The sequence below is a fragment of the Tamandua tetradactyla genome, chromosome 16 (genome assembly GCF_023851605.1).
Source record: "Tamandua tetradactyla isolate mTamTet1 chromosome 16, mTamTet1.pri, whole genome shotgun sequence".
NCBI classification, from domain to species: Eukaryota; Metazoa; Chordata; class Mammalia; order Pilosa; family Myrmecophagidae; genus Tamandua; species Tamandua tetradactyla.
The window spans coordinates 1889276-2033454 of record NC_135342.1 but is presented as its reverse complement, the minus strand read 5'-3'; the positions used below and the strand labels follow the sequence as shown (position 1 = coordinate 2033454).

Here is a 144179-nt window from a genome sequence, read left to right as displayed (position 1 = left end):
ATGAAGAGATGCTCATTTTCATTGGTTATAAGGGAAATGCAGATCAAAAATGCAATGAGAAACCACCTCACACCTATTAAGAACAGCTGTTATTAAACAAACAGGAAACTATAAATGTTGGACAAGATGTGGAGAAACTGGGACACTTATGCACTGCTGGTGGGAATGTAGAATGGTGCAGCCACTATGGAAGACTGTTGGATGGTTCCTTAGGAGACTAAATATCGAGTTGCCCTATGACCCAACAGTAGCACTACTTGGTATATATCCAGAAGAGCTGAAAGTAATGACACACAAACAGATATTTGCACACCGACGTTCAAAGCAGCATTATTCACAATTGCCAAAAGATGGAAACAAACCAAATGCCCATGAACAGACAAGTGGATCAACAAAATGTGGTATATACATACGATGTAATATTATGCAGCAGTAAGACAAAATGATGTCCTGAAGCACATGACAAAAGGATAAATACTGTAGGATTCCACTTTATGACCACCATAAAGGTATAATAAGAGGCTTATATTACAAAATATAGGAAACTTAGAGATACATAGAACCTAGAGATGGGTGAACCGTTAGCTAATGAGGGATTCCAATGTAAGGGAATAGATAGGGGTGAAGGTGGTTCTCTAGTGGGTCTATAAGTAATATTACCATATTGAAGATGAACATGATTGAAAGGGATTTACAGACCTACGTGTCCCACTGATTAACACTGGAAATATTAATTAGTTCTCAAAAGAGTTACTTCAAAGATATGATTCTTGTACAAAGAGTGTTTAAGTCCAGGGTACAGGGGGGAAACTGCTATTGCATGCTATGAGCTACATTCAAAAGAAAACCATCAGCGCTACCACAGCAACAGCAGAGGTAAATAATGGGGTGAAGGACAAGAGTTAAGAGGAGGTTTAGAGTTCGTATTTGGTGAGGGTGTGTTTATTGGTTTTCTTTCTCTTGGGAACAATGAAATTATCTGAAATTGAGAATGTTGATGGACTGTGGACTTTGGGCCTTATACATGATGCCCGATGAATGCAGGTGGCTGAAATATGCACTGACAGAAAAGTAGACTGGCAAACAATGGTGTATACTTATAAACAAAAGTTGTGCTGCTACAAAAAGGAGCAAAGTTGTGAGACATGCAACCATGTGAATCAACACGTGGGACATTTGGTGAGACAAAATAAGCCAGAAACAAAAGAACAAGAATGATTTAGTCACCTTTAGAAAATGTTTATAAGAAATCAGGGGCCTAGATTGTAAGCTTTTAGAGCAGACACATTAAGTCTGGAGTGGTGGTTGTTATTTCTGGATTTTGAGAGGCTGTTTTATGTATGTAACCAGATATTTAGAGACAAGAATGAAGCTTGTTGGGATTAAATGAATTCAGAACATAGTCGTAAAGAAGACAGTGTCTATGTTTTAGAATCACACATACTCTTTGAGACCAATGGAAGAAAGGTTTATTTGGTCTGGAACTGAAATTTTCTGTAGTGCATAATCTAAGTCAACCTATCTGTATACCTCATTTTAACAACTGAAACACAGGGAGCCCAGAATAAGAAAGAGGTCCTTTAATCCTGTAATGCCTGGATACATCCTAGAGTATATTAAGCAGATGATCAAAAAGCATGGGCAGAAAAAGATGGGAGAAAGAATATAAAACTATTAAATCTTACCATCAGGGAATCCCCTAAGACTGGGTCAAACTTTAGGGACACCTAAATCAACAGGCCGTGCAGCTCAATCATGAGACTTACTCTTGCGAAGCTTATGTAGGTAGTGGAGAAGCTTAGACTGCCTATAGGCATGCCTAAGAGTTACTTCTGGAGGATCTCTTTTGTTGCTCAGATGTGGTCTCAGTCTCTCTAAGTCCAACTCTGCAAGTGAAATCATTGTCCTCCCCACTACGTGGGACATGACATCCAGGGGTGAAAGTCTCCTTGATGATGTGGGACATGAATCCCAGGATGAATCTAGACCTGGCACTGTGGGATCAACAATTCCATCCTGGCCAAAAGGCAAAAGAAGTATAACTAATAAAGTAGCAGTGGCAGAGTTCAAATAGAGTCAAGAGGCTACTCTGGAGGTAGCCAGAGTACTTTTATACTTCAGTTAGACTTTGCTACCTATCATAACCTGCAACCCCCCAACCAGGACCATTCCAGCCAATCCTAAAGAACACCCAAGGCAATATATAAGGTTCCACAAGGGTTCCATGCATTAGAGAAACTTTCCTGAAACCTACAACCTCCAGATGGGTGTCCGATCCAGAGAAGTCATGAAACCTAGCCCAGCCTCTCCAGAATATCAGATAGTTCCATCTCCCTACCCCATATTAATTACAGACCCTTCTAATAAGAAAAAGTTAGAATTGCCATAGCCCAAACACCCCTAAAGAGAGGGATGGAAAGATCAAAGGTGATGGTGGAACTATACGGAGAAGATAGGATTTAACAAATGAACATGAATGCTGAATCATTAAATTGATATCTCTTTTAGTCTCCAGTATTTTAGAACAACTAGAATTAAAACCCTAAAATTGTGGAATTGTAACCCATACTAAACTCTATAATATGTCCTACAAGTAATTGTGGTGCTGTGCTTTGAAATTTATAGCTTTTTTACATATATGTTATTTTTCAAAAAAAAGAAGGAAGAAAAGTCTATTGTAATGATAAAAATAATATTTAATGGGGGGGCCGCGGTGGCTCAGCGGGCAAAGTGCTTGCCTGCTATGCCGGAGGACCTCGGTTCGATTCCCGGCCCCAGCCCATGTAACAAAAACAAAGAAACAAAATACAATAAAACAAGAAAATGTTTAAAAGATGTTTCCCTTTCTTCCTCCCTTCCTTCCTTCTATCCTTCCTTCCTTCTCTCTGTCTTTCCTTTAAAAAAAAAAAAAAAAATAATAATAATAATATTTAAGCCCTGGAGTAGCTAGAAGGAAAAATATGAAAGGATAATATGGTAGCCCATGGACAAACTCTGGGATCTGTCCTGTAACCACTTGTTGAAGAATACTTTGAAAACTATTGCTTTTTTCTTTCTTTGCTTTGTATATATGTTATACTATACAATTTTTAAAAGTTAAAAAAAATCTGCACACAAAAAGATCTGACTCTGCTAACTTGTCCTCATTTTGAGATAAGATGAAACGAGAGATTGACATCATTGCATTCTATTTTGTGTGGTTTTTTTCTAACAGTGGCAATGTGTTAGAGGGGAACATTTCTTGAGATTAATGGCTTGTCTTGAAAAATAAATGAGAGAGCCTACGGAGGCATTATAGTCTGGAATTTAGAGTCATGTGATCTAATTTGACAGTGACACTGTTGTCTCCAGGTGGCTGGAGCAAGAATTTTGGAGTAGTCTGCATGTAAAAGTATGTGGTGGTGGAATTGAGCTGGCACCCAACATGTGAGATCATCAACATGCTGCTCTACTCTCTATGTGGAAATTCACTTGAAAATACTTCTGCTAAGTCCAAACCCAGCAATGAAAATAGCCATGATGTCACAAACTGTACCTTTTCTCAAACTGTGGAACTGGAATCCAGAGACAAAATCAATCTTTCTTTAAAATAAGCTGAAAAGTAATTATTCCCCACAATTATCGAAATAACAATTAAGAAAATTTCACATGCACCACCTTATAATATTGTAACTCTCAAATTGATATCCCAAGCACTGACCCCTGCCCCAAACTGCAGATTTCTTCCTCAGAAAATCTTCACGAGGCTCTGAGGAACAGGGTCGAGGTCAGCTAAACAAGAAAAGCCTGGACCCTCACTCCTGCTCTGTTTTCTAGTTATGCAACCTCAGAAAACACATAATCATTTCATGCCTCGATGGCCTCCTAAATAAAAATATCAATGAGAGAGAGAGGTTTTTTTTTTTCACATGGGCAGGCATCAGGAATCGAACCTGAGTCCTCGGGCATGGCAGGCAAGCACTCTTACCTGCTGAGCCACCGTGGCCTGCCCAGAGAGAGAGGTTTTGAGGTTTGGAACAAATAAATAAATTCAGAAGGGTGCTGAGCACAAAGTAAGTTTATGTACTTGTTATTACCTTTATCTCAAAAGGAACATGTCCAGACCTGAAATCCTGATATCACCAACTCCCAGAAAACCTTCTATTGCCAAAATTCCCATTTCAGTTAAATGGAAATTCCATTTACCCAACTATTCCAGCCAAAACCCCAGAGCTTTCGTTGATTCCCCTCTTTATCTCACCCACACGTTCAAAATCAACAAACAATGTTGGCTCCAGCATTAAAATTGATTTAGAGAGCCACCCTTTCCTGGTTCCCCTGCTAGTCCGAGTCTCCATTGCCCCTCACCTGGATTATTTCAAAGGCTCCATCTGGTCCCCCTGCTTTCACACTTGTCTTCTTATCAGCTCTTCTCCACCAAGCAACACTTTATAAACTCCATCACCTCAAGTCCCTTTCCCATTACATCCCCCAGAATAAAAAAAAAAATCCAGAGTCCTTAAAACGGCCAATGAATCATCACCTGAGCTCTCTGCCATCCTGATTCCACTTAAACCATGCTGGCCTCCAAGCCAACTTGTTCCTCAATAGTTGCTCAGAGTTAGGTAAAGGGAAGTCAAGTAGACCCTGTGAGGATATTAGTGGGGGATTAGCAATTGCTAGAGGAATGGGATATTCATTTTCTTAATCTTATAGGTTTACATGGGTGGGACTCTGATAGGAATAAATCCTATCATTGCCCTGCCCATCTGATTTCATCAGAAAATAAAGAGCCTCTAACATATGGATTATCTAATATCTCATATAGATGGAATGTATAAATGATACTGTACATGTTACCCTGCCTTTGATTCCAGCACGGACCATCCGCTGCTTTCTGCCGCTGCCTGGAACAGTTTTGGAGACACAGTCGGCACTTGATATTTTTTACAATGAATAAATAAATAAGTAATTAAGTAAACTAGGTTTTTTTTAAGTAATGTTGTTGTTGTTTTTTTTAAATCAAGTCTGTAGTTTATTTTTGTGCTATGTCCTTTTTCTTTCTTGAGTCAGAAGTTTTAACTTGTGATTTTTTAAAAAGTTGAGTATATTGGTCAGGGAGTCACAAAGTTAAGCAGTTAGTATAAAAACAGTTTTATATGTTCCTGTGCCATGCCAGATTATGCTGGAGCTTGAGACAAAAGGAAAATCCAGTTATATTCATCTTGTATTTATTTAAAAGTTTTATATTTTCTTTATCAAGGGATTTTTTTTGCATCACTTTTGATCTTTAAAAATGTTACATTAAAATGTTATTTGTCAAAATAAAACAGATTTGCAAAAAGAAATAAAAGAAAAAATGTCATTTGTCTGTGTTACTGAAGGTTTTTTTGTTGGTGGTGGTGGTTCTCCCTTAAATTTTGCACCCAGGCAAGATTCTTACTTGGCTCCTGGATGTGTATTGAATGGTGATTTTTTTTTCTCTAAAATTTGGAAGGAAATCTTTCAGAAAAAGAGCGTTTTTGTTGAGTTGTGCCTGGTGATTTTTGTTTGGCGGATGGTTAGGAGGTCTTCAGTGGGAGCTTGCATTTGGGAAACAGATTGTTCTGGGCCTCTTCTCTTTGGGGTTTGTTCACGCTGAATCATTCTTGTCTTCTCGCCTTGAATCCTAGCAAAAGGGTCCATCAGGAATATAATTTCCAATAATTTATAAAAGATTCATGAATGAAAAATTAGTAATTTTTTCATGACACCTTTTCAGATGTTATTATCTATATTATTTTGACTTTAAAATATCAGGAATTTTTCTTCCTATGTCTGTACTTAGGATTGGTTTTAAAAGCACTGAAGTTAAAACGTTAATGACTTAGTTAAATTCATCTGAAGAAAATGTTGAGTCTGATACTTCTGAAGACAGAAGTTTTTTGTTTTCTTTTGATGTTTTTAATATGCTTATCTATGTATATTATAGTAATAAATCCATTTAGACTTTCTACTCTTGTGTCATTTGTTTAGTATTTTCGTTGTCCTGGAAAGATAATCACGTCATGTCAAATTATTTGCATAAACTTGAACCAAGTAATCCTTCTGCCTGTTTTAAATTTTCTTCTAGTGAATATGCAATTTCTTCCCCATTAACAAATTAAGTTAGTTGATACACAGCATTTTTTCCTTTTCTTTCTTTACATAAGGCAGGTCTTGGATTCGTCTATTATTTCTCTCATTTCTCTGCCTTCTAAAGTCATTAATTTGTGCATTTACCTTCTGCCTTCTATAGGCTTTTTGGGGGTCTTTTTTCTCTGAGAAAAAATGAAATTAGTGATTAACTTCATTCAAGAAATACTTCTCAAATGCATATGCCACGCACAGCCCTTCTTCAGCATTGAGAAGCCGATGACCATCCTGCCTGCCAGGGCTGATATTCTTATGGAGAAGAGAGAGCAATGAAAAGGATAAATACATACAAAGGAGTTTACTTTTAATTTGGAGTCAAGGTTTTGTTGTTGTTTGTTTTTGGTTAAGACCATGACTCTTCTTTTGAAAGAAAAGTCTTTTTTCTAATTGAATTTGACTGAATTTCATAATTTCTGGGATTTATTTTATATACACATATGCACATTTAAAAATTTTAACAACTACTCCACCAAAGTTATAGCAATTAACTCTCATCGGTACAGCAATGCCCCTTTCCCAAAACTTTTGCCATTACTTGCAATCGCCCTTCAAATTTTTGAGTATCAGAATGGAGTTTCAATTTTTGGGTATCAGAAAGGGGGTTCAATTTTGTTTAATTTGGATGTTCCTGACTTCAAATTGAAGATAGTACTTTTTCATGTTCTTTTACCATTTGTTTTATCTTTCCTTTGTAAATTGTCACATACTCTGCGCTTTTCTTATTAATTTGTAGGCTATTTCTTCATAACAGGAATATTAACCCCTAAGATTTCAAAACTCTTTTTCCAATCTAGGTTTTTTTGTTTGTTTGTTTTTTGGTATGGCAGGCACCGGGAATGGAACCTGGGTCTCCGGCATGGCAGGCGAGAACTCTGCATGCTGAGCCACTGTGACCCGCCTCCAAACTATTATTTTTTACTTAGTTTATAGTAAGCTTTGACACAGAGACATTTTAACTACTTATATAGCCAATGTGTCCTTTTTTTTTCCTTTAATGCTGCTTGGGCAGTTTCTTTTGACAATTCGATTTTGTTTAAAAATTCCAAATTTATTTTCCAAAATTTATCTTTTTAATTGATGTCTAGTTCATCTGGAATTGATTTAAAAATCATGTGAGGTAGGGATCAAATTCAGTATGTATAATTTTCAGCACATACATGTTTCAAGATTTGTTTATTTCCAAGGTAACTTCCAGATATAAAAACATTGATAGCAACAATAAAAAAAGTACATGCTTTGAAAACTATTTCTTTTTTCTTTCTTTGTTTTGTATATATGTTATACAATTAAGTTTTTAAAAATTGACAGTGGGAGATTTCAATATACCACTCTCGTTTATAGATAGAACAACCAGACAGAGAATCAGCAAGAAAATAGAAAACTTCAATAGAGTTACAAATAAATTAGTCCTAACAAACATATGTAGATCATCATACTCCAAAACACTAGGATATGAATTCTTCTCTAGTAATCCTAGAATGTTCCCCAGGATAGGTCTGTTGCTGGAGCACAAAACAGGCCTTTATTTATTTAAAATTATTGAAATTGTTCAAAGCACTTTCCCTGACCACAACAGAATGAAACTGGAAATCAATAACTATCAAAGAACTAGAACTTTCAAAAATATATGAAGATTAAATAACAAACTCTTGAACAGTCAGTGGGTCAAATAAGAAGTTGCTAGAGAAGTTAGTAAGTCTGGAGATAAATGAAAATGAGAATACAACGTATCAGAACTTATGGGGTGCAGCAAATGCAGTGCTGAGAAGGAAGTTTATTTCCCTAAATGCCTGTATTTAAAAAGAAGAAAGAGCAAAAATTGAGGATTTAACTGCTCACCTGGAGAACCAGAAAAAGTACAGCAAACTAACCCCAAAGCAAATAGAAAATACAAACATTAAAGCAGAAATAAATGAATTGGGGAAGAAAAAAAAATAGAATCAATAAAGCCAAAGGTTGGTTCTTTGAGAAAATCACTAAAATCCATGGGCCCCTAGTTAGGCTGACAAATTAAAAAGAAGAGAACACGCAAATAAACAAAATCAGAAATGTGAATGAACCTTGGGACATTATGTAGCACAAAATAAGCCAGAAATAAAAGAAGAAATATTGTGTGGTCTCTTTTAGAAAATACTTATAAAAAATTGGTGGCCTAGGTTGTAAACTCTTACAGCAGTCACACTTAGTCTGGTGTATTTCTAGATTCTGAGATGCTGTGCTAAATGTGTATGACCTGGTATTGCCCTGGAACTTTGGGTATCTGTGTGACACTTAAGACTCGGCGTTGAAATTCTGCAGTTCTGAAAGTCAGCATCGCTACATAAAACAACTGTTAAAGAAACTGAAAAAGAGAGCAGGCTTCAATTAGAGAGAAAATTGAAGCCGATATGGTTGGGACTAAGGTAAATCAGAATACAGGGCAAAAGATGATATTGTCTGTATTACAGAGTTTCACATACTGTATGAGACCAAAGGCAGAGAGGTTTATTTCGTCCAAAACCTAAATTTTCTGTAACACACAATCTAAATCAACCTGTCCAGACAGCTCGTTTAATCAACCTGAACACAGGGAGCCCAGAAAGGGAATGAGGTCTTGTCATATGGTATAGCTTAATGTAATACCCAGATCTAGAGTATGTTGGTCAGACAATTTTAAAGTATTGGCAAAGTCCCTTGAGGGACTAGAGAAATAACATGGAACTATTAAACTTTCCCACCTGGGAAACCCCTGATACTTTTTCAAACATTAGGGACTCTCAAGTCAATAGGCCAGACCCTTGATCTTGCAGCTTGCTCTTAAGACTCTTATTTCTGTAGTGAAGAAGCTAAGCCTAATTATAATTTAGCCCAAGAATTACTTTCAGAAAACCTCTTTTGTCGCCCAGGTGTGGCCTCTCTCTCTCTCTAGGCCCAACTTTGCAAGGAGAGTAGTTACTCTTCCCACTACGTGGGACATGACACTCAGGAGTGAAAGTCTCCCTGATAACGTGGAAGGTGACTCCCAGGGATGAGCCTGGCCCTGGCACTGTGAGATCAACGAGTTCTTCCCGACCAGGGAAAATAAATGTAACAAAATAAGAGAGTTCAAATAGAGTCAAGGAGCTATTCTGGAGGCTACTCTTATGCAAACTTCAGCTAGATATTGCTAATTGCCATGGCTTGCCAAACCCCAACCAACATCATTCCTGTTAACCTTGAAAAACACTTAGGGCTTTATCTGAGATTCTACAAAAGTTTCATGCACTAAATTTACTTTCTAGAAAGCTATAACCTCAAGCTGGTTCCTAGGCTAGATAAGTCCTGAAACCCAAAGGGCCAGCCTCTCCAAGAACATCCCCCTATCTTATGTTGTTGTTAGAGGGGACATATCCCAAATATCCCTAAGGACTGGGAGAAAGATCAAAGGAGAGGAGTTATAATAGAGAAGATAAGATTTAACAATGAGAATGACTTCTGAATCATCATACTGATATTTCTTTTAGTCTCCAGTGTCTTGGAGAAGCTAGACGGAAAATAGAAATTATAGAACTGTAACCCTCACTAAACTTTGAAATCTGTTCCATAACTTCTTGTTAAAATATACTTTGATGATGAATATGCAACTAAATTGCTGATTACATATATTAATGTTTTATTTGGTTTGTCAATTTTTTAATTAATAAATAAATTTAAAATATATATATACTTTAAAATTTATTATTTTTTGTATATATGTTCTATTTCACAATTTTAAAAAAATGTTTAAAAAAAAGAAAAAAGAGTAATGCGCATGACAAAGCCTGTGCTGTGTGTCAAGGCACTATTTGTAATACAAGGGTGTATTACAAATATTGGTTCATTTTAATCTTCAGAACTACCACATGAACTATGTGTGCTGTGGTAGTTAGGGTCAGGTGTCAGCTTGGCCAGGTGATGGTGCCTAGTTCTGCTGCTGTGGACTTAAATCATCAGTATGTGAAACTCATCTATGGCTGATCACATCTGCAGTTGGCTCAGGGGAGTGCCTTCCACAATGAGTGGTCTTTAATTTAATTCGCTGGAGGGGTCAAAGAGAAAGCTCAATGCAACACAGCCCAAGCAGCTCCGCATACCTCGTCTCAGCACTCACAGCTCAACCCAGAGGTTTGGAGATGCAAAAAGAAATCACCTTAGGGTAGGCCTTTGGAACCTGGAAACCAGGAGAGAAGCCAGCAGACATCATCCCACGTCTTCCCATGTGAAAGAGAACCACAGATGAAAGTTAGCTGCTTTTCCTCTGAAGAACTACAAATTTTTACTTAATAAATCCCCTTTTGTTAATTGACAATTCATCTCTGGTGGTTTGCATTCTGGCAGCTTTGGCAGACTAAAACGTGTGCTATTATTATCTTCATCTTACAAATGAGGAAACCGAAGCTCAGAGAGTTTCATCAATTAGTAAGGGTTGAGCCATTGCTCTTAAACATTGTTCTATACTTCCTCCTTGAACCTTCTAAATTCCTGTTGCACTGTTTACAGTCCATTCTCCAAATTGATACCTTTTGAAAATGTAAAGCAGATCGTCAAAGCTTGCCAGGGCTGCTTTGACAAAGACCACGAACTGGTTGGATTAAACAGCAGGAATTTATTGTCACATAGCGTTGGAGGCTAGAAGACCAACATCAAGCATTACTGGGGTTTGTTTATACCTTAGCCTGCCATGGACTTGAAACCAGATGGCCATATTTATTAGAACTATAAATTAAGAGCAATCAAAATTTTAAGAATGGGGTGGGCCACGGTGGCTCAGCAGGCAAGAATGCTTGCCTGCCATGCCAGAGGACGCAGTTCGATTCCCAGTGCCTGCCCATGTGAAAAAAAAAAAGAATTTAAGAATGGTTCTGAGGTACTAACCTATGAGGAAAATAGATGGGCTCTGGAAAATACCCTGTTCTGTCATCGTATAAGTAGACACAAGAGTTTGAGCACATTTGTTGACTTGTAAAGGCATTATCAATGTAATAAATGGCTTGCAAAATGCTACCTGAATCTGAACTGTACAACAGACAAACTGGCTAGTACCTACCACATTGGAAAGCACAGATACAGCACACTTCCACCATCACAGAAAGTTCTATTGGATAGTGCCCATCTAGAATATGATCTCATTTAAAAATAAAGTATATATGTGCTTATATGTGTGTGTATATTATACATATTATTTATGTTATAATATGGATTTTTAATTTTTTTATCTTTGTGGAATGTACTTCTATTAACTGGGTAGGTAATGTTAAATTATTGGATATTAAAAATTACCACATTCCTTGGAGACTTTCCTACGTGGCCACATTGTTTATGTCTTTAGATATAGTGCTCACAAAATCCATTTACTTAAAATTCCCTATTTCATCTAAAGGATACTGGCAGAATCTTAAAATTTTATCTTCATTAACTGGGAGGGTTGATTCCATAAACTTTTCCTCCAGGAGTTCAAGAAAAAAAGCATAAAATAAGTAGTGCCACATCCCACATAAAATCCTAAAGGATCCACAAGAAAACTAGTAGAGACAATAAACAAATTCAGTAAAGTTGAAGGCTGCAAGATTGAGACACAAAAATCAGGTTGCTTTTATACATCAACAAGGAACAATCCAGATTGGAAATTAAAATACTTGCATTTATAATAGTATCTAAAAGATTAAAATGTCTAAGAATAAATTTAACCAAGGATGCAAAAGATTTTACACTGAAAACTCTAATACTTTCGAAAAGAAATTAAAGAAGACTTAAATAAGTGGTAAGACATACCGTGCCCATGAAATGGAAGGCTTAATATTGTTAAGATGTCAATACTACCCAAAGCGATCTACATAATCAATGTAATCCCTATAAAAATTCCAGCAGCCTGTATGCAAAAATAGAAAAAGTGATCTTTAAATTCACATAATTCCAAGGGACCCCAATTAGCCAAAACAATTTTGAAAAAGGATTACAGAGTTGGAGAACTCACACTCTCCAATTTCAACTTAGTACAAGCTTTCAATAATTGAAAGTATGTACTGACATAGTATAGAAATATAGAACAATGTCATAGAACTAAGAATCTAGAAATGAACCCACATACCAATGGCCAAATGAGTTTTGACAAAGGTGCCAAGTACTGTAAATGAAGAAAGTATAGTCTCTTCAATAAATGGTAATTCTTGATATTCACACAAGCAGTGGGGATAACCAAAACAATATGCCGAGTCCCCAACTTGGGGTTTGTTCATATGAAACTTAACCACACAAAGACAGGCTAAGCCTACTTAAAATTAGGCCTAAGGGTCACCCCCAAGAGAACTTCTTTTGTTGCTCAGATGTGGACTCTCTCTCTAGCCAACACAGGCAAACTCATTGCCCTCCCCCTCTCTATGTGGGACATGACTCCCAGGAGTATGGACCTTCCTGGCAACGTGGGACAGAAATCCTAGAATGAGCTGGGACTCAGCAGCAAAGGATTGAGAAAACCTTCTTGACTGAAAGAGGGAAGAGAGAACTGAGACAAGATAAAATGTCAATGGCTAACAGATTTCAAACAGAGTCAAGAGGTTATCCTGGACCAGGTTATTCTTACACATTAAACAGATATCACCTTTTTAGTTAAGGTGTAACAGGGAAGCTAGAGGGAAGTGCCTGAAAATGCAGAGCAGTGTTCCAGTAGCTGTTTCTTGGAGATGATTGTATAATGATATAGCTTTTGCAATGTGACTGTGTGATTGTGAAAACTTTGTGTCTGATGCTTCTTTTATCTACCTTATGGACAGATGAGTAAAACATACAGATTAAAAATAAATAAATAATAGGGGGAAAAATGTTAAAATAAATTTAGTAGATTGAAATGCTAGGATTAATGAAAGGGAGGGGTAAGGGGTATGGTACCTATGAAATTTTTCTGTTTTCTTTTTTTTTTTTCTGAATTGATGCAAATGTTCTAAGAAATATCATGATGATGAATATGCAACTATGTGATGAAGAAGAATGTTCATATTGTATGTTGATTGGTTTTATTAATAAAAATTTTAAAAAGATTATGACAGTAAAAAAATAAATTTAGTAGATTGAAATGCTAGTGATCAATAAAAGAGAGGATAAGGGTTATGGTGTGTATGAATTTTTTTCTGTTTTCTTCTTATTTCTTTTTCTGAATTGATGCAAATGTTCTAAGAGATGATCATGATGAATATACAACTATGTGATGATATTGTGAATTACTGATTATATATGTAAAATGTAATGATCATATGGTAAGAATGTTGTGTTTGTATGTTGGTATGTTTAATAAATTTTTTTTAAATGTTTAATATCCAGAATATATAAAGAAATCCTACAATTTAACAAGAAGACAAATAATTAAAAAGTGGGTAAATGGCTTGTATAGATATTTCCCCAAAGAAGAGTTATAAATGATCAAAATGCACATGAAAAGATGCTCAATACCATTGGCCATTAAAGAAATGCAAGTTAAAATCACAATGAAATACCATTTCATACCCACTGGAATGGCTACCATAAAAATGGAAAATTACAAGTGTTGGAGAAGATGTAGAAAAATAGGAATATTTCATTGTTTGTGGGAACGTAAAATGGTACAACCAATGTGGAAGATAGTTTACTGGTTCCTCAGAAAATTAATATAGACTTATATGACCCAGTAACTCCACCGCTAGGTGTACAAAGAATTGAAAGCAGCAATATAAACAGATATGTGCTTATCTGTTCACCAATGTTCATAGTGGTATTATTCACAATTGCCAAAAGATAGAAGCACTCCAGGTATTTATCAACTGATCAGATATGTGCACACAATGGAATATTATTCAGCGGTAAAAAGGAATAAAGCTCTGATACATGTGACAACATGGATGAACCTTGGAGACATGTTGAGTGAAATAAGTCACACACAAAAAGACAAATATTGTATGATGTTACTGATGCAAAATAATCAGTTTAAGCAAATTCACCAGAAACTAGAAAATAGGTTAGCAAGGGCCAGGGGTAGGGTAGGAAATAGGAGTTAATGTTTAAATTGTGCAGAGTTTCTATTCAGGATGATGGAAGATTTTGGTAATGGATGGCAGTAATGGCTGCATATTGTGAACATAATCAGCAGCACTGAAATATACATTTGAATGTGGTTAAATGGGGAAATTTTAGATTATTTATACATTATTAGAACAAACTTTTTTTTAAAAATCCCATGGGACTGTACAACACAAAGAGTGAGCCCTAAAGTAAGCCATGGACTATAGTGATAGTACAATTCTATCAATTTTTTTCAAAGTATATATATATTTTAAGTTTATTTATTAATTAAAAAAAATTTAACCACCGAACTAAAACATTAACATATATAATCAGTAATTCATAATATCATCACTTAATTGCATATTCATCATTTCTTAGAACATTTGCATCAATTCAGAAAAAGAAATAAAAAGACAACAGAAAAAGAAATAAAACAAAAACAGAAAAAATAAAGATTATACATACCATACCCCTTACCCCTCACTTTCATTGATCACTAGCATTTCAAACTAAATTTATTTTAACATTTGTTCCCCCTATTATTTATTTTTATTCTATATATTCTACTCGTCTGTTGACGAGGTAGCTAAAAGGAGCATCAGACACAAGGTTTTCATAATCACACAGTCACGTTGCAAAAGCTATATCATTATTCAGTCATCCTCAAAAAACATGGCTACTGGAACACAGTTCTACATTTTCAGGTAGTTCCATCCAGCCTCTCCATTACATCTTGGATAACAAGGTGATATCTACTTAATGTGTAAGAATAACCTCCAGGATAACCTCTCGACTCTGTTTGGAATCTCTCAGCCATTGCCACTTTGTCTCATTTCACTCTTCCCCCTTTTGGTCAAGAAGATTTTCTCAACCCCTTGATGCTGAGTCTCAGCTCATTCTAGGATTTCTGCCCCATGTTGCCAGGAAAGTCCACACCCCTGGGAGTCATGTCCCACGTAGACAGGGAGAGGGTGGTGAGATTGCTTGTTGTGTTGGCTGGAGAGAAAGTCCACATCTGAGCAACAAAAGAGGCTCTATTGGGGGTGACTCTTAGGCCTAAATTTTAAGTAGACTTGACCTATCCTTTGTGGGATTAAGTTTCATATGAACGAAACCCAAGACTGGGGGCTCAGCCTATAGCTTTAGTTGTCCACACTGCTTGTGAGAATATCAAGAATTCAACTTGGGGAAGTTTTAATTCTACCATTTTTTCCCATAAATTGTATAAATGTACCACATTAATGCAAGATGTTAATAATTGGGTGGCATATGGGAGCACTATATTTTAGGATTTTTCTGTAAACCTACAACTTCTCTAATTTTTCTAATAATAATAAAAAGATACACTATTCCCTTTAAAAATTTTTTTAAATGGTGATACGAAAACAGATTATCCAAATGCAAAAGAAAGAAATCTTATCCCTACCACACACCATTTACATAAATTAATTCAAAATGGATCAAGGACATAAACATAAGAGCTCAAACCATTAGAAGATAACTGAGGTAAATCATCATAACCTCATATTTAGCTGTGATTTCTTGGATATAACACCAATAGCATTAGTGTAAGAAAATAACAGATAAACTGAACTTCACCAAAATTAAAAATTTTTGTGCATCTAAGGGCATTGTCAAAAAAGTGCTATTTCTAAAGGGCATTGTCAAAAAAGTGCTATTTCTAAATAACAAGAAGACTAAAACCTAATCTAAAGTAGACCAAAAACTTGACTAGACAATTCTCCAAAGAAATATAAATGGCCAACATGCACATGAAACATGTCAACATTAGCCATTAGGGAAATGAAAACCCACAATGAGACATCACTGCATCCCCATAACGGTGGCTATTATTTTAAAAACAATAACAGAAAATAATATATTGGCAAGATGCAGAGAAACAGTACTCCTTATATATTGTTGGTGGGAATGTAAAATGTAGAGGGGTGCAGCCCTAATAGAAAACAGTTTGGTGACATTTCAGAAATTTGACCATAGAATTATCGTATGACTAAGAAATCCCACTTTTAGGTTATTAAGTAAAATAATTGAGAGCAAGGATTAAACAGATATTTGTATAACTTTATTCACAATAGCCAAAAGGTAGAAGCAACCAAAGTGTCCATCAATATAAGATTGGATAAACAAAATATTGTTGATACAAGCCATGATTATTCAACCATAAAAAGGAATGGAGTTCTAATTCTTGCTGCAACATGGATGAATCTTGGAGATTTCATGTTGGGTGAAATAAGCCAGACACAAAAAGATAAACATTGTATGACTGTATGATCTCATTTATATGAAATGCACATAAGCAAACTTCATAGACAGATTACAGGTTACCAGGAGCCACGGTGGTGGGGAGAGGGTAGTAGGTGTGGCAAAAGGGGAGTTATTGCTTAATAGAGTTTCTGCTTGAGATGAAAAAGTTGAGGTATGGATGCTTGTGATGGTAGCACAATACTGTGAATAGAATTAATGCTACTGAATTGTGCACTTGAAAGTGGTAAAAATGAGAAATTGAGTTGTACATTTGGTACTACAAAAGTATAAGAAAAGAAAAAAGATTAATGTGGAAAAACAGTTCTATCTTCAACTTTCCACCTCTCTTCCCAGGAGGTAACTCATGTGAGATGAAGGTGTAACTGAGAAATTAGGATTTAACAAATGACTGTGAGTACTGCCTCATTATATAGATATTTCTTTCTAGTGTCGAGTATTTTAGAATAAGCAAAAGGAAATACTTGAAGCTGTTGAACTGTAACCCAGTATCCCTGATCTTTAATAATGATTGTATAACTATATTGAGGAAAAGATTTCAATTGCCCATGTGGCTACGGAACTACTTCTGGATATTTTGTTCTGTTAATCAACACTGTCTTAGTTAACTCTATTGTAGTAGTAGTGGTCAATAAGAGGGAGGGGTAAGGGGTATGGGATGTTTGGGGTTTCTTTTTTACTTTTATTTCTTTTTCTGGAGTAATGCTAATGTTCCAAAAATGATCAGGTGATGAATGCACAACTATGTGAACCAATGGCTGTATACTTTGGATGGATTGTATAGCGTATGAATATATCTCAATAAAATCACATTTATAAAAAAAAAAAGAGGGAGATAATCAACGTTACCAGTTTCTTGAATATCTTTGGAGAGAAATTGTAAGCATAACAAGGTCTCTGAATATGCGTCCATTCCCCACATAAATGGCAGCACATTCTACTTATAGAAGTTAGCTCTTCAGGAGGCTTCCTGAGTTGGCATACTATCTCTCCATCTTTATTGCAATTATTCAATCCATTGTCGAAAAGTACAGGTCTATTACTGTGTAGGATGTCACTTAGTTTTGCTTGTCTGGTGTTTCCTCATGATTAAATTAAGCATGTGCACTTTTGGCAGTAATACCACAGAAAGGATGTTTTGTCTTTCTTAGATGCTTCATATCAGGAGGCACCTCACCTCAGTCCGTGTTATTGCTGATAAAGCAAATTTCAAGCACTTGGTTAAGGTAGAGTCTGTCAGTTTTCTCCGATACAAATTTCCTTTTGTAATTAATAAGGAATCCATGGGTAAGATTCTCTGAGACAATGTATATCTTGTTTTTCAAAAAACATTCATTTCAAGAGTTTTGCACCCACTGATGATTTTTGTCTGAACCAATTCTTACTGTGATGATTAAAAATGTGCTAGTTTTATTTTCACTGTCCTCAAACTCTGCTGAACTCCAGATCCAAGCTGGGTGAGGAGTGCTGTGACATGCCTCTTGGACTTGTTTCTGCCTTCTGAAGTCTTGCTTACCATTTCCAGAATGCTCAACTTGCAATTACAGAGGAAGAGTGCATTTTCAGGAAGAGTGAGATAGATTTGGGTCTCAGGAAGATGACATCTGATACACTGAACTTGTTTCTATGACCCTTCATTCTGGCTCAAAACAGTTGTTAGCGAGGTTGGTGACATTTTGTGTAGCTTCTGTGGCTAAGGAGGAAAGATAGGGAGAGAAAAATATATAAGGGGCCTTTTTATATATACAGACATGGAAGTCAGCTCTTCCCCACCTTTACAATCAACACAGAATCTACTGCCTCCCACTGGAGAAATCCATTCCCAACCCTGCCCTGGCAGCAATACCAGAGGATTCATTCCTCTATCACCCAATCAAACCTTCAAAAAAAGTTTATTAAGTGTTTATTTCTAACACTGGTCACCCAAAAGAGTCTGCTTATAAAGTAAACTAGGACCAAAAGTCTGGTTACCTTGAACTCTCTCTTCTCAGAGACCTTGTGCCTTGTCTCTTATTTTTCCTCGGATCTCAGCAGGTTCTCTTTTTCTTTGGTCATAGAATCGAGATCTTCGGTTTTGAAACCAAATCTAAGTGGATTAAAAAAAAAAGATTGAATTAAAATAACTAATGTTATTCGGGCTTTTTTTCTTAAAGTAAATGGGGCTGGGGGAGGAAGTTCATTTTAGGTGCAATTCCAAGCTCATTATGCAATGTGATATGTGAAATTCCACCAGCCCCGAAGGTAAAGGTCAATATTCAGAACCTGGCACCCGGTCCCTTCACATTCTCTTCAGGTTTCACATCCTGATAGTCTCCAAATTCTCCTCATTGTAAGTGCTGATCTTTCCTAAAATGCCATGCCTATATTTCAGCTCTTTCCTCTGCCTTGCATTCTCTTTCCATCTTCTCTTCCTGTCAAATATGTCTATTTGTCTTCAGTGACAGTCATCTCTTCCAGGAAGACGCTCTTCATCCCAAGAAATATAACTGTTACCCCTTGCCTGCGCCTATGAATTTTATCTACATATATATATATATAAATATATATATATATATGTACATAAAAATCTTACACTCATACATAATTTATCTTAATTTTATATATACTCATGTACGTATATATCACATACACCCCTGGCTTCCATGGCTACTACTTTGAGCTTTACTACTGTGCAAGTAGAAAAAGCACAGATTCTGGAAAAGTCATGAAATCTTACTGAACTATTGCCTGCTCTCCTAAGACATAGAAATCATCCAAGCCCCAAACACACAACCCACACAGATCCTACCATCTCCATTTACTTTGGAACCTGTTGTTTTCCTGGTTCCATGTTTGGGCACTGGTTTGAACACACATACATGTACTCACACAACGTACATCTTATTCTTAAATATTCTATTCTATTTTGGACTCTGTCAGAAACGAATCCTAGGGCAGGCTGTCACACTCTAAAGTGGGCATAATAGTTTCAATGTCATGGGATAATTGAGAGGGACCAAGAATATAATATATATAAAGAATTTAGCTAAATGCTAAATCATGTTAACATAACATTCACTCATTCATTCAACAAATTCTTATCAAATATCATGTGCCAGGCACTGTTCAGGGTGCAAGGCACCCAGCATTGATAGAAGAGGCCAGATGGGGGTGAGGAAGTGAGCCATGTGCGAATGAGGGAGTAGACCCAACCAGACAGAGGGTCTTGCATGTGCAAGTGCCTGGTGTGCAAAGGAACAGCCCAAGGTTAGCATGGCTTCCCTTCCCATACACCTCCATCCCTAGGAAAGGGGATTGGAAAAGCCCTTATCACTTACTTGGACTCTGGCCTCTGAAACCCCAATTTCTTTAGCGAGTCTTTCTCTGGAATCAATCCCAGGGTAAGGGTTTTTCTTGAAAGCCTTGATGAGAGCGCATAATTGGGAAGATGTATAGGTGGTCCGGCACCGCCTGGCTTCTCTAACTAGAGTAGGTATAAGAAAGATTAAGGAGAAAAGAATATTTTGGGAGTCAGTTTACATATCCAAACATGGAGCCCAAACATATTCCCACCATCTCCGTCTATTTGGAACCTGTTGTCTCTTGCTGAGAGCCTTGTCCTGGGCCCATTCCCAACAGAAGGTGCCAGAGAAGATGCAGAATGATATATCTGAGCTACTCCAGTTAGAAGATGAGCAGGAGAAGACCTCAGAAGGTCCACGAAGTGAGGAAGAACATACAGAGCTAGCCCATGTTTAATCCTTTATCACCAGAAGACCCTGAACAGGAGGTCCAGGGAGGGGGAAGGGGGAACATTCATCAACTGCATCAGCGTAAAAGTTCACTCCAGGACAGGGAGGCACTTGGGTACCTGTACTTAGCTGTTCTTTCTTTGTCCCTGTTTACTAGGGGGTGACCTCTATATCCTTGGGATTTCCCATGATAAGAATGTCTTTTATTATTCATGGTTGGCCCTGGGCATACCTGAACAGTTGATGCTAGTGAGACGACTCAAGGTTGGACTTTGAGCCACAGCATACCAGCCTGACCTTCCCTGCCTCATCTTCTAAGGACAGGATGGGGCCTCGAAATGGAGTTAACCATGTGGGCATTGATTCCATCAATCATGCCTACCTAATGAAACCCCATATAAACTCTGTGGATACCTGATGCTTGGGGAGCTTCCATGATAATGCATATTGAGACATTCAAGACCCTCCCAGAGATTGCCCTGTGCATCTCTTCTTTTGGCTTCTTCCTACTTGTAGCCTTTGGCTATAATTAGGCTATAATGATAAATATGCCTCTTTCGATGAATTCTGTGAGTCCTCCCAGCAAATTACCACATCCAAGAGGGTGGTGGGAACCCCTGAACATGGAGCCAGTGGTCAGAAGTTTGTGTGGCCTGGGTCCCCAAACTTGCAGTTTGAGTCTGAAGGGTGATCTTATAGGATATGGAGTCTAATCTAACTCTGGGTGGTCAGAGTCAAGTTGTATTGCAGGTAATTTAGAAGTTACTGCAGGCATGTGCAATCCCCAAGCGGCTGTGTTGAGAAACAGGCCTGCGGGAGGCTCTTTACCTTGAGTCACTGCAGGGGCATCTGGTCTGTGGGTTTGGCTTGATTCCAAGGCCTGCTCAGGTTCTGTCCTCTGGAAGGAGTGTCTAGCTCTTCGATTCTGAAACCAAATCTAAGTGAGGAAAAGAAAGTGATAGAATTGAACATTTTAATGTCATCTCAGCCCCATTGCTGCCTTTCTCCTTAAGCCCAAGTTTATTACCGACCTCTGTCACATTCTACCAGGTATTAGTTCAAGTCTTAGCTCTTAGCCTGGCATTTAGTACCTTCCCAATCTGGCCCCAACGTGATTTGCTACAATTATTATGTTTTAAGCCATTAAGAGTTGTAATTGCTGTGTATTTAAAAACTACCCCAAGCATTTCCTCTTCTTTGAAGCTACCTCCACACTTCCTCCCTACCCCTGGGAGGTTCTTAGCCTCAGGGTCCACAGTTGTAAAGTGAGACTAAGAGCAATCTCCTTGGGAGTTTTTCTGGTGAGATGCTCTACAAAAAGCCCTTAGCAGCCGGCACATCACAGGTATTCAATTAACAGTTTCCACCCCTCCCTTTCTACTTCTAGTCTTGGAGATATAGCATTTACAAATTACCTGGATTCTAGACTCTTCAGTGTTAATTTCTAAAGCAAGTTTTTGTTTGGTAGCATAACCTGGGTAAGGTTTTTGGTTGAAAGTGTCTATGAGGATTTTCAGCTGATCTGGTGTGAATTTGGTGCGACTGCGCCTTTGACATGTAGAGATGGTCTCTGGAAAGAGATGAAAGAAACATTTAGTGGGACGGTTTTTACAAACCCCAGATTCAAACTTCTGCCCCAGAGCTCTGCATTGCTTCCTTCTCTGCCTGCAGTTCTCTTCCCACAGTGATGGAAGTGCTCGCTCCTCTTGGCCTTAGAACCACCTTCTCAGAGTCCGTGCCCGAACCCTCCAGTCTAACGTGGATCATATCCCAAGCCACATTCTTGCATTTCACACTTTTTTTTTTTCTCATTATTTCTATCTCATCTTCTGCAGGTCTACTGGTTTCTCTCTGGGTTCCCCCACCCCACTCTCCCCAAACCCTCATTAATGTAAGCGCCACAAAACAGCCTTACTCCTCTTGTTCACTGGAATTGCTACTGAATGAAATTGGGACTGGCATTGTAATTTGTGGGGCCCAGCGGAAAGTGAAAATGCAGGGCTGCCTGTTCAAAAATTAAGAATTTCAGATGGCAACAGCAGAGCATGAAACCCAGTGCAGCTCTTGTCTACACTGAGGGCCTTCTGCTGCTTGCACGGCACATAACATCCCCCAAAGATATTTGTTGAAAGTTTGACTCGTTGAAGAGTCCACTCACAAAAACAGTGGATCTTTAACCCTGTACAACAACTACCCCTGCTCCAAATCAATCAAAATTGTTCTAGAAACTAAAAGAAATGACCATTTGGAGAAATTCCACACAGAGGAGCCCAGAGACAAGAATCAAGTAAAATAAATGCCAGATGACAAATATTGCCATGGCAAGACAAAGAAGTGAGGGGAGAGTAGAGGGCAGGTATGAGGTTGCAATTTTCAGTGGAGTTGCAATTTTCAGCTTCGGGAAGGCCTCGCTGAGAAAATGACTTTGAGTAGAGACTTGAAGGAGATTAGAGAGTGAGCAGAGGAGCATGGCAGGCAGAGGGACAGCAAATGCTAAAGTCCTGGGTGGGGAGCCTATCTGGCCTTTTGAAGATAAAGCAAGGAGGCCACCACATCTGGAGAAGAGTGAGTGAAGTATAAGGGAGTAGCAGGAGAGGTCACAGAACTCACAGGGGGCCAAGATTTTAGGGGACTTTGGAGGGCCCGGTACCTATTACTCTGAGTAATATGGGAAGTCAAAGAAAACGTTTGCGCAGATAAATCCAATGATCTAATTTACAGACTTGATGAGATTACATGGGCTGCAGCGTTGAGATAAGACTAAAGCAGAGCCATGTGTAAACAGATCAGTTAGGAGGATAATGTGATCATCCAGGGTGGGAGTGCACTAAGAAAGCATCTGATTTTTAGCATATTTGCAAGTTAAAGCCAATAGAATTTCCAGTCTCACTAGATGTAGGTTAAGAGGGAAAAACTGAGGTCAAGGATGTTTTCTAAATTTTTAGCATGATCAACTGGCATAACAGAGTTGCAATTTCCGGAGCTTAGAAAAGCTGTGGGATGTGAACCTCGGGCGTTTAGTTTGGGATATGAGTTTGATATGCCTGTTAGAGACAAGTAAGGAGTTAGCTAGATGAATTTGGAGTTCAGAAGAAAAGTTTAGTCTGGTGAGATAAATCTGGAAACTGCTTTGAGTCCTAAGACAATTTTCATCTCTGAACTTTTTGATACCTTCCATTGTTTCTTTTTCTTTCCGTATATCTCTCCATCTCCCTCTTCTCTCCTCTCTCATTGCTCTTGCTCCCCTCTTCCTTCCCAAAGCAAAAGTGTGTCTTAATTCTGGAATACCTGGACCTTCCTGAAATTCTCAATTCTCCAATGCACAGAAAATGGCATACTTTCAATACCTCACATCAGAAACATGCATCTTCCCTGACTCTAGTACAGTTATTTAAAATTTTTAAAAACTAAACTCCTACAAATTCTAACAAACCCACTAAGTTATCAGCAATTTCCTCCCCAAATCAATGAAACCCCAGGAAACTGACCGTTTGCAGAGTCTTTCTGGGCCATGTTGAAAGAGATCCTTGGTGTCTCAAACATCTGAGTAGGAGTGTAATTCCCCTGGAGACAGGGCTTTATATATCAGTCTCAGATGATACGCCCCTTGAATCATTCAGATGACGCCAAAGTTCCACCTTTAATAATTGCATCATTTCTTTGAGCTCATTGATGGGATTTCTTATCTACAATTAATAGAGATTTAATAATGTACACCAACCTCTGCACCTAAGCTATTACAGGTAGAGCATTTCTGAGTACTATTGGATTTAAACATCTTTCTTAAAAAATGTCTACCACATACATATGTATTTTTTAATTGCTTTTTTCATTCTTACTTTCGAAGTGGGGATCTTTCTTATTAAATTAAGTGTTATTTTTAATCAGTGACAGAATTCCAATGTGGTGACTGGCTCTCAATTTGGGAGAAAAATTTAAGGGGATGCTAAAAAGTCAATGATCAAGCTAAATAATATTTCAATGCAATTTTTAAAACATAAAGATTATTGCAAAAAGTCCATGAATAACAAAGAAAAGATCCTCCCCTGCACCTGTATGGCTTCTGCAATTGGGAGCGGAGGTGCAATGAATAAAAAGATCTTTCACTGCAATTTCTCCCACAGTCATTGATTAATCTTGAGGGGAGCTGACAAGCTGTTTTCATTGTTTATAGCTGCAATCCATAGTACTGAAAGGTAAATGGGGCATTTTTATTTTATTACACATATTATGTTTGTGTGATTTTAAAAAATATTTTGAGTGTTTACATAATACAAATATTACTTATTGATACATTTGATTTCTCAAAAACAAAATTTGATCAGATAGTAAACATTTTCACCAAAAATATATTTAATGAGAAAAAATAAGCTAATCAGCAAACATTTATCATTTACCCGCTAAATATAGTGATAAATAGTTTACTGTTATTCATTTCTATATATGTAACATTTTTACTATTTTTCCAAAATTAGTCTGGAAACTCACGGCATGATTTTCTGCTATTTGTTTTTATTGATTTTACTGTTATGATACATATTTTTAAGTACACTTATTTGGCGCTAAACACAATTTGTATGATTTAAGCTAATTCATATAAATTATGCATTTATTGTATATAATATTTACTCTAATTAAGTATTATATTAAGTTAAAATCTGTTTTTAAATGAATACTAAATTTATTTAGATGACTATGGCATCTAAACAGCCAAATAATTCAACATTCATGAAAAGAATAAAAATAAGTGCAAAAGTAGATCAAAATTACAGAGACCAATTACAAAATGAACTGGAAAAATAGCTTCTTAAAATGATCAAATGTCTACCATTAATATTTTTAGAATATGATTGCCATCAAATTCATACTCATCTAAAGAATCTTCTTACTGTGAGGAAAACAGTGAAGAAAGGGAAATTTTGAAATCTCAAAACTAGTGAATATAAGCATGAGCAAGAAAGTAAGAAAATATTGTTTGAAATAAATTTTTAATAATCTTCCCTCTTCGCTATCAATTTCCAAAACAATAAAAAGATTTTAATAGAAATGGATCTGACTTAGGACAAGATAGAGATTTTAGAGCATCTGCTTCACATGATGGTAAGTGATTTTCAAAAGACTGCATTTTCAAAGAGTGTTCTAATGAAAAATTGATTCATAATGACAGACTCATTTACTATAAAGAATCCTCATCTTTATTTTGTTTTCCACACACAATTTTCATCAATAATACCACAGAATCAGACGATTGCAACTCAAACGCATCATCTCTGGAAAGTGAGATTATAAGCATTTTTCCCATTTTTAGATTTTCTACAATTATGATATATCACATGGGTAAAATAAAAACAAACAGCATTAGAAATATATAAAAAGCTCTTAAAAATAATGAAGAATAAGACAGACAACCAGATAGAAAATAGGCAAAAGAGAGTAAGCGTTCATTCATCCATTCCACAAATATTTGAGCTTCAGCAGATGGTGATCCTTTCCTCGGTTTCGTATATTTTCTTAAATTTTTACTATGAATATATATTTTTATATCATATATAATATATTCATATATAAAAATGAATGTCATTGTTTGGTAAGCTATTTTATGAATCAATATATCAAATATTTTTCTCGTCAGTAAAAAAAAATCTACAATGTTAATGGCTTTCTTATAAAACTATTGCAATGCCACAACATATCAGGTAAAAATAGTTAACATTCCCATCAGAAATAAAAATTAAAATGTCCTTGGATTTTTAGATGAAAATAAAATACTCAAAGAGTATGGAAAAATATTTGCAATACTGCATAAGCATAGTATATTGCTTATGCATACATACTCAGAGATAGATACCTGGCTTTGAAAATCAGCCTTACTACTTAAATCTGACTTTGGAAAAGTTACTTAATCCATCTGATTTTACCACCTTCTGCAAAGCATCACCTATTAAACTGTCAGTTTAAAAGTATTTTCTCTGTTATAATTTGTTTGAATGTATTTTTAAAAACACTTCATTTTTTTTAGAAAACTGTCACAGTAAATAAAACATGGAATTTTCATTGTCATCAATTATTTAAATTCTTCCACTCTTTGAATACTTTCTTTGAACTGCACTTATTTAACTCTGTTATATTACTTCTAAAAAGTATGCATGAGACAAAATGAAGAGAATTCTTTGGAATAAGTGATCCAGTCATGACAAATCTTGTCATTAGAACTTTAAATTTAAAAAAGACACTCTTTTGAAAATCATCAGCACTCATGTGAAGCAGATGTTTTAGAGGTGGTAGGAATTCTTATCAAGGGCAGGTGATGGTCAGAGGATGGTGGCAGATGAGACTGGGAAGGTAGGCAAGAGTCAGTCCACGCAGGGCCTCCAAGATCATTGCGGTAAGTTGAAAAATGGCCCCCCAAAAGATATCCACATTCTAATCCTACTATCGTGAACAGTACTTCATATGGAAAAGCAAAAATGGTCTTTGCCTTTTGTGTGTGTCTGATTAAGGTAAGGCTCTCGAGATGGGGAGATTATCCTGATTTACATGGGGGGGGGAGGTCTCTAAATGCAATCAGATGTATCCTCATAGGAGGGAAGCAGAGGGAGAATGGATTGTATGGTGTGTGAATATATCTCAATAAAACTGCATTTTAAAAATTGGGATGTAGGTCTAGGAGCTAGGAAAAGGCAGGTAATGGATCCCTAGAGACTCCTGAGTGAGAATAACCTTGATGACACCGGGGCTTCACTCCAGTGAAATCTGAAACTTTTGACTTCCAGAATAGCATGAAAATAAACTGCGGGTTTAAACCCCCAAGTTGTAGGGATTTATTACCACAGTCACAGCAATTTATTGCAATTGTTTAAAGGGTTTTGGTCTTCAGAGTGGGAAATGAGAAACCACTGAAACGTTACACTGGAATTATGGTTTGGGGGGAACAATGTCACGGTAATGCAGTGTCCTTCTCATTGCATCAGATTCGGCAATGACTTATAACTGATGACATCAACCTTGGTCACTTGGTTAGGATGGGGTCTACGAGGTTTCTCCACTGTGAAATTACCTTTTTCCCTTTTTCATTAACTATGATTTGGAAGTGGATCACTAAGTCCCGCCTACTAGTGAGGAGAAAAGAATCAAAGTTCCCCCTCTGGATGGTGAAGGTTTCTATGTATATTATTGAAATTCTTCTGTAAGGAAGATATTCCTTATTCTCTCATTTATTTATTTAAATGAGAGCAATTTTAAATGTTATTTTCATTTTTAAAGAATGAAATAAGTAGGAGTACTTCCTAAAAGAAGGGCTTTTGTATATTTTGTGATTCCTATTTTACCCACATGATGGGATCTTTTTTCAAAGGTAGAGTAAGCCCTTGTACAATGTACTTAGTAATTGCTGTGATAGGATAGCATGGTCAGATGCCTTCAGGGTGAAGCCCATGGGAATCAAGAGAGATTAATGGAGACTCCCCAAGCTGGGTGGGTTAAACAACAGAATTTTATTGTCTGATATTTCTCCTGGCTAGAAATCCAAAATCAGTGATCAGTAGGGCCATCCACCTTCTGAAACCTGTTGGGAAGAATTCTTCCTTGCCTATTCTAGCTTTGGGTATGTACCTTGGTGTTCCTTGGCTTATAATTGCATTTGCCTCCTTGCGTCTTCACGTGACCTTTTACATATATGTGTCTGTGTCTGATTTCCCCCTTCTTAAAAGGACTGCTGTTTTTAGATTAGGGCCCATCCTAATACTGATTGGATTCATGTTAACTAATCACATCATCAAAGATCCTATTCTATTTCCAAACAGGGTCACTTATACTGATTGGGAATTAGGACTTATGTATATCTTTTTGGGGGGGGCACAATTCAACCCATAATTCAACCCATTCCATGGGAATACCCTGAGATGGTGCCCATTCTGCCCCAAAGGTGGGGACTTCACTCACTGTCACTGAAAACTAGCAGATAAATGGTATTATTCATTGCTCGTTTCTTTACAGTTGGTGTCTTCCAGCTCCAATTGAGAAAGATTTTATTCTCCTTCTTAAACTTTCTTGTGTAGTTTTGGCAGTTCAGCTCTCCTCTAGTTAGCATAAGTTAAGGGTATGTAAATAGTATACCTAACAGGAAATGGATTCACCCGGTTTTTAAGCAGTGCACATGCTATGACATCAGCATGTTCCTTTTGGGGTTTCATCTGGCATGCTGTATACCAAGGATTACAAAATTTCTCCATTATCTACTTAGCTTTCCTCACTCCCAGTCATTTCAGACATTCTGGTGTCTAATGACACAGAGAATACCAAAATCTTAAATTGAACATTCCTTCTGTATCCTAACCGTAAACTATTTAATATAACCCTCTGGTGTATGCATATGTGAAAATGGAAATTATGTCTCTCCCACTAGGGTAATTTCCTAACTATTGCTAGCGACAGATGCCAACTTCTTTGTATCATAATCGAACCACGTTCTTCCGCAATTTCTTTGCAACAAAAGCAGGGAAGTAACTCCTCCTTCATTCTTTTATCCAATTAATATCCAATCACCCTATTTTGTTCTTATTTTTGGAAAGTATATCTCCTGAGAAAATTTTCCACATTCTGATTCCATTTTCTTAACCTTCCTCAACTAATTGAATGAAGCGTTTGTTCTTTCAACTCCACAGTTATGGCGGGTGGGGTGGGGTGGGAATCACGAATGGTGACTTCTAAGACTGCTTAATACTTTCGGTCACATGTTGGACTTCCTACGTGACAAACATTCTGAGGTCCCAGAGCTTTCAAACAGACTGCTCGAAGTTGGAGCCTGCTCTTCCCTCCATACTACCTCCACACGCATCCCTTCGGGAATGGGCCGTCCACACTTCCAGGGGCTCAGGCCACACGGCGACAGCACTGGGCCCCAGGGGCCAGGAGGGGCAGGTCCGCGCCAGCTGTGCCCGCGCCGTCGTCCGTCCTCCCAGCGAGAGGTTACGAAGATCCGGTAAAGGGAACTGGAAAGCCGGGAGCCGAGACGAGGGCCGGCTCCGCAGCTTTGCACTTGCCCTGACACGGAGCAAATGACCCTTCCCGAGGCCTCGGCTTCCTCCTCCGCAGACTGGACGCCCGGGGACGGCGTCTACTGAAGCTTGGGGAGCCGGTGCCGCCTGGGACAGGCGCGCCCGCCGGGCGCGAAGGCAGAAACTACATTACCCAGAAGGCTGTGCTCCGTGCGTCGGCGACGGGCGCTGAGCCAATGAGGACCCAGAAGAGGGGCGTTTCCTGCGAGTCCGCCGGCGAAGGCGGGGCTTCCGGCCTCTCGGTGGGATTAGCCATTTGTCTGTGATGGTTACGTCTTCCCCGGCCTCGAGGAGCTGACCCATGGTCCCGGGCCGCTTCCCAGCGCTCTCGTCGTGACGGAGGGAAGGAGACTAGGGGCGACTTCTGCACCTTTATAGAGATCGTGCCCTCCTCCCCCCGCGGGCCCGCGGGCTCTCTGTGGCCTCCGCACGCGTCCTTCATCCGTGCAGTCGCCAAGGGCGGCGCCCGGGCCTGTGCGCATTTTACACCGCGGAGACTGAGGCTCGGAGTGCAGCGTCGGCCCAGGCCACCCAGCCAAGGCGAGGCAGGGGCGCGGGTCGCCTGAGCCGTCCGGGCCGCTTGCCTCCCCGACCCTGCTCGGTTCACGGGTCCGCCGATCTAGCGATGGCGTCGCTGATGGACCAGACCCAGGTGAGTGGAGGATGATTGCGGAATTGGAAGAACCAGAGAAGGCTCCTACAGAGAGTGGTAATCAAGTACTTCCTTGGATTTATTTTTGCATTTGTTTGTTCATGCCAAGTGGAATTGGTTTACCATTTATTTTGTACCCTCAATAGTGTCGGACCTTTGCCAGGTGATTGATAGGTGACTGAAGGATGAATGAGACTCCTCCCTCCAGGAGCTCCCATCTCACGTAGAATACATCTAATCCCGATCAGCTCCGGTCCACCATCTCCTAGCTTGTCTTCTTCCATTTTTCCTTTGCTCACTGCTCTTTGGGCACCCCCACATGACCGTGCTGAGTTCTCTTCCGCATCCCAGCCTTTGCATTCTACCTGGGAAGCTGTCTCTGGGTCTCTGGAGGGCTGCTTTTTCACATCCCGTTTGGAGTGGCCTTACCTGGCAATTCAGGCTAATGTAATTCCTGCCTGCTTGCCCACGAGCTGGCGTTTTTATGTAGGGAACCTGGTGAAATTACAGAAGTCTTCTGGATTGAGGTTTTCCGGGATGTTGTGGGAGTAAAGTGGAAAAAACAGCAATCATAACAAAATAGCTATAATAACCTGACCTTAGTTGGGTGGTGAGATGTGCTGACAGGCAATCATGATATTTAATTTAATCCTTAGCTTCTCAGAGTTAGCTTCTGTTATTATCACTGTTTTACATAAGAAGAACTCAAGGTTCAGAGAAATTACATGTCCAATGTTATGCAGCTGTTAAGTAACAGAAACTCACACCTAGCATATTGTCCACCAGGGCCTGTGTTTTTACTCACTTGGTTACGACAGTGGACTAGGAATCCCTGGTTTCAACACCTGAAGTAAACTTTGCAAGGTTTACTTCATTGGATATGGAGGTGACATTGGGTATGGAGGTGAGGGGCATACCAGGCAGAATAAATTAAGTCGACAAAGACAAGGTACGTTGGTTGCTTAAAGAAGCCCAGGGGGATTTTGTGGTTGCTGTTATTTTGCCGTGGACCCACACCCGCTCCATCTGGTGAGACATGTCCTGGAAGGGCAAGATGGTGACCTTTTCTCTTAGATGTTCATCCCACCTGCAGCCGTTAGAAACACTGTGGACAGTCAGAGGCCCATGTTGTCATGGCCATAGCCTGCATTATTCTCTGCCACTCTTGTTCCCTGGTACAAGTCTTCAGTCCTCAGGGATACGACTGTAAGGACTTAGGAAGGAAAGATGCTGATGATGGCTCTGCCAGTCCCCAGGCAAGTGGTACCCCTCATTGCCTCTCTTGTGAGGCTGGTAAGGATGTCACCACTGCTCAGCCTACTTTCACAGAAATATTTCCAGGAACAGCTGAAATGGATTTCACAGCAAAAATTAGTAGAAATACTTCATAGCCTTGTTACTGTGGATTTGTTTTGGTGATGGGGGAGTGTTGAATTTATATGGTTATACCCTGGACAGAGGGACCTGGGTACAAATCCCTGCCTCTGTCCAGATCAGTGCCTGTGACATGATGGTTCTTACCTTTTGGGCTGTGGGAGGATTAATAAAAATTCCAAAGCATACCAAGCCCTGAATATTTCTTTGTAATTCTCACAGTTTGACGTATTCATCCAGCAATTGAGGCTTAAAATGATGTTCCAAGGTCACACAGCAGGCATGGATCAGCTTCAGGAATTTATATTCAAACCCCAGGGGTCTGACTTCAGATCTGAGACTTTTAGTGTTCTTTAGTGTGGCAGGCACACAATGAGCAACCGTGAGGTCCAGTTGCTGCTGCTGATACCATTTTTGTTATTGTCATCCTTAGCATTATTTCCCCACTCCTCTGACATCTTACAACACCTGCTCTCTGTATCTCACAGTACATGCAAGATTGTCATTGTTTGTGTCATTATCTAGTGGCTCCCACAGAGGAGGTTCTTCTGTCTTTTATACTGTTATGTTCTGTTCAAAGCAATGTCCACCTCTCCCTTGAGCCCAGCATAGAGCTAGGTCCTCAGGTGCTCAGTTATTTGGGACCTGATTCCCTCTGAACCTTTACCAGTGACTGAGTGATGGACTCTAATCCCATCCAACAGCCCCAGGGCAAACACTGTTACCTCTCTTTGACTTTCCAGGTGTCTGTGACCTTCGAGGACGTGGCTGTGACTTTCACACAGGAGGAATGGGGGCAGCTGGACGTAACCCAGAGGACCCTGTACCAGGAGGTGATGATGGAGAACTGTGGGCTTCTAGTCTCTCTGGGTAAGAAGTCACCACTCCGCCATGCAGGAGACCTACTGCCACCTTCATTCCACCCCCTTGCTTCAGGCCTGACTAGTCAAGAAAGTTTCTGAAACCTGCCTCCCTCTTTCACAAAGCTTCAGTCATTTTTGGTCTCATCTCTTCCTGTGTGTCTTTGGGCAAGAATGTGTTGGAAGAAAATTGGAGGTGTCTTGCAGATCACAGTGGGCAGGCATTCCAGCTGAGCCTATGAGGGCTGATGCCAAGAACTGAGAAGAACCATAGTTATGTCCTGGCTTCTGAGTTTCTTGTTCTGGCTTCTCCCTGTGGGGCTACTCGCATCACTGTATTTTCAGAACAGCAATTTTCACTATGCCGTGTTGGCAACAGGCAGTGGCCATCCTAGTCCTTGCTCTCTGTGGCTCCCAGGTTCCTTATCTGTGCTTCTCTAAATGTTTATATCATTCTTCTTTTCACTGCAGCTGACTATTGTGGAGGTGTCCGTGAAGCACAAAATGACCACCTGAGCCCATACTTCCTTGATTTCTCATCCCAGTGCCCAGCATAGGCTAGCCTTAACCTGAGGTCCTTATTCCAGATTTTGAAGAGGGATCTGAGTGACCAGGCTTGGTTGGGTAAAGTGTCCCCACAGCCTGGGGCTATGGGTGATAGGTTCTTCTTCAAGAAGGGGGTGAGTCAGGCGGACTCCCAGGAGGGGTTTACCACCAGTACTACTTGGTATTGTTCTCAACAACCCATTTTTTATTATGACCCTTCTTTACTCACTTGTGCCTTCATGATCATCGCTTGTTTCCAAAGGCCAGGGCCATGATCTTTAATTGGTAGGAGAGATAAGTTAAAGCAGTGCTTTCAACAGTTGGTGGTTTTGTCTTCCAGGAAACATTTGGCAATGTCTGGAAACATTTTTGATTGTTATATCTAAGAGGGACTGCTACTGACATCTAGTGCGTAGAGTCCAGAAATGCTGTTAAACATCCTACAATGCACTGGACAACTTCTACCACCATCACCCAAAAATTATTCTGCCCAAAATGTTGGTAGTGTGAAAATTGATAAACTCTAGCTTAGCTGATTCTCTCTTTGAGGATAATAACCATCTTAGACTATTCAGTTTGGGGAGAAATGACTGAAGTCCAGGTCAATTTACCAAACTCTTTTTCGGGTAAGACATGCCTATTTTTAGAGAATTGGAATTATGTTCTGTTTCAATAAGATGAGATAAAGCAAAGCTGGTAAAATTCATTAGATAATATTTTATAGAGACATTTTTTTAAACAAAAAGTCCTCTATCTGGCCTTGCCAACCTGTTCAATCACATTTCATACTGCGTTCCTCTGAGCTCACTCTGTCTAGGCATGTTGGGCTTCTCACTGGTTCCCTGAGCACATGCCCACCTCAGGCCTCTGTACTAGCTGTTCTCTCTGCCTGCGGAGTATTGCATTTTACAAGGCTGGTCCCTTCTCAGCACAGTCACCGTCTATTCATTGTACTTTGTTCTGACTGTCATATCTCATGTAAGCCCTGTCGTCTACCACAGCTGCTCTCTCTCATCCCTCATTTATATCATTCTAAGCCCATTGCTCTCCACTGAGGTGATTTTGCTCCTCCCAGTGGCATTTGATAATGCCTAGAGAGATGTATGAGTGTCATATCTGGAATGGGTGTTTTATTGACATCCAATGGGTAGAGGCCAGGGGTGCTATTAAATGTCTTTATAATGATGCACAGAAAAGCCCCCCACGACGAATATTATCTGGACTGAAATATCAGTTTTGGCAAGTTTGAGAAACCCTGTTTCAGAGGGTACACAGACACTTTATCACCTGGTGTTGGGGACCTCTTGAGGAAGCCATTCCTTTCTTTTTCCCCTCCCCCACTTGTTAAGAGAAAGTAGATGTTTACTGCTAAATCTTTATCACTCCCAACTGCTGGTAAATTCCGTTCCAACAGAGGGAGCATTCTCAGATTCGCAGTCCTGAGTAGGCTGTATGAGTGTGCTGAGATTTATTAACATTATTTTGATTTCATTGTTGTAATTTCATGGTAACTTTCTATGGGGGCAAGTGAGTCTGGTTTTACCATTTATCAGAGCAATATGAGATTTCCTTTTTTTATTTTTATTAATAAAAGAATTAACAACAAACAAACAAAACAGTAAGATATCATTCCATTCTACATATATAATCAGTAATTCTTAATATCATCACATAGTTGCATATTCATCATTTCTTAGAACATTTGCATCGACTTAGAAAAAGAAATAAAAAGACAACAGAAAAAGAAAACGATAACAGAGAAAAAAAGTTATCATACCATACCATACCATACCCCTTCACAAATACTAAAGCTTTGTGTCTCGGTATGTTCATGGGTAGAAAGGGATAATGAAATGTGTACTTCACTGAGCTGTTTTAGGGTATATGGCTTGTGGATGGAAAGGGCTCAGGACATAGTCTGGTAACACCTGGCTGTGTACAGGTTGGTACTGGATCATCTTAGTTGTCGTGCTCTGCCTCATGCTTGGACATGACCTCTTCTGAAGCAGAGTTGAGTAGTCCTGTGGCTGAAGAGCACAGATGCCAGAGGTGCCTATCCTGGGTTTCTGTCTTGGCTCAGCCATTCACCAGTTGTGTGCCCTTCAGCCAATCACTGTGTCTGTCTGACCTGTTACTTCATCCATAAAATATATCACACTATATATTTATCCTGGGATGCTGTGAGGGGATCCTGAAATAGAATCCTACTTCATGTAGAGCCTCCAGGAAGAGCAATATAGCACTTTGATTAGAATCTGAAAAAGGACTTAAATCAATGATGACACATACCATGTTCTTGAATGAAAAGACTTAGTGTATTAAGTATGTCAGTTCTTCCTGTAAATTAATTCATAACTTTAATTCAATTTTTTTTTAAATATAGGACATTTAAAATATTTGCCATCATCTCTGGGATATAGTTACACCTCATCAGTGTTAGTTGTTTACTTATTATTGGAATAAAAAGTTCTACGGCAACATAGAAAATTTATTAAGCACCTTTACTTTCGAGCGAGAGTTCAGAAGTCTTTGCAAGAAGTGATGTTTGGGCTGAGAACTGAGAAGATAGGGTTAGGTAGGTGGAGCGGGCCAGGGGAGCACAGCTTTCCAGATAGCAGGAACAGCATGTGTAAAGGTCCTTTGGTAGTGTGCAGGGGCATGTCTCCAACAAGTAAAAGAAGGATTCATTCACTATCTCAGTGCCCCTTTACTGAGTTGAGTGCCAGGCATACAGAAGAGCTTTGCTTAGTGTTGACTATATGAATCTTAAACTACAACTCAAGATCTGCTTGTTATGCCTCTTTCCAGTCCTGGTGCTTCTGTCATTGACCTCCCTGCAGAGTTCTTGAAACTTTTTACGCCTCTCAGGTTGTCACATCTGTAGTTTTTTGTTTTTTTTCTTTTTAGGTATGGGTTTGGTAGCATCTAACAGAAGACCCATTACACCCTGAAAGAAATTTATTATCTGGCCTGATAAAAAAGCTCATAAAATTTATTATGTTACCTAATAAAAAGCTCAAAGATAGGGTTACCTCCTGGGTTAGTGAATGCCAACACATTTCTGTTTCTTTGCTTTTTCTTTTCCTTGGTCTACGTCCTTAGGTAGATTCCCTCACAGGAGTCAGAGGATGCTTCAGGGTGACAAGATTGACAGGCCCTCTCATTCATCCTTCCTGAAATAAAGGCTTTCCCTTCAAAAAGAGTAACTGGCACCTTATGTGTGAGATTAAAGCAAAAAATGTTTATTTGTTACAAAATTTATATTTTGACTAGTGCATTGCCTAATATAACTTATGTAGATAGTTTGATTGAACACCATAAGTACTTAGAATCTCAGGTAGGACATGAGATTTTGTTGGTTTGTCCAGAGTGATGCCCCAGTGAATCCAAGAGTGATTCGATCAGTGAGTGGAAAAGTATTTGCAAAGCCTCCTTCGGGGAATGGTGAGAAAGGAGAGAAATTCAACTTCCCCAAGTTGAATTCTTGATGTTCTCACAAGCAGTGTGGACAATCAAAGCTATAGGCTGAGCCCCCAGTCTTGGGGTTTGTTCATATGAAACTTAGCCCCGCAAAGGATAGGTCAAGTCTACTTAAAATTTAGGCCTAAGAGTCACCGCCAAGAGAGCCTCTTTTGTTGCTCAGATGTGGCCTCTCTCTCCAGCCAACACAACAAGCAATCTCACCACCCTCCCCCTGTCTACGTGGGACATGACTCCTAGGGGTGTGGACCTTCCTGGCAACGTGGGACAGAGATCCTAGAGTGAGCTGAGACTCAGCATCAAGGGATTGAGAAAAACCCTAGAATGAGCTGAGACTTAGCATCAAGGGATTGAGAAAACCTTCTTGACCAAAAGGGGCAAGGGTGAAATGAGACAAAGTATCGATGCTGAGAGATTCCAAACAGAGTCGAGAGGTTATCCTGGAGGTTATTCTTATGCATTAAGTAGATATCATCCTATCTTTTATTCAAGATGTAATAGAGAGGCTGGAGGGAACTACCTGAAAAGGTAGAGCTGTGTTCCAGTAGCCATGTTTCTTGAGGATGATTGAACAATGATATAGCTTTCACAGTGTGACTCTGTGATTGTGAAAACCTTGTGTCTGATGCTCCTTTTATCTACCTTGTCAACAAACGAGTAGAACATATGGAATAAAAATAAATAATAGGGGGAACAGTTGTTAAAATAAATTTAGCTTGGAATGCTAGTGATCAGTGAAAGCGAGGGGTAAGGGGTATTGTAGGTATAATCTTTTTTTTCTTATCTGTGTTCGTTTTATTTCTTTTTCTATTGTCTATTTCTTTTTCTGAATTAATGCAAATGTTCTAAGAAATGATGAATATGCAACTAAGTGATACTGTGAATTACTGATTATGTATATTGATGTTTTATTTGGTTTGTTAATTTTTTTACTTAATAAATAAATTTTTTTTAAAAAGTGACTACCTTAAGTCACTGCCCTACTTGAGACTACTGATGATTGAGAGATGCCCTTTGCATGATAATGAAGACTAGTAATTTAAAACCCTCCAGTTTGAGATGTGGTTTGGATTAACTAATAAACACCTTCTAGAAGGAAGAGGATCATTTTCCCTGAGTTACTGAACAGTGTGGAGATTCAAAGGAAATGAGGGCTGACTGTTACAGCCAGCAATACTGTTTGCAGTCTTTAGGGCCCAAAGATAGTGTTATCCTAGACTAGATTGAGAGGCTTTATTTCTTTTCACCAAAATCCGTGTGTCCTCTTTCTTTTTCCATGAACAGGATGTCCTGTTCCCAAGGCAGAGCTGATCTACCAACTGAAACATGGAAAGGAACTATGGATGGTGAAGAAAGATCTCTCCCAAACCACTTGTACAGGTAGGCAGCTAAGTGCCAGACTGGTGGGGCTCTCTGCAGCCTTCAGACCACGAAGAGGCCACTGGCCCTGGAATCCCTCGGGAAGTTTCTTGTTGTTACCTCTGTAGGGATTAGGAACCATGGAGCCCTTTGATCTGTGATTTCTCCATCCGTTATACTCCCCATCCCTCACCCCCACGATCACACTCTTCATTGCTATTTATGAGAACTGGGATGTATTAGGGAAGATCATTCTCTGGGCTTTTAACTACTTAGGTTTAAAGTCTGGTTTTGCCTTCCACCAGCCTTTGTAATCCTAAAGAAGTTGCATGATCTCACAATTACTTTTATAAAACTTAGTCTAAGTTATATAAGTTAAATACAGCTAGCTAAAAATTCAGGGTGACATTTATCCTTCTCTCATCTACCAAAGACCCTGGAGCCATCACGTGTGTTGTTTGATGTCATCTCAGGTTATGTTGTCTCCCACTGATAGTCCCCTATGCTGCTCAGTGTCACTGTCCAGGCCCATTTCAACCTTCAGAGTTTGTTCCAGACCTTTACCCCCTTCTCAATCCCATATTTCCTCTTGAATCTCTCAACAGCACTGTAAACTCATTAGGCCTAAAAAGGAATCCATGACTTTGCCCTCTTTTTAAACTGTATTTTGGATGGAGTTTTCTTATTTTAATGTAGTCTGATTTATAATTTTTTTTCATAATTAATGATTTTGTGTCTTCTTTACTCAAACGTCAGTGATATTCTTGTTTGCTTTATACTAAAAGCTTTAAAATTTGACATTTAATTCTTTATTAACTTGAGGATGATTTGAGTATAGAGTGTGATAGGAATGCAATTTTATTCATTCTACATGTGGGTAACCAATTCTTTTAGCTTCTTTTCCTTGGTAGTCTTTCCTTTTACCACTGATATGCTATGCCTTCTCTGCCATATATCAAAGCTTCATATGTGTATGATTCTATCACTAAGCTCTCTGTTCCTTTTCATTGCCAGTTTGCCTTATCTCCATGTCAGTATCATGCTGCTCGATATTATAATTTCGTAATAATTCTATTACTTCATAGGGTCACCCTGCTCCTTATTCTTGTTTGGAGATATTTTGGTTCAAACTGAATTTATTTATTAATTTAGGAAGAATTGTCAGCATTACATTATTGAGTTCTCCATTTATTTAGATCTTCTTTAATGTCTTCAAGTAAAGTGTTATGATTTTCTCCATCTGGATCATGTCTATTTTGGTAGTCTTTTTACCTACCTGTTCTTCAGGCACACCAGATTCAATATATCCACCCAGATCCTGCTCGCTTCTAGCTCAAGCCTGTCTTGAGAGAGGCGTTAGCAATTCCTGTTGTCGCCCAAGTGAGAATCTTTGGAATCAGCTTCTCCTCTGTTCCTTCTTGTCTCTGCATTCTCATCAACACCATCCTCTCACAGCACTGAAGTCTCTGTGCCTTTATGTGTCCTTCTCCTCATGCTATAATGGCCTTTGTGCTTTTTCTGTGGTTGGCACCTCCCAGCTTTTCACTAGGACGTACTCATGGTACACATCCTCTGGGAATTGTCCTCTGATCTCTTGATAGCATACATCTGGACTACATTAGGTTCTCCTTCCTGGTGTTCTTGTAGTACCATGAGATGTCCTTGCTTACAGCACACTCACTACATGTAGTATTGTTATTACTTTGTCTACTCGTTTCTATTCAGGAAATGAGAAGATGTGTCTACTCCAGATTCTTTTTCACCTGTCTTCCACTTTCTCTTCCTGGGTCTCCTGTTCCAGGTGTTAAGACCCCAAGGATTAGGAAAGATAGATAATGGAAGCCTAGGTTTCAGAGAGGACAAAACACAACAGTCACAGCGGCATTATTTTCATCATTTTTTTCACTGAAGTACTTTTTTTTATCTGTGTGTTGGCTAAAGGCCTTTTGTGTAATGAATTTCTTTCAGATGACAAAGGAAGACCCAAGGCCTCAGAATTTACCACTTCTGAACTGCTTTTGTCTGAGGAAATCTCAGTCCATTGGCAGTTACCAGAGGGAACCTTAAGGGACTCCCCACTGGACCAAGCCAAGAATGAAGAAGAGACATCAAAAATGCAGGAAGAATACTTGAGACCAAGGATGGACCCCCAGAAAGAGAACCTCCTTAGGAATATGAGCCCCAAACACAATGGTTTGGAGATATGTGAATTTGATATAAATTCAAAGGTTGTACAGAAACAAGTTTCCCCAGGAGATGTTCTACATAACCGTGACTTACATGGATCAGATAAAGATCCCATGATTCATGAAGGGAAAAATCCCTATAAATGCAATGAATGTGGGAAACTTTTTAACAAGAAACGACTCCTTGTTCGACATGAACGGATTCATTCTGGAGTGAAGCCCTATGAATGCACAGAGTGTGGGAAATCCTTTAGTAAGAGCACATACCTCCTTCAGCACCACATGGTCCACACTGGGGAGAAGCCCTATAAATGCAGTGAGTGTGGGAAGGCCTTCAACCGCAGGTCACACCTTACACAACACCAGCGAATTCACACTGGAGAGAAGCCTTACAAGTGCGATGAATGTGGGAAAGCCTTCACCCACCGATCCACTTTTGTTTTACATAATCGGAGCCACACAGGAGAAAAACCCTTTGTATGCAAAGAATGTGGGAAGGCCTTTCGTGATAGGCCAGGTTTCATTCGACACTACATGATTCACAGTGGAGAGAATCCCTATGAGTGTTTTGAGTGTGGGAAGGCCTTCAAACACAGGTCATACCTTATGTGGCACCAGCAGACTCACACTGGTGAAAAGCCCTATGAGTGCAGTGAATGTGGGAAAGCCTTCTGCGAGAGTGCAGCACTCATACACCACTACATCATCCACACTGGGGAGAAGCCCTTTGAGTGTATGGAGTGTGGGAAGGCCTTCAACCACAGGTCATACCTCAAGAGGCACCAGCGGATTCACACTGGGGAGAAGCCCTATGTGTGCAGTGAGTGTGGAAAGGCCTTCACCCATTGTTCCACTTTTATCTTGCATAAAAGGGCCCATACTGGAGAAAAACCATTTGAGTGCAAAGAATGTGGGAAAGCCTTTAGCAATCGAGCAGACCTCATTCGACACTATAGCATCCACACTGGAGAGAAGCCTTATGAGTGCATTGAGTGTGGGAAAGCCTTCAGCCGCAGGTCTGGCCTCACAAGGCACCAGAGGATTCACACTGGAGAGAAACCTTATGAATGCATCAAGTGTGGGAAAACCTTTTGCTGGAGCACAAATCTCATTCGACACTCTGTCATCCACACTGGAGAGAAGCCTTATGAGTGTAGTGAATGTGGAAAGGCATTTAGTCGTAGTGCATCCCTCACTCAGCATCAAAGGAGTCATGCTGGGAGAAACCCTATCAGCGTAACAGAAGTGGAGAGACCTTTTACAAATGGACAAACCTCAGTCAACTTCCAAGACTTTCTACTAGGCAGTGACTTTTTGAATGTAACCACTGAGGAAAATCTTTGGCCTGAAGAAACACCTTACTCAGCATCTGATCATTCATACCAAAGAGAGACTGCACAAGTGTCTTCCCTGTGAGAAAAGTTTCTGTGGCAGATCATCACTTTTCACCTAAAGAGTCATATTATAAATTGACACATCCTAGAGCCCTTTTCTACATCTGAGAATTCATCCAGGATATAGACCCATTGGTATTTTACTCTTAGGACAACTTGCAGCCACATCTTTGTCTTTAGTTTACACTGCAACATTATCTCAGGAATTTTTTTTTAATGAAGAGAGGAAGCTGAGGAGACATAGAAAAGAAATGCAAATACAGCACTTTTCATAAACTCACCAGTCAAATCTATGATATATGTCAGATTCCCTATTTTACTTGGGAGAGGGAAATGTTTCAGAGATAAAAGCCCTCACCTCTTCATATGTTTTATGTATATATCTACATATATATGTTCACTGCTGTTCAGTGTCAGGAGAGTTAGTTGGTTTCAGATCTGAAAACATTTATTGAAAACCTTCATTGTTCCACAACATCGTCTCTACACTTGAGAAACATAAGTCTTTATGAGAAATTTGAATGCTTGAATCATATATAAGGAGATAAGGATACCTATATAAATATACACATTTTGTTGCACCAGCTAAGATTGTTTAAGGCTTTGATTTTTAAGAAACAAGTCCTTCATATGGTTTTAAACACCTAACAGCCATATTCTCTTGATATTTATCTACTTGTTTACTTGGTTATGTAGTTATGTGGTAAATCTTAAAATTGGGTGAAGTGATTCCTCTTTATTCTTATTTAAAATTGATTTAGCATTCCTAGTTCCTTTGACTTTGCATAAAAATTTTATAATAAGGTCTGTTTTTACCAAATTCTTACTTAGACTTTGATAGAATTTGTTAAATCTAGGCCAATTTATTAAGAATTGACATCTTTTATTATGTTGTCTTCCAATTCATGAACCTGTGTCTCTCAATTTGTTTAAATTGATTTATTTCATTAGTGTTTTGTTATTTTTAGCATATAGATCCTGTTCATGTTTTGTTAGATTTATGTCTAGTTTTGTTTTTTCCTTTTCAGAGATTTTAGATGTATTAATTTTTTTAAATTTCACTTTTCACCTGATCTTTGGTGTAGGCAGAAATGCAGTTAATTTTTTTATTTTGCGACCTACCTGAACACAGTTACTTAGTTCTAGCCATTTTGTTTGATAGACTCTTCAGGATTTTCTATGTAGAAAACCACTTCATCTGCAAGTAGATACAGTTTAGTTTCTTTATTTCCAGTATATATATCTTTTATTTCTTTTTCCTAACTTATTGCACTAGCTAGGACTTCCAGTATGATGTTGAATAGGACTGGTGAGAAACATCTTTGCCTTGTCCCTGATATTAGAAGGAACAAATTTAAATTTTCACCATTTAGTATGATGTTAGCTATAGGTTTTGAAAAAGACATTCTTAGTTTATAGTATTCCTAATTTACTGTGAGTCTTTCTCAATGAGTGTTGAATTTTGTGAAGTACGTTTTCTCCAACGGCTTATATAATCGTGGTTTTTCTTCTGTAGCTTATTGGTGCATTACATTGTTTTTTTGTTTTGTTTTGTTTTTGTGGGAAGTGCAGGGTCCAGGAAGCGAACCCAAGTCTCCTGCTTGGCAGGCGAAAATTCTACCACTGAGCTACCCTTTCACCGCCCTACATTGAATTTTGAATATTGAACCAGTCCTTTTATTCTTGGAATAAAGTTCCATTTGATTATGGGACATTCCATTTCTATTTGCTAGCATTTTGTTGAGCAATTTTGTTTGTTTTTTATTGTCTTTATCTGGGTTTGGTGTGTGGCTAATACTGACCTACTAAGGTGAGTTGGTAAGTGTTACCTCTTCTATTCTCTGGGAGAGATTGTATCGTATTGGTGTTACTTCTTTTAATATTTGGTGGAATTCTCCAGTGAAACTGTTTGAGGCTGGAAATTTCTCCTTTGGATGCTTTTTAATTATGTATTTATTTTATTTAATAAGTATAGAACTGTTCATAGTATCCATTTCAAATTATGTGAGTTTGATAGTTTGAGAAATTGTTCTGTTTCAGCTAAATTTTCTCATTTATTTCATAGACTCATTTGAAATATTCCCTTTTCCTCTTAATGGTAACAGTGTGTGTGTGTATCCTATTTTATTCCTAATATTTGAATTGTGTTATCTTTTTATTTTCATCAGTCTTCTTGAATGATAATCCATTTTATTGATCATTTCTGTTCTCACTTTCACTGATTTCTCTTCTTTTTTCCTTCTGTTTGCTTTGTTTTATTTTGCTGTCTTCCTAGTTTCTCAGGATGGATGCTTAGATTTTTTAATCTATTTTTTTCTTTTCTAATGTAAGCATTTAATGCTATAATTTCATTCTCAGCACTATTTTAGCTCCATTCACAAATTTTTATATGTTCTAAATTTTCATTCAGTTCTAAATATTTCTTGATTCTTTTTGAGACTTTCTCTCTGGCCCATGGATTATTTAGAAATATGTTTAATTTCTAAGTGTTTGCAAAATTTCCCATAATCCTGTTTTTTATTTCTAATTTGTTTCATACTTGGTCTGGTTACATACTCTGTGTGATTTCAAAACTTTTAAATTTTTCAAGGTTTGTTTTTTGACCTAGAATATGATTTGTCTTGTTCACTGTTTCTGCTGTTGTTGGGTGAAATGTTTTATAAATCTATGAGATCCTGTTGGTTGATGGTAATTTTCAGATTTTTTCTGTGTCTTTGCTGATTTCTGTTCAGTATTTGTATCAATTACTGAGAGAGGGATGTTGAAGTCCCCAGCTATAATTATGGAATTGTCTATTCCTCCTTTTATTTCTATCAATTTTTGCTTCGTGAATTTCAAAGCTCTATTGTTTGATGCATACATATTTCAGATTGCTGTGTCTTCTTGGTGTGTTAATCCTTTTATCATTATATAATGTCTCTCTTTGCTCCTTTTCAATTTCTTGGCTTTTGAAGTATACTCCAGGTATATGAAATTAATATAGCCACTTCTGCATTAAAAAAAAAATTTGCATGGTTTATCTTTTTACATCCTTTTATTTTCAACCTCCCTGTATCTTTATATTTGAAGTAGATTTCTTATCAACAGTATACATTCAGGTTGTGTTTTTTATCCATTCTAAAAATTTCAATCTTTTAGTTGATATATTTAGCTGTTTACATTTAAAGTAATTATTGATATGTTAGGACTTAAACCTACCATTTTATGATTTGTTTTCTGTTTGTTCCCTCTGTTTGTTGTTCCTGTCTTTTGTTTTTCTGTTTTGTTCTTTTGTTATCCTGTGTGTTACTTAAACTTTTTCTTAGAATTCCATTTGATATATATGTGTTATATTGAGTATCTCTGTAGTTTTTTTTTTAGTAGCTGCTCTGGGCATTATAGTATGTATACTTAATTTAGCATTATCTACTGGTATCACCATTTTAGCACTTTGATGTTTAAGAAGCATTACTCTCATTTAGTCTCTTTATACTCCCCATTTTAATATAATTGTCTAAAATTTACTCTTCATACATTGAATACCATATCAAATGATAATTTAGTTTTTCCTGTAACTGTTAGACTTTTCAAAAACTTAGAAGGATAGTCTGTTTTCTTCTACTTCCGTTCATTCCATTATTCTTCTATCCTAAAATCCCAAGGCTTGTTCTCATTTCCTTTCCATATGGAACACTTCTAGCCTTTGGGGGTAGGTCTGCTAGTGACATATTTTCTTTTATTTCATCTGGAAATGTTGTTTATTTCCCCTTCATACCTGAGGGATATTTTTCTGAGATACAGAATTCAGATATGAGCTATTTTTTTAGTACCTGATAAACTTCCTTTTTACTTCCATGGATTCGTATCTACTGCCATTTGAACCATGATTTCCCTATACTTAATGGGCCATTTCTGTCTAGCTTCTTTTGAAAAAAATTTTTTTATACTGTTTGATTATGAATGTGTCCTCATATGGAATAGTTTTCTGGGAAGATTATCCTCTTTGGTGTTTGCTCAGCTTTTTTTTTTAATTTGTAGGTGTGTCATTTGCCAACTTGGGGATTTTCGACCACTGTAATTTTTCAGCCTACCTTCTTTCACCTCTGTGGGACTCCAATAACAAATGTTAAATCTTTTGTTATTATTCTACAATAACTATTCTTTTTCTTTTTCCTTTTCTGGTTTAGACTATTTTTTCTCACATATTCAAATTGAATAATTTCCATTGCACTGTCTTTAAGGTCAATAGGTTTTCACCTTTGTCACCCCCAATCTCTTATTGGGCTTATCCAGTGAGTTTCCTTTTGGTTTTTGTATTATTCAGTTGTATAATTTCCACTTTGTTCTTTTGTACATCTTCTGTTTCTTTGTTGAGTTTATAATACCAAAGAAAAACTCTGAAAAAACAGACAGAACAGTATAGTCCAAAGTTGAGGTTCTTTGGTGCTTTGTCTTGATACTGGAATAGAAACCCTAAATTATCTGGTGGAATAGAAGGCTTAGAGTCTTCTATATAAGGATCCACACACTGTCTTCTTGCTACTGGACTTATAACTGAATGTGGTCTACAGTTTTGATCTCCAGAGGCTTATATGTAGAATTACACAGCTTTTTAAACCTTATAACCTCGAAGGAGAAGGGATTCCCTCCACTTCCAGGATCACCCTTCCCTTCTGTTGTTGAACACATCTCTTTCCACCTTGTCTAGGAACTCTTTTCTTCTTCTATACTGATATTTCTTGACCTTTTACTTCTTCCTGTGGACTAGCTCTCGTCCCAGTCTAGAAATGTTCAAGTCTTCAGTCTCAGCCTCTTTTCATTCTGCATGTCTACCCAGCTCTGTCCTTGCTGCCTTCTTCTCTTTCTCTCATTGACACACCTCGTGAAAGTATTCTGTATACTTCCCATTTCCACCTCCTCACGTCCCTTTCACTCAATCCACAGATGACTGCAGAATGTCTTTCGCTTCCATCATCTGATGTAGGCAGACCAGAAAGTTCCCTTTCCTCCATATTCCTGCATTTGACCTTCATAATGCTGCCACTTCTCTGCCTTGGAGGTCCTTTCCTGGATTCTGTGAGTTCCTGCCTTTTTACAGGCTGCTTGTCTTCCTTCCATCTGTTAAACCTTTTTGCTTCCCAAGATATATCCTGGACGACTGCTTTTGTTATTTGTCATGCTCTCTCCATTAGTGAGTTACTTCGTTCTCAAGGCATCTTACTCTTAATGATCTATAGAGGACACCCAGATAGATGTCTCCAGGCTGAATGCTTCATGGATTGCCATCTCTTTGGCATCCTCTCTATATTCATACTCTGCCTGTATGCATGCTTCATGAGGCTACGCCCATGGGCATGCTGTTCACCCAGAAAAATCGTAAGAGCAAGCAAATACTCATTACTCTGAATGTTTTTACTAAAATTGGATCAAACAATGCTCACTTCCCTGCAGCTTTTCTCAATTAACTGCATCTCGGCCATCCCTCTAGGTTGAGTGAAGGAAAACAAACTCATTTTTCTAATGACTGCATATTATTCAGTTGCATCTGTGTAGAAACTACAGATAATGTCTTATTGTCTGTAGTTTGAGGGATGGGAGTTGAGAAAGGCTAAGACATGGTTTTAAACATTATGTTTGAGATGCTTGAGAAACATCTTGGTAAATCCCACTATCTTTTGCCTTGTTGCCCAAGACACCTCACAGTCACCTTTCCTTTTTCCTTTCATCCTCATATTTAGTACTTCCCTTTTTGTTCCTTGGTAGGTGTTCCATATGTTTGAGTGACCGGCCACACACATCAGTTTTTCTGTTATGAGTTTCTATTCCCTCACAGTGTATTTACTGAAAGCTATGTATATAGGTAGTATCATATATGACATTTCGTCTTCAAGAGGAACTATGCAGGTTTTATTTGGCCTTTGTGATTAATTATAAAATCACACAAGTCATTGTGAGTGGTGGAACCAGGGGTTCTTGATGATTCACTTCAGCATACTGCCATACTCATGCCCAGTATTTATTGCAGTGAAAGAATACAAAGGAAAGTCAACAAAGGGAAAAGGCATGTGGGGTAAAGTCCACGGGCAACCTGGTACAGTCTCAAGGGTTCTGTCCCAGTGGAGTCACTGAGGACATGCATAATTTATCCTCCATTGACGAGCTGAGACAACACGGGTGAAAGGTCTACCAGGGAAGCTCATTAGAGACTCTCTCCTGGATTTTTATTGGGACCTAATCACATAGGCACCCTTTCTCTAGCATATACCAAGATTCGAGACTTCCAGATGGAAAGCAGGTGTTCAGTATAAAACACATTGTTTGCACAAACAATTCTGAAGCAGCTGACCTACGCATCATTTCTGCAATGATACAAAACCTCCCAAAATCTAAGGACTCAAATGCCAACTGAGGGCAAACTCTTGCAAGCTCAAAGGACATCAGTCTAAGGCCAGCTATGGTAACTCTGCAGTGACTTAATATTTCTAAAATGCTGTGTAAGTTCAAATTTCTGTGACAAGCATTAAGCAAATACAGTTTCCTCCAACAACAACAAAAATAAATGAGTCATTTATTTGAAGTGAGTGGTCATGTAAAGTAGAACATTAAAGCTAAAAAAAATTCACTAACACATAGTAGAACTTCTTACAAACTAGTCAGGATTTAGTTTAGTGGAGATAAGGTACTACAGAAGTCTGGTGAGATATGAACTAAGGTAAATATATTCTCCATGGCTGCAAGTGGTATTACTTGCAAATATTCCCAACATTCACATTTATCTCTAAAGATGTAATGACTGGTTTAGTGCTGGTTTTTTCCATAGTATGTGTGTCAACAATGTCGTATCTTCTCTTTGTTCCTAGTATTGAAACTTGTAGCCTCTGGCTTCAATTATATTTTCAACTAAGGATTAAAGAATGTAGAGTTTGTAAAAATGTCTGCATAATTGCAGATAACTTCGGATTGGAGAATACGTTGTTGCAGGCATCAGTTACAACATTCATGGATGAATCAGTAAGCTTCATTTGGAGGACTTCAGTGTGATTGGCTGTAGACGAGAAGGCCCTCAACAAATGATTCTGGAGACCTATGCGACCCTGGTGTCTGTGGGAAAGAGCAGCTCCCCCTTTTAATCTGTCCATCAGAAGGCCTTTCCTCTCTCAGTTGTGGGAGGCTGGTATGTCTCTGGAATGCTTAATGATTTCCTTGAGTTTTATGGGTGTTCTGGTTTGCTAGCTGCTGGAATGCAATATACCAAAAACAATGACGTTTTAAAACGGGAATTATTTAATAACTTGGAAGTTTGCAGTTTCATGGCCAAGAAAATGTCCCAGTTAAAACAAGTCTATAGAAATGTCCAATCTAAGGCATCCAGGGAAAGATACCTTGGTTCAAGAAGGCCAGTGGCGTTCAGGGTTTCTCTCTCAAGTGAGAAGGCACATGACAAACACAGAGCTTCTCTCAGCTGGAAGGGCACATGGCGGACACGGCATCATCTGCTAGCTTTCTCTCCTGGCTTCCTGTTTCATGAAGCTCCCCAGGAGGCATTTTCGTTCTTCATCTCTGAAGGTCACTGGCTGGTGGACTCTGCTTCTCATGGTTATGTCGTTCTGCTCTGCTCTCTCTGAATCTCCCTCATTCTCCAAAATGTTTCCTCTTTTATAGGATTCCAGTAAACTAATGAAGACCCATCTGAATGGTAATCAGCTTAACAAACACTTTTGATTGAATTACATCTCCAGGGAGATGTTCTAATTATAGTTTGAAATATACAATACTGAATAGGATTTAGAAGAAACGGCTGCCTTTACAAAATGGGATTAAGATTAAAACATGGCTTTTCTAAGATACATGCATCCTTTCAAACCAGCACATTCCACCCTCTGGACCTTAAAAAAGACATGTTTTCCCCATATACAAAATACATTAATTTCATAACAATATCAGAAATCCTTAAACCACTTCAGTTTAAATGAAATACAAAGTTAGAAACAGTACAAACGCCTATCAAAGTTAGTTACAGGCATAGTTCTGAGGCAAAATCAAATACCTGTAAAACTCAGAAGTTATTTGCTGCCAACATAGAAAGGAGGAACAGTCAGGATATATATATACATGCATTTCCATAGGGAGGAAGGAATATGGTGGTCACTGGACCCAAGCAGTCTAGAAAACCTGCAGGGCAAACTCCATTAGTTTTCAAAATCTGAGAGTCATTTATCTTCGGGGCTTTAGAAAGCAGCAGTCCCACTCTTTCCAAGTGCCTACCCAGAGGCTTGCCACTCTCCAGATGCAGCCTTGGGGGGGTATTGGGGAAACCACCTTTTTCTTGGCTTCACCTTCTCCAAGGATCGGGGCTGCACCCAGGCTCTCTGCCATTTCTGGGGCACATGCTCAACCCACCCACGTGGTGGCAGCCAGGCTCTCCCCAAACCCCAAGGAATGTGCTTCACCCTTTCCAAGGCCTGAGGTGGCATGACTCTTCCACTGCAACGAGGTGGAAGGCCCATCCTCTGCCTTTGGGGCAAACTCACCCTCTCCAAGTGCTTGGGTGGGTCCACTCTCCTGGCACCAGCTTCTTGACTTCAGGCCCCTGTTTCCATGTATTGCCTCATGAAGTTATTTTTTCCTCCAATGTGTCCCTTCTCTGAACCCCCCAGTCCAGATTGGCAGCAGCTCTGCTTATACATGTCCCACAGCACTCTTTGGCTTTCTGTACAGTAGCCTTGAATCGTGCCCATCAGACATAAGGAGTTTCCACAAATCCTTCCTGGACAACTCCATGTCCAATCCTGGTTTTCTCTGAAATGGCTCACTGGTTTCACATTTGGCCAAATCTTCACATAGAGCACTGTTCTTTGGGGTCTCCCCTCCTGGAAGCAGGGGATTTTCAAGAACAATTTCTGCTTTCTTTGTACCCACAGTTCAGTTCTCTGCTTATCTCTTTCCTTTTTCATTTCAGTATAAGCTGCGAGGAGAAACCAGGCTGCACTTTCCACATTTAATTTAGAGATCTCTTCTGCTAAATATCCAAGTTCATGTCTTTTAAAATCTGCCTTCCAGCCAAAGCCACTAGGTTATCTGCTGTTTTAAAACAAGGATCGCATTCCTTCTAGTTTGCAATATTACATGCCTCATTTCTGTCTAAGGTCTCTTCAGAGGTATCTTTAGACTCCACATTTCTACCAACGGTCTCTGCAAAGCATTCTACGACTTCTCTATCAAGTTTTTCACAGTTCCCACAAAATCTTCCCCTTACCCATTTAAAAAACATTTCCAACATGTTTGGTATTTGCAAACCACAGCAGCACCCCATTCTCCAGTACCTAAAATCTGTCCTAGTTTGCTAGCTGCCGGAATGCAATATACCAGAAATGGAATGACTTTTTAGAAGGGGAATTTAATAAGTTGCTAGTTTACAGTTCTAAGGCTGAGAAAATGCCCCAATTAAAACAAGTCTATAGGAATGTCCATTGTAAGGCATCCAGGGATATATACCTTAGTTTAAGAAGGCTGATGGTGTTCAGGGTTTCTCTTCAAGGTTTACTGGCTGGTGGACTGTGCTACTTGTAGCTATGTCGTTCTGCTCTGCTCTCTCTCTGAATCTCCCTCATTCTCCAAAATGTTTCCTCTTTTATAGGATTCCAGTAAACTAATCAAGACCTGTCTGAATGGGTAGGGACATGTCTCCACCTGATCCAGCTTAATAAACACTCTTGATTGAATTACATCTCCAGGGAGATGTTCTAATTATAGTTTCAAATATACAATACCGAATAGAGACTAGAAGAAACAGCTGGCTTTACAAAATGGGATTAAGATTAAAATATGGCTTTTCTAGGGTGTCCTCTTTCTAGGGTGTCCTTTCAAACCAGCACAAGCGGTTGAAGATTTTTAAACGTTTTGGTCATGGGTATGTCACACACATCACAATTGACAGGTTTCAGCTCAATTTTAAGCAGGAAACTTATTTTGCCTCCTTTGGAGCAGTGTCAGGAACATGGGCCTTGGAGTCAGACTCCAGGTTTATTTCTTGACCCAGCTCTTAGCTAAGAAAAATTCCTAATTACTCTGATTCCCTTTAATTTGAAATGTACCTTGCATTAAATATATTAATAAGATACCCCATTTTAAGAGTTTAGCAAAGCAAATAGCCACTTCAATGTCTTTTTCAAAGAACAGAGTTCCTTTGCACCAAAGCAGATAGGAACATCCATGGAGAGCCATGGATGGAGGAGGGGAAAATGTGAAGGAGGAATTCTCAAGGTGAGTTAGGAGAAAGTAGACAGTTGAGGGGCCACATGAAGTAAGGCCCCATTATCCCTTGAGGATTTGATAGTTCGGGAAGGTAGTTCCAGAAGCCTTTCTCACAGGCCCTGACCTATGAAAATGGCCAAATTCAACTAATTAAGGGCCCCAAATACACAAATGAGATCTGGATACCTTCTCTGCATCATTTCTCCAATTTCTTGAGGTTTGAAAGGGAAAAATGCCCCTCTTGCCTCAAATAGCACTTCCTCAGGGAAGGCTTCCTGGATGACCCCATCTAGGTCATTAAATTTATTCTATGGTTATTTTATCACACCTGTCTCCACAACTAGACTTCTAACTTCAAAAAGAAACAAGCCTTAATCTTGATTTACTGCTAATCGTTTTGCTCGTTTGCATGGTTCCTGGTACGTTGTACATGCTCTAATGTTTGTTAACGCAAAGATGAAAGAGCTCAGCGATTTTGTCGAGGCTATTTCTTGAGTGTATTCACTCCCCAAACCTACTCTTAGGCTAAACGATTTGCTGAAGGACTCAGAAAAGCTGTTACATTCATGTGTATGGTTTATTACAGTGAAAGGTCCACAAAAGGGAAAGCTAATAGGCTAAAGTTAAGGAGAAGCCAGGCACAAGCTTCCATGTGTACCCTCCCAGTGGACTTGCAGGGGGACAGGTGTTCTCTTAGTAATGATGTATGGTCACACATTTAAAGTATTGCTATCCTGGGAAGCTCACCAGAGCCTTGGCACCTAGGGTTTTTCTTGGGAGTCATCGGGGAGCATGCAGCACCTACATAACATGTCTCAGTGATTCAGTATCAAAGAGAAGCCTCATACAAGAGCACTTTTATAGGCAAGGTATTCCAAGGGCTCAGGGTTTTTCTCCCAGGATCTGGTAGAGGGCCAGTCCGATCCCTGGAGTGTGCAGAGTTTGAGCAACCCAAGCCTTATGTTCACCCTTTACTGCAAAGTCTATTCCCCTCCCCTTGTCATAGACTTAGATAATCATATCTGTCTGCACATCTCCATTTGCCATGGTGTTTGTATAACAGATAGAGGAATAATATCGGTGTGACTACACCTAAGATTTAAGGCACCAGTATGAGGCAGGGGTAGATTTAAAGAGACAACTAATCCATCCTATAAAGCCATTACATACATTTTCATATTTTTATACTAATTGGATTACTTGTTTCTCCCCTTGATGTACCTTTATTTTACCATGTGTTAAATTTATTTAGCATAAAATGTTCTAAGAAATGATCATGATGATGAATATGCAGCTATGTGATGATATTGTGAATTACTGAATATATATGTAGAACAGAATGATCAAAATAGGAATGTTTGCGTTTATTGGTGGTTTTTTTTTTATTTAAATAAATAAATAAATAATTTGTTTAGCATAGAACTAAGCTGATGGTTAGCTAAATCCAGCTTTTCTTCAGGCCCGTAATTGCCCATCAGTTTTATCTCCAGATGGGGCTCTTCCTCAGTCTCCCAACAGATCAGTTAAGCATCACCATATTCATTCCTGTTGCCACTGTCTGAGGCACAGATGCCAACAGGAACTGTCCTGTCTGCCAATAAGAACAAGACCGTAGAGGACTATGGGTCACATTCCCCAAGGAGGAAGGCCCCACACATAGCTAGCAAGTAGACCATATCAACTGCTACCTGTAGGAATGGGAAGCTATAAACAGGTCCCAACAAAAACATTTTCTCTGAATTGGCCTTTGCACACTTTGTAGAGGATGCAAATGCTCAAAATACATTACTAGGACTGTGAAAGAAGATGAGATCAATTTGGACTCCCCAATTTACATTTCTTCAGACCAAGAAATGCACTTTATGGCCCATAGTGTCTTTAAAAAGAGCAGAAACTTACAATCTCCATATAGGTCCCTTGTCCAGATAAGTCCTGACACCTAGACCAGCCTCTCCAGAACATCAGAGAGTTCCATCTCCCTACCCCATATCAGTGACAGACCCTTCCAGTATCAAAAATTTAGAATTGCCATAGCCCAAACAACCCCAATGAGAAGTATGGAAAGATGAAAGGTGTAGGAGATAGGATTAACATAAGACCTGCGGAACTACTTGGGAGTAGATGGCATTAGGGTGGTGGCGGCAGTAAGCTGCTTTATGTTATCTGATTTATGTAAGACAGTCTGGGAGGAAGAGAATGTTTGTTTACCCCAAATGGTTATTTTAAGTACGAAGGAAGAACACTGAAAGATAAGAACTTTGTTCCCTCAGGAAATGCATACATGCCTATTGTCATCCTGTGGTATATAACCAGGATCTGGTTAAGAATAAAATTGTCTGAAGTCTGTCTGAAGTAAACTCAAGCTTCAGACCCCCTGAGCCCGTCTGTGTCTTTCTTTCTTTCTTTCTTTCTTTCTTCCTTCCTTTCTTTCTTTCTCATCATTCCTTAATATCCTTCGAGCTCCGTTCGAATAGGAAGCAACAGAAAGGTGATGGTGGAATCATACATAGAAGATAGGACTTAACAAATGAATATGAATGCTGAATCATTAAATTGATATCTCTCTTAGCCTCCAGTATTTTAGAGTAGGTAAAAGTAAAAACCTAAAATTGTGAAATTGTAAACCATGTTAAAGTCTGAAATATGTTCTACAACTAATTGTGGTGCTGTGCTTGGAAATTTATAGCTTTTTTGTATATTTGTTATTGCTCACAAAAAAAGAAAGAAGGAAAAAAGTCGATTGTGAGGATAAAAAAGTATTTAAGCCCTCTAGCCTCCTGTATTCTGGAGCAGCTAGAAGGAAAAATATGAGAGGATTGTATGGTAGCCCATATCAAACTCTGGGATCTAACCACTTGTAGAAGAGTGGTTCTTTGAAAACTATTGCTTTTTTATTTCTTTGCTTTGTATATATGTTATACTATACAATAAAAGAAGTTTTTTTTTTTTTTTTAAAAAGGGCAAAGACCTATCAGACCAAGTGAACATACCATATTGCATATCATCCTCAAGAAATTGAAAGAAAGGACTATGAAAACGTGGCCTCAGCCTGATACAAGTAAGGCTAAGGGAAGCCTCTGGCTGATTCAGACCAAGTTGCATATAGGTTGTGAGTACTACTCATTTATTAGTATTAGTACTACTCCCATAACCCTAGTATGGGAGACCCAACATTTTTGGGTACAAAAGTTGGCCATTAGTACACCATGTCAGTAGCATGCATGATGGAGGAAACATATTGGCTCACAATACAGAAAGGACTTGAGAGGATGTAATGCCAGTCTAGGCATCACAGTAAAAGCTGAATCCTCTTTTTTATTTTTATGCTGTTTTATTGAAATATATTCACATACCATTCTGTCCATCCAAAGTGTGCAATCAATAATCTTGAAAAATAAAAAAAGAATGGTGAACTCACACTTCCTGATTTCAAAACTTACTACAGGGTGGTAGCAAATAAGACAGTGTGGTACTGACACACAGATATAAAGATAAATGAAATAGAATTGAGACTCCAGAAATACCCTCACACTTATGGTTAATTGATTTTCCCCAAGGATCCCAAAACAATAAAATGAGGAAAGGATAGTCTTTTCAACAAATAGTGTCTACTTTTCAGACAAGCAGATAGCCATATGCAAAGGAATGAAATTGAATCCTACCTTATACCATTAACCAAAAAAATATATAAATTCCTGTATGTAAGAAGTAAAACTATAAAACTCTTAGAAGAAAACAAGAGTTAACACATGACTGGATTACACAATAGTTTCTTTGATGACACCAAAAGCAATAAAAACAAAGTGAAATGAACATCACCAAAATTAAAAACACTTGTGCAGAGTACCCACAGAATGAGAGGGAAATTTCGCATTTCAAAATCTAATAAGGGATTCTTGTCTGGAACATGTAAGCAATTATTGCTTGCTATTCAATAATTAAAAGACAACCCAATTTTTAAAATGGGGAAAGTTTCTTATGTGTATATATATTCCTCTGTAGAGAGAATACAGATGCCCAATAAACACATGGAAAGATGTTCATGTCATCAGCCACCAGAGAAATACAAATCAAAAGTACAATAAGAAATTATTTCACACCTACTAGGATGGCTATAATTAAAAAGACAGATAACAAGTGTTGGGAAGAATGTGAAGAAATTTCAGATGAGAATGTAAAACAATGCAGTCTCTTTGGGAAACAGTCTGGAAAATCCTCAAAATATTCAATATAGAGTTATATGGCAATAAAAATAATTGAATCACTGATGCATGCTGTAATGTAAATTAACCTTTAAAATGTTATGCCAAGTGAAAGATGCCATTCACAAAGGACCACATATATGATTCCATTGATATGAAATGTTTAGAGTAGGCAAATCTACACAGACATCAAGTAGATTAGTAGCAGTCTAGGGCTGGGGGTAGAGATGGGGTTTCAAAGTGTGCTGGTAAAGGGAATGGGATTTCATTTCGAGGTAATGAAAATGTCCTCAAATCTCAAATTGATTGTGGTGCTTGATGCACAGTTCTGTGATATACTAAAATACATTGAACTGTATTACTTTAAAGTAGTGAATTGTTTGGTATGTGAATTACATCGCACAAAAACTTATTAAAGTGTCCTTTCTCCAGCTGCCCAGAAGCCACTCTGTTATAACCCCAAGGCAGTTTTGTGTTTGGGGTATCATTCCTGAGATTGTCTTTGAAAGATAAGCTATATACATTATTTTTGATGTTTACATTAAATTATGGAAGTTACCATAATTTATGTCACCTCAATCTTGTTTATTCACATTGCATCCAACTGTTCGCTATTAGGAAGGTTGCTAATGAATATAGCGCACATATCTTTTTGCAATACTCCAAATATTTCTCAGGAATAACTTTCTAGAAATGTATTCAATGAGGACCAACATTGACTCATGCTAGGGACATTAACACTCATGGTTAATTTACCCTGTTAAGATAGTAGAGCAGAGTGATTAACTTGGCCTCCAGATTCAAAGACCTGAATTCAAATCTCTGCACTTTCCAGTGGATTGACCTTGGGCACATGGATTTCCTTCCCTTCAAATAAGGATAAACAAACAGTAGCACCGTTGGGTGCTTACAGTATTTCAACAAATTTTGGGAGATTTTCAAAGGTCATGGTTCATTTAATATTAACAGTTTTTACCCCAAAATGTTATAAATATTAATTGTTAAAGTGTTAATCTACATATATCCAACAATTTTGGTAGAAACTCATTCAGCTTTGCAGTGGTGCCAAAATTGAGAGAAACATAACTTCATATATTTAAAACACCATGACGTGTATAATAATGAGGCACCATTAATATTTTATAACTTACTATGCCAGTACCATGCTAAGTCTTTAAATAGATTATTTAGTTCTCAAAAAAATTTTGTATGTGCTACATACTAGAATTATCACTTCTTTTTGCAATGGAAGAAATTGAGCTTGGAAGGGCTAAGTTATTTGCCCACTATTGTTACTGGACAAAGGTGATCTATTCTTTTGTCCAATGCTCTCAGTGACGAATTCCTGAGACACGGGGGTTTCAGAGAGAGTTTATTACTAGGTGCGTAGTAGAAGAGCAGCTGGCCTTTCAGCCCAAAATCTGTCTCCTCACACTGCAGTAAATCTGTTAGTGTCATTAGAAAGAAAGATGGGCAGTGTTTAAGATAATGGGCACTGTGGTCCCAGATGATATAGAGATGATCTAATAATTGAGCATGCACAGATTGGTTACATGCTTAGTCACCGAACGTATGTAAGAAAATGGTGGAATGAGGTATAGATGACTTGTAAGATGAAGTCTAAGCTACTGCACATGTCAATCAGGCCCATTTTGGTTGGCTCCAGATCCAGTCTGTTATCAAGATAACTTTGGATTTGGGGTGGGTTAGTTCTGGACAAAACCCTTTATTAATAAACAATAGGGACTGTCCTCAGTGATTCCAAGACTCTAAAGTTGAAAAACTGGTTAACTGGGTACAAATGAAGGTTAGTCACAAGGTTTTTACAATTACAGGGCAGAAGACAAAGGCCTTATGATCATTATCAGAGCTCAAAGCAGCTGGATTACAGTTAAGAGATTTCAGGGATTTCCTACTTTCTACTCCAATATACCAGGAGTAGAAAAAGGAAGAATCTATACACTGATTCAGAATAAAAAATATCCCTTAAATCTTGATTTCTCGGTTACAAGACTGCAGATGGAAGTTGATGGAGCCCAGGTATAAATCCAGGCAGTGGGTCCCCTAAGTCTACCCTTTGTCTCCTTTCAGGGAGGGAGCATTACTTTTAAATATCTGATATTTGGGTTCATGAGTGAATTGATTCCTTCGTTCTCACTGGCGACACAAAGCCTTTCTTTTCTCTTCAAATTTCTGCACCCAAGAAGGCAACGAAGCTTCTTGACACGCTTTAGGAAAAAGGAAACTCTGGACCAGACGTCCCAGAGCCTTTTGACATTTCCGGATCCGGGGGAAAAGCTCCTGCGTCGCGGGGCTCTTGGGCCTCACGGGAAATGTAGTCCCTCCCGCGCTCGTGCCCCGCCCGCCCCGCAGAGGCGCTTCCCACCTCCAGGGCGGTGAGCCGTAGGCTTGGCGAGGCAAAGGGTAGCCTTCCTGGACGCAACCCCCCCCCTGCCTCCACCCCAGCCTCCTCTCCGGGACCGCCACCCATATACTGACTCGTGACGAGCCCAATCAGGGCTGTGTGGGATCCGGTCCTGGGAGAGAGAAACAGACTAAAGGCTTTGGGAGGCCGGTCTAAATTGAGGGGTTTCTAAATGTACCTGTGGAACTGTGGAGGTGTGCACGCACTTGGGAGATGCAGGCACCTTGCCCACCCCCTCTTCCAAACCCTGTACCTTCAAGATGAAGACAACTGGAGTTTAATTTTCATTTTTAACTCCTTGTTTAGAAATAATTATAGACTCACAAGAAGTTGCAGGAAGAGTATTGAGAAGTCTTATAAACCCAACATCCGTCTTCCCCGGATAGTGACCTCACACATAAACTACAGTACATTTCAAAACCAGGAAATTGGCATTGGCATAATACCACGGTACAGTCCTCAATTAGGAGTTCATCAGTTTTTGCATGTGCCAGTTTTAATTTTGTGTTTTTTTTGTGTGTGATTTCAAGGCATTTCATCACATGCACAGATTCATATAACCACCACCAAAATGAAGATCCAGAACTGTGCTGTCACAATAAATTCCCCCCGTTACTCGTTTACAGGCACACCTTCTCCCCCCTTCCCTAACTCCTGACAACCACAAATCTGTTTTCTAGCTCTATGATGTTGTCATTTTGAGTATGTTAGGTAAATGAAATCATACATTATGTAACCTTTAGAGATTAGGATTTCTCACTTAGAATAATGCAGGGAAAATCCATCTGAGTTGTGAAAATTATTTTTGTCACTGAATGCCAATTCCATTTCATGAATTTACCATATTTTATTTCACTCACTGAAGGACTTAATTTTTTCCTTTTAACATAATTATGCCATAATTGGTTTATTTAATAAATTCCAGTTTTATTGATTGAGTTTTCCTCTAGTATGAAAATTGGCTCTGTTGTAAATACCTATGCTTACTTTTAGGTGTACTGAGAGGTCTGGTGAACTTTAAAGCAAGCAAATCCTACACAAATTCTATTTTTTTAAAAAAGTACCATACTTCTAAAAATACTTCATTAGGGATGCAATTATAAAATTATTGTGGAAGAAGTACAACTCACTAGAGAATACTGATGAACCAAGGGGAATCTGCCCTATTCTTTGACTGAAATTGGTCTCATATAGGCACACCAGGTGATTGTTGGGCTGTTCACAAACATTCCATTGTCTTCTTTGCAAAGACTGACAGGATTATTTTTCTCTATCACCTTTGAGGTTAAGCTTGGCCATGTGACTTGTTTTGGCCAAGGAAATGTGAGCAGAGCTGCTTGTTCCGCTTCTAGGCAGAAGCTTAAAAAGCCAATGCATCATATTTCTCATGTTCCTTTCCTCCTGCAGTAGTAATCCTGAAACCAGTGTTTACAGGAAGCCCTTCCCTGACTGACTGAGAGTTAGCGCCTCCCTGCTGACTGGCGTTGGACATGCATGTTACATGTTGCATGTGAAGCCATTGAGATTGGGTTTGTTTGTTACACAGTAATATCCCCAGCATATCCTGAGTGATATGATGATCAAAAATATTACCACATCCAGTGGACTTGTCTGACGTGGGCATGGGGTGGATGGCAGTACTGTTCTCTGAGAAAGACTAACAGTGATATGAGGAGGAGTGTAAGGCAGGGAACGGTTAACTCAGTTTTAGGGATGTTGGGTTTGAGAGGCCGATGTCCAATACGTCAGGCGTCATCAGCACAGTAATGATTAAAGAAATCATGGCAACAGATAAGATTGCTGAAGGAGCTCAAGCAAAATGCAAAGAGCAGATGACTGAGGACCCAGCCCTACAGATCCTGACATGTAAGGGAAGGGTGGAGAAAAAAACAACCACTTTATTGTAGATACATGTTTTTCTTCCACATCTTAACATCCCAAAATTTCACACAGATTTCATCATAGACAGGCCCTGAACAAAACGCACAACTCTAGAATTCTTTTCCAGGAAACAGTGGTTTGACAGACCAGAAAAGCAGTGAACACTATCCAAGGCAATGGAGAGTTTATCTGTTGTACCAGAAATGTCCCAATAGAATTTTATAGATAGCTGGCATTTAATTGTAAACATAAGCAAAAGTCCACTTTCACCCATATTTTTTTTCATTTTTAAATAGTTGTATTTGCACATGATACAGTCTAATCTAAGTAAAATATCAATGGTTCCTGGTATAATCACATAGCCATGTCTTTGCCACCACAATCTATATGAGGATATTTCCTTTCTTCCACAAAGGATCCCCTATGACTACCCCATTCTCCCTGCTTATTGACATTTGTTTTGGCATATTGCCTATGTTACATTCAGTAGAAGCATGTTACAGTGTTACTGTTAATGATAGACCCTAGCTTGCATTGATTGTATTTTTCCAGTGTTGGAAAAATACAACTTGCAGTGTTGACATTCATTTGTTCTCCCTCATGCAGAAACATTGTTATATTTCTACATTTAATCAGCATCATTATCCACTCTAGGCATTCCTAAATTATACAGTCTCAGTCTTTATTCTCTGTCTTTCCTTCTGGTTTCATACATGCCTCCAGCCCTTCTCCCTCAATCGTACTCACATTCAACTTCATTCAGTGTAGTTGGATTGCTGTGCTGCCATCAGATAGTATTGTGCTATCCATTTCTGAACCTTTACAATCAGGCCTCTTGCACATTCTGTATTCCTTCAGCACCAAATGCCCAATCTCTACCCCCTTTCTATCTCCTGATAACCTGTGTTCTGTACTTTATCAAAGTTAATGTTAGTTCATAGCAGTGAGACCATACAGTATTTGTCGTTTTGTTTCTGGCTAATTTCACTCAGCAAAATGTCCTCAAGCTTCATCCATGTTGTTATATGCTTCATGATTTTATTCTCTTACAGCTGTGTAATATTCCATTGTATGTATATACCACAGTTTGTTTAGCCACCTGTCCGTTGACAGACATTTGGGCTGTTTCCATTTCTTAGCAATTGTGAATAATGCTGCTATAAACATCGGTGTACAAATGTCAGTTTGTGTCCTGGCCTTCTGTTTCTCTGAATATATACCTAGTAATGAGATTGTTGTATCATATGGCAATTTGATACTTAGCTTCCTGAGGAACCACCAAACTGCCTACCAGAGCAGTTGCACCATTCTACCTTCCCACTAAAAGTGAATGTGTGCATATTTCTCCACATCCTCTCCAGCACTTGCCATTTTCTGTTTGTTTTATATATATATAATGTGAGATGATATCTCATTGTGGGTTTCCCTAATAGCCAGTGAAGTTGAGCATCTTTTCATATCCCTTTTATTCATTTGTATTTCCTCTCAAGAAAAGTATCTGTTCATGTCCTTTGCCTGTTTTTAGTTGTGTTGTTTGTCTTTTTGTTGTTGCATTGTAGAATCTCTTTATATATTTTGGCTATTAAATCTTTATCTGATGTGTGGTTTCCAAATATTGTCTCCCATTGCACAGGCCTTTTTACTTCCCCAACAAAGTTCTTTGATGCACAATAGTGTTTAATTTTGAGGAGATCTCACTTAGCTATTTCTTTTTTCATTGCTTATGCTTTAGATATAAAGTCCAGGAAACCACCTTCTGTCACAAGATTTAAAAGTTATTGCCCTATATTTTCTTCTAAAAATTTTGTAGTCTTAGCTCTAATGTTTAGGTCTTTGATTCATTTTGAGTTAATTTTTTGTATAGGGTGAGAGATATGGGTTGTCTTTCATTCTTTGAATATGTATATCCACTTCTCCAAACACATTGATTGAAAAGACTGCTCTGTCCCAGATGGGTTGGCTTGACTGTCTTATCAAAAATCAATCATTCATATATGAGAGGGTCTATTTCTGAACACTCAATATGATTCCATTGGTCAGTATATCTATTTGTATGCCTTACCATGCTGTTTTGACCACTGTGGCTTTGTAATATGCTTTAAAGTCAGGTAGCATGAGACTTCCCACTTCATTTTTCTTAAGATATTTTTAGCTAGTCAGGGCACACTGCCCTTCCAAATAAATTTAGTTATTGGCTTTTCTATTTCTGCAAAGTAAGTTGTTTAGATTTTAATTGGTATTGCATTGAATCTACAAACCAGTTTGGGTGGAATTGACATCTTAACTATATTTAGTCTTCGAATCAATGAGAACAGTATGCCCTTACATTTACTTAGGTCTTCCATGATTTCTTTTAGCAATTTCTAGTAGTTTTCTGTGTATAGGTATTTTGTGTCCTTAGTTAAATTTATCCCTAAATATTTTATTTTTTTGATTGCTATTGTAAATGGATTTTTTTTCTTGATTTCCTCTTCAGATTGCTCATTACAAGTGTAAAGAAGCGCTACTGATTTTTGGGTACTGATCTTTACCCTGCCACTTTGCTGTACTGATTTATTAGCTCTAGTAGCTTTGCTGTAGATTTTTCAGAATTTTTGACAAATAGTATCATATCATCTGCAAACAGTGAGCGTTTTACTTCTTCTTTCCAATTTGGATGCCTTTTATTTCTTTTTCTTCTCTAATTGCTTTGGCTAGAACTTACAGCACAATGTTGACTAACAATGGTGACATTGGGTATCTGTGTCTTTTTCATAATCATAGAGGGAAAACTTTCAGTCTTTCCCCATTGAGTATGATGTTAGCTGTGGGTTTTTCATATATTCCCTTTGTCATGTTGAGGGAGTTCCCTTTTTTTTTTTTTTTTTTTTTTTAAAGACAGAGAGAAGGAAGGAAGGATAGAAGGAAGGAAGGAAGGAAGAAAGGGAAACATTTTTAAACATTTTCTTGTTTTATTGTATTCTGTTTCTCCGTTTTTGTTACATGGGCTGGGGCCGGGAATCGAACCGAGGTCCTCCGGCATAGCAGGCAAGCACTTTGCCCGCTGAGCCACCGCGGCCCGCCCTGAGGGAGTTCCCTTTTATTCCTATATCCTTTAAAGTGTTTTCATCAAGAAAATATGTTAAATTTTGTAAAATGCCTTTTCTGCATCAATCAAAATGATCGTATGTTTTTTCTGCTTTGATTTGTTGATATGGTGTATTATATTCATTGATTTTCTTGTGGTTGAATCATCCTTGCACACCTGGAATAGATCCCACTTGGTCATGCTGTATAATTATTTATTATGTTGCTGGATTTGATTTGCACATATTTTGCTGAGGACTTTTGCATCTGTATTCATTAAAGAGAATTTTCTCTTCTTGTAGTATCTTTGTCTGGCTTTGGTATTAGGGTGACATTGGCTTCATAGATTGAATTAGATAAATTCCCCTCCTCTTCAGATGTTTTTGAAGAGTTTGAGCAGGATTGGTACTACTTCTTTTTTGAATGCTTGGTGAAATTCACATGTGAAGCCATCCTGGATTTTTCTTTTGTGGGAGCTTCTTGATGATTGACTCAATCTTTTTACTTGTGCTTGGTTTGTTGAGGTTGTCTATCTCTTCTTAAGTCAGTTTTGTTTTTTCATGCTTTTCTAGGAAGTTGTCCATTTCATCTATGTTGTCCAGTTTATAATCATGTAGTTCCTCATAATATCTTCTCATTACCTCCTTTATTTCTGCAGGGTCACTGGTTATGTCTGCTCTTCCATTTCTGATTTCATTTATTTGCATCCTCTCTCCTCTCTTCTCTCTCCCTCTCTTCTTCTTCTTCTCTCTCTCTCTCTCTCTCTCTCTCTCTCTCTCTCTCTCTCTCTCTCTCTCTCTCTCTCTCGACAGCCTACCTGTCAATTGATTTTATTGATTTTCTCAGACAACCAACTTCTGGTTTTGTTGATATTCTCTATTCTTTTCATATTCTCAATTTCACTTATTTCTGCTCTAGTCTTCATTATTTCTTTCCTTCTTTTGGCTTTGGGTTTAGTGTGCTGTTCTTTTTCTAGTTTTGCCTGGTGAACAATTAATTCCTTGAATTTTGCGCTTTCTTCTTTTTTAATATAGGCACTTAGGACAATAAATTTCCCTCTCAGTGCTGCGTTTGCTGCATCCCATAAGTTTTGATATGTTGTATTCTCATTTTCATTCATCTCCAGATATTCACTGATTTCTCTTGTAATTTCTTCCTTGACCCACTGGTTGTTAAAGAGTGTGTTGTTTAGACTTCAGTTATTTGTGACTATTCCAGCCCTCTGCCTGCTATTGATTTCCAGCTTCATTCCATTATGATCTGAGAAAGTGTTTTGAATAATTTCAGTCTTTAAATTTATTGAGAATTGTTTGGTGACTCAGCATATGGTCTATCCTTGGAATGATCCATGAGCATTTGGGAAAAATTTGCATCTTGCTGTTATGGGGTGTAATGTTCTGTAAATGTCTGTGAACTCTAGTTCATTTATTTTATTATTCAAAATATGTTTCCTTATTCACCCTCTATCTAGATGTTCTATCCATTGACGAGAGCAGGTAAATTGAAGCCTCCAGCTGTTATTGTAGAGCTCTCTACTTCTCCTTTCAGTGTTGTCAGTGTTTGCCTCATCTATTTGGGGCACTCTCACTCGGTGAATAAATATTTATGGTAGTTATGTCTTCTTGTTGAAGTGTTCCTTTTATTTTTTTTTTTAACATGGGCAGGTACCGGGAATCAAACCTGGGTCCTCTGGCATAGCAGGCAAGCATTCTTGCCTGCTGAGCCACCATGGCCCACCCTGTTCCTTTTGTTAATACATAGTATCCTTCCCTGTCTCTTTTAATTGTTTCACATTTGAAGGATATTAATACAGCTACCCCTGAGCTTTTGCTGTTGTTTGTGTGAAATATCTTTTTCAACCTATCACTTTCAATCTGTTTTTGTTGTTGGGTCTAAAGAGAGTCTCTTGTAGATAACATATGGATAGGTCCTGTTTTTTAATCCATTCTGCCAGTCTGTGTCTTTTGATTGGGGTATTTAATCCATTAGCCTTCAATGTTATTACTGTAAATGCAGTTCTTTCTTCTACCATTTTGTCTTTTGGATTTTATATGTCATATATATATATTTTTTCTATTTTTACCTTTACTGATAGTTTCACTTCTACACTCTTCTCCAGACCTCTCTGCGTTTAGTAGTTCTTGTAGAGCCAGTCTATTAGTCATAACTCTCAATGACTGTTTGTCTGAAAATATTTTAAACTCCCCCTTTTGTTTTTTGGCATGGGAAGGTTCCAGGAAATGAACCCATTCCCTTTGTTTTTGAAGGACAGAATTATTGGTTGGCAGTTTTTCTCTTTCAGAATCTTAAATATATTTTACCACTGCATTCTCACCTCCATGGTTTCTGCTGCCTCCCTTTTCTTGGCAGATACACCTTTAGGGAATTATCTCCCCCACATCTTAATATATGATCAAGTTTAATCACCCAACAAATGATTAATTAATTTGTCTCTCACCCTATCTTAAATCAGCCTTTGCCTGGGTCCTGCTGGCTATTGAGAATGCCTGGAGCTTGCTCTAATGAACTACTTGGAATAGTTTAACATAAAATAAATAATAAATGATATCCCTTTACAGAGTTAGTCCTGGCCCCCAAGGTTCCAGTACTCTGAGTTCAGCTGACTTAGAAATCCTTCACCTATTTTATTCTACTTCATTTTTTTTCTGTCAGCCTCACTTCCTCTCTATCAGGATTAAAACCACAATTGGAGCTTGGCTGAGCTACCTCCTCTTACTGCCGGTATACACTACTTAAAGATGGGCCCTTCAGGGAATTATCCCTATTCACCTAACTAGTTAGTTTGTCTCTCAGACATGCTTTAATTCGCCCTTGCTGAGAATGCCTGCAGTTTGATCTAGTGAGCAGTTAAGGAAAAAAAAAAAGTGGGACCCCAGGGTTTGCCCATCAAGAGCTGGAGTTGGCATATGGCTCTATGTTCCCCCAGGCTCCACCCTCTTTTCTATGTAAAGTGGTAAGAACAATGTCCTCGGTTGGAATGGAGAGGAGGGGGCAGTGGAGGGGAGCATTGCTTAATGGGTGCAGAGTTTATATGATGAAAAGGTTGGGGTAATGGACCTTGGCTATGATAGCTCAATATAATCAACGTAATTAATACCACAATTATATACTTGAAGATCATTAAATGGGAAATTTAAAAATTATTTTTATTGAGAAATAGCCACACATTACAGTCCAACCATAATACACAATCAGTGGCTCACAATATCATCACATTGTTGTGTATTCTTCATTATGATAATTTTCAGAACATTTGTATCACTCCAGAAAAAGAAATAAAAAGAAAAAAAATAATTCATACATCCCATACCCCTTACCCCTCTTTCTCATTAATGCACAGTAAAAATGGGAAAATTTGAGTTGCATATGCGTTACTAAAATAAAAAGTTAAATGTTTAGAAAAAAGATAGTGGATGAATGAATGAACAATGAAAGACCCTTAGCATTTGGAAAAATAAGTGAGGTCAATCCCTAAATCTCAGTAATCCAATCAATCAGTAAGTAGATAAGCTGAAATCAAAGTGGGGGGGGGACAGAATCTCCCTATTGGGCATTAAAAAATGGGGATGTGTGATATAATACGAGTTTTATAAAAGAGTAAGAATAAAAATAGGATGGTTAAGGATGAAATGTAATGCAAAAAGTTTCAAGGAAATATATACTCTTGGAATGTCTTATCATTTTTATCTTTGTAAAGGCAGCAGTGTTTGAAATCATTTAATACTCACAATAATTAGTCCAATTATCCAGATGATAAAATTTTACAGAGGTCACCCTGGGCACCCTTAGAGTCCCACCCACTCTCACCCCACCCTCAAAACAAGAAAATCATGCCCTCTGGCGTTTCCTCTTTATCTTTTGAAATCGGAAGCCCAATCAAGGCAGCTGAATCAGATCCACAATTAAGTCCCCAGTTCATTAACTTTCCCCAAACAAAATAAAGCCCACCTGCCCTAAACCAGCCTCTAAAGATGGACATACCCTGGTGTGATCAATAGGAACAAAGCTAATTCTTTTATGTCTATACAAATCCCTTGTCGGCTCTCAAACCCTGAAACTACTTTAGCTCTGGCTTCCTTTGCTGCAGCAAAACTTTGGTGCCCCAAGTAAAATGCCACAGTCGGCAAACTGGACTCTGATTTGTCTTTCATAATCTCAGGAGTTTTACTGTCACATTCAGAGGAGATTTGGCCATTTCAAAAAGTCCTAGGCAGCTTCTCACAGGTTGTCGGTGGAGTCTCAACAAAGCAGCCACCCCCAGACGCAGTTCCGTGCCTGGCCTAGAAAAGATGGGGACCTTTACAGGAACCATGAACCTGGACCTCTCTCTTAAGCGACTTTGTGAGATGAGTGTAAGATCAGGGTTAAGCAATTGGGTTATAAAATTCTAGGAAGAACAGTTTAAACCCAGGAGCCTTGTTTCCAGGGCAGATGGAGTCCAGAGCCGTCCCTCCAAGGGGCTCAGAACTGAAGTTGCCCACTTCCAGTGGTGCTGGTGCTGGAAGTGGGACAGAAGTCAAGGACGTGGAGGACCTGAGAGTGGGTCTGGGAGAACGTGCCGACAGGTAAGAAGGGGAGAGTCAGGTGGAGTGACACCTCAGTTGGAGTCACCGGGGGTGGGATGAGGGGGTCCTGGGTGTCCCCCAGACATGACCCCCATTCCAGCTGAGGCCCTCGTTCTTTGCCAGACCACTGTATGCGGGGGCACTGCCATCAGGGTTGGTGCTCCTCCCTGACCCTAAAGTTCATTTCCGGACAAGGGAGGGAGGCCCATTTGCACCCCAGACTCCCCATGTCACTTACGTCCCCTCCTCTTCCTCTCCAGCCACGCCCCCTCCTCTCATTGGCTCCTGGGCCTTAGCGAAGGCTCCACCTCCATTCCCCATTGGGCACTCACTGCCGGCGCCTCGAGGTTTCCGCCAATAGGAGTCGGGCAGGAAGCCTTGGCCCGGCGCTCAGCTGGGGTGGTTCGGCGGCTGCGCAGAGTTTGCTCGGGTCCGGGGAGCAGCGGCGCCCCCAGCGAGTGGGCCAGCACCCCCAGTCCGTCTCTGCCCAGCCGGCCTCGGAAGGACCCGAGCCTGCAGTCTGCCTGCCCTCTGCCCAGGGCCCCCTGAAGACCCCCCTCCGCAGGGCGGGGATGGCGTCGGTTGGCGCTTGGCCCGCGGGTGACAGGTACCAGAGCCGGGCTCACGACTGGCCGCCGGCCGCAGGGTCAGTTGGCGGGGGTGCGGCTCCGTGTGTGGACATCTCTTCCCCCCCCCTCCCCCTCAGTTTCCCCTCCCCCTCTCCCCTCTCCCCCTTCCCCTCCTCCTCCCCCAGCGCGGCAAACCCGTGAGTCCGTGGGCGGCGCAACTGGAGGGTTGAAGAAGGGCACGCTGGGGGAGGGGAGAGCTGACCCTTAGAATTAGACCATTGTCCTGGCCTCGGCCAAGCCCTTGAGAATGGAAAGAGTCAAAGGGCAAGCAGAGTAAAAGGGGAAGGGGAGCCCTTGGGATCCCCAATTGGCCCTCCACCCACCTTGAGAACTAAGCCGCTTGTCTTCCCTTTTATCAGGCCGCGCTTAACGATTGATGACTTTGAAATTGGGCGTCCACTGGGTAAGGGGAAATTTGGCAATGTTTACCTGGCTCGACTCAAGGAAAGCCACTTCATCGTGGCCCTGAAGATCCTCTTCAAGTCCCAGATAGAGAAGGAAGAACTGGAGCATCAGCTGCGCAGGGAGATTGAAATCCAGGCCCATCTCCAGTAAGGACTGTCCCCAGATGAGATGCCGGAGACCTTCTTCACTCTTGTTTTCCTGTTTCCTCTTCATCTCTGAAGTCTGAACCCAGCCTTTCCCCAAACACTACCCCCAAACTTCCGGTTCGAAGACTCTTCTCAGCAGTTCATTCATACCACAAAATTTCCACCCAGTGCCCAAAAACCTAGTCTTTGTGCCTGCTCCGGGTTCTCCCCCACCCACCCCCAGATTGGGCTGTTAACTTTTCTGGTCCCAGCACAGTTTGCCAAGTGTGGCCAGTCACTTGTAAAAGCCTCCTGTACTGTGCCTCAGGGAGAAAAACTGACCTTTTCTCCATCCCTTCTCTAGTCACCCCAACATCCTGCGCCTGTACAACTACTTCCATGACACACGCCGGGTGTATCTGATTCTGGAGTATGCTCCAAGAGGCGAGCTTTACAAGGAGTTACAGAAGAGCCACACGTTAGATGAACAGCGTACAGCCACGGTCAGGTGGGGTGCTGGGGGCTCTGGGGTCCGAGAGTTTATTGTGTGCAGGTGGCTAGGATGAATGCCCTGATTGCTTTATGTTTTTTCACACAGATAATGGAGGAGTTGGCGGATGCCCTGACCTACTGCCATGAAAAGAAGGTGATTCACAGAGACATTAAGCCAGAGAACCTGCTGCTGGGGCTCAGGGGTGAGGTGAAGATTGCAGACTTTGGCTGGTCTGTGCACACTCCCTCTCTGAGGTAGGTCGTGGTGGTGGGGTGGGGCTTGGAGGCCAGCTGGGAATAATCCAGTTTAACTCATTCCACATGCAGGACCAAGGGCATACCTGAATTTATATTTGAATACTGCCCTTTTAAAATATATATATTTAATAGTTTAATATCCTTTCATCAACAGTAACACATCTGTGGGTCCACAGTAGTGGGGATAAGGGGTATGGGAGTATTTGGGTTTTATTTTTTTATTTTTTTTCTGTTCTGAAGTAATAAAAATGTTCTAAAATCGATCATGGGGAAGTATGCACAACTATTTGATGACACTGTGAGCCAGTGATTATATACTTTGGATGGTTTCTGTGGTGTGTGAATGTATCTCAATAAAATTGAAAAATATATATATGTTTAATTTATATTTATAGACTTAAAAGTGTGACTCAAACCTTTTATTTTCATTTCTGATATATTGTAATATATAACTTAAGTCATAAGTTTCCACATAAATAAACTAAGAATTATTTTTTCACAATTCCCAGAGTATCATATTGTTTACATAAGCCATGACGTAGTTAGTTGAGCCCATCTCAATGTATCATCAGTTTCAAATCTTTCTTGATGCTGAAAAGAATATTCTTGTGCAAACATCCTGGATTGTGAGCTAAATAATTTTATAAGTAATCGAAAATAGGGAATATGTAGGCCCAAGTACTTACCTTCTTTGTAATCTTGATCCATATTAAAAATTGCCCTAAACACCTATTTCGGGGGGAAGTCTGTCCAGAACTTCCTAGCATCTGCCATTTCATTCTAGCTGGGAGAGGAGGCTTTCCCTCAGTCTGGGTATGTGCCCAAAATGCTTCCTTCTCTGCCATCTCTAGGAGAAAGACAATGTGTGGGACTCTTGATTACCTGCCCCCAGAAATGATCGAGGGGCGAACATACAATGAGAAGGTGGATCTGTGGTGCATTGGGGTGCTCTGTTACGAACTGCTGACGGGAAGTCCACCCTTCGAGAGTCCCTCACACAGTGAGACCTACAGACGCATTCTCAAGGTGGATGGTCACACACTGGGCATTCCTGGGGGGAGCCAGTTGTTGGTGGTTGCTGGGCCTGGGGGGATCGGGGCACATGTAGGTTGTCTAAGAATCCCACGCAATCCCTTTGAATGGACTTTAGCATTAGGGAGAACATTGACTAAAGAAATTAACCAGACTTCTTTTTCTTTATTTCCTGGCCTTGTTAGGTGGACGTGAGGTTTCCGCCTTCACTGCCTTCTGGGGCCCGGGACCTGATCTCCAAGTTACTCAGATACCAGCCCTCCGAGCGGCTGCCTCTGGCCCAGATCCTCACACACCCCTGGGTCCAGGCCCACTCCCGCAGGGTGCTGCCCCCCTCTGCTCAGTTGGCTTCCTGAGCCCTGTCTGCTCCTTTGCATTTGTTTAGGGAGTTCTCCTGGGCTCTGCCTCCGTGTCTTTTGTTTCTTTGCTTTTAATATGCAAGATGCTAATTAATAAAGGTAGAAACACTTTGTACCAGGTGTTATATTTTGTGTGAGTTTCTGACTGGGTAGAATCTTTATTTGGGGGGGGGTGGACTTTTTCAGATGAATGGCCCAAGATTTGCCCCTCCTGGACACCAGGGATGGAGACTCTATTACTCCCGTATCCTTCTTGCTGTAGGTAAATGCAGTTATTCTTGCTGTGTCTTTCGTGTTTAGTTCATGTGTTTTCAGTTTGCTGAGAAATATTTTATTGACCTGGTTAAATTTCTCTGCATAACTTTGGGAATTCAGCTCTCTCCCAGTTAGCAAACTCAGTACAAAAACAAAATACCCAACAGGAAACTGACTCTTCCTTTTATTGGCTCAGATAAGACTTTAGTTGAAGGATCTCACCTCTTTAGAAAGCCTCTTCCTAGGATGGGGTTCTGCTACTTCAAATAGTAAGATTTTCTTCCTTTGTTTACACAGGTTGCTCTTTCTCATGAACTTGCAGGTATATTGTGCCAGGAAATATGGACTGAAAGTTTGTTAATCCACACAATGCCTCCTTGTAACCGCCAGCATAGACATGTTACATAACAATAATTTGCAATGTTATGGCCCTCATGATCCGGCACTGTTCCAACAGCCCTGTGTCTATCTGCACAGCTCAACCTATTTGTAACCCATGAGAGTGGGAGCTGGCAAGATCCTCTGGTCTCCTTCCTGTTTTGTAAATGATGTTTTATTGGAGTACAGCCACTGTCATTTGCTTAAGTGTTATCTACGACAACAGCAGACTTGGTACTTGTGACAGGCTGATTTTGTTTGCGCGTGTATAATGTGGGGGAGGCACCAAAAGAGAAACCACACAATTCAAAACTGCAAGCCAATTTGGAGTCTATTAGCCGGCAGACGACTGCCTCAGGAACCCTCAAGAAGGAGGATTCAGAGAGCAGCACTGTGGGGCTTGCAGGGTGGGCTTATAAAGGCTGAAACTGCAAGCTTATTCACAGAAGCAGAGAACTGGCGTTAGTTTCACAGACCCACATCCTGGTTTTGCAGCTGTAAGCAAGCAAGCTTATCTACAGAAACAAAAAGTGCTATTAGCTTTTGCAAAAACATGTATGTGTAATTCCCACATCCTGGCCCCATTACCGGGAATTCTTCATGGGCCTGGGGGGGGATTTTCCACTCGGCTGAGGTCGAGCTCCTGATCCCTTACAATAAGAGAGTGCTGAGAACAGCAGAGTCACGAGTGGAGACCAGGGCCCTGTACTCGCGCAGAGCAAGGCCACCAACTCCGCCTCCCAGCTCGGGTTTCCCGGGTGGTGGGTGACGGCCTGGCACTAGGGCTACCGGGGGTAGGGGTGCTCCAGGTCTGGGCGCACATGGCGCCGGGCAGGCCCCACGGCGAAGGCATGACGCCCAGAAGGCTGTGCGCTGCCCAGGCCCGGAAGTCCCAGGGAGAACCGCTTCCGGCGGGGCGGGGCTTCCGGCTCTGGGGGCTGTTGGTCATTGTGTGCGGGCCGCTGGGCCTTAGCGCCCGGGGCGGGCTGCTTCTCTGGCGGCACTGGTAGAACTGTCCGGCCGGGGATCCGGGACTGCGATCAGGGGCCCGGGCCCACGTCCGCCCGCTGTGTGAGTCGGGAGCGGCCGCCTTGCCGCCGGGCCTCCGCGCTCGGCCCTCCGCGTCCGCAGCCCCCTGACGCGGGCCCGGGCCTGGTGCGCGCTGGGCGCAGGAGCCCGAGGGCCGGCCGGATGCCCGCCCTCCTTCCCCTGGCCAAGGGGCCCCGATGGCGGCGCGGAGGGACCCGGCGCAGGTGAGCGAAGGAGAATGGCTGCTGCTCTGCCGATTGGGCGGGTTCCTGGGGAGGGCGAAAGCCGGGAAAGGCCGTGGATTTCTCCTTGCGGTTGTCATTTGCGTAGGGCGAGTGGAGCCGGCCTCCGTTGATTTATCTCTGTCTTAGAACAGGGCGGGCCTCTGACAGCCCTTACTAAGTGGTTGAAGGCTCTTCCCTCTAGGAGCTCTCAGCATACGTAGAGTAAATCCATTGCCATACCATGTAAACTATGGCCCGTGGTTAATTATATAATTACAGTAATACTGGTTCACCAGTTATAGCAATGGTACCACAGTGTGATATATGGAAACTCTACATTCCCATAGGGTAAAGACTGGGAGACAAGAGAACCTGGCACATGATGCATGATTTTTCTGTAAATCAACACCTATTCTAATAAAAATTGTGTTTTATACATGAGCAGAAAGGAATGAATGCTGTACTCCTTCAGGGGCCCCCATCACACTTACAGATATTCCAGGCTTCCTGTAGGACCTGTCCATCCGGGCAGACCACCTCCCACCTTGTCTCCAGCCATTCCTCCCTGGGTTGCTGCGCTCCGGCCGCAGCAGCATTACTGTGCCAGATTCTCTTGTCTCCCAGTCTGTACCCTCACAGCTCCTCCTGCCTGAGGCCTGAGGCTCTGCACCAGGACCTCTGCAGGTTGCCCATTCACATCCTCCTGGCTCTGCTCAGATGTCATGGGTTTAGACAGGCCTTTACTGGCAGTTCAGCTAAAATGGCGCATTTCCCTTTGCCTGACCTCTGGCTTTTTTGGTTAAGGAATCTGGCAAATTCCAGGATCGTACAGGGTTGAGGTTTTCCAGTATACTGTAAGAGCCAAAAGGAAAAATGACAGCAAAAAAATGGTAATAGCTGGCAACTATCCTTGATGTGAGCTAAAGGGCAGACCTGTGTATCACTTAGTTTAATCCTCATCTCAGGCTTATAGTCTAATGTCACTTTTAAGTGAGAGAAATTCAAGGCTCAGAGAGGTTAAGTTACATGCACAAGGTTACACAGCTTTTATGTGACAGAAACTCACACCCAGTATGTTGGCCACCAGAGTCTGTTTTTACCCTGGCCTGTGCCCACAGAGGGGTGGGAAACTCTAGAGATGACACCTAAAGTGAACTTTGCCAAGTGAGCAGTCTTCCTTCTAGCAGGTGACACTGAGCGTTGGGAGCAACTGGGAGCCAGACTTTCTAGTTGAAGGGAAGTATGTAGTCAGAGCCAAGGTGTTTGATTGTTTATGGAGGCCCAGAGGGCCTGTGCAGTTGCAGTGGTTCCCCTCCGTATCCTGAGACATTTCCTGAGAGGGCGAGACTCTGTGTTTCTTTCCCACCAGTAGAGATGTTGTGGCCTGCTCTAGACCTGCATTCTCCTGGCCTCAGGGATACATGCTGTCAGGACTCAGGAAGTAAAAAGAGGCCGATGTTTCACTGTGGAATCTCCCCAGGAGTCTGCCAGGCCCAGGGCGAGCCCAGCAGACATGGTCCAGGCCCTGCCATCACCCAGGCCTTTGGCCCCTTGGTGGCTTTTCTGTGGGATGTGTGATGATGATGACAGGGCCTTCCTTTGCTCATGTTCACAAAGCAGTTTTCAGGAGAGGTTGAAGTGCATTAACAGCAAAAATTAGTGGAAATGCTTCACAGCCTCATGACTGTGGATTCACTTTGGTCATGGGAAAATGTTGTGGTTACTCTTTGAAACCCTGGACCAGAGGACCTGTGCTCAAATCCTACTTCTGCTCCTAAGATGTGTGACTCCAGGTGAATTGGTGGCACTCCCTTGGCCTCAGGTTGCTGACTGTGGCGTGGAAATAACGATGGTGTGGACCATACAAGCTCTGGAAGAATTCATAAAAATCGTCAAGCACACCGAACACTGAATATTTCTTCTTTAATTCTTACAACTGTTTTGGTCAAATGGAACATACTAGTATGCTGATCCTGAATTCAAGGCTCAATGAGGTCATGGTCACAGAGTAGAAGAGTGTCGCTTTAAAAAGTCTGCATTCAAATCACAGGAATCTGATATTACTGCAGGGGACTTTTAGTTGCTTTAGTTCCCGGGCCATGCAGCTAAAAAAATAAATAAAAAACAAAAAAAGGCACAAGAGGTCTTTGTCACAGGGAAGACACTGAGTGTGGCCCAGTGAGAGCCAGCTGCTGCTGCTCGTACTGTTACTGTGATTCTCACCGTTACCATCATTTCCCCATTCCTCTGACATCCATGACCGTCTGTTCTCTGCATCTCATAGTCCACATGGAATTGTCATTGTCTTGTGCATTTTCCAGTGGCTCCCTGCATTGGAGACTTTTCTCTCCTACTCTGTTGTATTCTGTCTAAAGCCTGTGTTTGCTATTTCCTGAAGCCCAGCTCAGGACTTGGTTATTTGGGCTTGGTCTCTCTGCACCCTTATCAACGATGCACACAGACTACAGACCTATCGAGCAGCTTCAAAGTAAATGCTACTGCCTCTGACTTTCCAGGTCTCTGTGACCTTTAAGGATGTGGCTGTGACTTTCACCCAGGAGGAATGGAGGCAGCTGGACCTGACCCAAAGGACCCTGTACCAGGAGGTGATGCTGGAGAACTGTGGGCTTCTGGTCTCACTGGGTAAGAACCCACAACCCTGCCACCTGGGAGACCCTTGGCCTCCTTTGTTCCACCCTCTCACTCTAGGCCTGGCTGGTCGAAAAGGCCTCTGGGGCCCAACTTCCCTCCTCACCGCAGCTTCACCCATTTCTGTACTCAGTCACCTCTTCTGGTCTGAAATTCCTGTGTCTCATTCAGAGATTTGAAGCAAAGAAATGCTATCCTCTTAGAACAGCTTACAACCAAAGGAGAAGGCTGTGTTGGAAGGAAACAGAGGTGTCTCAAAGAACCCAAGGGCAGGAATTCTAGCTGCACCCCCTGAGGGAGCTGCGAAAACCCATGATTCTGTTCTGGCTTCCAGTTCTGGTGTCCTTGCCTCTTGGGTGTCTGCTTCTGGCACTGTCTCTGCACATGGCTTTTCCTGACTCTCAATGGTTTTGTGCCTGGAAGTAGCCACCCCAGTTCCTGCCCTGAGGCCCCCCGATTCCTTGTCTCCTTCCCTCTGCGTGTTTATATACTTATTCTCTCTTTCACTGCAGCTGGTCTCTGTGGGGACCATGCTAGTCTCCTGTTCCTTCAGGCTAGGGCCTCCATCCTCCATTTGTATGGGAGATAAGTTTAGAGCAATACTTCAGAGCAGTTGGCCATTTTGCCCCCCAGGAAATGTTCAGTGTTGCCTGGTGTCTTGTTGTTGTTGTTATGCCTGGGGTGGTGGTGCCCCTGGCATTTGTGGGCAGAGGCCAGGGATGCTACAGAACTTCCCACAGTGTGTATACCTGTCTCTGCAGCAAACACTATCTGGACCCAAATGTCCATCCTCGCCAAGTTGAGAAACGCTGTTTCAGAGGGTACACAGATAGTTCATAAATTGGCATTGAGGAGCACCCTCAGGAAGCCATTCCTGTTCCTTCTCCTTCCTGCCCCCTTCTTGTTGTGAAAGCCTGCATGTAGTGCTGAGTCTTTAGGACCCCAGAGCTGTTGCTAATTTCTGTTTTGAGAGGAGGGAGCAACTCAGGCTCACAGTCATGTGCTGCCCCATGTGTTCTCTAGCACTTAATAACATTGTGTTGATTTTTTGTACAGCTTCCTGGTACTTTCCATGAAGGCAAGTGACTCCGATTTTCCCATTTGCCAGAGCAAACAAAATTCCCCTTTTAAAGAAATCTAAGAAAAAGAGTAATTGGGTCACTTTTAAGAAAAGCATTTCATTATGGTCACAGCTAAGGTCACCTGAGCACCGACCTCATGTCAGGTGTGTTCCAGGCACTGCTCATACTCCACTCATTTAGTTCTCACAACATCCCTGTCCTCAGCAAGGTAGGAAAATACGGCCAATAAAGAGTCCCTCATAAAGCTTAGTGCATTGAATTTAGACGGTACACCTTTGTTTTCAGATGCTGTGCTCGCATTTTTTGGTAATAAAGTCCTTCCTTTTGTAAAATGTATGAGTGGATAATATTTGATATTTATGTAAATGTCTATATTCGACCAGATCACTGTGCAGGGTTCCCAATTCTTTACTTTTTCATGGTTCATGTAATACTGAAGTCTGGGAATCACCAAGTCTGACCTTCTCTCTGACTACTGTTCCCTGAGGAGTAAATCCTCTGCTCCCTCCCCCCACCCCTCCACTTTCGCAGTCTACTTTGTCCAAGGCTGCTGTCCCCATGGGGCTGTGAGCTGTTTCCTCCTTATTGCAGCACTTGGGAGGCCAGGGCCCAGAGCCAGCCTGCCTGCTGCTCGGTCCCAAGCTGCCCTGGGTGAGTTACTGAAATCCTTTGTGCCTTAATTTCCTTGTTGGTAAAACGGGCAATATAGTGTCTACTTAGCAGGGCTGTAGCAAGGCGAAGTGGATTGATGCATGAAAAGGGCCTGGAGATCTGTGGTTGTGTGCAGTTGGCATTTATGACCTCTGCTCTTTTCACTACTGTTACTGACATTGTTGTCGTGGTTGTGGTCACCACGTGTGGGCTTGGCCTCTTCTGTCCGTTATTGAGGAGCTTTCTGCTTAGACAGCTCAGGTGCCACTGATGATTCTGTCTTGGCTTGGCTTAGAGAAGTCTTCTCAGGGAGACATTTGAGCCAGAGGTGGAGTTAGCTAGCTAGGGCAAGGTGGGGAAGAGAACAGTGTACCAAGTGGAGAGACCGGCATTTGCAGAGGCCCTGAGGTGACGAAGAGTGCGACTCCTGACAGCTGAAAGAAGGTCTCAGTCACCTTTTCCACTTCGCCACCCTAAGCCCAGAGCCAGATGTAGAAGACGTCAGGGAGCGTTTGCTCACTGATGACTGAGGATCCTGGGATGAGTCAGTGTCTGCCAGGTGAGCCTTCTGGGGGTCCTGGTGCCCCTATCACTGGCTTCTTTACAGAGTCCTTGTATCTTTGAGGTCCCCTGCCCACCACTGTCACATTTTTCAGTGTATGTCTGGCTACATCTAATAAAGCCCAACTTATGTGAATTTCAACCTGAAAGAAAGTTATCTCACCTCATAAAAATTCCAGAGGTGGGGCTGGTTCCTGGGTTGGTGGATGACAACCTAGTTTCCTGTTTCTTTGCTTCCTCTCCTTGTTCCAGGTCCTCAAGTGGGCCCCTCTGAGAAGTCGCAGAAAGTTGCACTACAGAGGCAACAGGCCCTCTTCTTCAGCCTTCACAGAATAGACACTTCTCTTCACAAGGAGTGGCTGGCTTAGGCCACCCACCCACCTTAGACTGTATGATCAGGAATGCAATTTACAGCTGGAGAATTTTGAAATCTATTGATGTCCAGGCTTCATTCTTAGATATTTGGTTTCAGTTGCTCATTGGTGGGGACCACATGGTCCTGGGTGGTTTGGATGCACACGGAGGTAGAGACTGAGATGAATTAGAAAACACCTGGAAGTGCAAGTGGAAGGAGTAGATCATTTTCTTCCTCTGTCTGAACATTGTGGGGAGTCTATAGGATAGTCTATAGGATAGTGTCAAAGGAAATAGGTTCTGCTTAAACAGCTAGTATTACTGCCTCTGGTCTTTGGAGCCCAAGGATGGTATTAGTGGTCAGGGTTTCTAGTTACAGATTAGTATTTTGTTTGCTGGGCTTGGAGCAGCTTCTGAGGCTTGTTCCTGTCCTGAAGTCCCTGCTGGATTGAGAACTTTATTTTCTTCTCACCAAAATACCTGTGTTCCTTTCTCCATGAACAGGATGTCCAATTCCCAAACTTAAGGTGATCTACCAGCTGGAGCATGGGCAGGAGCTGTGGACGGTGAAGAAAGACCTCTCCCTAAAGACCTGTTCAGGTAGGTGGCTACTATTTGGACAGGTGAAGGTTTCTGCAGCCTTCACGCTGGAAGTTGAACACTGGCCCTCAGATCCTTAGAGAAGCTTATTATTATCTCTTGAGAGATTTGGGAGCTGTGGAGCCCTTTGATCTATGCTTCCTCCGACCTGTATCACATTCTTCACCTCTCCTGGGAGTGTGTGTGGAATGTGTTAGGTATAACCTATCTCGTGGTTCAAAACTGCTTGAGTTTATAACTTGGGTTTGCTGCTTACCAGTCCTGTGTCCATGGGGAGTTAGTTGCATGATCTCATTATGTTTTTGTACTGTGAGTTAGGCTAAGTTAAAGCTAGCCACAGTATCAGATAAACTCTGAAATGTCAATAGCTAAGCATAGGAAAACCAGTTTTCCCATGCCAAGGTCCCTTTGTCCAAGGAAAATAACAAAAGATTTAGTGACTATCTACTCCATTTACTACACTCAATCTGTGTCTAAAAAATGAGAGTAATAATAGTTTTTACATCTTCTTTGAGGATGTTATGAGATAATGCATGAAACTTCTTAGCACAGTGCCTGATCCATAGAAAGTGGCTCAGTAATAGCCAGCTGTCAGTGTCATTGGTCATAATGAATAATGATAATATCTAACATGGCCTTCTGAACTCTGAGGGAAAAGGGCCTTTCTTTCTGTCCCAGTTACTCTCTCCAACCACCCTTTCCCACCTTCTCCATCAACCCACCCTTCTGATTGTCCTGCACTCATGTCTTCCTGCCCCTTCTGTCTTGTAAAACCCCTTGACATTTGGCCTTCTGTCAGTTCCACTTCTGGGCTGCTTGTAGCATTGGAGCCATCATGTGTGGTGGTTGGTGCCACGTCAGAGGCATGCTCTCTGCCCACTGGCAGTGCCTTCTGCCTGTTAGCCATCCCATGAGTGTCTGCCCAGACACACTTCAAGCTTCAGTCTGTTCTGAAACTTCACCCCTGTCCTCAGTCCCACATCTCCATTTGAATAGCTCAGAGGCACCTCAAACTGAACATGCCAAAGAAGGAATCCATGATCTTGCCGATGCCTCCCCTCTCCCACATTTTGTGAGTGGTCTTGCTGTCCAAGCAGGTTAGAAATCTGGATAAAGAATGAAGTTCTCAGGCATCCTGCAACATGTAGGAGCCTTGAAAATATTAAGCCCAATAGAAAAAGCAAGACATAAAAGGACAAATATTATATAATGTCACTTATAAGAGATGACTAGGAATAGAAAGCAGATTAAAAGTTGCCAGGGAACCCAGAAAAATCCACAGCAAAACTACTAGAACTTAAAAAAAAAAAACACTACTAGAGCTAATAAATGAGTGCAGCAAAGTGGCAGGTTACAAGATCAATACTCAATCTGTAGTGTTTCTATATACTAGTAATGGACAATCTGAGAGAGAAATCAAGAAAAAAATTCCATTTATAATTGCAACCAAGAGAATAAAATATTTAGGAATAAATTTAACTAAAGAGACAAAAGACCTATACAAAGAAAACTATAAGAAATTGCTAAAAGAAATCGCAGAAGACCTAAATAAATGGAAGGGCATACCATGTTCATGGATTGGAAGACTAAATATAGTTAAGATGTCAATTCTATCTAAATTGATTTACAGATTCAGTGCAATACCAATTAAAATCCCCAAAACTTACTTTTCAGAAATAGAAAAACCAATAACCAAATTATCTGGAAAGTCAGGGTGCCCCAAATAGCTAAAAATATCCTGAGAAAGAAAAATGAAATTGGAGGCCTCATACTGCCTTACTTTAAGGCACATTACAAAGATACAGTGTGTCAAAACATCATGGTACTGGCACAGAGATAGATATACTAACCAATGAAATTGAATAGATTGTTCAGATGTAGACCCTCTCATCTATGGAGGATTGATCTTTGATAAGGCAGTCAAGCCAACTCACCTGGGACAGAACAGTGTCTTCAATAAATGATGCCTAGAGAACTGGATATCCATATGCAAAAGAATGAAAGAGGATCCATATCTCACACCCCATACAAAAATTAACTCAAAATGGATCAAAGACCTAAACCTTAGATCTAAGACCATAAAACTGTTAGAAGAAAATGTAGGGAAATACTTATAATAGGAGGCAGTTTCCTAGATATTACACCCAAAGCATGAGCATTGCAGAAATAAATAAATAAATGGGAACTCCTCAAAAGTGAACACTTTTGTGCATCAAAGAACTTCATCAAGAAAGTAAAAAAACAGCCTACACAATGGGAGACAATATTTGGAAACGATATATCAGGCAAAGTTCTAGTATCCAGAATATATAGAGATTGTCACCTCAGCAACAAAAAGACAAACAACCCAATTACAAAATGGGCAAAAGACATGAACAAACACTTCTCAGAAGAGGAAATACAAATGGCCAAAATGCACATGAAAAGGTTCTCAACTTCTCTGGCTATTAGGGAAATGTAAATCAAAACCACAATAAGATATCATCTCACACCCACCAGAATGGCCATTATTAATAAAACAGAAAATGACAAGTGTCGGAGAGGGTGTGGAAAAAAATATGCACTTACCCACAACCACTGTGGAAGGCAGTTTGGCAGCTCCTCAAAGTTAAGTATAGAATTGCCATATGATCTGGCAATACTATTACTAGGTGTATACTCAGAAGACATGAGGGGAAAGACAAAACGTACATTTTTACAACAATGTTTATAGCCGCATTATTTACAATTGCCAAGAGATGGAAGCAGCCCAAATGTCCATCAACAGAAGAGTGACTGAACAAGCTGTGGCATATACATATGATGGAATATTATGCAGCTGTAAGACAGATTAATGTTATGAAGTAAGTAACAACATGGATGAACTTTGAGGACATTATGCTTGGTGAGATTAGCCAGAAACAAAAGGACAAATGCTGTATGGTCTCACTGATATGAATTGTCGTAGTTAGATTCAGTTGTCAACTGGGCCAGGTGAAGGTACCTTGTTCTGTTCCTGTGGACATGAGCCAATGGTATATGAACCTCATCTGTTGCTCATTACATCTGTAGTCGGCTAAGAGGTGTGCCTGCTGTAATGAATGATGTTTGATTTAATTGGCTGTTGCTTAAATGAGAATGTGCAAAGCACAGCCCAAGCAGCTCAGCATACCTCATCTCAGCACTCGCAGCCCAGGCCTTTGGAGATGCAGACAGAAATCACTCCGGGGAAAGTTGTTGGAACCCAGAGGCCTGGAGAGAAGGCCAGCAGAGATCACCCTGTGCCTTCCCACATAAGAAAGAACCTTAGTTGAAAGTTAGCTGCCTTTCCTCTGAAGAATTAATTAAATAAATCCCGTTTTATTAAAAACCAATCCATCTCTGGTGTGTTGCATTCCAGCAGCTAGCAAACTAGAACTTGAACTAACATTAGTGAATGAACTTGGAGAATTTCAGCTAAGAACAGCGGCTATCAGGAGATAGAAATAAGGTAGATGTTGGGTATTTGGAGCTGAAGGGATACAGATTGTGCAATGGGACTGATTGTAAAAATTCAGAAATAGATAGCACAATACTACCTAACCAATCTAATAATGTTAGTATGCTGAATGAAGTGAATGTGTGAGGGAGGAGGGCTGGGACCACAAATGAAATCAGAAGGAAAGATAGATGATAACGACTGAGATGGTATAATCTAGGAATGCCTAGAGTGTACAATGATAGTGACTAAATGTACAAATTAAAAAATATTTTTGCAAAACAAAAAATGAACGAAAGATAAAGATTGACAGTAGGCTAAGATAGACTTAAAGAAGAATACTTCCAAATCTTTTAATTCCTCTCATGTCATGTAGGCTTAAAGAACAGAAAAACTGGGAAGCTACATAACTTATTTTTGAGACTAGTAATATCCAGTTAACAAAACCTGTTAAGGATATAACAATAAGTGGAAACTTGGTGAATCTCATTTATGTGTCAAAGAAGTAGAACATCTAAAATAAATATATGTAATTGCACAGTTGAAAAAAAAAAGTTACCAGGGGATTCAGGATAGGGAGAGAAAAAAGAAAGCTGTACACAGCCTCAAGCAACTCCTCAACACCATCATCTTCACCCATTCTACTTCCGTCCATCCCCAAATCCTGTCCCTTTTACATAATATATACCTCCAAATCCATCACCTTTACCACCTCCATCAGATATACTCCTCAACGTTCTGGTCCGCTCTCATCATCTTTTATCTGGATGAAGTCCGTGGACACAGAACTGGCCTCTCCACATCTGCTCTGGGTCTCCTCTTCCCTCTTTTTCCTGTATAAGTTCCCCCAGGACTCAGACTTTGTTCCAAAAAAGTCACCTCTACCCTAGCCACTGATATCTCAGAATATAACCACTGATGGGTCAGCATATCTTCATGATGAAATTACAACGTACCTGTATTGCTTGATTCTCAACCCTTATGCATCTGTCTTGAACTCTTGTGCCTGTAGCTTTTCTTTTCACCTCTGCAGAAGTTGTCTTGCCCCTAGCTATTGCCAATTCCTGCCCCAGAGTTAGATCACACCTTTCGGGAAGTTCCCTTCACTTATTTTCTACATCTTTTGAACTTCATACTTTCTGTACTTAAAATACAAATATGCCCAAGTTCCTTACACTTGGAGAAAATGCTCACAGCTTTATAATGGTCTCTCACTGCATTGGCTCTACTTTCCATACAGCCAAATTTCATGAAGGAATTGCCTCATTCAAAGAGCTATCTTCAAATACCATACCTTTCCTTTTCCCTTATTTTCTTTCATTTTTTTAATTGAGATATACCTTACTTGCTGTGGTATGCACAAATCTGAACTCAGCTTGATTAATTTTTTCCCCTTTTTTTAAATGCAAAGTCATGTGTATTTATATATATATTTATTTTTTCACAATCACACAATCACAATGCAAAAGCTATGTCATTATACAATCATCTTCAAGAAACATGGCTACTGGATCAGCCTGATTAATTTTTGCGTATGTATAAATCTGAGAAACCACCTCCTATATCAATATACAAAATACTTCTAGTGCCTCAGCATTTCCTTTTGGCCCCTTGTAGTCAATACCTCCTCCTATCAAGGTTACCACTCCTTAGAGTCTGTCCAAAGGGATTAGTTTTGTGGGGGGAGGGGAGGTTTGTTTTTCTTCCTCATGTAAAAACATTTTTTAGAATTTGTACGTTTAGTCACTATCATTATACACTTTAGGCATTCCTAGATTATACCATCTCAATCTTTATCATCTATCTTTCTTTCTGATTTCATTTGTGCCCCCAGCCCTCCTCCCTCTATCATTCTCACATTCAGCTTCATTCAGTGTTTTAACATAATTGTATTACAGTTAGATAGTATTGTGCTGTCCATTTCTGAGTTTTTACATTCAGTCCTGTTGTACAATCTGTATCCCTTCAGCTCCAATTACCCAATATCTTCCCGTATTTCTCCTGATGATCTCTGTTACCAATGAAATTCTCCAATTTTTTTCACTAGTATTAGTTCATATCAGTGAGACCATACAGTTTTTGTCCTTTTGTTTCTGGCTAATCTCACTCAGCATAATGTCCTTAAGGTCCATCCATGTTGTTACATACTTCATAACTTTATTCTGTCTTACAGCTGCATAATATTCTATCGTATGTATATACCACACTTTATTTAGCCACACGTCTGTTGATGGACATTTTGGCTGTTTCCATCTCTTCGCAATTGTAAATAATGCTGCTATAAACATTGGTGTGCAAATGTCTGTTTGTGTCCTTGCCCTCGTGTCCTCTGAGTAGATACCTCGCAATGGTATTGCTGGGTCATATGGCATTTCTGTATTTAGCTTTTTGAGGAACCACCAAACTGCCTTCCACAGCGGTTGTACCATTTGACATTCCCACCAACAGTGGATAAGTGTGCCTCTTTCTCCACATCCTCTCCAGCACTTGTCATTTTCTGTTTCATTGATAATGGCCATTCTGGTGGGTGTGAGATGATATCTCATTGTGGTTTTGATTTGCATTTCTCTAATAGCCAGGGAAGTTGAGTATCTCTTCATGTGCATTTTGGGCATTTGTATTTCCTCTTCTGAGAAGTGTCTGTTCAAGTCTTTTGCCCATTTTGTAATTGGATTGACTGTCTTTTTGTTGTTGAGTTGAACAATCTCTTTATAAATTCTGGATACTAGACTTTTATCAGATATGTCATTTCCAAATATTGTCTCCCATTGTGTAGGCTGTCTTTTTACTTTCTTGACAAATTTCTTTGATGCACAAAAGTGTTTAATTTTGAGGAGTTCCCATTTATTTATTTATTTCTTCAGTGCTCTTGCTTTGGGTGTAATATCTAGGAAACTGCCTCCTATTATAAGATTTATAAGATATTTCCGTATATTTTCTTCTAACACTTTTATGTTCTTAGATCTAATGTTTAGATCTTTGGTCCATTTTGAGTTAACTTTTGTATAGGGTATGAGATATGGGTCCTCTTTCATTCTTTTGCATATGGATAAACAGTTCTCTAGGCACCATTTATTGAAGAGAATGTTCTGTCCCAGGTGAATTGGCTTGGCTGCTTTATCAAAGATCAATCCTCCATAGATGAGAGAGTCTATATCTGAACACTCTATTCTATTTCATTGTTCAATATATCTATCTTTATGCCAGTACTGTGCTGTTTTGATCACTGTAGCTTCATAATACGCCTTAAAGTCAAGTAGTGTGAGACCTCCGACTTCATTTTTTTTCCTCAGGATACTTTTAGCTATTCAGGGAACACTGCCATTCCAGATAAAATTGGTTATTGGTTTTTCTATTTCTGAAAAGTAAGCTTTTGGGATTTTAATTGGTATTGCATTGACTCTGTAAATCAATTTAGATAGAATTGACATCTTAACTACATTTAGTCTTCCAGTCCTTGAACAGGGTATGCCCTTCCATCTATTTAGGTCTTCTGCGATTTCTTTTAACAATTTCTTGTAGTTTTCTTTGTATAGGTCTTTTGTCTCTTTAGTTAAATTTATTCCTAAATATATTATTCTTTTGGTTGCAGTTGTAAATGGAATTCTTTTCTTGATTTCCCCCTCAGATTTTCATTACTAATGTACAGAAACATTACAGATTTTTGAGTGTTGCTCTTGTAACCTGCCACTTTGCTATACTCATTTATTAGCTCTAGTAGTTTTGCTGTGGAATTTTTTGGGTTTTCGACATTTGGTATCATATCAGTGAGAGTTTTACTTCTTCCTTTCCAATTTTGATGCCTTGTATTTCTTTTTCTTGTGTAATTGCTCTGGCTGGAACTTCCAACACAATGTTGAATAACAGTGGTGATAGTGGACATCCTTGTCTTGTTCCTGATCTTAGGGGGAAAGTTTTCAGTTTTTCCCCATTAAGGATGATATTAGCTGTAGGTTTTTCATATATTCCCTTTATCATTTTAGGGAAGTTCCCTTGTATTCCTATCCTTTGAGGTGTTTTCAACAGGAAAGGATGTTGAATTTTGTCAAATGTCTTTTCTGCATCAATCGAGCTGATCATATCATTTTCCTGCTTTGATTTGTTGATATGGTGTATTGCATTAACTGATTTTCTTATGTTGAACCATCCTTGCATACCTGGGATGAATCCTACTTGGTCATGATGTATAGTTCTTGTAATGTGTTGCTAGATTCGATTTGCTAGAATTTTATTGAGGATTTTTGCATCTATATTCATTAAAGAGATTGGTCTGTAGTTTTCTTTTTTTGTAATATGTTTGTCTGGCTTTGGTATAAGGATGATGTTGGCTTCATAGAATGAGTTAGGTAGCTTTCCTCCTCTTCAATTTTTTTTGAATTGTTGAGCAGTATGGGTACTAATTCTTTCTGGAGTGTTTGCTAGAATTCACGTGTCAAGCCATCTGGTCCTGGACTTTTCTTTTTGGGGAGCTTCTTAATGACTGATTCAATTTCTTTACTTGTTGTTGGTTTGTTGAGGTCGTCTATTTCTTCTCAAGTCAAAGTTGGTTGTTCATGCCTTTCTAGAAAGTTGTCCATCTCATCTACATTGTTTTATTTATTAGCGTAAATTTGTTAATAGTATCCTGTCATTAGTTCCTTTATTTCTGTGGGGTCAATGGTTATGTCTCCTCTTCCATTTCTGGTCTTATTTATTTGCATCCTCTCTCTTCATCTTTTTGTCAGTCTTGCTAAAGGTCCATCAATCTTATTGATTTTCTCATAAAACCCGCTTCTGGTTTTGTTGATTTTCTCTATTGTTTTCATGTTCTCAATTTCATTTATTTCTGCTCTAATCTTCATTATTTCATTCCTTTTGCTTGCCTTTGGGTTAGTTTGCTGTTCTTTCTCTACTTCTTCCAAGTGGACAGTTAATTCCCGAATTTTTGCCCTTTCTTCTTTTTTGATATAGGCATTTAGGGCAATAAATTTCCCTCATAGCACTGCCTTTGCTGCATCCCATAAGTTTTGATATGTTGTGTTTTCATTTTCATTTACCTCGAGATATTTACTGATTTCTCTTGTAATTTCTTCCTTGACCCCCTGGTTTAAGAGTGTGTTGTTGAGCCTCCACATATTTGTGAATTTTCTGGCATTCTGCCTATAATTGATTTCTAACTTCATTCCTTTATGATCTGAGAAAATGTGTATGATTTCAGTCTTTTTTAATTTATTGAGACTTGCTTTGTGACCCAGCATATGGTCTATCTTTGAGAATGATCCATGAGCACTTGAGAAAAACTGTATCCTGCTGTTGTGGGGTGTAATGTTCTATAAATGTCTGTTAAGTCTAGCTCATTTATTGTATTATTCAAATTCTCTGTTTCTTTATTGATCCTCTGTCTAGATGTTCTGTCCATTGATGAGAGTGGTGAATTGAAGTCTCCAACTATTATGGTAGATGTGTCTATTTCTCTTTTCAGTGTTTACTGCATGTATTTTGGAGCATTCTGGCTTGGTGTATAAATATTTATGATTGTTATGTCTTCTTGCTGAATTGTTCCTTTTATTAATACATAGTATCCTTCTTTGTCTCTTTTAACTGTTTTACATTTGAAGTCTAATTTGTTGGATATTAGTATAGCTACTCCTGCTCTTTTCTGGTTGTTATTTGCATGAAATATTTTTTCCCAACCTTTTCCTTTCAACCTACGTTTATCCTTGGGTCTAAGATCTGTTTCCTGTTGACCACGTATAGATGGGTCCTGTTTTTTAATCCGTTCTGTCAGTCTATGTCTTTTGATCGGGGAATTTAATCCATTAATATTTAGTGTTATTACTGTATGGGTAGTACTTTCTAATACCATTTTGCCTTTTGGGTTTTATACGTCATATCTAATTTTCCTTCTTTTTACCTTTACTCATAGTCTTCATTTCTACACTGTTCTCCACACCCCTTTCTTCTGTCTTCTCCTATCTGTCTCTTGTGCTCCCTTTAGTATTTCTGTCAGAGCTGGTCTCTTGGTCACAAATTCTCTTAGTGATTTTTTGTCTGAAAATGTTTTCATTTCTCCCTCAATTTTGAAGGACAGTTTTGCTGGATATTGAATTCTTGGTTGGCAGTTTTTTTTTTTTAGTAATTTAAATATATCATCCCACTGTCTTCTCGCCTCCATGGTTTCTGCTGCAAAATCTACATGTAGTCTTATTGGGCTTCCCTTGTATGTGATGTATTGCTTTTCTCTTACTGCTTTCAAGAGTCTCTCTTTCTCTCTGACCTCTGACATTCTGATTAGTAAGTGTCTTGGAGTACGTCTGTTTGGATCTCTTCTCTTTGGGGTATTCTGCACTTCTTGGATCTGTAATTTTAAGTCTCCCATAAGAGTTGGGAAATTTTCAGTGACAATTTCTTCCATTAGTGTTTCTCCTCCTTTTCCCTTCTCTTCTTCTGGAACACCCACAACACGTATATTTGTGCGCTCCATATTGTCTTTCAGTTCCCTGAGTCCCTGCTCATATTTTTCCATTTTTGTCCCTCTATTTTCTTTTGCTTGTCGGATTTCAGATGTTCCGTCCTCCAGTTCACTAATCCTGTCTTCTGCCTCTCGAAATCTAACATTGTAGGTTTCCATTGTTTATCTCTTCTTCTGTGCCTTTCATTCCCATAAGTTCTGTGATTTGTTTTTTCAGACTTTTGATTTCTTCTTTTTAATTCCTTCCCTTCCTTCTTTATATCCTCCCTCAGTTCATTGATTTGGTTTTTGATGAGGTTTTCCATGTCCCTTCGTATTTTCTGAATTAATTGTTTCAGCTCCTGTATCTCATTTGAATTGTTGGTTTGTGCCTTTGACTGGGTCATATCTTCAATTTTCCTAGTGTGTGTTGTTATTTTTTGCTGGTGGCTAGGTATTTAATTGCCTTAATTAGTTTATTCTGGAGGTTGTTTTCACTTCTTTTACCTAGGGTTATTTTGCTGGATGAATTTGTTGTTTGTCTGTTCTTTGACATTCAGTTCAGCTTTTTCTGGGCCTCTAGCTTCGGTTTTGTTTAACAGAGGAGAAGTTTTCTTGTTTTCTTGTGTCTTGCCCTGCCTGTGTGGTGCCTTCCCCCCTCCCCCAACCCTTAGGAGAGTCTACTTAGGTATTATAGACCCCAGGCGGATTTTCCCAGACCAAACTGGCCTCCTATCAGGACAAAAGAATCACCTGCATCAATTTTCCCTGAGGGTGAGACCCAGCAGGTTGGAAACCTTTCCTGTGAAGTCTCTGGACTCTGTTTTTCTTATCCTGCCCAGTATGTGGCGCTTGTCTGCCTGCAGGTCCCACCAGCATAAGATGTTGCAGTACCTTTAACTTTGGCAGACTTTCCCTGCTGGAGACAGAGGAGAGGTTGTTGGCTGGGTTTTTTTTTTTTTTCTTTCTTTTTTATTAGTAAAAAAAATTACAAGAAACACAAACATTCCTAACACATACACTCAGCAATTCACAATATCATCACATAGTTGCATATTCATCATCATGATAATTTCCCAGAACATTAGCATCAATTCAGAAAAAGAAATAAAAAGACAACAGAAAAATATAACAAACTGAAGAAAAAAAAATTTTACATGCCATCCCCTTACTGATCCCTTTCATTGATCACTAGCATTTCAAACTGAATCTATTTTAACATTTGTTCCCCCTATTATTTAATTTTTATTCCATATGTTCTACTCATCTATTGACAAGGTAGATAAAAGGAGCATCAGACACAAGGTTTTCACAATCACAGAGTCACATTGTGAAAGCTTTATCATTGTTCAATCATCATCAAGAAACATGACTACTGGAACACAGCTCTACATTTTCAGGCAGTTCCCTCCAGCCTCTCCACGAAATCTTGAAGGACAAGGTGATATCTACTTAATGCATAAGAATAACCTCCAGGATAACCTCTCAACTCTGTTTGGAATCTCTCAGGTATTGACACTTAGTCTCATTTCACTCTTCCCCCTTTTGGTCGAGAAGGTTTTCTCAATCCCTTGATGCTGGGTCTCAGCTCATTCTAGAGTTTTTCTCAATCCCTTGATGTTGAATCTCAGCTCATTCTGGGATTTCTGTCCCATGCTGCCAGGAAGATCCACACCCCTGGGAGTCATGTCCCACGTAGAGAGGGGGAGGGTGGTGAATCTGCTTGCTGTGTTGGCTGGAGAGAGAGGCCACATCTGAGCAACAAAAGAGGTTCTCTTGGGGATGACTCTTAGGCTTAATTTTAAGTAGGCTTGACCTATCCCCTGTGGGGTTAAGTTTCATATGAACAAACCCCCAAGACTGGGGGCTCAGCCTAAAGCTTTGGTTGTCCACACTGCTTGTGAGAATATCAAGAATTCAACTTGGGGAAGTTGAGTTTTCCCCTGTTCTCACCATTCCCCGAAGAGGACTTTGCAAATTCTTTTCCACTCACTGATCAAATCACTCTGGGATTCATCAGGGCATCACGTGGACAAAGCAACAAAATCTCATGTCCTATACAAAGTTCCATGTGCTTAAGGTGTTCAATCAACTATCTACATAAGTTATATTAGGAGATGCACTAGTCAAAGTATAGATTTGTACCAAACAAACATTTTTTGCTTTTGTCTCACACATTAGTTGAAATTTTAAAATATTAATTACCATCTACTTTCAGCACTGCAGTAATGACATTCTTCTGTTCTTCCTCATGCAAAAACATTTTTAAATTTGTACATTTAGTCACTATCATTATACATCTAGGCATTCCTAGATTACACCATCTTAATCTTAATCGTCTATCTTTCTTTGTGATTTCATTTATGCCCCAGCCTTCCTCCCTCTATCATTCTCATATGCAGTTTCATTCAGTGTTTTTACATAATTATATTACAGTTAGGTAATATTGTGCTGTCCGTTTCTGAGTTTTTATATTCATTCCTGTTGCACAATCTGTATCCCTTCAGTTCCAATTACGCAATATCTTACCCTATTTCTATCTCCTGATGGTCTCTGTTACCAAGGAAATATTCCAAGTTTATTCACTAATGTCAGTTCATATCAGTGAGACCATACAGTATTTGTACTTTTGTTTCTGGCTAATCACACTCAGCATTATGTCCTTACGGTCCATTCATGTTGTTACATACTTCATAACTTTATTCTGTCTTACAGCTGTATAATATTCCATCTTATGTAAATGTCACAGTTTGTTTAGTCAACTGTCTGTTGATGGACATTTTGGCTGTTTCCATCTCTTGGTAATTGTTAATAATGCTGCTATAAACATTGGTGTGTAAATGTCCATTTGTGTCCTTGGCCTTGTGTCTTTTGAGTAGAGACAGCATATAGATGGGTCCTGTTTTTTAATCCATTCTGCCACACTATGTCGTTTGATTGGAGAGTTTAATCCATTAACATTCAGTGTTATTACTGCTTGGGTAGTACTTTCTTCTACTAGTTTGCTTTCTGGATTTTATTTGTCATATCTAATTTTCCTTCTTTTTACCTTTACTCATAGTCTTCCTTTCTATACTCTTCTCCACACCTCTCTCTTCTGTCTTCGTATCTGTCTCTAGCATTCCCTTTAGTATTTCTTGCAGAGCTGGTCTCTTGGTCACAAATTCTCTCAGTGATTTTTTGTCTGAAAATGTTTTAATTTCTCCCTCATTTTTGAAGGACAGTTTTGCTGGATATAGAATTCTTGGTTGGCAGTTTTTCTCTTTTAATAATTTAAATATATTATCCCACTGTCTTATCGCCTCCATGGTTTCTGCTGAGAGATCTGCGCGTAATACTTATTGGGCTTCCCTTGTATGTGATGGATTGCTTTTCTCTTGCTGCTTTGAAGATCCTCTCTTTCTCTTTGACCTCTGACATTCTGATTATTAAATGTCTTGGAGTATGTCTATTTGGATCTATTCTCTTTGGGGTACGCTGCACTTCTTGGATCTGTAATTTTAAGTCTTTCATAAGAGTTGGGAAATTTTCAGTGATAATTTCCTCCATTAGTTTTTCTCCTCCTCTTCTCTTCTCCTTCTGGGACACACACAACACATACATTTGTGTGCTTCATATTGTCTTTCAATTCCCTGAGTCCCTGCTCATATTTTTCCATTTTTTTCCTATAGTTTCTGTTTCTTGTTGGATTTCAGATGTTCCATCCTCCAGTTTAGAAATCTTATGTTCTGTCCCTCAAAATCTACCATTGTAGGTTTCCATTGTTTTTTTCATCTCTTCTACTGTGTCTTTCATTCCCATAAGTTCTGTGATTTGTTTTTTCAGACTTTCACTTTCTTCTTTTTGTTCTTTCCTTCCCTTCTTATATCCTCCCTCAATTCATTGATTTGGTTTTTGATGAGGTTTTCCATGTCTGTTCGTACATTCTGAATTAATTGTTTCAACTCCTGTATGTCATTTGAATTGTTGGTTTGTTCCTTTGACTGGGCCATATCTTAAATTTTCCTAGTGTGATTTTTTATTTTTTGCTGGCGTCTAGGCATTTAATTACCTTAATTAGTTTATTCTGGAGATTGCTTTCACTTCTTTTACCTAGTATTTTCTTGCTGGATGAATTTGTTGTCTGTCTGTTCTTTGACATTCCGTTCAGCTTTATCTGGACCTTTAGCTTAAGTTTTGTTTAACAGAGGAGAATTTTTCAGTTCTTTTTTTTCTTGTTTCTTGCCCTGCTTGTGTGGTGCCTTCCCCACCACACACACACTTAGGAGGGTCTACTTAGATATTATAGACCCCAGCCAGATTTTCCCAGACCAAACTGGCCTCCTATCAGGAGGAAAGAGTCACCTGTGTCAGTTTTCCCTGAGGGTGAGACCCAGCAGGTTGAAAGACTTTCCTGTGAAGTCTCTGGACTCTGTTTTTCTTATCCTGCCCTGTGTGTGGAGCTTGTTAGACTGCAGGTCCCGCCAGCATAAGATGATGCAGTACCTTTAACTTTGGCAGACTCTCCCTGCTGGGGGCATGGTGGAGACAGAGGAGAGGTTGTAGGCTGGTTTTAATGGCTTCAAATTACCAAGCCCTGGTATCTGAATTCCTTGATGGAGGGATTCCACCTGGGTGGGGTTTCACCCCTCCCCTTGGGAAGGCACAGGCTCCAGACAAGCCCCCAAAAGAGCTCACTTCTGCCTATGCCTGGAGCAGTTGTAACCTGAAAAGTCCTGCTGCTATATCTGGAGGCAGTCAAGCCTTTGTAGATACACAGCCCCAAAAACTTCTGTTTCCTTCTTTTTTTTCCCCCTTTTTCTGTCAGTCCTGCCCTCTTGGCGCCAGTGCAAAAATGAGCAACCTCCACTTTGATCAGGTTCACCTAACCTGGGGGCCTATCTTTAGTAGTCAGAATTTGTTAATTAGTTCCACAATTGGCATTTGATTGTGCCCAGTCCCTGCTGCTGGTAAAGTCCTTTCCTTTCCCCTCTGGGAAGCAGCCTGTGGGGGAGGGTTGCTGGCCGCCACAGCTTTGGAAACTCACGGTTCTGGGGGGTGCTCGCAGCTGATCCAGCTGGTCCAGACTGGGGTACACTGTGTGTTTGGTCGCTGATGTGGCCCCAGGAGCTGTTCTGTACTGTTTCTGGTTATTTAGTAGTTGTTCTGGAGGATGAACTAAAACGCGCACGTTGTTAAGCCGCCTTCTTGACCCGGAAGTCTCCTGTTGGCTGGTTTTAATGGCTCCAAATTACCAAGCCCTAGTGTCTGAATTCCTTAAGGGAGGGATTCCACCTGAGTTGGGCTTCACTCCCCTGGGGAAGGCATAGGCTCCAGAGGAGCCCTCAAACAAGCTTGTTTCTGCCTATGCCTGGGGCAGTTGCAGCCTGAGAAGCCCTGATGCTGTATCCAAAGGCAGTCAAGATTTTGTAGAAACACAGCCACAAAAACCTCTGTTTCTTCTTTTTTTTTCGTTTTCTGTCCACCCTGTCCCCTTGGCGCTGGCGCAAAAATGAGTGACCTCCGCTTTGACCAGGTTCACCTGAGCTGGGGGCCTATTTTTAGGTGTCAGAGTTTGTTAATTAATTCCACACTTGAAGCTTAGTTGCGCTCATCCCCTGCTGCTGGTAAAGTCTCTTTCCTTTCCCCTCTGGGAAGCAGCCTGTGGGCAAGGGGTGCCAGTCGCCATGGCTTGGGGGCTCACGGCCAGGCCAGCTGGTCCAGACTGGGGTATGTTGTGTGTCCGTTCAGTGACATGGCCCCAGGAGCTGTTCTGTACTGTTCCTTGTTATTTCATAGCTGTTCTAGAGGACTAACTAAATCCTGTACCTTGCTAAGCCTTCATCTTTGGTAATCTCCTCATGTCTTTGTCTTGATCATCGTTGTGTCTATGAGATTTGTTTTCATATAACAGAATTGGTTCATTCTTTATGTTGTGAAGTGTCTCATGAGATAAACCACCATTCTTTTTTCAAATCCCTCTTGATTTGAGTTTTCAGTTTTTGGATATTATGAAGTAAGCTGCTGAGTATATATTGTTCATGTTGTTTGGAGGATATAAGTACTCATTTCTTTAGGGAATGTACCCAACAGTGGACTGACTGTTTTACCTCATCCTTACAACAGTCCTTTAAGGGAGGTCCTATATTTATCAGTGTTCATTAAAAGAGAAAATAGAAGCTTAAGGAATTTGAGGGGCTTGTCACAAGCCACAGAGGGTGGGGAGGTGGCTGGAATTTGAGTTCAAGGTATTTGTCCTCAGAGGCCATGATCTTACCACAATACTCTTACTTTTATTGAGGACCTCTTATGTACAGATTTAGATTGTTATCCTTAGTTTGTGGTACAGTGTCGTCGTTGGTCCATGAGTGTTTATTTAATTATTTTATTTCACTCATTTCTCCTGGACAATAGTAGACTGACCAACATCTCCCAACCCAAGAATAAGAATTTTACTTAATACTCTATATGCCCTTCTCCGTGTGCCTCTTCTTTTTCCCTCTCCATGGTGATAACATTTTCCCAGAATTGTGGGCTTATTGCCCCATTCTTTTTTTGTGGGAATGTTTTTACAAATAAATTCAATTTCTTTAGTAGATATTGGGCTATTTAGATTTTTTTGTTTCTTGGGTCAGTTTTGGTAACTTGTGTCTATCAAAGAATTTGTCAATACTATATTTGTCAGATTACTGTATTGTGGAGCTTTACTTTTTCTAAAACATCTTTAAAAAGGTGTCATAGTGGCTTCCTAGTATATACATTTTAAAATTCAGCATTATGTTAGAAAATCCATGATGCATATAACTGTAGATAAGTTTTTTTCCTGATATACGATACTCATTGCATAACTGAATCACAATGTATCGGTCTTTCTCCAGGGCATTTCATTTTTTCACTCTCAAAAGTGGTGTTGCGGGTGGGCCATGGTGGCTCAGTAGGCAGAGTTGGCTGGAGACCCGGGTTTGATTCTCGGAGCCTGCCCATGCCAAAAAAAAAAAAAAAAAAACGTTGCAAGGAAAAGCTAAGCCTAAGAGTTACCCCCCAGAGAATCTCTTTTGTTACTCAGATGTGGCCTCTCTGTCTAAGCCAACATGACAGGTGAACTCTGCCCTCCCCCACTATGTGGGACATGACTCCCAGGGTTGTAAATCTTCATGGCAACATGGGACCTGACTCCTGGAGATGAGCCGAAACCTAGCTTCATGGGAATGAGAAAACCTTCTTGACCAAAAGAGGGAAGAGAGAAATGAGACAAAATAATGTCTCAGTGGCTGAGAAATTTCAGAGTCAAAAAGTTATCCTGAAGGTTTTTCTTCTGTATTATATTGTTCTAGTTTGCTAGCTGCCAGAATGCAACACACCAGAGACGGATTGGCTTTTAATAAAAGGGGATTTATATTGTTGGTTCTTCAGAGGAAAGGCAGCTAACTCTCCACTGAGGTTCTTTCTTACGTGGAAGGCACAGGATGGTCTCTGCTGGTCTTCCCTCCAGGCCCCTGGGTTCCAACGACTTTCCCCGGGGTGACTTCTTTCTGTATCTCCAAAGGCCTGGGCTGAGCTGCAGGTGCTGAGATGAGGAATGCCAAGCTGCTTAGGCTGTGTTACATTGGGTCCTCTCATTTAAGCACCAGCCAATTAAGTCAAATGTCACTCATTGCAGCAGACACGCCTCCTAGCCAACTGCAGGTGTAATTGGCAACAGATGAGAGTCACGTACCGTTGGATTGTGTCCGCAGCAACAGAACTAGGTATGCTCACCTGGCCAAGTTGACAACTGAATCTAACTAACACATATATAGATACTCTTTTTTAGTTTATGGTATATTGGAATGGCTAGAGGGAAGTGCCTGAAACTGTTGAACTGTGTACCAGTAGCCATGTTTCTTGAAGAAGACTGTATAGCTATATAAGTTTTACAGTGTGACTATGTGCTTGTGAAAACCTTGTGTCTAATGCTTGTTTTATCCAGGGTATGGACAGATGAGTAAAAAAAAAAAACGGATAAAAAAATAAATTAATTAATGATGGGAGGGGTGAGGGGTAAAATAAATTGGGTAGCTTGAAGTACTAGTGGTCAATGAGAGGGAGGGGTAAAGGGTATGAGGTGTGATGAATTTTTCCTTTTTTTTCCAAATTCCTTTTTCTGGAGTGATGCAAATGTTCTTAAAATGATTATGGGAATGAACACACAACTATGTGATGATATTGTGAGACATTGATTGTATGCCATGTATGAACTATATGTGTGTGAAGATTTGTCAATAAAAATATCTTTAAAAAAGGAATAAAAATAAATAATAGGCGGAGATAAAGGATAAAAATTGGGAAGATTGAAGAACAGTGGGTCAGTGAAAGGGAGGGAGGATGTATGAGTTTTTTTCTTTTAATTCCTTTTCCTGGAGTAATTCAAATGTTCTAAAAATGATCATGGTGTAGAACACAGTTTTATGTGATGATATTGTGACCTCCCTAATATGGTTGGAATGAACATGTGTGGATATTTCTCAATAAAAATGTAAAAAAAAACATTGCTACCCTGAACATTCACATGGATGTGTTCTCATGTACATAAGGAGATGTTCCATTGATCCGTATCTTGTTTTGTTTTCTTTGGGTATGTATTAGTTAGGGTTCTCTAGAGAAACAGAATCAACAGGGAACACTCGCAAATATAAAATTTATAAAAGTGTCTCACATGACCATGGGAACACAGAGTCCAAAATCCTCAGTGCAGGCTGTGAAGCTGACAGTTCCCATGGAGGGTCTGGATGAGCTCCACAGGAGAGGCTCGCCAGCCGAAGCAGGCAGAGTCTTTCTCTTCTGAATCCTCCTTATAAGGCTTCCAATGATTAGATTGAGCACCACTCATTGTAGAAGACACTCCCCTTAGCGGATTACAAATGGAATCAACTGTGGATGCAGCTGACCTGATCATGATTTAATTCTATGAAATGTCCTCATTGCAGCAGACAGGCCAGCACTTGCCCAACCAAACAGGTACCACCACTTGGCCAAGTTGACACATGAACCTGACCATGACAGTGTGCATGGACTAGGTATCAAACACTGGTCTCGCACATGGCAGGTGAGCATTCTAACACTGAACCACCCATGTGCCCAATATCTTCTTTTATACTTGATATTATAAAGCTCCTGAAGTTTTCCAAAGAAATGGATACGTCTTGGCAGCTCATTTGTTCTTGATTTGCTGAGGAAGTTGTAGGCCTTAGATATTTTTGGCCAATATGTGTCTTCTCTGAAATGTCACGTATAATAGCTGCCCATTTTTCCTATTAAGTTGTTTACCCTAGAGCTGTTTTATCTTCTCTGCCATATATCAAAGCTCCACTTTTATAGGAGTCTCTCACTGAGTTCTCTATTCTTTTTTCATTGTCAGTTTGTCTTAGCTTTGTACCACTACCATATTTCACTGACATCTATAATTTCAAAATAATTCAGTTATCTGTAGTGTAGGTCCCCCTCCTTATTCCTCAGGGATATTTTTGGCTCTTTGCTTTTTAATATACATTCTAAAATAAGCTTGTCAAATTCCATAAACAAAGTTGGGATTTTTTATGGAATTGTATTGAATTTACATATTGATTTGGGGAGAATTGTCAGCTTTGTAATATTTTCTCTTTTTATAGAGATCATCTTTAATCTTTAAGCAAAATGTTATAATTTTTTCCACTAGATCAATATTTTGGTAGTCTTTTTACCTAGCTATTCCCCAGGCATATCAAACTCAATATGTCCACCCAGATTCTGCTCACTTCTGCCTCACAAGCCTGTCCTGGGAGAGGCATTGGGGATACCCCATCATCTTGCAGAATCTTAGGAACCAACTTCCCCCTCTGTCCCTGCATGTCTTTGCATTCTCATCAACACCTTCCTCCCATGCACTGAGGTTCCTTAGATTCTCTGAAGACTCTGCGCCTTTGTCCATTCTGTCTCCTAAGGCTGCAGTGCTCTTCCTACTCTCACTCTCTGGCAATTCCTACCTCTCCATTAGGATTTTCCTGTTCTGGAAAGTGTTCTTGATCTCTTCCTGTTTCCTAACAGAACTAGATGCTCATTTCTAATGCTTTCATAATACCATGAGATGCCCTCATTTAAAGCAAACTCACCACACACAAAGTCTTTGTTATTCTAACAGTTTCTGGCCTTTATGATGAGGCAGGGTCTCCCCTACTCTATCCTCTTCCCTTGGGCTTGCTTGTAGAAGTGTTACAAGTCCAAGGACCAGAAAAGAAATTGCAAATCTGGTTCCCAGGGTTGTCACAATATAGTAGGTTCAAGGCACTCCTTTAATTTTTATTTTTTTATTGAAGTGGTTATCAGGTTTCTTCTCTATTGACGTCACTAATAGGTCCTCTTCTATCCTGGATTTCTTTCAGGTGACAAAGCACACCTTGAGACCACAAAGTGTACAGCTTCTGAGCTGCCCTTGGCTGAGGGGACCGTACACTGGGGAGAGCCAACACAGGGAACCTTAGAAGTCGCCCAATTTGGGCAAGCTGAGGATCACATTGGGCTGCTGGAAATTCAGGAGGAATATTTGAGAACAGGGATAGAATCCCAGCAGGAGAAGCTTCCTGGGAAAATGACCTCTGACCCTGATGGTTTGGGGACTACTGATAGTTTATGTTCAAAGGTTGTACAGGAACCAACATCTCCAGGAGCTTCTCTTTTTAGCCGTGACTCAGGTGGGCCAGGTAAAGATCCCAGTATTCACAAAGGGAAAAATCTCTATAAATGCAAGGAATGTGGAAAAGAATTTAACAAGACTTTTCTCCTTGTTCGACATGAGCGGATTCATTCTGGAGTGAAGCCCTATGAATGCACAGAGTGTGGGAAATCCTTCAGTAAGAGCACATACCTCCTTCAGCACCACATGGTCCACACTGGGGAGAAGCCCTATAAATGCAGTGAGTGTGGGAAGGCCTTCAACCGCAGGTCACACCTTACACAACACCAGTGAATTCACACTGGAGAGAAGCCTTACAAGTGCGATGAATGTGGGAAAGCCTTCACCCACCGCTCCACTTTTGTCTTGCATAATCATAGTCACACAGGAGAGAAACCCTTTTTGTGCAAAGAATGTGGGAAAGTGTTTTGGGACAGGCCAGGCTTCATTCGACACTACGTCATTCACACGGGAGAGAATCCCTATGAGTGTTTTGAGTGTGGAAACACCTTCAAACACAGTTCATACCCCATGTGGCACCAGCAGACTCACACTGGTGAAAAGCCCTATGAGTGCAGTGAATGTGGGAAAGCCTTCTGTGAGAGTGCAGCACTCATACACCACTACATCATCCACACTGGGGAGAAGCCCTTTGAGTGTATGGAGTGTGGGAAGGCCTTCAACCACAGGTCGTACCTCAAGAGGCACCAGCGGATTCACACTGGGGAGAAGCCCTATGTGTGCAGTGAATGTGGAAAGGCCTTCACCCATTGTTCCACTTTTATCTTGCATAAAAGGGCCCATACTGGAGAAAAACCATTTGAGTGCAAAGAATGTGGAAAAGCCTTTAGCAATCGAGCAGACCTCATTCGACACTATAGCATCCACACTGGAGAGAAGCCCTATGAGTGCATGGACTGTGGAAAGGCCTTCAGCCGCAGCTCACACCTCAGGAGGCACCAGCGGATTCACACTGGAGAGAAGCCCTGTGAATGCATCGAGTGTGGGAAAGCCTTTTTTTCAAGCACAAATCTCATTCGACACTCTGTCATCCACACTGGAGAGAAGCCTTACGAGTGCACTGAGTGTGGGAAAACCTTTTGTTCAAGCACAAACCTCATTCGACACTCTGTCAACCACACTGGAGAGAAACCCTATAAGTGTAGTGAATGTGGAAAGGGCTTTAGTCGCAGCTCATCCCTCACTCAGCACCAAAAGATTCATATTGGGAGAAACCCTATCAGTGTAACAGACATGGGAAGACCTTTCCCACGTGGGCTGACTTCAGTCAACATCCAGAAACTCCTACTGAGGAAAGACTTTTTAAATGTGACTACTGAGGAAAATCTTTGGCCGTAGGAAATATCTTACTCAGATCTGATCATTCATATTGAAGAGGAAAATAGTAAGTGTCATTGACATGAGAAAACTTGTTGCAGATCATCATTTGTCATCTAAAGAATCATATAGGAATTGAGTTAAACCTTTATTGTATATGTGAGAATTCATCCGGTAGTTATTGAGCACTTAGGAAAACCTTCAGCCTCATTTTTCTCCTTAGTTTACACTGTAAAATGATCTCAAGAATATTTAAACAAAGAAAATGAGGTGAAGCACACAGGACAAAAGAAAATTGCAAGCACAGCATTTTTCATACTTTCATGCCAAGTTTATGACAGTATGTAATTGTATTCTTTATTTGAAGGAAAAGGAGTATTGTTTCAGAGATGAAAGGGCCATGTACACTTTGTCTTGTATATATATATTCACTGCTGTCCAATGTCAAAACTGTTTAATTTAAGGGCAGGTTGAAAATATTTATTAAAAGCCTTCTTTGTCTCTAATCTTGAGATGCATACATCCTTATGAGAAATATGAAGGCTTATATCATGAAATATTTTATATTTAGGAGATAAATATACATATACAAATGGCAGTATTTTACTATACTATTTGATTTTTAAAAATCAAACCATCTCTTCATACAATTTTAGTAACCTAACACTTGTACTTTTTTTTTGATACCAGGCTATTATTTTTTTATTTTCTCTGTGGCAAGGTAATGCTATTCTGTAGCTGTGTGACCTTCCCAGATGAGTCCTAATTCTTTCCTCTGAAAAAAAAACAGCCTGGAGAAGAATCTCATTTTTAATCTTATGAAGGATTGTGTTTATTTGCTTTAAAGTAAAGTGACTGAAGATTTCACAGGCCAACCAATGTATGTACATGCAATATGTGTGCGTTCTATAATTATCACCATGGACCTTGGTGCCATCTTCAGCAGGGAATTTTGGAATTCCTTCATTTGAATTTTCTTTGAAGCTGTATTTTAGCCACATGCAATAGCCAGTGTTACCACTGATTATATCATAGAGAAAGAAGTGAAAGTAAACGTGCTCATTTTGAACCCTCTGCAAGAGGGTTTTTAAATGAACAGCTGTGGTTTTACATTCCTGTTGTGGGCAGAACCTTTCCCTCTTGCTTTACACCATCTCTGTGAATACACTTTTTACTCCTTTTGCTGGCATAACTGAGAATACTGCATTAGCACTAGTTCCCAAATACATTTCCTTCTAAAAGTTTTATGGTTTTACAATTTACATTTAAATTTCAGATCCACTTTGAGGTAAATTTGTGTTACAGTGTGAGGTTTAGATTGTTACTTTTTTTTTTTTTTTTTGTCCATGGATGTTCGGTTTTCCAGCACTTTTTATTGCAATGTCTATTAGGCCTCCAGTCAGTTACTTTTGCCCCTTTATCAAAAATCAGTCAGACAAATTCATGTTGGTCTATTTCTGGTAATTCTATGTTCCATTGATTTGTCTGTCAAACCTCTGCAGATATCATACTGTCTGGATTACTGTAGCTGTCTAAAACACCTTAAAATTGAATAAAGTGACTCTTTCCTCTTTATTTAAAAAAAATTGATTTCTCTATCCTAGTTCCCTTGTCTTTCCACATAAATTTTAGAAGATGCTTATCTATATTCATAAAATTTTGCTGAAATTTTTTCTTTTCTAATGGAAGCATTTAAAAGTATGTTAGGGCCATCCTAAAAATTTCCATATGTTAATTATATTTTCATTCAGTTCTAATTATTTCTTGATTATTTTTGAGACTTCCTCTCTAACCCATGGATTTTTAGAAGTATGTTTAATTTCCATGTGTTTGAAATATTTCCTGTTACCTTTCCGTTATTGATATCTAGTTTTTTTTTCACATTTTGTCAGAGCACACACATTGTATGATTTCAGCACTTAAATTTTTTGAGGTTTGTTTTATGAACCAGTATATGAACTATCTTATGGAGTGTTGGAGGGAGGCTTGTCAAGGTGCCCACCATCTCAGACTTAATAATTCTCAGGTGGGGTCTGGCAAGCAGGGACTTTGATGGGAGCAAAGCACAATGATTTTCTCCATTTTACTGACCAGGGCTAAATTTCTCTCCTAGAATTCCTCAAGAGATTTTATGAGAAGAGAGTGAGATCAAGATTAAGAAATTGTTTTATAAAATGCTGTAAGAAAGTTCAAGCCCAAGAGACCTAATTTCAGGTCTGACTCTGAATCTGGAGTCATCTTCCAGGGGTCCTTTGGGCTGTATTTCATTCAGTTTCCCATTAGTGGTGCTGCTTGTGAGGACAAACATTCAGGACTCAGCATGCTGGGTTTGGGGATAGCTGACTATAGCTGGAGAATATTGTGCACAGGTAAGTTAATGCCCAAAGGGGAGATTCATATAGAGGGACATTCCCATACAACCACTGGAGGCAAGGAGTAGTAGCCCTGAGTATCCCCCAGTCCTGGTTCTCAACCCAACTGCAAGATCTGCTCTTTGTCTGGTTTCAGCAAGCCTCAGATTCCGAACAACTCTGGGGAAGTTTTATGCTCAGGCTTCTAGTTCCTAATAAGCAAGAATTGATTTCAGAGCAGATTTCCAAACAAATGAAAAAGGCCCATTTATACCACAGTCAGTCTGCTCTCCTGATTAAATCACCTTCTCTTTGGCCTCACCCCACCACTCCTGCTTTCCCTTTGTCTGTCCCTTCCCTGCAGCCCCACGTCACCTTCTCGTGTCTCACTGGCACCTCATGTCCAATGGGCAATCTGCCCTCCACCCCTTGGCAGAGGCTTCTGTTTCCAATCTCCTATTGGGCACTAGCTCCCAACAGTCTCAGAGATTTCAACCAATAGAACTTAGATGGGAGGTATCTGCTTAACCAATGGGGCCAGTATTGGATATCTAATGAGTCCATCCTACATTGCCCAAGATTTCCCACAATATGGCATATCCCAGGAACCACAAGCAGAAGAGGAACTTCGAGGCAAGTGACTGCCCAGAGCCTCTCTCTGGCCTTTCTGGCAGTGGGTGAGAATTAGAACAGCCTCAACCCGAATATTACCTCACTTCTTTTCAGAATCACTTGTACCTAAATTCCTAGTTCCAGAGAGTCCCAGAAAGATGTCAGTGTGCATCGTATCTTGTCCTCGTGAATCACCCTAGGGCTATAATGTAATCAGTCAATTCTCAGCCCACTGGTGAAGGGAAAAGAGCCAGGAACAAAGAAAAGGGGGCTGACATGAAGAAACTAAAGTGAGGAGATGGACATAGAATAAAGGGACAATATCTCTTTTTTCAACGGCTTCTGAGGGCCAAAACTAGTCCAGCATGTCACCGTGTAAGTGTCTTCAGCTTTCCATCTGGAAGAGGAAGTGGGAACATCAACTGGGAAGGGGTAAAGTAGAGTAAGCTGGCGGAAGCTGAGAGCTGCTGTCCTGACTGAACACCCGGGCTGGACCTTGTGAAGAGAAGTGACAGGGCAGAGGGAGGTGGGTGGAATGAAAGAGGAAGGTGGACACCTGGGATCCCTGATATTGCCTCTCAACTACAGTACAGAGGCTCTTGTCCTTTCCTGTCAGGCAGGGCTTAACAATGAATTTTTTAAAAACATTTTTTATGGTGAAATATATATACAAATAAGCAATAAATTTCAAAGTACATTTCAACAAGTAGTTATAGAACAGATTTCAAAGTTTGGCATGGGTTACAGTTCCACAGTTTCAGGTTCTTCCTACCTGCTCCAAGAAACTGGAGACTAAAATATCAATTTAAAGATTCAGCAGTCGTATTCATTTGTTAAATCCTATCTTCTCTGTTACAACTCCTCATTCTCCTTTGATCCTTCTCCCAATCTTTAGGGTATTAGGGCTATGTCCATTCTAACTTTCTGTTGTTGGAAAGGGGTGTTGACAGTATGGGATAGGGGGATGGAACTAGTTGATGGTTCTTGAAGAGGATGGCCCTTCTGGGTTTCAGGACTTACCTGGCCCAGGAACCATCTGGAGATTGTAGGTTTCTAGAAAGTAATCTTAGCATGGGAAACTTTTGTAGAATCTCAGATAGAGATATAGCTGTTCTTTAGGATTAACAGGATTGGTGTTGGTTGGGGTTTGGCAAACCATGGCAATTAGCAATAGCTTGCATAAGGGTAGCTTCCAGAATAGCCTCTCAACTCTATTTGAAATCTCTTAGACACTGATACCTTATGTTTTGTTACATTTCTCTCCCCCCTTTTGGTCAGAAGGCACTGTCAGTGCCAGGGCCTGCCTCATCCCTGGGAGTCATGTCCCATGTTGCCAGGGAGACTTTAACCCCTGTATGGCATGTCCCACGTAGAGAGGAAGGCATTGATTTTCCTTGCAGGGTTGGGCTTAGAAAGAGAGAGGCCACATCTGAGCAACAAAAGAGGTTTTCTGGAAGTAACTGTAAGGTATAATTATAGGTCGTCTTAGGTTCTTCTCTACAGATATAAGTTTCATAAGAGCAAGCTTCAAGATCAAGGGCTTGCAACACGACAAGCAAACTCACTGCCCTCCCCTTCTCTGCATGGGACATGACTCCCAGGGGTGTAAACCTTCCTGACAATGTGGGACAGAAATCCTAGAATGAGCTGGGACTCAGTATCAAGGGATTGAGAAAACCCAGGCCAAAAAGGAACAGAAGAAATGAGAGAGAGTATGAATGGCTGAGAGATTTCAGAGTCGAGAGGTTATCCCAGAGGTTATTCTTACACATTATATAGATATCCCCTTTTTAGTTAAGTTATATTGTAGAGGCTGGAGGGAAGTGCCTGAAAATGTAGAGCTGTGTTCCAGTAGCCACGTCTATTGAAGATGTTTTTATAGTCATATAGCTTTCATAATGTGACTGTGAAAACCTTGTGTCTGATACTCCTTTTATCTACGGTATGGACAGATGAGTAAAATATATGGATTAAAAATAAATAGTGGGGGGAACAAATGTTAAAATAAATTTAGTAGATTGAGATGCTAAGGGAGTGGTAAGAGGTATAGAAAAAAATAGGGAAACAGGCTAAAATATACTGCGTAGAAGGAAATACAAGCAGTCAATGAGAGGGAGGGGTAAGGGGTATGATATGTATGAACTTTTTTCTTTTTCTTTTTCTGAATTGATGCAAATGTTCTAAGAAATGAATATGGTGGTGAATATACAACTATGTGATGATACTGTGAGCTACTGATTATATGCCAAGAACGGAATGATCATATGGTAAGAATGTTAGGGTTTGTTTGTTGTTATGTTTTAAAAAAAAATTTTTTTAAAAAGATCAAGGGTTGGCATATTGACTTGGGAGTCACTAATGTTTGAGAGAGTACCAGGGGTTTCCCAGTGGGAAACACAATAAGTTGGACATCTGCTGGGTAAGGGGAAATTTGGCAATATACACCTGGCTTGGCTTAAGGAAAGCCATCTTCAGTGTGCCTACAACTGTTCCAAGTCCCAGTTAGAGAAGGAAGGACTGTGAGCAGGCACCAGGATTAGCACAGGCTGGAAGCTTTACCTTAGTAATTAGACTGAATTCCAGAGAAAAATATTCAAGATGGAAGCAAAGGGATAGTTTGAGGATAGTTTTTAACAGAGGAGCAGGCTTTAGATAAAAGAGATGAAAGAGGATATAGGAAAACCAGGGTGCTGATTTGAAAGCTTTATGTACCCTAGAAAAAGCCATGTTTTAATCCTGATCCATCTGTGGAGGCAGACATTTCTTTTAATCCTTATTCAAGTACTGTAGGTTGGAAGCTTGACTAGATTATATCCACAGAGATGTGACACACCCAATTATGAGTATTAACCTTTGATTAGAATGAGCTGTGACTCCACCCATTCCAAAGGTGGGTCTTGATTAGTTAACTGGAATCCTTTAAAAGAGGAAACATGTTGGAAAAAGCTTCAGAGACACAAGAATCACCAGAGCCCACATAGCCGGAGAATTTTGGAGATGAATAAGGAAAATATCCCTGGGGGAGCTTCATGAAATAAACCTGGAGAGATAGTTAGCAGAGCTCACCATATTCTTCATGTGCACCATGTGCCTTTCCAGTTGAGAGAGAAACCCTGAACGTCATTGGCCTTGAACCAAGGTATTTTTCCCTGGATGCCTTAGATTGGACATTTCTATAGCCTTGCTTTAATTTGGACATTTTCATAGTCCTAGAATGTAAACCAGGAACTTAATAAATTCCCCTTTTTAAAAGCTGTTCTGTTTCTGGTATATCACATTCCAGCAGTTAGCAAACTAGAACAGAGTAAACAACTTCTGCCAGAGAATCACCCAAAGACCATCCTTTCTGGGATAGGTATGTTCTAGTTTGCTAGCTGCCAGAATGCAATATACCAGAAACGAATAGCTTTTAAAAAGGGGAATTTAATAAATTGCTAGTGTACAGTTCTAAGGCCGAGAAAATGTCCCAATTAAACAACTCTATAGAAATGTCCAACCACAGGCATCCAGGGAAAAATACCTTGGTTGAAGAAGGCCGATGAAGTTCAGGGTTTCTTTCTCAAGTGGAAAGGCACACGGCAAACACGGTCAGGGTTTCTCTCTCATCTGGAAAGGTACGTGGTGAACACAGCATCATCTGCTAGCTTTCTCTCCTGGCTTCCTGTTTGATGAAGCTCCCTGGGAGGCATTTTCCTTCTTCATCTCCAAAGGTCTCCAGCTGGTGGACTCTCTGCTTCTCATGGCTATATCATTTGCTGCTCTCTCAGAAATCTCTCACTTTCTCCAAAATATTTCCTCTTTTATAGGATTCCAGTAAACTGATCAAGACCTACCCAAATGGGTGGAGACAAATCTCCACCTAATTCAGTTTAACAACCACTCTTGATTGAGTCACATCTCCAGAGGGGTGATCTAATTACAGTTTCAAATATACAGTACTGAGTAGGGATTAGAAGAAACGGCTGCCTTTACAAAATGGGATTAAGATTAAAACATGACTTTTCTAGGGTACATACACCCTATCAAACCAGTACAGGTATGGATTCCAGTTTTTCTCTGCAACTATTGCTCCAGTCCTTCCTTCTCTGTCTGGGACTTTAAACCTTCAGGGCTATAGCTTGAAAACCAAAACCCAAACAAAACAAAACAAACTCCTAATATCCAATGGTGACTTCTAAGACTGTGTAATAAACCTCTCCAAGGACTGTTGGAATTCCTCACATGACGGTGGGTTTCAGGAAGACCGTTAAGGTGAGCCCATTTAATGTTGGGCTGGTCCAGGGTTCAGCCCCTGGCCATTCTCTTCACTCATTTCTTTGATGATCTGGCCATCATGACTTGAAAAAACAGGGGAAACTACTAACTCCCAAATTTCTATCTCCAAGCCAGAATCCTCGTCCAGAGTTTATTCTTATGTTGAACTGCATACGTGGCACACTTTGTGGTCGCACAGGCATTTCACACTGACCACAGGCGAAATTGGAGTCCTGAGCTTCCCTCGAAACCGCTCTCTTTTGCAGTCTCCCGGCCTCGGGGGATGGCAAATCCGCACTTTCCATCTACCCTTACTTAACAGTTGTGCAGTGCATCTGCGGCGCGGAGGCAGACGGCCCGGGAGAAGGTGGTCACAGCTTGCGGGGCTTCAGGGCGGAACTCCCGGCGTCCTCCTTTAGGTGGCTTTATTGGCCGCTCCCCACACGAGGACCCGGAGAGAAGGCAACTGCAGTCGGATGTCACCAAGCCACACGAGAGTCCAGGGCCACGCCTTTGCCCTCGGCCTCCCGGTTGCCAGGGTTTAAGGTGGACGGCCTGGCACCTGCCCCGCAGGTCCCTGAAGTTTGCCCCCGGCGAGGGCGTACATGTGAGGCGGGGTTCGGGCGGGGAGGGCTCCCAGCTCCTGCCTCTACCAGGGAAAACTGCATTACCCGGAAGGCTGTGCGCGGGGCCGGAGTCGGCGTGGGGGCGCTTCCTGCGGCCGCATCGGCGGGGCGGGACTTCCGCCCCCTGTAGTGCGTCATCTCCGGCGGGGCGCTAGGGCCGTGTGGGCTGGTGGCTCACCTACTACCGATCCGGTAGGGACCCCGAGGAATGCAGGGCGCAGCTCCGCGTCTTCGTACCAGCCGGACCCGCATCGCGACCTTCATAACCCGGAGCCCCCTGGGCGTCCTCCGCGTCCCTGAACGCGGGGCCCGGCCTGGTGCGCGCTGCACGCGGGAGCCTGAGGCCTGGAGCGCGGCGGTCAGCCTGTTGGCACGCCCGGACCGTGCGGGGGTGAGGACGGCCGAGCCCGAGGGGCCCGCCTCTCCCTGCCCAGTCCACAGAGCCCCTGGATGGCGGCGGCCCTGCCGGACCCAGCGCAGGTGAGCGGAGGGCGTTTGGCAATGGCTGCTGCTCTCTTGGGTCTGAGCTCCTGGGAAGGCTGGAAGCCTAGAAAGTCCTGGGGTTTCTCTTTGCAGTTGTCATTTGCTTCTGGCAGGTGGAGCCGGCTCACCACTGACTTACAGGATATGTGACACGTGCCAGTCGGGGGTGGAAATAGGAACGACGCTGCCCTCCAGGGACTCCTGTCGCCCTTTAATGAATCCAGCCCACCCTCCACCACCATATGCCTACCTGATCTGCCCTGGCCGATCTCCGCCGGCTTCTCTCCGTTCTTCGTAGTTCGCTGATCTCCAGAAACCCCAACCTAACCTTGCTGAGTTCCCTTTCATCTTCGGTCTTTGCCCATGCGCTTCCCTCTGCCTGGGATACTGTCCCCATATATCTGCAAGGCAACTCTTTTCACATGATTCTAGCATCTGATTAGATGCCATTCTTTTCGAGACACCTTTCCTACCATTCCATGCCCATAGTCTGGCTTTCTGTGTGTGTAAGGTAACTGGCAAAAAAAATTAAGCTGCTGAGTTTAGTTTTTCCATTATGTTGTTGGAACAGAAAGGGAAAATAACAGTCATAACCAATGATAGCTGGCCTTCACTGAGTCCTTAGTGTGGACTGAGCAGTAGGCACTATGTATCATCTCATTTAATCTTCAGCTTCTTAGAATTAGGTTCTGTTATTATCACTGTTTCACACAGAGGAACTTAAGGTTCAGAGAGATTCACTTATTTGCCCAAGATTACGCAGCTATTGAGTAGCACTAACTAATAAGCTTGTGACTTCAGCTACTCTTTTCCCCACAAGGAGATAGGCCTGGGTGGACACCTGGCTTCTTTCCAGCAGGTGTTCTTGGGCATGAGGAGGGGAGGTATTCTGGGCATCCTGCAGGTAAAGGCAACGTATATTGGTGTTCATGCAGACCCCAGAGGGCCTGTGCAGGCTCCCCTCCACTTCTGGAGACATGTCCTGAGAGGGTGAAATGGAGTTCTTTTCTGGTTGTCTGTCCCACCAGTAGAGACATTGTGGCCCATCTAGGGCCTGGGTTGTCATGATCTTAGCCTGCAGTGTCCTGTCCTACACCTGTTCCCTGGTCCCGAAGTACTGGCCTTGGGGATGTGTGCTGTCAGCACTCAGGAAGGAAAATGAGGCTGATGTTTCATTGTGGAATATCCCTTGGAATCTGTGAGGCCCAAGGGAGGCCAGTGGTGCTGGGAGCTGGACCTCCTGAGGCAGTTGCCACCCTGTAGGTGCCTCTCCCATGAGATGGGTGATGACAGCTCTGCTCCTGTCCAGGTCCACAGAAGTATATTCAGGGTTGCTGAAATAGATTTAACCTGAAAAATTAGTGGAAAAGCTCTACGGCTTCATTACCGTGAATCCTTTGTGTTGAGGGAGGAATGTCGGTGTTACTCGGTTAGACCCTGGACCAGGAGGACATGTGTTCAGATTTTGCCTTTGCATGCAAGGCCTGCGACTCTGGGAATTGGTGGAGTTTGCTTGTGTTGTCTCTGCACCATGGAGGTGACAACCTCACAAGCTGTGGCCCGACACCTGTTTCTTTTATGAATATTTTTTCATATTCTCACAGCTTTTATTGGTGACTTAGGACAAATATTGATACATATTGATCTAGAAATCGAGTCTCAGAGAAATTTATCATTTCCAAGGTTACACAGCAAGAAAGTGTTGGTTTCAAAAGTTTGTATTCAAACCCCAACATCTGACTTCAGAGCTGGGGACTTCTAGTTGCTTCAGAGTGGCATGAAAAGCCCTCAAGCATGGAACAGGCACACAGTGAGGACCAGTGAAGCTCAGCTGCTGCCGCCGCCACCATAATCATCATCATTATTGTCATCCTCACCTCTGACATCTGCATGTCACAGTCCGTGCTGGATTGTCGTTGTCTTGTGTCATTCTCTAACAGCTTCCCACACAGGAGGCTTTTCTCTCCTATGCTATTGTGGTCTCACCAAAGCATCATCTGCACACAACTAGACCCAAGGCCTGAGTGATTGGGGCCTTGATTCTCTCTGTACTTTTATCGGTGGCACAGAGACGTGCTCTAAAAACAGCCCAAGACCAACACCAACACTACTCCCTGTTTTGTTTTTTCTTTTTTCACTTTCCAGGTATTGGTGACCTTCGAGGATGTGGCTGTGACCTTCACCTCGGAGGAATGGGGGCAGCTGGATCTGGCCCAGAGGGCCCTGTACCAGGAAGTGATGGTGGAGACCTGTGGGTTCCTGACCTCTCTAGGTAAGGCCTCAACACTCCACCGTAGGGGAGGCCACAGCCTTCTCCTTCACTCCACTCTCTTGCTCCAGCCCCAGCTGGCCTTGGGGCTCCACAGAGCCCACCCTCTCTCTCTCTAGAGGCACAGTCGTATCCTAGTCTCACCTCTTCCTGTCTAGTCTTCTTGAACCTCAGTCAGAGATTAATGTGAACAAACATATTGCCCTTCAAAATAGCTCACAGCCAAAGAAGAATATGTTGGATGGACAAGGAGGTGTCATAGAATCAAAAGGCCCCATGAGGGACAGATAGAAACTGAGAGAAAATGTGAATATTATGTCTTGATTTCCAGGATTCTTGTTCTTGCTTCTCTCTGTGGGTCTGCGCAGGGGTCTGTTTTTCCATGTTGGCCTTTTCTCCTTAGCAAGTTTGTAGCAGGTATTGGCCACCCTAGTCCATATTCTTTGAGATCTCCAAATTCCTTATCTTTACATTTCTGTACATTTTTTATATTGTTTTTGTTTTTTCTCTGCAGCCAGCCTTTGTGGGTGTCCATAAGGCCAGAAGTGGCCACCCAAGTCCACACTTCTCTCAGCCTCTCTGCCCAGTACCCAGCGCGGGCTCAGTCTCGGGTCCAGATTCTAGAGGAGTATATGACTGGCCCAGTTCGGTTGGGTCCAGTATCCTAGCAGCCAGTCAGCCGGTGTTGTAGGTTAGAGCTGTTCTTCAGCAACCCCCAGGAGGCTGTTCTCGGCAGTGCTACTAGTATTGTTCTAGATCACCGGTCTCGGTTGTGAAGCTTTTTTAATTCTCTCGTGTGCCCTCATGATCCTCTCTCGTTTCCTAAGGCCAGGACCACAGACCTCCACTGGTATGAGAAATCAGCTTTGAGCAGGGCTTTCCCATAGCAGTGATTTACTCCAGGAGACATTTGGCAATATCTGGGTGCATTTTTAATCTTCCTCTTTGGGGTGAGAATACCGGTAGCATCTAATGGGAAGAGGCCAGAGATGCTGCTAAATGTCCTTATAATGCACAGGACATTGTTATTGAGAAAAAGTCTGGGTTTAATGTTGAGTCTGTAACACCTTCTGGCTGTTGCTGATTTTTTTTTACCACAGACGGAACAGCCTCTGGTTCACAGCTCTGAACAGACTGCATGAACTCTCTGGAATTTAATAGGTTTGTTTTGAGTCCATTGTTATAATTTTGTAGTAAATTTCCATCAAGGCAAGTGCCTGCAGTTTTCCCGTTTACCAGGGTAATTGCAAGACTGCCTTTTCAAAGTAAAATCAATAAAATAATTAATGATTATCACAGCTAAATTTCCCTCAACATCGGCTACATTCTAATCCTGTGTCAGGCTTATTCCCTCGTGGGCTTCTCATGAGACCCCATCAGAGTCATGTATGGAAAATGCAGCCAATGCAGTGAGTCCCCCATGAGCTAATTTATTCAATTTAGAATATACACCTTCATTTTGAGTTGCTCTTCTCTGCATTTTTGGCAGTATAAGCCCTTTCTTTTGGGAAACATAGGAGGAGTGAATGATATTTGATGTTTGTATAAATGTCTGTGTTTGACCAAGTCAACTAGGAAGGTTTCCCAATTTTTAAATTTTTACTGGCTTGTGAAATGCTGGCATCAGAACACAGAGTCTGCCCTTGCCTCTGGCCCCCATTTGCTGAGAAGTGAATCCTCCTGCTCCCCCCTCCTACCCACTCCTGTGGCCCACTTTGAGGCTGCTGGCCCCACACAGGGCTGTGAGCTGTGGCTTCCTTATTGGAGCAATTGGGAGACGAGGGTCTGCAACAGAGCCTGGCAGCCCTGGGTAAGTAACTGAGACTTCCTGCCTCAGCTTTATTTTATGTAAAACGGGGTAATGAGTATATACTTCTCAGGAATGTTGGGCAGCTGTCAGCATACTGTAGGGAAAGGGCTCAGGACAAGGTCTGCTAATCGATGCCTAATGCATACCTTGCTGGTGCAGGTTGGCAACTGGGGTCCCCCCGGCCCTCTTTGCTGTTACTGATATAGTCGTGATCATCATCATTGTGCCTGGACTCAGCCCCTCTTGGAGTAGCATGGCGTAACCTCGTCATTAAATAGCACAAAGACATAGTATTAGGGGTTCCAGCTTGGCTTGGCCACTGACTGGCTACTGCTTTTCAGCAGTCACTTTATCTGCCTAAGCCTCAGTTACTTCAGCTAAAACATTATACCCATCTCAGTTCAGACCTTAGAGGTTGCTGGGAGGAAATCCTAAAATAAAGTCATCGAGTTCAGGGGCTGTAAGAGGAGCAATAAAAAACTTTGCTTACGATCTAAAACAAAAAGACTTAAAAGACTTAGAGCAGTGAAGACACACCTTTTTCCTGAATTAAATATTTTACATATATCAGTTCTTCTCTAAATTAGACCATAAATATAATTCAGTTTTTAAATGATACAATACATTAAAAGTGTTTGGCATACTCCCTGTGACATAATTGTTAGTTTTATCTTTACTACTAGTATTATAAATTTTTTGGTAGCAGGGGAAATTGATTAAGCACCTGGACTCAGAAGTCATACTTCAAAGAAGTCCTCACAGGAAATGACATTTGAATTGAGACCCAGAGAATTAGACTGAACTTAGTGGAACTTTTAGGAAAGAAACCACATCCCAGTAAAGGGACTGGCATGTGCAAAGGCCCTGAGTTGTCAGAGAGTGTAATTGAGCAAAGGGAAGGTCTCATTCACATTTTCACTGCCCACCACTGAGCTCACTGTCAGTCACGTAGTACACATCATTAAGCATTTGCTGAGTGTCGACTAAATGAATCTTAGGCAGTGGTTTAGGGTCTGCCAGTCAAGCCTTTTGTGGGCCCCATACCTGTCATTGTCTTCTCTACAGAGTTCTCATATCCTCCTCCCCATATGTAGATAAGTGTTTGGCTGCATCTAATAGACGACCAGTTTAGATCGGCTGCATCTGAAGACAGTTTACAATCTCACCTAATAAGAGTTGCAGAGTTGGGGCTGGCTCCCAACTTGGCGGATGACAATCCAAGTCTCTGTTTCTTTGCTTTCTCTTCTTTTCCTTAAACAGGTTCCCTCAGCAGGAGTTGCCAGGTGCTTCAGCAGGGTCAGCAGGCCCCCTCTTCTGGCCTTCTCAGAATAAACACTTTCTCTTCACAGAGAGCAACTGGCTTAGGTCACCTCCATGCCTCAGGCTACGATAACAGAGGATTCAGTCTGCAAGTGGAGGGAAACCTGCCAGGCTTTTTATCCTGCCCTGGAGTCCAAGATTACCTGAAGAGTTTTAAAAATTTTTGATGCCCAAGTCTCACCCTCAGAGATTTGGTTTCATTGTTCAGTGGTAGGAACACAGCCTCATTTTTTTTTAAACTCACTGTATGATTTCATTTATATAACATTTGTTCAAAAGACAAAATAATAGACCCTTTCATCTCATTAATATATGCTCACATTTATGGTAATAACTTCCCTGCTTTTCTTCTTGTTTTACTATTTAATTGTCCATCCCTAAATATTAGAGTACTTTTAACTTATATAATTAGAATCATGCAATATTTATTATATCATGTTTGACTTTGTTCATTTGTTTATTCAACGTAGTTTATAAGATGCATCTGTTGTTATGTGTATCTGTAATACTTTCATTTGCTTAGTTGTAATCTATTGACTAAGTATGTCACAACTTATCCATTCTTCTCTTGATGGGCAATTGGATTGCTTACAATTTTTGGCTACTTTGAATAATGCTGCTGTGAACATTCTTGGGCACGTCTTCTTATGAACATGTGCATGCATTTCTTTTGGGTAAATGGCTGAGTGGAATTACTAGGTCTTAGGGTATATTAGTTAGGGTTCTCTAGAGAAAAAGAATCAACAGGAAATACCCATAAATATAAAATTTAAAGAAGTGTCTCACGTACCATGGAAACGTAGAGTCCAAGATCCATAGGGCAGGCTGTGAAACTGAAGTCTCCGATGGAGGGTCTGGACGAACTCCACAGGAGAGGCTAGATAGAGAATGAGTCTCTTCTTAATCCTCCTTAAAAGCCTTCCATTGATTGAATTAAACATCACTCATTACAGAAGACACTCCCCCTGGCTGATTAGAAATGGAATCAGCTATGGATGCAGCTGACGTGATCGTGATTTAATTCTATGAAATGTCCTCATAGCAACAGACAGGCCAGCACTTGCCCAACCAGACAAACAGGTACCACCACCTGGCCAAGTTGATATGCGAACTTGACCATTGCATAGGATTGGACTATCTTTAACTGTTTTTCCAGAGTGATTGTACTAATTTTCATATCCAGCATATAGAAGTTCATATTGATTCACATTCTAACAGTTGATACTGTTTGTGTTTTGAATTTCAGCTGTTCTTGTGTGTTTACAGTGGTTTCTCATAGTTTTAGTTTGCATTTTTCCATTATTAAGGAGACTAAACATCTGTACATATATTTATTGGCTATTTGGATTTCCTCTTATGTTACCCATGTAGTTCTGATGGACGAGGAGCACTGACTTGGATTGTTAAAAAACACCTTATAGGAGGGGATCGTTTTCCCAAGTTCTCATGGGTATGTCTGAACAGTAGGAATTCCATAGAATGATGTCAGAGAACTGATGCTGTCTGAACTGCTAAGCACTACTGTCTACAGTCTTTGGAGCCCATGAAGGTATTTATGTCCTGAATTTTCAGGTCACAGATTAGTATTTTGTTTGTCCAGGTGGAGCAGCTTCATTCTGAGGGCTCTTCCCCATCCTGAAGTCTCAGGCTGGAATGAGAGGTTTCTTTATTTCTCATTTAAGTCTTGTCTCTCTGTCTGTGATCAGGATGTCCTGTTCCCACACCTGAACTGATTGATCAGCTGGAGCACAGGCAGAAGCTATGGACAGTGAAGAAAGGGCTCTCCCAGAATACCTGTGCAGGTAGGCAGCTAACGTCCAAGCAGGTGCATGTATGTGTGTATTGGGGGAATGGGGTTCCTTAGCCTACTGGCCACAAGCAGACCACTGACCTTGCTTTCCCTTTGGAAGCATTGTTTGTTATCTCTCTGGAGATTTGGGAGCCATGGAGCCTCTGAGCTTTGGTTCCTCTATCCTCCTGCCCTATCACAATCTTCACTGCTCCCCGGGAGGAATGATGTATATTAGGTAAGATCAGGCTCAGAGCTTCACCTGCTTGGGCTTAAAAACTGGCTTTGCCATGCCCCAGCCCTGTGACCCAGGGGAAGGTACGTGATCTTCTTTGCCTCGGTATATCAGTTTGTGTTAAAACTGATAGCTGTAATGGAAAACTCTGAAATCCTGGTCTTTGTGAATCAGTGGGGAGCTTGTATTCAAGGACCCAGCTGCCTTCCGTGGTCAATTATGCTTTTACAGTTATGCTGACTCAAATGAGAGCATTAGGAGAGAAGTCAAACCCAAGTCCACTCACATTCCACTGACAGGAACTAGGCATTTGACCCCACTTGGAAACATAAGACTGGGCATGGTGGTTGTGCCCAAGGAGAAGAGAAATGGTTTGGTGAACATCTGCATGATCTGCTACCCTCAGTCTATTCTGAAAAATATTAATAATGAGAGTTTCTATGTCTTGCTTTCAACATGTAATTAGATAATCCATGAAATTGCTTAGCACACATTCTGACCCATAGAAAGTGACTCAGCAAAACTCAGCTCTCGGTAGTAGTCATGTCATGGTGTTAGTCATAATGAATAATACTTGGCGTGGCCTTCCGGACTCTGAGGTAAAAGGGTCTTTCTTCTCTCCCAGTTACTCTCCTGTATTGTTCATTGCACGGTTTCCTGGCTTCTCAATCCACCCATCTTTCTTTTTTGTTTTGTTTTGTTTTTTAAATTTACTTATTAATTTAAAAAAATTTAACAAATGAAATATAGCATTAACATAGATACTCAGTAATTCACAACCACCCATCTTTCTGATTGTCAGTCAGACACTTAGAAACAGTCCCTGCCCAAATCTTCCTACTCTTCTGTTGTATAAAAACTCAAAGTGACATTTGGCCTTCTCTGCCCCACTTCTGGGCCACTGGAGCCCTGGAGTCTTCATACATGTTGACTGACACCACTTCAAAGTCATGCTCTCTCTCCTCTGTTGGTCCCTTGAGCTGTTCAGCCAGCTAGTGATACCTCCTTCCAGGCCCACTTCAATGCCTAAGAAAGAGCTTTTGATCCTTTCCATTCCTCCTGCATCCAAAGTATCAGGAAGTTGTGCTGCCATCCAAGCAGATAACAAGGCTAGGTATAACCTGCAGTCAGCACTCTCTGGTCCCAACATACAGCCATCTCAAATTCTGCTCAGTTTGCGTCTTACACCTGTCTCCCAAATCCCTCACCTCCACTCCTTCCATTAGACTCATCCCAACACAGGAGTCCAAGCTGTCCTCATCTTTGGCCTGCATGATGCCTGTAGACTCTAACCAGTTTCACTCTGTTCAGTGCTGCTGGTCAGCTCAGTTTCCCGCACCATCTCAGACACTCTCCACACACTCAGACCCTTTTCCAAACATTGACCAATCCCTTAGCCTCTGAAGTCTTCGCTTACAGCTACTGATGTGTCAGTTTATTTCATCTTGAAAATAGACTCTATGTCCTCATATTGCTTGATTCTCAACTTTACACATTTATCTCAGTTTTTCATATGTGTACCTTCCTTCTCACCTCCCTAGAGGAAGTCTTGCCCTGGCTATGGCCAATTCCTGTACCAGTCTAGATCATACCTTTTCAGGGAACTCACTGCTGTATTTATTCCCTGCCTCTTCTGTAAGCTTTATCCTTTCTCTAGTCAACATAATCATATCTGCAGGTTCCTTACATTTGAGGAAAATAAACAAATAGCATATGCAAATGATTTTTGTTGTTTCAGTCTCAATTATTTGTTCCATCTCATGTCTTAAAAACCATTCATTTTGGGTAGTAGTGAAAACACTACTGAGAATATTCTTATTTACGTTTTGGAGGGAGTATAAGCCCTGTTTCTGCTGGTACATGCTCAGGAGCGGACTGGCTGCGTCAGAGAGTAGGTGTGTGTTCACCTTGAATGGAAACTGCCAAAAAATTTGGCAGAGTGTCTGCACTATTTCAGGCCCTTTTGCTGTGTGCAGCACACCCTCATCAGCACTTCATCACATCACTCCCGTACTCTTTAAAGCCCAGTTGTGAGTTCCTCTACACCACAGCACTGAAGGCACTCTTGCTGAGGTCATTGCTGGCATCCAGACTGCCCAGTACAACAAAGACAGTAATAGTGATTAGTGGCCACAATCTCTTGCACACTCGTGCAGTGCCAGACACTTGGCTGAATGCTTCACAGTCATTTGCTCATTTAACCCTCAACTGTCACATGGAAGGCAGGAACTGAGAGCTTCTCAGTTTTTCGTATAAGGAAATTGAGGCTTAGAAGAGCTAAGTATTTTTTCCAAGATTATCTGATTTGGTACAGGAAGAATCTGAATTGAGCTGTTCTGGCTCCAGCACCTATACATTTAACCTTGGTATAAACTGAGTTCATGAGGAAGCACAGGCTTTTCATACTTCATCTGCACAACAGTCTGTAAGGGTAGCTTTGTTTTTACCTCTGTGATTTAGAAGAAAATGTTTGGAAGCTTATGGAATTTGAGTGTTTTGCCAAAGGCCACAGAGGTAGTATGGGGTGCTGCTGGAATTTGATGCTGAGGTGTTTCTCCCAAGTGATCATGAGCTTAGTCATAGTACTCAAGTGCCTCTAAATTCTTTTACTGGACCTCAGGTGTACAGATTTGGATTGATCATAAGCCTTGGTTTATGATGCATTGGCATCATTGGCCCTGATTTAATTAATTAATTAATTAATTGAATATTCATTTCTTCTTAAACTAATGTACTGAATAACGTTGGCCAGCCCACAACTGAGAGCATTGCTCATACCCACCCTCTCTCTGTGTGCTTTGCTCCTTTCTGGTGCCCATTCCTCCTCTACAGTTAGTCGTTTGCCTGAATTAGAGGATTAGCATCCTATTTCTTTTTTGGGTGTGAAAGGTTTTACATGTAAGTTCAGTTTCATTATATCAATATATGGCTATTCAAATTGTTTCTTCTTATGTTGATTTTGGTCACTGTCTTTCAAGGAATTTGTCCATTTCATTTTAAGTTGTCAGTCCAATATTTTTCAAAATAATTTTATGCTACCTGGGTGTGTGTGTGTATGTGTGTGTGTGTTTGTCTGCCTAGATGGTGTATTGTGTATTTGTAGTTTTTTTTGAGCTTCTTAAAAATGGGGTTACAGGTGATGTTTTCTGGGATATGTTGTTTTTTATTTGATATTGTTTCTTAAATTCATGATCCATGTAACGGTAGTTTGTTCATTTTTTTTTCTGCTACACAATATACCATTGCATGTCTAAAGCACTGTGTATTTGTCTGTTTTCTGGCATGTGTAATTATTTACGGTTTTTCATTCCCACACAATTTTGCCATGGACGTTCATATACATACTTCTGTTGCTCACGTGCAGGACTTTCTCATGGCAATATTATGAGGCATGGGATTATTGGGTTATGGACTGTCCTAATGTTGACCTTTACAAGATAATGCCCATCGTATTCTAAAGTGGTTTATATCAATTTCTACTTCCACCAGGAAAGTGAAAGTTTCCAGTGATTCTTATCCTGTCCAACATTTGATATTATAACAGTCCTTAATTTTTGCCAGTCATGTGGGAACAGCATGGTAGTTCATTGTGGCCTTGATTTACATTTTCCTTCTGTTAAGGATGTTGAGCACTATATCACATGATTTTTGAACAGGCTATATCTTCTGTGAAATGTCATTTCATGATAATTGCCTTTTTTCTATTAACTTGTATGCCCTTCTCTTTTTGATTTTTGGGGATTCTTCATACATTTCTGAGACTAATCTATCAGTTTTATGTGCTGCAAATATATTCTTCTAGATATTAATCTTTCCTTCACTCTCTCTAGACTATCTTTTGTTGAACAATTGTGATGTTAGTATAGTCTAATTTATGTCTTTTCCTTTATAATTGGTGATTTTGTGTCCTAATGAGAAAATCTTGCTTAACCTCAACGCCAGAAGATATTCTTGTTTATTTTATACTAAAATAAACTTTAAAACTTTGTCATTTGACAATTATCTTTATTGAATGGAGGATAATTTTTAAGTACAGTGTGAGTTAGGAATCCAATTATGTTTTTCCCCATGTGCATAACCAATTTTTATAGCTCCAGTTACTAAATAGTCTCTGTGAGCTGCTATGCCTTGTCTACTGTATACCAAAGCTGTATATGTGTGAATCTATTTCTGATAGATTTTATTATTTTTTCATTGCCATATTTTCTTATACCTGTGCTGATATCACATTTCCTTGATGTCTGTAATTTCAAAGTAATTCTATTGTCCAATAAGGTAGGTCTGCTCTCTGTTTTTCTTGAGGGATCTTTTTGGTCTTTGTTCTTTCATAAAATTCTAGAGTCAACTTGTGAAGTTCCATGGTGTGCCCAGTTAGAATTCTATATGAAGGTCTGTTAAATTTATTGTTGATTTAGGTAGAATTTCCAACTGTATATTATAAAGCTCTCCATTTAAATAGATCTTTTTTATTGTCGTAAGGTAAATTTTATAATTTTCTCCATTAGACTGGCTGTAATTTTAGTCATTTCATGTAGTTGTTTCTCAGGCACACTGTACTCAATATGTCTATCCAGATCCTTCTCAGTTTCACTCTGTAAGTCCTGCCTGGGAGTGACAGTGGCCATCCCCACTGTCCCTTAAGTCAGAACCTTGGGAACCAGCTTTCCATTGCACCCACGTGTCTGCCTTCTCATCACTACCAGCCTCTCATGCGCTGCAGTTCCTGGGACTTGCTGAAGACTCTTTGGCTCTGTGTCTTTTGTGTCCTAAGGCTACAGTGCCTTTCTCATCTGGCAACTTCTACCTCTCCATTAGAGCTCAGCTCATGAGGCACCCCCTCTGGGAATCTCCCTGATTTCTTCCTGTCTCCCCTGGGCTGTGTTAAGTCCCCTTCTCTAGGCTCTGAGAGCATCTTCAGATGTCCTGACTTAGAACAAACTTGCCACAAACACTGTCATCATTACTCTGTCTAGCCATCTCCAGTCTTGACTGTGAGCAAGATTCTCTGTTTCAGGCCTCTGTCCCCTGTCACAGGCTGTTCCTCTGGACTTCTCTCTAAAGATTTTAAGAGAATAGACCCAGAGAAGAAAGAAATGGCAAGCCTGGGATTCAGAGATATCAAAATACAGTAGACACAGAGGCACCATTTCCTTCCGTCTTCATGAGCTCACCAAAATGGTGATTTTGTTTCTTCTGTTGCCATTACTAACAGACCTTTGTCTGTTTGTATTCCCTTCAGGAGACTGTGCAAAACCCAAGATAATAGAATCTACCACATCCCATCTGGCCTTGTCTGAGGAAGTCTCACAACAGCAAGTATTGCGACAGGGTTTCTCAAGGAATTCCAGGTTGGGGCAGGCCACTTATCAAAAGGCACCATTGAAAATTCAAGAAGAGAACTTGAGGCCAAGGATAGACCCCCAGAAAGAAATATTCCTTGGAAACAGAGGCCCTGAAGTCAGTGGTGCATGGATGGACAAAAATGTGCACTCAAGTGTTGTACAGGGTCAAGTCTCTCCAGAAGATGCTATCAATGAACATGACTCAGGTGGATCAGGTGAAGATCCCTTGATTCACAAAGGAAAAAATCTCTGTAAATGCAAGGAATGTGGGAAAGAATTTAGCAAGAATTGCCTCCGTGTTCAACATGAGCAGATTCACACCAGCATGAAATGCTATGAGTGCACAGAGTGTGGGAAAACTTTTAGCAAGAGCACACACCTCCTTCAGCACCACATCATCCATACCGGGGAAAAGCCCTATAAGTGCTTTGAGTGTGGGAAGGCCTTTAATCGCAGGTCACACCTTACACGGCACCAGCGTATTCATACTGGGGAGAAGCCTTATAAGTGCAGAGAATGTGGAAAGGCCTTCACCCACCGCTCCACTTTTGTCTTGCATAATCGTAGTCACACAGGAGAAAAACCCTTTGTATGCAAACAATGTGGGAAAGCCTTTCGTGATCAGCCAGGCTTCATTCGACACTACATCATCCACACTGGTGAGAAGCCTTATGAGTGCACTGAGTGTGGGAAAGCCTTCAGCCGCAGGTCATACCTCACATGGCACCAGCAGATTCACACTGGAGTGAAACCCTTTGAATGCAACGAATGTGGGAAAGGCTTTTGTGAGAGTGCAGACCTCATTCAGCATTACATCATCCACACTGGGGAGAAGCCGTACAAATGTATGGAGTGTGGGAAGGCCTTCAACCGCAGATCACACCTCAAGCAACACCAGCGGATTCACACTGGGGAGAAGCCCTATGTGTGCAGTGAATGTGGAAAAGCCTTTACCCACTATTCCACTTTTGTCTTGCATAAAAGGACTCACAGTGGAGAAAAACCTTTTGAGTGCAAAGAGTGTGGGAAAGCCTTTATTGATAGGGCAGACCTTATTCGACACTACAGTATCCACACTGGAGAGAAGCCTTATGAATGCATTGAGTGTGGTAAGGCCTTCAACCGCAGGTCGCACCTCACAAGGCACCAGCGGATTCACACTGCAGAGAAGCCCTATGAATGCATCCAGTGTGGGAAAGCCTTTTGCCGGAGCACCAACCTCATCCGACATGCCGTCATCCACACTGGAGAGAAGCCTTATGAGTGTACTGAATGTGGAAAGGCTTTTAATCGCAGCTCATCCCTCACTCAGCACCAAAGGATTCATATTGGGAGAAACCATATCAGTGTAACAGATGTAGAAAAACCTTTCCCAAGTGGGCAGACTTCAGACAGTATTCCCGAACTCCTATCGAGGAAAGACTTCTTGAATGTAATTACGAAGGGAAATCTTTGGTCAGAGGAAACATCTTACTCAGCATCTGATCATTCACACCAAAGAAAAATCCCACAAGGGTCATCACTGTGAGAAAGTGTTGTGTGACAGATTATCATTTGTCATCCAAAGAGTCGTGTTAGAAATTGACCCCACCAATATTGTACGCATGAGAATTCATCCAGAAGAGAGACCCAGTAGTTACTGTGCATTTAGGGAAACCATCGACTTCATCTTTCTTCTTAGTTTACTCTGCAAAGTTATCTTAAGAATATATTTTTCAAAAAAAGAAGGCATAGAAGAAAAAAGAGAAAGAAATACAAACACAGCTTCTTTCAGACATCCCTGCCAGCCTTTTGACATTTTCTCATCCCTTCCTGATTTTATTTGGTGAGGGGAGAGTGTTGTTTCAGAGGTAAATTGGCTTCATCCCCTTTGTTGTAAATATATTACTCACGGCAGGGTAGTTAGATAGTTGAGGGTAGATCTGAAAACATTTCTTGAAAGCTTTCCTTGTTCTACAACATTGGGTCTTAAGGAGTATACATCTCTGAGAAATGCAAAGGTAATTATGTATCACTTTGAATCCTTAGAGTCTTTTATTTGACCATATGTGTAGTCTTACATCACCAATATGAACAGAAGCTGTTTTGTGTTCCTTTAACCTGTGCCTTTATTGTGAATACTCTTTTCTGTAAAGAATTATTTGTGGTAGTCCATTTCTTGGTTCTTTCTACACTTCTATTGATCTGTGTGTCTAAACTTCTGCCTCTACCATCATACTGTCTTGATTATTCTATTTGTTAATCTTAAAATGTTAATCTTATGACTGCTTTCACTTTATACTGTATTTTAAAAATTGACTTAGCTCTCATAGTTCTTTGGATTTCTATGTAAATTTTAGAATATACTAGTCTGTATACCCAAAATATCCTGTTGGGATTTTGACAGGAATTATATTACACCTCTTCAGGCCTTGGTGTCCAGAGTTTCTATTGGGGCTCATGTAGACATAATTGACGTACTTCAGTCCCTGGCCCTTCCAGAGGTCGCATTGATACAGTGGACCCATGAGTTGACGTAAAAGGCCAAGTCTTTCTTTGGACAAGAAAAATTCTTTACTATACAGGCGTCTCCAGGCCCTTGGCAAAGCGAGCATATTTGAGCATCTACATTTAGTTTAGCATTTATATAACAGGTACAGTGATAGTATCAGTATGAAAACATACCTCACAGTTGGAGCAGCCCGTGAGGAATAGAGATAGATTTAAAGAAACAACTTTCTAGCCAGTAAAGCCATTACATATAGTTTCATATTTCTGGTACTATTGTGATTCCTTTTCTCCCCTTAATCTACTGTTGTTTGTATCTTATGATCGAATGTAGAACAAATTAGCTGATGGCTAGCTAAATCCAACTCTTCCTCAGGCCAAGCTGAGGAAGCTTGAACTGGGTCTCCCCATACATTAATCATCAGCAAAACAATTATCAATTATCTTAAGATTTGTTTACGTAAGGTAGTTGAGTCAGTAATACCAGTGTTATGTTGTATCACAGTACAGCAGTAGATGTAACCTGAAAAGTAAGGGTCAGAAGATACTGGCATATTACTACCATCCCACTCAATCATTAACAATTGGTCCAGTTCATATCATATTGTAGAACAAAAATGTCTTCCAGAAAAAGCCATTCACATTTGTAGGTTTCTGTTCAATTTTGTCAGGTTCCCAAAACAGATTGCCTCCAGAAACCTGTGGCTTCACCTTTCCAGGCATCTGGTATAATTGAGCTAAGACAATATTATCTCTTGCCCTGAGATTTTCTCAAGGCACTAATGTAATACTGGATTTCCTTCATTGTATAACCCGTGTATGCATTCTGTAACCTTCAACTACTGTTTCTCTTCTCCACTCATTGGTTTTTAACCAGATTTCTACCTTTCGAAAGGGCATTAGATTTGGCCACTATGCTAGTCCAGATTGCTTGCCGCAGTATTAATCTATCAAGTGTCACCCCCTAAATACCCTCCCATTTATATAGGATAGGATTACATAGGTGCAGAATTAGTGGGCTATGTCAGCCACTGCATACAGCTGTGTTCACTGTCTGTCCAGTTTTGCCAGATGGTATGAAGGCAGGACTTCTGGCCTTGCCATCATTAGAAGCACAGGTGATAGATCTGTGCTCGCTGGCTATGGTGGCTGGGGCATTGGACTGGGACCTCTCCAAGTGGCTCTTCGGGCATGAGCAGAAATTTCAGTCAGTAGGATAGGCCCACCTTCATGCCTGGGACCAAGAAGCAACCTTTTCCCAGAACAGCAACTCTCTCAGACTCTGTCCCTGACTGTGGGACCAGCAGCCTCATGGGGTTGTCCGCCAGGTCTCTCCCAGAGCAGAATGCTCTCAGGCTTCTACACCCTTGCCCTGTCCTTGGCACCCAGGGGGGTACCTGGGACCTTGCCCACATTTTAAACAGGGAAAGTTGAGGCTCAACTGTTATGGCCATCCAGAAGTCACCTACCAAGGGCAGGGAGTGAGGTCTGCTGAACCTGAGGAACCCGCCTTCACTGCCAGCTTACCATGGCCTTGATGTGTCCACAGGGTCCCATGATGGCGGAGATGTCACTGATGGTCTTGGCTCAGGTGAGCACAGTCCATGTCCTCAGCCCCTTGGACCTTCACCCTCATGGTCTTGGACCATCTGTAAGGAATGTGCTCTCTTGAATTCTTCCCTCCTCTTCTCTGTACACTTGTAGCTGGGGTCCCTTGGGAAGTGGCTCATTCTCACCCAGGGAACTGAATCCAGGCCAGGGGTTACATGGAGAGGTTCCTGGTTCTGGCAGTCAATGGCATGTGCAAAATGCCATGTGAGGATGCTGGGAGATTGTGGTGCTTCGCTGGATGGTCACCCTCCCCTCACCTAGAACAGATCTCATGGCCACAGACACATTGCCCTTAGCCATACATGTTCCCTGGTCTTTAAAGATTGATGTTTCACGGTCCCATGATGCCAGGACTCTGTTATGAAAAAGTGGCTCATTGTCGAATCTCCCAAGGAGGCTGCAAGAAGCAGGGGGAGTTCAGAGGGATAGGCAGCTGGGCCAGATGGCCCCCTAGAAGCCCTTCCTATGAGCTGAGTGATGTCTCCTCTCCTCTACCCATGTGGCTGACATGCATTTATCAGTAACAGTGAGTGGAACTGCTTTGCATCCTTTTCACTGAGAATTCACTGTGGAGGTGGAGGAATATGAGGCTTCCATCAACCCTGGATCACCAGAGCCTTGGATCCCTCTGGCCCTTTGCATATGACCAGCGACAGGCTCTCTTCCTATCCACCTGCACCCAAGACCAATGCCGCTGCCTCTGATTTTCCAGGCATTGGTGACCTCACCTGGTGTGACGTTTACCCAGGAGGATTGGAGACAGCTTAACTTAGGCCAGAGGACCCTTTACTGGGCAGGGATGCTGGAGACCTGCGGGCTTCTGGTTTTGCTGGGTAAGTCTTCATATCTCCTCCCTGTTTTTCCCTGATGCCTGCACAGTTGTACCTTGTTCTGAGGACTGAACCCTTAGGAAACTTGTTTGTGTAGAAGGTGATTTTAGGGGGTGTCCAGGTGTGGCATCAACTGGCATGGATGTACACCCTGAGGAAGCCACTGTTTCCCCGTTTCTTTCCAACCTCTTGATTGGTGAAAGTCTAGGGTCAGTGGTAAGTCATGGATGGTCCCTTAATTGTTGTTCATTTCCCTTGTCAACAGGGTGTGAGGGCCAAGTCACAACCCTGAGCTGTTTATATTAGCTCACCTAGTGTTATTTTTGTTTCATTGTTGTGTCCATTTGGGGCCAGTGAAATTGTTTTCTCTATTTACTGGTTGTATGAGACTCCCTTTTAGAATAGGTCTATTCAGGAAAAGTAAAAGGTGGGTCAGTTTAAATAAAAGCAGTATTAATAAGGGTCACAGCTGAGTACTGCTCACACATCAGGCCTGTTACAGGCACTGTCCATGTCACTTGTTTAATTCTTCTGAGCTCCACATTCTCAGGAAAGTAAGAAAAATGCAGCCAATTCAGAGTCCCTTCTAAAGCTCAGCTACTCCATTTAGAAGACAATCTTCCTTGTAAGAAGGATCTCTGTGTTCTTTAGTGGTAAAAGTCCTTTCTTTTGTGAGCTGTTGGTGAGAGAACAGAGGCTGCTGCTCCCTGACTGGGTGTGGATTGGCAGTTAGCCCCTGCTGCCATTGGCACCATCTTTACCAGCATTGCCAGCAGCAGTGGCAGTGGCAGTGACCCCAGACTTCATGCCTTCTGGAGCAACATTATGTAGCTTTTTGGTTAAGTAGTCCAAGCACCAGGGACAGACCTAGTTCCTGTTGCGGCTCAGCCACCCTCACTTAGCAAATCACTTTATCTCCTTTAGCTTTTGTTTGTGCATCTATACAGTTCTACCTATAACAATACCTTTTTCAAGGGGACTCTGTGAGGAAAACCAAAGATGGAATCATTTAGTGCAGGGCCTACAGGATGACCTGTGTAACCCTTTACTCAGGATCCTCAAAAGATTCTGATCCCTAGACTGTGCTCTTGAATGAGAAGATGCAATATCTTAAGTAATATAAATTCTCCAAATTCCTGGCTTTCATTAATTTTGTAAAATCGTAATGTACTTATAATCCTTGGCATAGTCCTTGTGGCATGGGTGTTAGCTTTGTTAACTTAGTTAGCTTCGGTCTTTCTTTTGGGATTTAACATTTCATGGTAGCAGGGCACTGTGACTGAACACTTGGATTTGGGAGAAAGTATACAAATCTGGCCCTGGCATGTGTTAGCTGTGTGCTGTAAACTGCTTCCTGTGTGCTGGGACCTCCACTACCTCATCCCCACCTCTGACCGCTCCTGGAGATGTAGACTGAAATGTTGAACAGCCTGCGCAGGTCCTTCCAAAGGGCTGTTCTCTCATCTATGGCTTGGCGTCCTCTTTAGGCTAATGTGGTTGCTGGCATCATTCAGTTCTTAGCAGGCTGTCAGCCCGGGGCCCCAGTTTTTCTCTGGCTGTCAGCCAGGGACTGCCCCCATTTCCCTCCCATATGGCCCTCTCCATTGGCAATGCACAGCATCTCACCTGCTTCTTCAGAGTCCTTAAGAGAGAGTGTGACTCCTGCAAGAAGTATCATTACTCTGTCTACCCACCCCAGGCCTGGATTGCGAGGAGCAGTCTCCCGATTCCAAACTCTCTGCTTGGATTTCCCTTTAAGTGTGTCGAGTCCAAAAACCAAAAGAAAGAAATTGTAAACCTGGGTTTCAGACATGTCAAAATACAGCAGCTTTTTTGTTTTCTCCAAATAAATCGGATCTTTAAAGTTTAAAAAAAATATAGCAGCCATGAGGGGCACTATTTTCATCCTCATTTTCTCACTGAAGTGGTGATTGGGTTTCTTTTTCGTTGGCATCACTAACGGCCTTTTGTGTATCCATTTCCTTTTAGGTGGAGAAACTTAACTAAGACCAGAAAACCTACCACTTCTCAGCTGTGCTTGTCTGTCGGAGCCTCACTCAGGTTGCAGCTAACTGAGGGAGTGTCACGGGTGAGGTTGGACAAGCCAAGGAATGGGATGGACATCACCATTATGGGAGGAATGTGCAGTGGCAGTTTCTCAGAAGGAGAACCTCTTCAGGCAGATGAGCCCTGAATACAGTGGTTTGGACCAGATGATAGTATGTGCTCAAGAGTTTTGCTGAAGTAGGTATTTCCAGGTCGTGCACTCCATGAATGCGACTGCAGAGACCAAGTAAAGACCCTGTGATCTATGCAGGGAAGAACCCCTAGAAGTGCAGGGGATACAGCCAAAGGCTTAAATGTTTACATCTTTTTCCACATCAATGGATTCATGCTGGAAGGAAGCCCTATGAATGCAGTGAGTATGGGAAAGCCTCTTGTGAGAGGGCAAATCTTAGTTGACATGTGAAGATTCACACTGAGGAGATGCCATTTGAGTGCTTCCAGTGTGGGAAAGACTTAACCCACTAATCTGTTTTATCTTGCATAATCGGAGCCACACAAGAGAAAAAACATATCCTGTGCAAAGAATGCAGGAAAGCCTTTTGGATTAGGCAAGTCTTCCTTCAACAATAGGTCATTCTCACGGGAGAGAAGCCCTACAAGGGCAATGAACCTGGAAACGCTTCATCCTCCTAACTTTTCTGGCATGCTGGAAGCCACACTAGAGAAAAACACTTTGAGTACAAAGAATACAGGAAATCCTTTTTTGACAGTGCTTCGCTAATTCAACACATGAACAGTCACAGTGGGGAGAAATCCTATGAGTGCAGTGAATGTGGAAAAACTTTCAGCCTTAGCTCATCCCTCACTGGACACCAAACGCTTCAGGCTGGAGAGAAACCCATGAGTTTAAGAAATGTGGAAAGGTCTTTTGCAAAGGGTCTACCTCAGTCAACATCAGAGAACTCAAACTTAATAAAGACGTTTTGAATGTAACTACTGAGAAAATCTTTTGGCCGGAGAAAACATATCACTTGCCATCTGAGCATTTATGGTAAAGAGCAGTTGAGTGAGGAGGCCTTCTGAAGCACAGTATCACTTCTTGTCGTTGAGAGTCATCTTGGAAATTGACCCAGCCTAGAACTTTATTTTACATCTGAGAATTTATAAAGGAGAATAAACAGTAGCATTTGCCCCAATACAAAAACCTTCAGCTACAGCTCAAACCATAGTTTATACTGAAAAGCCATCTCAGGAATATTAAATGAATGAATGGATACTAAATGAATGAATGGATGAATGAATAAGGAAAAGGAGAAGTAAAAGGAAAAGAAATGCATCCACAGCTTCTTTCAGGTTTCTGTGACAATTTTATGACAATTTATTTTCAATTTGGTTTTCTTTGTTAAGTTTGTTGGGGGGCGGGGGAGCGCTTTAGGTAAAAGGACTTTGCCCCCTTCATTTAACTTAATATAGACTTTCTGCCATCCAGTGTCAAGAGAGTTAGACAGATGAGGGCAGCTCTGCTAACATTTATTGGAATCCTTTGTTCTAAAACTTGTCTCTCCATTAAGGAGAATAAATCTTTATGATAAATATGAAGCCTTGAGGTTATGAAGTACTAGAACCTCATAAGAAATTCGAATACTAAAAATAGTGTCACCTAAAATTATTTTCTGTGTAAGGAGATAAGGACACATATATGAATAGGTACATTTTACTGCACCACTTATGGCAGTTAAAAGGCTCTGATTTCTAGAAACAACCCCTTTCTTCAGGTTATTTTAAACATCCAGCATGCTCACTTCTTCTTGAGTCCTGATCTACCTGATTGCTTTGGTTTTCCCTGTGACCTGATAGGGCTCGGGTATCTGTGTGGCCTTCCCAGATAAATCCTAATTCTTCCCTCTGAGTGAATTTTCTGTTTTTTTAATCTCTAGATGGGTTTTTTCAAGTCGACTGCTGCAGTTTTATAGGGATTAAGTTAAACAAACAAAATAAAATACATTCAAGTTAAATTCATGGTAGACTCAGAAAACAAACACAAAAGAATCTCAATACTGCCAAGTGCTGCTGTAAAGAGAAGAGGTTGGAATTTAACAGGTGAATGGAGATGTATATGTGCGGGTTTGTGTGGATTTCACAGCTGCTGTCAAGGGCTTATTCCCATGATACTCTTATGGGGCAGTTGTTTTGAAATTCATCATTTGGGATTGACTTTGAGGCTAGTTTTGAGCCATGTAAGGTGATTGATCATTGTTAAAAGTACTGTATAGAAAGATACCCAAATAATCATGTCGTCAGTTTGAGTCTACCTCAGAACCTTGTCAGTGACCAAATACATAGTTCTACACAACCATTGATGGCAAAACCCATCAGTTTTACTATATAACAGTATCACACATGCACCTCTGAATGACTTAATAGTCACAATATTTATATATTTTAATGAATTAATAATAGTTTCCTATTCTTTTCGAAAGAGAGTTTCTCTTGGGGACCCCACCCTCCTCTGTTGTCTTTCAGGAGGGCTGTCTGTGAATAGCTGTTTATATGTAGTGGAGCCCCTAAGGCTGGGAGAGTCATATCCCTCTCCTGAAACACCTTGGTTCTTAGCACAGGGTGTTTCCACCCCTGGGTGCTCTTCATTACAACCCAGCACGTTGAGATGACTGAAACTGCATTTGTCCCAATGCAGGAATGATGTGCAGTCAGAGGACGAAGGACTGTGGTTTGCTTCCCCAACTCCAAGTTCTTACCGCCATTTTCACTTCTGTGTTCAATCAGAGGGGCCACCTGTGCCTTACTGCTGTCTGGGTGAAGGGCCAGCCTTCATTCACATGGCAGTACACGGTCTCCTGGACACCATGGGGAGTTGGGCCACATTGGTGACTGAGACATGGGCCCAGCGTTTAGGCAGGGAGGGGCTCATATGGTTTAATAAGGCAACTCTGCTTTGATGGAAACGTGTCTGGGTCCCCAGCAGTGCAAGAAAGAGAGAGAAGGACTGAAACTTGGGGATGTGAGGGAAGTTGTGGAGGAACAGAATGGCCCCATGGCTAAGAGCCTTGACTCTGCGGATTGATTGAATTCAAACCTCTCTGCATTGGGCTCATGGAGCAGGGACTTCACTTCTCCCAGGGTTTCAGTGCTCATGTGTGTATAACAGGAAAATGGATATTAAATTGTAAAGCCCAGAAGGGCAGAAGACAGTAAATAAGGTGATACTGTCAGACGTACTGAGGATTCAAGATTCTTGGGCAGGTTCAAATTTGAGGAACATCCCCAGCCAAGGTGAGAGCAGTAGCTCATATACAGAGACTGGCAAGAGGAACCAGGTAAAAGCCGCCATGGTGGAAGGGAGGAGAGGCTGGCAGTGAAACTGAGCAAGGCAGGTGAGATGAGAAATTTGATTTTTTACTCACTCAGTTTGAGATGTCTATCAGAGATCTAAGGAAATGCTAAGTGTCTAGTTGGATGTACAAATCTGGAGATCACAAGTAAGAAGAGTGAGTGCAGATGTGTCATGCCAGTCAGTGCTCTGAGCGCTAGGGACATGCCTGTAGTTGAACAAACAGGTTTATTGGTGTGCTGCAGTGTGTGGTACTGCACACAGGGAAATGTGGGGCATCTCAGTAAAGGGGTGTTAGAAAAGACCAATAGACTGGGCTTGTGTTATGTGATTCAGGGGAGGATTTAAGGGAGTGGAGCTTTGGTTTGAATTGAATTGTATTCTGGGGACTCACTAGAAGGACTCACAGCTCAAAAAAGCTATTATATTCATGGTTTCAGTTTATTATAGCAAAAGGAAACAAATTCAGCCACAGTAAAATGCAAAGGCATATAGGGCAAAGTCCAGAATAGACCAAGTGCATGCTTATATTTGTCCTCTCCCAGTGGTGTTTATAGGCAGCACACAGTTTTCTCAGCAGTGATGTGTCACAACACATAGTATTGCCAACCGCAGAAGCTCACCTGGAGTCCAGGGTTTTCACTGGGAGTCGGCCAAATACGTAAGATTGACAGCCCACATGAATGACTTTCGTCACCAGGCTTTGGTCCAAAACCTCCAACATAAATCACATTATTAGCATAGACAATCCAAATCCTTGCCCAAGGCCCATAGTTAGAGCTACTCTTATCAGGTGGTGTATCCCAAGGGTTTAGGGTTACCTGGTAGGAGCTGAGCAAGGATTTGTAACGCGCAGCATTGATGCTGAGCTAATCCTTTCCTGCATGTGGATCCTGTAAGGAAATGAAGTTAATTCTGTGGTCATATATCTTGAAAAATTTTATCTACAAGGCGGGTGAAGGAAGCAGTAATGATGTAGTAACTGGTTAGGACCCAGCCATCACTTATATCACCCATAAGGGGATGTTTGGTCATTTCTGTGCTTTACATGGGATTCATACTTGGGTCTGTGCTCAGACATGATGATGGAATGGTCTTGTCTTAGCCTTATTCCATCATGGTCGTTGATAGAGGTCAGTGTTCTGTGAACTTGTTTATGTTCAGCAGAAGAAGCCACCGGTCAGCCTGTGAGCTCCTGACACCACTGTGGCCTCCCTGATAGCCCCAGGCCAGCGCCTGGCTGGCAGGGTGGATTATCTCTGTCTCAGTGGGAGTCTCAAGATAGAGAACACCAAGAAACTAGAAAAAAGAGGGCTCTGGGGTATGCCACTGTTTAGAAAACATGGCAGTGTTTTGGGATTTCTTTCATTATGAAATTTAATTTTTTGACATTTTGTTATATTAGAAATTCATTTAAAATGCACAGATCATAAATGTACATTTCAAAGTCTTACAGACTGAACACACCCATGTAGTCAGGCTCCAGATGAAAACTGGAACCTTACCAGCTCCCCGCCAGTCTTTCATGAAGACTTCCTTACAGTCATCACTCTGCAAGGGTACATAGTATAAGCTTCTAATACAAGTGGAAATTAGAGGAGTCACTGAGAGAACTCTGGGCAGAGGGAACTGCCTGTGCAAGGGTGTGGGTGTGTAAGTGCTCCTGGGACATTTGACAAATGAAAATTCAATCTTCATGAGATGAGGCTGGGTCTGCGGACTGTGGCACAAGCGGAGGTGCTTGGCCAGCTGAGGGGTTGCTCAGAGAAGCCTCCCAGAAGAGTTGACTTGAGCTGGCACAAGGCTAGGAACCCAGATGCCCCAGCTAGGACACTGTCCCGGGATTACCCATTGATCCCTTTGGAAAGGGTAACTGCTGGGAAAGAGGTACCTGGGGGCAGCACAGGTGCACTGAACAGGGGCATTCAGAGGCAGACACAGATGGAGTGACCCAGACACACCATAGGGCATACACAGACCAGTGAGGTCTCTACAACCCAGAATCACACACAGGACTACATGAAGACAAAAGCAGATGTGCACACACCTAGGGAACACAAAGGAGACACAAAAACCTATGTGGACACCAACACATAACCCCCACAATGCACATACAAAGGTAGAAGGAATATTTACATGGACTGAAGACACAAACCCATGGAGACAGATAGGCAAAAACATAGGAGGACACACAAAGACCCACATATACCAAGAACAATAAACAGAGACACTCATGGGCAACAGACAGATGCACCTATAGGCATGAACATATACATGCAGATACAAAAGGAACACTGATACACACTGGGGCACACACAGGAGAGTATGGAGGAAGGGAAAGGAATTCCTGGACACAAAATGAGACTGTTAAGGAGGACACAAGGACAGAGATGGATAAATTCCGAGAGAGGTACATACGTATATTTCCAAAGGTACACAGATGTAGATGTACAAATGGTTGTACATGTGTAGACACATCCACAGGTAGAGACACATTATCCCACTCACCCACAGCACACAGTCACTCACAAAGACTCGTCTAAGGGAGGTAATCAGATCTGTAGGCACAGGATGTGATGGTGAATGTTTAATACCTGCTCTCCATGCCACAAAACAACAACAACAAAAAACATGGATGTACAGATGCTAATTACAAACTTTACTGATTATGGATGTGTAGGACACAATTTACAAATGGTAATAATATGTCTCTTCTAAATTCCATATAGCCAATTGATTCTCCCATAATGGTTTCATTAATTAGTTTTGCTGAACTCATGTTAAGATTTGTATTAAATTCACCCATATTTTTATATTCTAACCAAGTAAATCCAATTCTGGGTTATTTGCATTGAAACAAGTGCATTTTCCCTCCAAAATTCATATACACAATGGTTTACAACAGCTTTACTCCCAGTAACCAAGAATCAAAACAACCCACAGAGCCATCAACTGGAAGATGCTTCAGGCAGTTGTAATATGGTCACAAAATGAAGGAAAACAGCAATCAGAACTACTGCTTCATGCAGCACATTGAATAACAGCAGCAGAAGTGGCAACTGCTTCAGAGGTCTCTAGGTAAGTTAAAAAATGGGCAAACCTAATATATGGTGATAAATGGGAGACTAAGGGTCACCTTTGTGCAGGGCTGTGGGGACAGTTTTGTATCTGTATGTGGGAGGGAGTTGTATGGGTGGTGACATGCAAGCATTCCTAAAGCCATGCACTGAAAATATGTTCACTTTATCTTATGAAATTTTATATGCAAAAGACAACAGATAAACATAATGAATATGAATGCATGCATCCCACAGAATAAAAAGTAGAACATAATCTTAAAATTCCTCTATGAACCTCACAGATTGAAAATCTCATCCTATACTTCAGAGGAAGCCTTTAACCAGAATCTTTTTACTCATTCCCTTTTTTTCTTATTCATATTTTGACACCTTATATGTGTATAACTGATAATAAATATATTTTTGCCTGATTTTGAATTTATATGAGTGGAATCATTCTCTAAGTGTGCTTTTTTTCTCCCTGTAGATTCATCTTTTGAAGATTTTTTTTAGATAAATGTATCCCTTCTTTTATTTATATATATTTACAGCTACTAATGTCCTTTGACTTTCACTAAATGCATCACTAAATAATTAATAGCTGGGGATGACATTATTGGGCAAATAAAATATTTTACATTCTTTATTATCTTTACTTTTGTGATGTGTTATTTAGTATTTTGTAATTGAACTTCTAAACACAGCTTTTAAATTTTTCTACATATACTCCATTATTGATTAATACCTTCATTGCATTCTTTGTTTTATTTTAATACCTTGCTGCATTTATTCTATGCAAATTGAAGATACATTTTATGATCATATTTGTTGCATTTTATAAATATTTAGTACATGCTAAAGCTAAACAACCTGCAGTTCAGTTACAGTCTTCAGTTTTATATGTATCTATTAAGACAGATTTTGTCAATTGTGGTGTGTGAATCCAGTGGAATTTTACCAATTTTATATTTGCTCTTTCTACTAATTACTCAGATGCTGATATGAAATACCCAATATATTTATGGATTTACCTCTTCATCCTTCTAATTCTGAAATTTTTGCTTTATATAATTTGTCAGTATTAAAATTATATAATTATAAAATATATTTATATTATATAAATTTATTAAATATTTATGTAATATATATAATAATACAAAATACTGTATCTTTTTGGTGATGCTTTCTCTCATAAAACTTTTTTCTGATATAAATACATATTTACATGTTTTATTTAATAAGTACTAAGTATATATTTTCCAAAACTCTGTTTCAGATATTTCTGGAATGGTCTATTTTAAATGTCTCGTATCTTTGCTATTTTTGGATATTGTATTAGTCAGAATTCTCGCCTCCCATACTGGAGACCCAGGTTCGATTCCCGGTGCCTGCCCATGCAAAAAGAAAAAATATTACTGACTGCTAATTTGAACATTTCTTCTATACTCATTTCATGAGATAGGTGATGTATATGGGCTTAAATACATTCTCTTTATGTGTGTACTTTTCTTTCCCTCACTTGTTCCATTTCTTTTAACCTTTCTATTGAAAATTCTTTTCACATTCCAAATTTTCGTTCTTCAAATTTGTAAATTATATACTCTGATTCTGTTTGGTAGTGTTTAAGCTAAAATTTACAACTTATTTAACACATCAGAGTACGTAATTATTAATACTGTAGCACTCCTCCTGAACATTATGAAGGATTTAATCATTAATTAATTTGTCCATCTCATTTTACATATTACTGAGGATATGCATTGTGTATTAGGGTTCTCTAGAGAAAGAGAATCAACAGGGAACACTTGCAAATATAAGATTTATAAAAGTGTCTCACATGACTGCGGGAACGCAGTCCAAAATCTGCAGGGCAGGCTATGAAGCTGATGATTCCGATGGAAGGTCTGGACAAACTCCAGAGGAAAGGTTCGCCGGCCGAAGCAGGGAGAGCCTGTCTCTTCTGAATTCTCCTTAAAAGGCCTCCAGTGATTAGATTGAACGTCACTCATTGCAGAAGACACTCCCCTTGTAGTGGGGCTCACCAACAGAAAGACCACACAATGTCAATTTGCAAGCCAATTAGGAGTCTTTATTAGCCCACCTGCGACTGCCTCAGAAATCCCAAGAAGGAGGATTCAGAGAGCAGCCCTGTGAAGCTTGCAGGGTGGGCTTATAAAGGCTGAAACCGCAAGCTTATTCACAGAAGCAGAGAAGTGGCGATTGTTTCACAGACACACATCCTGGTTTTGCAGCTGTAAGCAAGCAAGCTTATCTACAGAAGCAAAGAGTGCTATTAGCTTTTGCAAAAACAGTTTTGTGTGATTCCCACATCCTGACCCCATTACCGGGTGTTCTTCATGGGTCTGGGGGGGGACTTTTGACTCGCTGGGGTCGAGCTCCTGATCCCTTACACCCTTGGTTGATTACAAATAGAACCAGTTGTGGATGCAGCTGATATGATCGTGATTTAATTCTATGAAATGTCCTCATTGCAACAGACAGGCCAGCTCTTGCCCAACCAGACAAATAGGTACCACCACTTGGCCAAGTTGACACATGAACCTGACCATGACACACGGTAATTCCATCATTGTGTCTCCAAAAAGAATATTAATGTTTTATCCAGATAATGAGCAATTGTGTTAATCCACAAATGCACCCCTCTCTCAGATGTCATTCTTTCTCTCAGAGCAGACTACTCACATGGGATCATTTTCTTTATCTTTAGAGCATTATTTTATGCAGGTTGTTTTTTCATTGAATTTCTCATTTTTGGTCTCAAATAGTCTTATTTCACTCTTGGAAGATATGTTTCTGTCATTGAAATCTCAGGCAGTGACTGAATAGGGTTTTGGTTGTCACATTAGTGATCACATTGATGGATTATGCTGGAAACTAGCTGGGAGTTCACCAGTCTCATTGTTTTCTGGACGCACAGGGGAACAGCCCATCCCAGCTTCCCTTACACATATTTTGGGACAATGCAAATGAATTCAGGTAAACTGAATGATGGGCAGGAGTGACTGTGAAAATGTTTCTTCATTACATTTTCTCATTTGTGTTCCTTCCGATGTTGCTTCCTTGGGCCTCATTGGTTCCACTTTTCACCCCCTCTCCCCCAAGTTGTAGTGCTTCCTTGGGGGCTGCAGATTGAGCTATGGGAAGATGGTGCCTTGTTGAAGACTGGACCTGGTGATCCTGAGCTGCTGGATATCAGGTCAGGCCATCTCACGCTCAAGCATTTGAACCTGGGTCTGCCTGCCCTGAGGGTCAGCAGGGGAGGCAGGAAGAGGCCAGGATCCTGGTTTCTGTGAATTAGACATGAATTATTACTACAGCACCTTCTGAAAAAAAACATGTCATGAAACCATATTAACTCCTTTGTCCATTTAGGCCTATGGGCAATTACTCCAGACATTCCCAAGTTTTCAGTCATTTTGCCTGTAAGATTGTCCCTAGGACAATAGAACTATCTGCAATTTATGAAATTCTACTGCATGTGATGTTTTTAAAAAAAATGAGCAAAAGGAATAAAGGTAAGATTTTATGCTCATTACTTAAGATGTCACTTGCTGAGACAGGGAGTCGTATTTTATCGCCAGTGATCCTGCAAAGGGAGGTCTTCAGCTTACCCTCTTAGGCAGTGCACATGAGAACTTTGTGGGGAGAATGATGACAACAACACAACAATAATAAAATAAATGATAATAACCCCCCTTATATATTTAGCACTATCTCTGTGCCACGCTCTGTGTTAAGCACTTTTCATGTCACCTCCCATGAGATAGGTTGTAGTGTTTTCTCATTTTGTAATTCTAATGTACTTTTTTCTTTTTCTTTTGTCATCAGACTTTTAAAGAAAGCCAAGATTCTCAAACTTGAGCTAGGGTCCCAGGCCCAGGGTTTCTGTGTCACTAGGTCGAGATTAAGTCCAGGAATAGGCATTTTAAAGACGTTTGCAAATGATGCTGATGCTACCAAACCAGGGGGTGAAACTGGGTACCACCGAATGAGTGGAAACTTGGTGTTATTACCGAAGGCCCCACGAGCCAGGTAAATTCGCTTTTAAATTAAAATTCTGCTCTCAGGGCCTCAGAAGCAGGAGTATTAAATAATGAGTCGTCAGCAGGAGAGCTCTAAGGCCGTGCATTATCTCCGCTGACCACGGAAATCTGGGTGAATCCCCTTAAAAAGGACCTCTGGCACCCCAGCATGCCCTCTGCCCGATTCCGGAGCGGAGCCGCCGTCCGGTTGTCCTGGAGACCCGGAGAGAGTCCCGGGCCTGGCTGAATGCAGAGCACAAACTACAATACCCAGAAGTCCGTGCCGGCGCAGGGCTGCCGACTTTGAGCCAATGACAGCACAGAAGGTGGGCGTGTCCGGCTGCCCGGGCGTCAGGGCGGGACTTCCGGCGTCGCCGTAGTCGACGTCTGTGGTCAATGCCGAGTGCTTCTGCTGCGGCCGTAGACCCGGGCCTCTGGGTGGCAAGGACGAGACCGCCCTCCGAGCCGTTGTTACGAGCCGTGACCGCAGTCTGTGGGGCGGACGGGCTCACGCGGGCTGTCCTCGGCACCCGCCCTGTCTCCTTGCGGCCCCCGGAGGTGCATTTCCCGACCCGGGAGTCTGAGGCTCGGAGTCCAGTCAGTGAGTCCGAGGCGACCTGGCCCGCTGGAGGGGCGGGGTCCGATTGAGTCGGCGGAACCCTCGCGGTTCGCCCGCCTCTCGTGGCCGGGCTCTGCTCACCGGATCCCATGGCGGCGACGGCGCTCGTGGATCTGGAGCAGGTGAGTGGAGAGTCCTTCAAGTTGTTCTGCACGGGGACATAGGGAATGGTGCGCCTGGGACGCTTCGCCTTCACCTTACCTGCTCCTTGAGTGGCGATCACTCCGGCGGACCCATTCCCAGCAATCAGTGGGATGAGGTGGGGAAGGATTTCCAAGGTACAGGGACATTTGTACAGATGCTTGGAGGTAAGGATGAATTGGGAGTGCCCAGGGAACCACAGACCTCCGTATGTCTGGTGGGTACAGTGCGAAGGAGCAAGGAGCAAGCCTGGAATGGCAGGTGGTGGTGGTGGGAGCCCTGGAGGGTGTGGAGCAGAGAAGGGAGATGTTCTGACTCAGGTCTTAACAGGCTGCTTGTGGTTGCAGAGTGGAGAAGAAATTGAAGAGGTTGAGTTGGGCAAGGAGACCAGGAGAGAGGCTACTGCAATAGCCCAAGCGAGTGTTGGTGGTGAGCAGACCAGAGTTGTAGCAGTGGAGGTTAGAAAAGTGGATGGATTTTGTATATGTTTTTTGAAGTGCAGGCAGTCAGGTTTTCTGATGAGAGACGATGCTATCCTGGGATTCTTTGCCTGTCTCTCTGCACTTGAGTTTCTGGGCCCTGGAGGAATTTGTTTCCAGTCCAGAGTCCTCAGTCCAGGCCAGGGGTTAAATGGAGAGATTCCCATTTTTGACATCTAAGGGGAAGAGGACTGGAAGTGTGTATTAGGCCAAGGAACAGGCATATTCTTATGCTTGGAAGTTAGACTGAGTTGAATGCTCAGGGAGCTGCAGGTCTTAAATGTGACTGTTGGTCAAAGTAAGGTATCAGTGGCTAAGAGTTCAAATAGAATTGAGAGGCTATTGCTACTTGCCACGTTTTGCCAAACTGCAGCCCACATTATTCCTGTTAACCCTAGTGAACACCCAGGGCTCTATCTGAGATTCCTCAAATGTTGTACGCACTAAGCTCACTTTTCAGAAACCAAAAACCTTCCAGCGGTTCCTAGGCCAGGTAAATCCTCAAACCCAGAGGTGCCAGCCTCTCCAAGAACATTAACCACTTCCGTCCCCCTATCCCAAGTTGTCGATACCCCTTTTCAACATTAAAAAGTTAGGATGGACATAAGCCAAATATCCCTGAAGATTAGGAAAAGAATCAAAGGAGTTGGAGTTATAATAGAGAAGTTAGGATTTAACTAATGATTATGACCACTGAATCATTATTCTGATATTTCTTTTTAGTCTCCAATGTCTTGGAGCAGCAAGAAGGAAAAACCTGAAATTTTGGAACTGTAACCCATACCAAACTTTGAAATCTGTTCTATAACTACTTGTTAAAATGTATTTTTAAATTTATTGGGGTTTTTTTTGGTAGATATGTTAATATTTCACAACATATGTATATGTATGTTGGGAAGAGAGAGCAGAGGACTGTTGGGAACAGAGAGCAGAGGACAGGAGTCAGGCAGGAGTGGAGCCTGAGGAAATGGTTCTGTCTTCTGAGGGTGGTGACAGCTGTTGAAGATTTGGAGCAGAGGAGAGTAGAGATCTGACTCAGGTCTTAATGGGCTCCCTCTGGCTGCTCTGTGGCAGAGAGTAGGCTGTGGACATAAGGGAGGCTATCATGAACTAGTCCATGTGAATGTTGATGTTGGCTCACCCAGAGGGATAGCTGTGGAGGTGGGAGAAGTGGTTAGATTTTCCTACTTTTTAAGTAGTGTGACTGGATTTTCTGATGTGAAAGGAGAATGAGAAAAAGGGAAGAGTCATGAATGACTGCAAGAATTTTTTTTTTACTTTAACTGGTAGAATTATGGAAGTACCATCAACTAAGATGGAAAAGTTCAGGTAGGTATAAATTTCAGGGGCTATATCAAGAGTTAGATTTTGTTCATATTGAACTTAAACCTTAGTTGAGGCATCCTGCTGCATACGCAGGTTTTGAGTTCTGAAGAAAGGGTCAGGTTGAAGAAGTCCAAAAGGTGGTGGCCAGTGTGTGGATTGGATTAGAGCTGTGGGTTAAATTTGGAGAGCAAATGGTAGCAATGCCATTAGCCAATAAGAAAGGTGAAATTGGGGACTGGATCTCACATTTATAGGCACCTGGGTGGGGGTGGAAGGTGTCACAGACAGTGTGCTGAGCAGCCTGGGTGATGCCATGGAGGTACATAAGATGTGTGTCAAGGGAATCCCAGATGTGAGGAAAGTGTATTGAAAAGTGGAATGTGCACTTTGGGATGGAACTCAGGTCCTCTGGGGAGAAGAGTGAGCTAAAGTTTGAGTGTCTGGTAAGCATGACTTGTACGACACCAGAACTGGCTGGCAGGAGAATATATGGGGACCCTGTATGCCAGATCCTTAGCTTAGATGGCCTCTGTCTGCACTCTGAGTTGGGATCATGGGGAGGAGCATGAGTAGGGGGGTGGAAGTGTAAGTGGATAGTCTAGGGGTCGTGGGAGAGATGCTTCCTGTTGATTCACCTGTCCCCATCACGGCAGGGTGGTATGACCTTCCAGGATGTGTTTGTGTACTTCTCTCGGGAGGAGTGGGGACTCCTTCATGAGGCTCAGAGACGCCTGTATCGTGATGTGATGCTGGAGAACTTTGCACTTGTGGCCTCTCTGGGTAAGTTCCTGTTTTACTTATCTATTGCTATCTGGCAAATGACTCCAAAACTTAATGGTTTCAAACAACAAAAATTTATTATCTCTTGGGTTCGGTGGGTCAAGAATCTGGTCACAGCTTACCTGGGTACTTTAGGCTCATTGTCTCTCATGAAGTTGCAGTCAAGCTATTGACCAGGCTGTGGTCTCATCTGAAGGTCCACCTCAAGAAGAATGCACTTAACAAGCTCACTCACATGGTTATTTGCAAGATTTAGTATCTTGTAGTCTGTTAGACTGTGAGCATTAATTCCTTGCTGGCTTTTGGCCAGAGGCCACTCTCATTTCCTTGTCATGTTGGCCTTTCCTACCATTTTGGAGTGCAGGCAGTCAGGTTTTCTGATGAGAGAAAGTGAGCAAGAGAGAGTGCCCAGAATGGAATCCAATCTATTTGTAACACAATCTTGAAAGGGACATCTAATCATTTTTGCTATATTCTATTCCTTAGAAATGAGTCTCAATTCAGTCTAATGTCAAGGTAGAGACTTGCACAAGAACAGAAATACTGGGAGGTAGAGATCACTGGGAGCCATCTTACAGGTTGGCTTTCACAACCTATCCCACACACTCTGATGTCCTTGGTGGGGTTTTGTTTTCCCTTTTCCCCCAGGGGCAGGGGTCTTTCCCCCAGTCAGATCAATGGGACCTCTTTCCCTTTTAATTCCCTGGAGTAGGTACTGTGGGTAGCAGGGCTGAGCTGTGTGCAATGTCTCCTCACTCTCTGTTGCTCCAAAGCCAATGAGGGAAGGATCAGGGGTTTGCAGTCTGCTCAGTGGATCCTACATATTTAGACAATCCCTGGCCAGGAGCCAAAGCACCTCTGTATACCAGGTCTGTGGCCCTCCTCTAATTGACAGTTCCTGTGTCCTGACTGTAAGGAATTGCAGCTGTCAATATAGGCGATGCTTGTGGAGGCCACAGGGTTGTTCTCTGTGGGGTGAGTCAGCCTGGGCCTTTCCTCACCTTTTCTGCCTTTCCTTGGGATTTTCATCTTCCAGGACAAACATGATTCCAGCCATAGCAAGAGAGTTCCAGAGAGGGCCTGACCCTGCTGAGTGGGAGCTGTGGTGGGGCATCAGGTCAGGACTTGGTTCAAATCATACCCTCACTATTGTTTTGTTGCCAAGGCTAATAACAATTCCTCATTTCTGCCTTTCCTTCCATATTCTTAACACTTGGTCTATTTCTTATTTCTCTGTTATCTTCCATTCTTTGACTGTTCTACCACTTCTCTGGCCCCCAAGTCTCACTTGTTCTCTTCTGTTCTACCTGCAGTGCTCAACAACATTGGCCTACCTTAAATCATCCTTGAAAACCAAGTATTTACTCGTAATCTTATTTTCCTGGGCCTAGATACACTTTCCAACCAGAACTTACGTGGTACCAGCAGCAAGGCCCTGCTGAAACCTGTTTATAGAAGAGTGACCTAGAGACCTCACTTCTACTGCCTGAACTGTACTAATTGTTTTTACCCATTGTGTCAGTTTGCCAGCTGCCGGAATGCGATATCCCAGAACTGGAATGTCTTTTATAAAGAGGGATTTAATAAGTTACAAGTTTATGGTTCTGAGGAAGTAAAAGTATTCAAATTAAGGCACCAACAAGAGGTTACCTTCACTCAAGAAAGGCCAATGGGTCAGGAACCCTTCTGTCAGCTGGGAAGTCATGTGGCTGGCATCTGCTGGTCCTTTCCTCTTGGGCTCCATTGCTTTCAGTCTCTGTCTGTGTTGGGTTTCCTCACTTTGCTTCCCTGGGGTTGGTTTTCATCCCTTGGCTTCCCTTTGCTCTCTCCTGGTTCTGGCTTGCTTAACATTTCTTGGCTTACACACCTCCAAACGTCTGTGTCTCTG

The 144179-nt window shown here is 41.1% G+C and overlaps 6 protein-coding genes across 7 annotated transcripts in view; 5 read left to right on the top strand and 1 right to left on the bottom strand.

Moving 5' to 3' along the window:
• Positions 1-16282: 16282 nt before the first annotated feature.
• On the bottom strand, positions 16283-23843 carry LOC143658576 (double homeobox protein A-like). The gene is made up of 6 exons (XM_077130672.1): positions 23684-23843; positions 21611-21765; positions 21024-21132; positions 19782-19927; positions 18436-18550; positions 16283-18157 (listed from the first exon to the last, which is right to left on the bottom strand). The coding sequence occupies exons 1-5, from the start codon at positions 23736-23738 to the stop codon at positions 18452-18454; spliced, it is 564 nt and encodes a 187-aa protein (XP_076986787.1). The 5' UTR covers positions 23739-23843; the 3' UTR covers positions 16283-18157; positions 18436-18451.
• A 5635-nt stretch (positions 23844-29478) lies between these two features.
• Positions 29479-54269, top strand: ZNF805 (zinc finger protein 805). The gene is made up of 4 exons (XM_077130635.1): positions 29479-29903; positions 32021-32147; positions 37448-37543; positions 39491-54269. Exons 1-4 carry the CDS (start codon positions 29877-29879, stop codon positions 41122-41124), a joined length of 1884 nt encoding a protein of 627 aa, XP_076986750.1. The 5' UTR covers positions 29479-29876; the 3' UTR covers positions 41125-54269.
• Positions 54270-67950: 13681 nt separating this feature from the next.
• AURKC (aurora kinase C) lies at positions 67951-70910 on the top strand. Of its 2 annotated transcripts, none has more exons than XM_077130668.1 (6): positions 67951-68102; positions 68484-68675; positions 69019-69157; positions 69253-69401; positions 70256-70430; positions 70622-70910. In XM_077130668.1, exons 1-6 carry the CDS (start codon positions 68068-68070, stop codon positions 70790-70792), a joined length of 861 nt encoding a protein of 286 aa, XP_076986783.1. In that variant the 5' UTR covers positions 67951-68067; the 3' UTR covers positions 70793-70910. The 2 variants fall into 2 exon arrangements, with proteins under 2 accessions (XP_076986783.1, XP_076986782.1); XM_077130667.1 differs by having other exon boundaries at positions 67951-68141.
• A 1709-nt stretch (positions 70911-72619) lies between these two features.
• LOC143658552 (uncharacterized) lies at positions 72620-102178 on the top strand. The gene is given in 4 exon segments (XM_077130634.1): positions 72620-72681; positions 75198-75324; positions 78483-78578; positions 98842-102178. Coding segments are annotated over 4 exon segments (1899 nt in total). The 5' UTR covers positions 72620-72654; the 3' UTR covers positions 100491-102178.
• A 6260-nt stretch (positions 102179-108438) lies between these two features.
• On the top strand, positions 108439-129831 carry LOC143658555 (uncharacterized). Its single transcript, XM_077130638.1, is given in 7 exon segments — positions 108439-108792; positions 110941-111067; positions 115901-115996; positions 121458-122875; positions 122878-125638; positions 126371-126491; positions 128478-129831. Coding segments are annotated over 5 exon segments (1839 nt in total). The 5' UTR covers positions 108439-108762; the 3' UTR covers positions 123046-125638; positions 126371-126491; positions 128478-129831.
• A 9495-nt stretch (positions 129832-139326) lies between these two features.
• ZNF304 (zinc finger protein 304) overlaps positions 139327-144179 on the top strand; it is a 12022-nt gene continuing 7169 nt past the window's right edge. The window contains exons 1-2 of the mRNA XM_077130571.1: positions 139327-139687; positions 142165-142291. Coding sequence (XP_076986686.1) covers positions 139655-139687; positions 142165-142291 — 160 coding nt within the window. The 5' untranslated portion in view covers positions 139327-139654. The remainder of the gene's footprint in view (positions 139688-142164; positions 142292-144179) is intronic.

Coding starts and splice junctions, on each gene's coding strand:
- LOC143658576 (XM_077130672.1), bottom strand. CDS start 23,738: ATGTTTGAGACACCAAGGATCTCTTTCAACATGGCCCAGAAAGACTCT. Junction 21,766..23,683: donor CCAGAAAGACTCTGCAAACG/GTCAGTTTCCTG, acceptor ATCTCTTTCCAG/AGACCATCTCTACATGTCAA. Junction 21,133..21,610: donor CTGAAGAGTCTAGAATCCAG/GTAATTTGTAAA, acceptor TTCCTCACTTAG/ATTTGGTTTCAGAATCGAAG.
- ZNF805 (XM_077130635.1), top strand. CDS start 29,877: ATGGCGTCGCTGATGGACCAGACCCAG. Junction 29,904..32,020: donor CGCTGATGGACCAGACCCAG/GTGAGTGGAGGA, acceptor TTGACTTTCCAG/GTGTCTGTGACCTTCGAGGA. Junction 37,544..39,490: donor CTCCCAAACCACTTGTACAG/GTAGGCAGCTAA, acceptor AATTTCTTTCAG/ATGACAAAGGAAGACCCAAG.
- AURKC (XM_077130667.1), top strand. CDS start 68,068: ATGGCGTCGGTTGGCGCTTGGCCCGCGGGTGACAGGTACCAGAGCCGG. Junction 69,158..69,252: donor ATGAACAGCGTACAGCCACG/GTCAGGTGGGGT, acceptor TTTTTCACACAG/ATAATGGAGGAGTTGGCGGA. Junction 69,402..70,255: donor GTGCACACTCCCTCTCTGAG/GTAGGTCGTGGT, acceptor TGCCATCTCTAG/GAGAAAGACAATGTGTGGGA.